This window comes from Strix aluco, chromosome 1 (assembly GCF_031877795.1).
Source record: "Strix aluco isolate bStrAlu1 chromosome 1, bStrAlu1.hap1, whole genome shotgun sequence".
Classification (NCBI taxonomy): domain Eukaryota; kingdom Metazoa; phylum Chordata; class Aves; order Strigiformes; family Strigidae; genus Strix; species Strix aluco.
Window position 1 is genome coordinate 113475625 of NC_133931.1, and position 103198 is coordinate 113578822.

At 37.1% G+C, this 103198-nt stretch overlaps 1 protein-coding gene across 4 annotated transcripts; it reads left to right on the forward strand.

Moving 5' to 3' along the window:
- The first annotated feature begins 11519 nt into the window (after positions 1 to 11519).
- On the forward strand, positions 11520 to 96190 carry UBE3C (ubiquitin protein ligase E3C). 4 transcript variants are annotated; one of them, XM_074831682.1, is made up of 23 exons: positions 11520 to 12024; positions 22732 to 22785; positions 25531 to 25605; positions 26297 to 26443; positions 27203 to 27318; positions 29210 to 29367; positions 31394 to 31547; positions 32326 to 32546; positions 32827 to 32981; positions 35049 to 35236; positions 42401 to 42487; positions 43182 to 43339; positions 43892 to 44124; positions 49147 to 49251; positions 50331 to 50418; positions 53913 to 54010; positions 57247 to 57379; positions 62808 to 63055; positions 76499 to 76711; positions 85461 to 85649; positions 85747 to 85813; positions 86717 to 86847; positions 92283 to 96190. In XM_074831682.1, the coding sequence occupies exons 1-23, from the start codon at positions 11959 to 11961 to the stop codon at positions 92451 to 92453; spliced, it is 3255 nt and encodes a 1084-aa protein (XP_074687783.1). In that variant the 5' UTR covers positions 11520 to 11958; the 3' UTR covers positions 92454 to 96190. The 4 variants fall into 4 exon arrangements, with proteins under 4 accessions (XP_074687783.1, XP_074687798.1, XP_074687792.1 ...); XM_074831697.1 differs by lacking the exon at positions 42401 to 42487; XM_074831691.1 differs by lacking the exon at positions 22732 to 22785.
- The last annotated feature ends 7008 nt before the right edge of the window (positions 96191 to 103198 follow it).

Sequence of the window (103198 nt, forward strand, 5' to 3'; positions counted from 1 at the left end):
CTCAGGCCTGTCTTGTACAATATTTCTATCAGTGACTGTGACACACATGAGGAATTTGCCAATAGTAAAAAGATGAGAGGCACTGTCAATACTGAAGCAAATCTGAATATCCATCAGAAAGAAAGTACTGAATAGCTGAAAGTACTGGAATCCAAAACTGAGCCCACATTTCATTGTTCAAAAGTGTCCAGCCTTACGGGAATCATCAGAGGAACTTCTGCTGTGAATTGAATTAATCAACTGAAAATGTCTGAGGAGAAGGAAGATCAGGATGTACCAGTGAATACCGGGACTATTAGGAGACAACAATGTTATGCAGAGATGAGAAAAGTAAATGAAGATGATGCATTCACAGAAATACTTTAAAGAGTGAAAGGAAGGTTTCACTATGACAGGGGAGACCTGCTCTGCAACACAGTACCTAGCTCTGGTCAGTTGTGTTGACAGAAAGTGTGAAGAAGGGCTAATAAGATGATAGAGTGGGGAGCTGACCTAAAAAGAAGACACAGTTTTGACCACCTGCTGAACTATATTCTGCTCTTCATGTTTTCTGCTGGGTTATTCTTCTGCTGGTTTAATCAGCTAAATTGAAAGGTCAGACAACAGCCAGAACTGGTTGTACAGGAAACATACTCACGGCCAGGATAGAGAGGAGGAGGAGGAGGAGGAGAAGAAAATCATGGATCATCCCTTTCAATGGCAAGAGGCTAATAGATTGACACAGCCTGTTTCTGGCAACCTCACCTAACTCAGCAGAGCAAGGCTTGCTCAGCCTAGCAAAACTTGATGAGGCAGAAAGAAGATTTTGTCTATCAACACTCAACCAGATAAGACAGAGGCCAATGCTATTGCAAGAACAAACAAATATAAACTGGCCATGAACAGAGCTGGGCTACAAATTAAAAGAAGGGTTTTAGGCTCCATATCAGTCAAATTCTGCAACAGCTTCTAATGGGATTAGTCAGGAAAATGGGAAAGACACAAACACTGAGGGACAACCAATAAACACTCAAGTAAAAAACTTAAACCAGACAGAAGGCATTACTTTTTCACCCACAGTGCATTTATAGGCATGCAGCAACTGGATTCTGCTGTTGGGGGATGTTACAGAGGCCACAAGGATAAATGAACTCAAACAGGGATTGGCCAAATTCCTGAAGAGGAAACCCATCAGTTTCTACTTCAAACAGCATAAGTGTTCCAAATTTGTGCGAAGGATTATATGTATGTAGCCTGTGGTAGCAGGGGACCAGAGTGCATGATGCAGGATGCCTTTTCAAGTTCTACATCCAAAGTGTAAGGATCACTGCAGAGGCAAATGGATCAAATTCCACGTATTGTATTCCACAAGAGACCAAACCAGTGTTCTTATCTGGCTAAAATATTTATTTCCTTAAGACAAGGATACCAGATAGTGCAAAGCAAGCAAAGCTTGTAGGCAAGTTTCCATTTCTCAGTTAAAACTATTTTGGTTTGATTCTCCACTGTCAACCACTGCTATTGACTTCAGTTGTTGTAGGGACTAATTGGTAAACATAGAAAATGGAACTGATGAAAGTTAGTATATAATTAATACAAAACACGGTTTAGCTGTTATTGCTGTTAGTTGATTCACATAATTTAATTTTTAAATTATAGGTTTGTGCTCCAGAGATGCATAATACATAAAATTTAGCAAACAGTCATACCTGTGTTACAGAGTTCCATAAAATATTTTATTCTTAACCTTAAATATTCAAAAATTATGAAATCAGATTCCAATAATCATGATACATCCTTAAAAAAAAAATACACTTTTTAAAGGAATTGAGAAAATTCTGACTGCATTAAAGTCAATGACAAACCTTTAGTAAAGTCAATGATGAAATCCACAAAGGATTAATTTTAATTGCCTTTTGTTTTTTATGAGCCTTCAGGACTCACCTACTTGCCATTTCCAGTCTCTGTAACAAGAAAATTAATTTTGCTCTTTAACTGACTGCTGGAGTTTTCCTATAGTCTAATAACTCCAGAAGTTGAGGCAATAAGAGAAGGACAAATTATCATAAGGTTTGTGTTGTAATTATGAAAGTCAGCTGGAGAACATACATTTCTTTTGAACTCATCCTGCAGAAAAAGGGTAGAGTGTCTCACAGGGAGACTGGAAGAAATGGGCAGGAGTACCCTTGGGATGAAGGGCTGGGAGTGTGGTCCAGCCAGCTCTGAGAAGGTGGAAGGACCAAGTTGGGAGGGAGAGTGGGAGGCAGATCCTGGCTGAGCTGACCTTGCCACTGCTCCTCAGGGGACAGACGGGTTGGGGCAATGCTGTCTACTTTTGGGACTGCTCACCTTCTTCCTCGTTGCTGCCACTTTTTATGCCCCATGTCCTGCAGAGGCAGAAACTGCTGGTCTTGTTCTCCAGATGGCACAGGCAAGTGCGCAGTGAGAGCAGAGCTGCTGTCCTGCCCTTGACAGCTGGCTGCCCTAGGCACCTATTGACTTCATCTGTGCCTGGTGTCAATGCTGCTTGCTGGGCTGCATGTAGGATGAAGGGAAGCAGAGGACTACCCTTGGAAAATATTTAATTATCAGGCCACTTATGTTCAGATCAAGCTTGACACCTCAAACAACGTCAGTGGACTTGATGTCATTTTCCAGAAGACGGATTTATCTTCTACTGATGTTAGCTGACTTTATCTCTTAGACTTGACTAACTGTTCATTGCTGGTTGAACCTCCTGGGAGATGTTTCACACAAGAACAGTGATAGTGGAGCAGTGAAGACCTCTCCTGAGGCTGGAAAAAAGCATGGAAAATAGCTGGAAATATCTGCTTGGAAGATAAGAGCTCAGGCTAAGGAGGGAAAAAAAGAAGAGAAATCTGCAAGAAACAGGAATGGCAGGAGGGGGCCAAGAGGGACAAAAGTGTTTTAAACTAAAAATAAACCTCAGTTCTCAAACTTAAATATATAAAGCTGTCTATTAAAAAATAGTACCAGATTACATCTTCACAGTGCCAAATAATTAATGACTTTTAATAACCCTCATAAATTTGGTTTTCATCAAAACCTTGTTGCATATCATTGACTGTTTCAAGCAAGGACTATGAGCTCTTATGGGAGACTAGCACCTGTATTAAAATGTACACTGCTGACATCTTTCCCAGGTACATCAATTATAATTAAACAGTAATAAGAATGCCAGGATGGACTTCTCAGGCACTTTCATGCAGGAGCCCTAGCATTTAAAATTAAATCCATTAATTGTAACTACTGTACGTTTGTGATCTTTCAGATAGCGTACAAACTAATTCATTGCTTTTGCAGTCATGCCAGTCTTTGTTAATTAAGGTTTATGATTTATTTAATTTGAGCAGGGATGTATCAGAGTGCCCCAAACTGGACTGATAAAAGGTCATTAGTTCATACTGTTCAAGACAATTTGGAATCTGATAATGAAAAATGTTTCTAGGCGCCTGACAAAAATTGATTAGCAAAATGGGCTCTAATTGTTTAAAGGAAAGCTCCATATTTTCTTCAACCCAGACATCTGAAAGTTCATATGTTAAGAAGCTCTTCTCACTCTGAAGTGGCTCTGAAATATGTTTGAAGATAAAAGGCTTTTTTAAAATTATTGTTGGCATTGCTTAGGAGGGGAGGGAGCCACAGTGCTGTCATCATCTGGAAGACTTTATTTCTTTTTTCTCTTTCCATATATAGCAGCCAACATCACAGTCTCTGTGTGAGACTCAAATATTAATGAATGTGTTCCTCAAAAAAAATACTGAGGTAGGAGTATCTCTGCTTTACAAATGTGAAAGGGAGATAAAAAGCATGGGACAGATATGACTAAGTCATTGTGGCTTAGAAGGGATTCCCCTTTGTCATCAGAAAGATCTCAGCAATTGAGCAATAATACTGACCATGGACTGGTATGTCTCATCTTAAAGCCAATATTGGATGCGTCACAACACTGATGTCAAAGGGAACCCAGAGCAACCAGGTCAGATGTAAATGACCACACTATAGCTATTAGTTAGGTGAACTGAATTACGGAATCAGAGAACAGCTGAAGTTGGAAGGGACCTGTGGACTTAGTCCAAACCCTCTGCACAAAGCAGAGCAACAGATTGCTCAGCACCCTGTGCAGCGTAGGTTTGAATATCCCCAAGGGTGGAGGTTTCCCAAGGCATCTATCTGGGTCCTGTTCCAGTGTTTGACCACCACCACCATGAATATTTTCTTCCTAATATCTGATTGAAAATACCCTAATTTCCCTCATTGCAACATGTGTCCATTGCCTCTTGGTTGCAACTTGTGTCCATTGCCTCAAGAGGAGTCTGGTTCCACCTTCTCTATATACTCCTATTAGAGGATAGTTATAAACTGCAGTAAGGTCTTTCCTTTCTCATCTCAAGGCTGAACAATCCCAATTCTTTCAGCCTCTCTTTGAGTCATACAGTCCAGTCCCTCCTCATCTTGTTGGTCCTCTGATGGATTTGCTCCAGTATTTCAATGTCTTTAGTGCCCTGAGAAGCCCAACATTGCACGCAGCTCTCTAGATGCAGTCTCATAAGTGACAAACAAAGGGAAGAGTCATTTCCATCAACCTGCTGGCTACACTCTAGTTAATACAGCCTGCTATATGGTTGGCTTTCTTTGCTGCAAGGGTACACTGCTGACTCATGTTCAAGTTCTTGCCTAGAACTCTTGGATGCAAAGATGTTTTCCAGCTAGTTTACTTGATCATGATTACACAGAAAGTTACTGGAAGCGCTGGGCGTTTAAACAACATCTCCCAAATCCTGGCTCTGGCACTTTCATGTCTTCCTAATGGTATTCTGAAAATCCAAATTTACTGGCAGAGATCAAAAGACAAATGTAATTTCTGTGGGTTTTTTTCCACAGCAGATGTTAACTACAGCCTTTAGAATCAGTATCAAAGTAAAAGAGAAATTACTCAACAGTCTCTGGCACTCTTCTCAACATCCTTCTGTGACACTAATAATAATCCTGAACAATTTTATTGCTCACATGCCATTCAGGTCTTAAAGTCTTTAGAAGTGTCTAAGCATCATTGCTCCTTCTTTATGGATGAAGGATAAATTTCTTCATTATTGTGTGTCTTGTCTTCAGTCACATGGAGGGTGAACTCACCCCAGCTAACTTCAGCCATGCACATGGCAAGTGCCTAATCTCATCATGAACTTTCATCCATAAACACATCCAGTGAGCTGAACCCATTATAAGAGAGGAGTTTGGAAGAGGAAGAAAGTGCCTTTCTGTGTTGAGAGGTCTAGATGAAGAGGTTAGACTAGATGCCTAATATTTAGACAGCTAAAATTAGATTACACTGATCTCAGTCATAAAGAAATATAAGAATAGGTAGGAGTAAAATTCAGGAACTTTATTCTAAGGCAGCATAAACTGTCTTCAGCCCTACTGAATTCTGCATAATCACACTGTTTTTTATCAACTGCAAAGCTAAATTAATGGATCTGAGCTGTGCAAAATCTAAGATTATAAAAGAATCTATACAGCTCATTTAAGACTAAGCTAATACACCTCTGCAGAAAATTAATCTGAATAACTTGAATGATGCACAGATGTGAATCAGAGTAATCTTCTAGGATTCCATAGTGTAACTGTAGTAAATTCTTCAGAATAATTTTAAATATCAGAACACTATTGTTTACTCTTAGTTATCTGAATTGATTTCTGGGTTTTTTTCCTGCTTTCTCTATTATTTTCCACAAGATCATAATTTGTGCCCCTTAAATAATTTTTGGATGAGACTTCACAATATGATCTTACCAGCTGCCTTTAACTTCCACTGTCGCCAGCAGCTTTTGAAGGTCACTTCCATCTCCTAAGAGCTGGTCAGTGAAAACCTATCTTCTGAGGGGGCACGGTATTGGCATGTGTTTTCATTAGTTTTTTTTCACTGCTACAAGAGCCAAGGCCCTGTACACTTGAACAAACCATTTGAGTGTTTATACTTAATGAACATAGGTTGGGATGTACTGGGATCTTTTTCAGACATTCAAGACCTTTAACATTTGTAATTATGAGTAATTTGTTATGAAGGACCTCTTTAAATTCTTCTGAGAACTTCTGCAAGAAAACACTTCCATACATCCGTATATCAATTCATACACATACACATGTAAATGTGCCTGTCTGTATGTGTTTTCTTGGATCACAAGGAAGTTCAGGTGACCTAAAGCAAAGAAATAATCTGGTCTAGTTTTCCTCAAACCACATAAAAGATTTGACTTCGATAAGGCTCTTGTTTACATGGGCACCAAGGGAAGGTGAGAATACTCCAACCAATTTAAATAGGAAATGAAGTGGAACGCATTTTAACAACAGCTAGATGTGTATTGGCCCATAGTACATATGTTTCTGTCAGCGCATAAAATCAGCATGTTGGAATTTGCCTGGAATGGCAATTTTTATAATGCTTATATATAGGGAAAGCTTCCAGGTATATTAAAGGTGAGCCAAAGATAACAAGGTAAATATGAAGTTATATTTGTGCTCACTTGAGGGCAATTATTTCTTGCAATTGGGCTTTCAAAGACATCTAAGGATCCTGAATGCTCCCTTCCTATTAAAATAAATAGATATTTAACTTTTTAGGCAGACTTGGAAAAGACCATCCTAATCTTTATTATTTAGCTGAACATCTTTGCAACACTAGTATGAATGAAATATGTTTGCAATTTTTAACCCCAGAAAACAAACTAGGATTTACAGTTAACTAACACTTGCCAAGTAACATAATAATGTCTCACAATTATAGCTATAAAAATAATAAGCCCTTACCGCCACACTCCTCAGAAGACTGGATGCCTAAAGAAAATGATCTTGTTCAGTCAGAAGCTGTGAACAAAATGTAAGAATCACTGGGGGAAAATTTTGCTACGTAGATCTTATAAAGATGCTGAGACCATAGGGTAATAATTTCTTCATCTTAGAAACTATGGATATAAGGTTCTTTAGTCTCTTCAGCTTGACATTCCTATAGAGGAATAAGGTGTCAATATTAGGAAAGGTACCACTTGTTTGACTGTTTTACAGTCTTGAGGGCATGGACTGCAGACAACATATAGATATTCACAGATTTCTAATGGAAACCCCCAAAATGTCACTGAACCAAGCCAAAAAACCATGGAATTATCACCCCAGACCGGCATCTAAAGCATCACTGTAGCTTGCTGATCTGATTAGCTCTGTAGTACAGAATAGAGCCCATCCATTTTTCAAAACTGGGCTAAAGCCTTGAACAGTTGTTTTGGTAATGTAGATGAGGCTTTAGGTCTTAATAGTTCCTACAATTACTGCTGAATCTGGCCTTGGCTCAGGAATAAACTCCTTGTATTGAAAAGATTTACTACCCTAACTATATCTGTATCTCAATTTAATGAAAATGTTAAGGATAATTTGATGGTCTCTTGCCAGTGTAATTTTAAATAAAATGTCTTCATTCCTTGGCAGTGTCTGTTGGCACTCAGGTTTAACTAAAGGAAGTGCTTAAGTGAAGTGCTTTTTATATTACAGTCTTGCCAGTATCTCCTCTGATAAAATAGATTTAATTTTCAGTGTTTTACCCAGAGTAAATAAATTAAAAAAAAAAAAAAAATTACCTCCCACCATTAGTCCATATGATAGCAAACCTTACTAAAGCATTACTAGAAATCAGATATTGGCCTATCACAGCATTTGGACTAATCTCAAGCCTCATCTCCTGTAAATTAAAGTATTTCTAACTTATTTACTGTTCATTTATTATGCACTCTTGTAAAAAATGTTTCTGTATCTTGGGAAGTAATGTAGCACATAATGAGGCACTGTCAGTGCATCTCAGATTTTCATCTGAGTTCAGCAAGTCAGCATAAAAGTTTAGGACACTTTATTTTAATTGCACAGGGAATGGAAAGTAATGGTAAGATGGTGACAATTTGGCCATCATACCCTGCAGAACTGAGCAACTGCCAAATATACTCTTGATTGCTTACCCTGTCTAAATCAGGACTATACGTACAGAATGGGGCCAGAAGGACAATGCATCAGAAGTTAAATTGTTTGCCGATTAGTTTGAGAATAAGAAACATTGCAGATATAAAATGGTGCTCATTCAAAGGGTAAAACCAGCATGTATAATATTTATTTTCTTTCTAAAATTTAGATGCCATTGATTTGTTTTAATATGTAGAAAGAGTGTTTACAAAAACTATAAAGTCTCTCTGACAGAGGCAGACCGTGTTGCTACTTACATTAAGGTAGCAGTAGCTCCATAACGTTAAAAGTTCGTAAGTCACCTCAGTGATGTTATCCTTAGCACCCAGCACAATACAAATTCAAGATCTTCATCACTGTTGGGAAGGAGTTATTTTCTCTTATTATTGCTACCTCAACAAATCTTCATTCTTGGTTTTTCCTCTGCTCAGTACCAGAGGGTCAACAAGCTACATTTAGAAGATAGCTTTGCTCTGAGTCACTCAGTGAAAAAGGAAAAACAAGATCTTACAATAGCCAGATATGTACCACAAAATTTCTCCGGTCCTTTGGTACTGAGAGGCAGGCCCAGGAGAGAATCTATAGATAAGTTTCTCTGGAATGTGGATTGAATCACATTTTACCCAGGTTTTCAACAAATGTGACTATCTTTGTGTTGCTGTTTTAATTTCTGTGGTGTGCATTTACAAGAAAAAGAAGGTATTTGCACACCCTCAGAAAACTTGATTGCGGGGAGTGAAGAAAATGTAGAGTAATGACACCTTTTTAAGAGACTGTGTCTGATTAACAATTGGACTTCTGCAGTCCAGCTGTACCTGGAAGCAATATGTACATATGCCTGCAGAGGGAAAAAGGAACAATCAAAGGGCAGAGAACTGTGATTAGGAGAACGCAAAAAATATTGTGGAATGTGCAATAAGAAGGAGATGAGAAAGATGGGAAACTGTGTATGGAGCTAATTTCATTGCAACAGGTGAGGCAGGTGGGTGTTAACACAGCATACACACAAGAGCAATATTCCTAGATCCTTGAGTATACGTTTGTCAGGGCCCTGAATGCACCAAAAGGACTTAATTGCCCTGACCGGCTTCAGCCGGGACCCCCACTCACTCACCCCACTGTTCATCGGTCCATCTAAGTTCAGGAGTATCTGTCTCCAGCCCTGCCTCCTCGATGGACCTTGGACCTACGCGTAGCACTGTCTTCTGCTTGTGGCTGGACCCTCTGGACTCATCCCCTTGCCCTGCCTGGAGCTGTCGGTGGACCCTGTAACCATTGTCAGGCTCTGCTCACTGTGTCTGGAGCCTGTGGGATTATGTCTTGATCGGGAAGGACATGGCTTGTGCTGGGGTTGTGCTCGGCGCCCACTTGTTTTCCTTCATGGAGCAGCCCTGCTCTTGCTGCTCCTTGAGAATATTAAACCAGTCTCTGCTCTGACTTTTTGACTAAGTGACACTGAGTTTTCTGACTTTTTTATATTTTCTCCACTGTGATATAAATGCACATTTTGTCCTAAAAGATAAATATAAAAATAAAACACATTTACAGTTTCTTTTATGCTTCCAAAAATTCACTGTATTCAAGATAAGAACCACTCAGCTTATTCTGTTATATAAGTTTTCATTTAATAAAATTACACCTAGAGTGGCCTCTAGGGGCACATGCAAATCACTAAGACTTCTCAGACAAACATTCATCAGTTGAGCCCATGTCATTTACCAACTACTTCTTCAGAAGGTAACAGCCAGGGTCAGCAGAGGATCTTGTGTCCTTCTGACATTGGAGCTGGAACCTGTCAAACGTGTATCAGCCCAAAACCTGCTTCACAGAGACCCTGCTCTCTGCAGTTTCATGTTTCTTTGGCTTCTTACGTGAAGAGGGATTGAATCCCCTAAAATGGCTTTGCTACTGATAAAAATTTGGCACAAACTCATGACCTAACAGGTCGCTTCTGTGCTAATGAAAATCAATTAATTAACTGCTAGGGACACCTAGACTAGTCCTTTTCTGTATGAGACTTACAAAGTTCATCAAGGCTTAAGTCCACTTGAAAAGAATGCTGTCATGCTTAGAAAAAAACTTGCTATCATTCCCATATAGAGCATTGTGATATTATATCAGCAACACTACATGTTGAAACTATGAACAAACATTTAATGTGGCATTTCACAATGCCCTAAACCTCAACTGCATTCGTAAACACTATTTATAAGAGACCAGGCTTGCTCATACTGAAACTATGTTATCTCGGAAAATGCAGGGCTAATGTTTACTCTTGCCAAGCACTTGTTCCCTTATGAAAAGTCTGAAATTTGAAAATTTAGACTCTTCTGAATCATCCAAATCCAAGGAAATCTCAATAAATATTTCATTTGTCAGTCAGTTTGGCGATAGTTAAATGGCATTGTGTTCTTGGTATGAACAGCTGGAAGGGCTATAGTTAAATGGCATGGTGTTCTCCATATGAGCAGCTGGAAGCGCATATGTTGTCTCCTGACATGGATCCTTGCCATTTGTTTGTTGTGATACGCCGATGTGAGAGTTCACAAGTTAGGGCTCAATCAAATTTCCACTGAAGGAAATGAAAGCTGGATTTGGCCACCCATATTTATTTAACACCTCATAGCTGCAGACTGAATAAGTGCTTTTTGTTATTGCTGTTGTTGGTATCACCTCTGTATCTGGAAGGACGCAATGAAAGCACTGTAAAATGGAGAACAGGCTAAGAAATATAAAATAAAGGAGCCTCAAGTGTAGTTTCACCATTCAGGTCTGCTGCTTTTATATGACAGCCTTTTTCTCTTTCCATTCTTCGTTGAGTGTTGAGGCCCCGATCCTGTGCGGAGCCCACTTGCATTGGGGACTCTCTCAAGTGGATTTTCACATCTGTGTAAGCACGAGAGCCTGTACTTGGGTGTTCAGTGTTTGGTCTTCACACTGGTCATGAAGCCTTTGCAATGGGGCAATGTCTATCAGAAGCTTATCCTACAAAAAGGACAAGTAATATATGTATATAACGTGCTTTATCACAGACCACCGACTCAGCGGTGGAGTCCTGTGCCCAGGTCAAGCTGGCTCCTCAGCTTCAGACTCCATCCTCAGTGCTGGGGTGGAGGTGGTACCACAGTTCTGAGCCCAGCTCCAAAACCTCCTGCACACCCACACAAAGCTCCTATTTAAAGTGGGGTAGGCTTTTTAGATGAAACTGCTGTAGTTAGGACAAACCCGACACCGGTCAGGCCTGTGAGAAAGCTGCCTCCCACGGGCAGGGCGACGACCCCGTCGTTAGGCCCGGGCAGGACGGCGGCAGGCCCGGGCAGGGATGAGGGCTCGGGGGGGCTAGCAGGGCGGCCGGGGGACAGGGCGGCCGGGGGACAGGGGGCCGCCCCCCGCCGCCGCTGCGGTGGGGCCGCCGCAGCCCGAGGCGCGGCCTCGCAGGGGCCGAGGGGCGGCGCGCGCGGGCGGCGCGTCCCCGGCGGCTGCGGGCGGCGCGCGCGCCGCCGCGGCGGCCGATCGTCGGGATCGCGCCAGGGAGGCTGCGGGCGGCGGCCATCTTCTTTCCACAGCCGGCTGCTCCCCCAGTGCAAGTGAAGCAGCCCCGCCAGCCCCCTCCTCCGCTCCCTCCCTCCTCCTCCCTCCCACCACACTCAGCCGTCGCCGCCGGTCAGAAAGGGGGCGACCGGGGAAGCGAAGGCCGCGGGCCGGGGAAGGCGGGGGAGGGGGGGCAGCCGCCGTGAGGGGAGCAGCCGCCGTGAGGGGAGCAGCCCCGCGGGGGCGGGCGGCGGGGGCGGTGCGGGGCTCGCTGGCGGCGGGCGGGCGGGCCGCGGGGTGCCAGCCCGGGGGTTTGTGCCTCCCCGGGGCCGGCGGCGGCCCCTCCGCTCGCCCACTGCCGGCCGGCGCCCCCTCTGCGGGGTCAGCTCGGGGGGCCGGACCCCGCTCTAGATGGGATAAGCTGTAAACATGTTTAGCTTTGAAGGGGATTTCAAAACAAGGCCCAAGGTGTCTCTCGGAGGAGCGAGTAGGAAGGTAAGAAACGGCGCCTGTCTGTCTCCGCGTTTGTGTCCGTGTCGGTTTCCCTCGCCCCCCGCCTGCCTTGCCTTCTTGTATTAGCCTTATTTTTACTGTTGGGCCTTCAAAAATGGGAGCACCTATGACTAAGGTTTAATTCAGGGGAAAAAAATCCTCCCTTCATGACGATGTGTTTACCTCTGATCTCCTTGGCTCTGTGTTGGCTTTTTTTTTGTTTTGGTTTGTTTTTTTTTTTTTTTTTTTAATCAGGCCACACACACCCTCCGAGGCTTCTAGTGTAGTAAGAATTGTGGGAAGCGAGGAAATGTCTCCTTAGCGCTTCCCCCCTGCAAGCAATCCGGTTTGTTGCGGCTGGTAGCACCTCCCGAGCAGTTGTCTCTAGGGCTCCCGGGGTGAAGGAGGGAAGGACTCGGAGACCTCTTGTCATTTCTCTCCAAAGGGAAAGTCATGCGTGGGCCCGCCTCGCCGGAGGGATGGGGGGGAAACAGCCTTACACAACTCGAGATCAATGCAAATTACTGGGAGAGGCTTCATCCACGTGAGTGAGGGTTGCAGGGTCACCGGTTTAGCTTTTCAGTCAATTTGTCGTGTGCAGGGTGAGTAGCAGTTAATTGTCTGCTGTACCAGACTATTGAATCTCCTTGTATTTATTGATGGAAAAGAAGCAGAACGGTTTATTTAGATCTTGCTGATTGGACAGCATAGTCAAATGTTTAGTCAAGCACTGAAGGACATAGAACTACTGAAGAACGAGAGAAAGGACAAAGTGTTTTTAGAAGTGGCCTGAGTTGTAAGGGTCGCTTTAATTCCCTGCTAAAATACTGATTCCCCATGTAGTCATTGGACATGATTGTGTGGTAAGCTAATGAGTGTTTTCATTAGTATTTTTGTATCTTAATGGGGGGGGTAAAAATAAGTCTTAAGTTTTTGTTACTGTGCACTGTAAGCAAGTTCAGTTCTCAAACTTTTAAGGTTTGGCAGTACTATTAGGAAACTTGTACTAAAATACTGCACTATGTGATATAAAGATCACAGTGAAGTTTGCATTTTGGTGTGTTGTCTTACATAGAACTGTATTTAAATAGTGCAGCTTTTCATCTGAATCGTCTTCTGTTTATCTTAAGACATTTCTGCTCATTAGACTACATACAATGGCATTACATGAGTCAGAAATATCATAAATATTCCTCAGTTGAAGTAGGAATTGACAGAACATGCCCTGGTCCTCAGCTGTACACTTTAGGTACTTTGCAACTTTTGACACTGACTTGCTAATAGTGTTAACTTGCAGGACATGTTTCCTTCTACAGAAGTAAACAACTGTCATAATAACATATCTTCTTTTACACCTACTGATTTCTTTGTGAAAATTCAGCAGAATTCTATCTATTTTAATTATATGTGACAAATGTATTAATGTTCTACAGGTATCAATTTCCAAGGTCAAATATTAAAAGGTAAAGGAAGTGAAACTGAAATTGATACATAACCTTCGCTCTGTCCGATACAGAGGTTGTATTTTGTGATCAGATTGATACCGACTGGTCCCCAGATTTCGTGACTTTAGTTTGGTACACTGAAGTGCTTGTGCTGTATCAATGCAAATCAGTTAGTCGCAGCTTTGTATGGACATTGTAGAATGCCCTTAAAATAGGTGCTTGTTTTCAGAAGCTATGTACAGTACTAATGAAGGAACGTATTTAAGCAGTACTAAGAATTACTTCTAAAAATGCTTTTTACCTGAACTTTTATGTAAACATACTGCAGCAGAGATTGGTGTGGCAAGTGTTTATGCTGGTTCCATGAGCTTCTCATTATCTCATGTCACTGGCTCCTTGTGATCATGTTTCTCATACCTATAGGCTTCAGTTTTACAGAAGGCTAAATTGTAAAATGCTTCCTTTCAGCTTTTTGTGCATATGGGAAAAAAACTTGTTCTTTGACAAGCCCCCTTGCCCTCCCAAATGTGTATCATTTTAGAGAGATCCAGTGTATAGTTCCAACCTGCACTTCTGTGATGCCCTATTAACTGGATGCGTAGTACTGCCTGTTTTGATTTCTGTAGTGAAGTAAAACACAACTCAGAAATACTGGTAGAATCTGTATACAGGCTGCTTAATGCTAAGAATAATTCTCTACCCAATTTGGGGAAGTTTCCCAAACGTTGTTGCACCTGTATGGCTACATTAGCAAAACCCTGTCAGGGTCTCCAGTTTGAGGAGCTGGTCAGTGCTGAAGTTGCCAGCAGAGTCTTCCTGAGCTGGATACAACTACACCAAAATAAGTGATCAGCGAAGCTGACTATTAAAAATACGGTTTTGTGAATATAACTGCAGCTGGAAACAGTGACTGTGTTGGTCACGGGTCACATGTGCTGATACGCTGTCTGACATCGCCAGGTGTGTCTGGTGTTTCCTTAGGCCTCGCGAGGGGTTGACTTCAGTAAGTCCCATCAGTATAGGCACAATGATAAAAATATAGCTGGGGACTTGTGACATTGTGGCAGTTAGAAAGGTACTGAATCTAGTGTGCTTTCTCATCACATTTTTGAATTATAAAAGCAGAGAGCTTCAGGTTTGTTTTTACGCTGTGTGCAGCTTAGGTTCATCTGCATTATGATGGTCTGAATTGCGAATGCTGTAGGGAGGCGCTTCAACCAAGCCTTTTCTGGCAAAAAAGTAGTCTTTAAGTATCACTTACTTTTGTTAAAATCTTGGTTTGCAAAATCAATGTTCTTGAAATGATATCCCTGTGACTAATCCTTCCAGAGTATTATTGTAACATTTTAGTATTGCATTGTATGTAGTGTAAAAATATAAATGGTATTGTCAGTGTTTGGACTCTATATCTGCTTTCAAAAATCTGCTGATTCATTTGGACTATTTGCGTTAGTTGTACATGTGTTTGGGGGTGTAGATACTGTGGTTTTTTTACAGTGTGGTAGGTTAATTTTTGTGGATTTTTTTTTTCCTAAATATTTGGGGTTGCTTTATGCCACCTTTAAAACATGATCCCCTGCTTTATGAGGCTCTTCAAAAGATATTTTCAGATTTAGTTTTACTTGTAACTGGCAAAACATATTTTTTTACTTCTGAAGTAAAATAGCCTCCAAAAATGAATACTGTTACTGTAGTTCAATATGGGAATGTCTTGAATTACTCATGGACTTTTTGTATAGGACAGGAATTGTTGCTGAAAAGGCTGTGGCTGCAGAAGTTCTGTGGTGTGTCTGACAGGAAAAAAGAGGTGCGTCTGAAGAGTTGGTTGGGGGTGCAGTTCAGATTGAACTAACCCAACTGAACTGTGCAGTGGACCAAAACAGCCAGTCCTTCACCTGGGTGGTTCCCACCGCATCCTCGTGTCCTGTGTAGTGAACATATTTCTTCAAGGTGGAGTGTCACCATGCCTTCTGGTGGCAGCTGGCAGGTTTCACTAATTTTCTCACGAAGTTGGGACTCTTGTTGTCATAGTGCAGAATCTGTTTAACCATGTCAGCTTGAATTGGTACAGTCAGGCCTAGAGTTCCTTTATTAATTTCACAGAATCGTCTAAGTTGGAAAAGACCTTGAAGATCATCCAGTCCAACCATTAACCTAACATTGACAGTTCCCAACTACACCATATCCCTAAGCGCTATGTCAGCCCGACTCTTAAACACCTCCAGGGATGGGGACTCCACCACCTCCCTGGGCAGCCCATTCCAACGCCTAACAACCCGTTCTGTAAAAAAATGTTTCCTAATATCCAGTCTAAACCTTCCCTGGCGCAACTTGAGGCCATTCCCTCTTGTCCTATCGCTTGTTACTTGGTTAAAGAGACTCATCCCCCGCTCTCTGCAACCTCCTTTCAGGTAGCTGTAGAGGGCAATGACGTCTCCCCTCAGCCTCCTCTTCTCCAGACTAAACAACCCCAGTTCCCTCAGCCGCTCCTCGTACGACATGTGCTCCCGACCCTTCACCAGCTTCGTTGCCCTTCTCTGGACACGCTCGAGTAATTCGATGTCCTTTTTGTAGTGAGGGGCCCAAAACTGAACACAGTAATCGAGGTGTGGCCTCCCCAGTGCCGAGTACAGGGGTAAGATCACTTCCCTGTCCCTGCTGGCCACGCTATTTCTGGTTTCCTAGGTGTTAAGAAAAATATGAGGTACCAGTCCTTCAGTACATCCATGCAGGGGGATCCCCATGCCTGTGGCGAAATGTGCAAGGGACTCTTGTTTAGGTTGTGAAATGTATTAATGATATCTTGTGAGCCTTTAACAGGAAAAATGGTTAAAAGGCTATTAATAAGTCATGTTTACAGTATCACCTGAGATAAGTAAATCCCAAGACTGTTTAATATATTGTTAAATTATAATACAGTATGAGATGGTTTTAAAAAAATCTTCCTTTTCAGGAATTGCAGATGAGTTAGCACTGTCGTGAAAGTGAAACCAACTTCAGAGAGTTTCTTTTTGGCTTTTTGTTTTGTTTTCATTGAAGACAAATAGTGATGATTCCATCTGTATTTTAAAAAGTTTCTGTAATTTCTTTTAAGATGGACATTTTGGATAATTAAAGATACACAATTTACAAAGTTTGTTTATATTTTTAGTAGTTACTCATATGTTTTCTTAAATTAATAGCATAACATTAAACAATAGATTGCTGTATATTTTCTTTCTGCTCTCAGCTGAAGTGCAGAGGTAGAACTCCAGAAGCACCTTGTTTGCTCTTTGTTGTCTGTATTCTATGCATCAACTAACTTCTTGTGGAATAAAAATTAATGATTTAAAACAGTAGGCTGTAAAACTGCCAGTGTATGTAGAGATCTGCACAGGTTGGGATTGCTTATGGTGATAGATGTCTGTAGGATTAAAGCAACGATGGAACAGATTTAAAAAATAGTTTTGTTTCTCTCTGATTGAGGGAAGTTGTTAATAATTTCAGAAAGGAATAATTACTGTTTCATTGTAATTTATTTGATCATCCACCAGATCACAATGGAAGTGAAATGATGCTAGGGATTTATAATACAGGATTTCTGGGTTACAATTACAAATTTACAATTTATTTTTGAATGGTGGGAAAGAATTGCACTGCTTTGCTCCATAAGACCTTTGTCCCATAAGGCACATGGCGTATATACTTATGCAAGTACATACCTCTTTCTGAGTCAGACCTGTGTTTTGTCCAGAACATTGAAATGTCAAAGCCTAAGTCTTGAAATACTCTTCGTATTTGAGATCTGTGGTGTGGAAATATGATGAGACCATCATGTCATAAAATAATTACTGTTTGTCAGTAGGAAACTATATAATTAATGCATACTACATTCTTGTGGATCTTTTCCCTCTTGGTGACATTTAAAATTCTCATTTGAAAGGAAGCTACGAATGATGGAGTTGTAGTTAGCTGACAGCAGTGATTACGCTGTTATTTTCAGTTATGTGCTATTTTCTCAAATTTAAAGCAAAAATTTCTGCTTTTATAGTTATGTTTTTTCCCAGCTTGTTTCTGAGAAAATGAAAAGTCACTCAACTATGACGATGTGTACAATATACATCTTAAAAACCGTAATAGAGACAAACTGAAAGTAAATTTAAAAGCAACTTACTTGCATTTCATTTGGCCTCTAGAGCCTCCAGTCAAGTCCTAGTTCCACTGTGCGTGGCTTTGTAGATACTGTGGAAAAAGTGGTTCCAGATGCTCCCTATGTCCTACAGCAAAACTAGAGCTAAAATGCTGAGACGTTTTCTAGCAAGCACTGTGACATTGATTTCAGTGAGGTCAGGCTTTCCCTGGCCAAATGCCTCTTCCTGGGCATATTTTAAGTATTTTAAAATGCCTTCTTCTGGAAGATGGTCTTCACTATGTATAAACTTGACCATGGTGCAAATAATCAGAGATACGAAGAGTCACAAACTGTTTTAAAACAGAATTTTTCAAGCTGCTGAACATGTTTTTACTCAAGCTGGCTGAGCTGCATATCCAATGGAATTTAAATTGTCGAGGTTTAGTTCAAGACTTTGAGTCTTTTGAAATGCTAATTTCTTTTAATATTCAGAAAAAAACAATTGAAATGGAGTTTATCTTGTCTAAAATAATGTTGGGAACTAGAAACATTGTTGAGAATCACTTTGGAGGGGGATGTCTCCTAGTCTCCACCTTTGTTCTCTACAAATAAAAGCTACAAAATCTTCCTTTTAGTTGTTGGACTTATTAAATACTTGTGTTACAAGAAATTTTATTCTATAAATTGCTTAGGTCACGTCATTTGCTTTGGGAGTTGTTACCGATTTTTATGTGGTTCAGGTGAAGTCATGTTCCTCATTTTAAGGAAAAAGATGCAAGTTCCTGGGTTTTGTGGATGAAAAGCAGCCAAGATTTTATGATTGTCCACGAAACTTAAAAGATCAATTGCTTATTTGTTTTTCCTTGAAAATTTTCTAAAAGTCATGCCTTGTACTTTGCATGATCTATTCTAATGTTAAATAGAATAGCATTCTCAACTAAAGAAAGAAAATAAACTCTTGTGGTTTACAAATAAATCTCAAACATTTATTAATAATACATATTTTTTTGTGTCAACATATTTTTGTTATTTTTTAAAAAAATGTGCTCAGTATTTAGACAGTACCTGAAAGTAATTACTCAGTTTCACCTTTGCATCTAGCATATTTAGGTTTTAAATCTACTTGTGTGGAACTAAGATAGCTTGATTAACATGACTGTCCAGGTGTGTTCAATTTCAGATTTTAAGAGTCAACAAATACTAAAAGTATTTGAAAAAAATTAATTACATATATATGTTTTTTTATGAACCTGAATTTTGAGCCAAGAAGGCTGAAAGTTTATTATCGCTGTCAATGCAAAGTGTTAAAATACAGGACAAAAAGAATCATAATTCATATATTTGTTTATGTTATTCAGTCTTTGTCTAGAATATATAAAGGCTAGGAGTTGTGTAAACATACTTTTACAAGAAAATAGTGTATTTCAGCAAAATCGGGACAATAAAGCAGTTTTAACTGGATTTTTTTTTTTCATTATGTATTCAGTTGGAGTTTTTGAAAGCACTGACATTGATATTGTTACATTGTCGGAGGCGACTGTTCTCTGGTCTGTTACAGCAGTGGTGTGACTTTGAACTTTGCTGTGATGAATAATATGGTACATAGCAGTTTTATCCTGATGTATAAATTAACATTTCAAATATTCCTGAACATTTCTTAGATGGTAGTCACAAGCTTTCCTTTCTGTATACTGTCTTCCATCTGCTTCCTTGTTTTCATTTTTCTCCCTTCTGTCTTACTCTTTTGAGTCATCATCCATAATGTCACATTGTGTTTTGCTGTCACATACTGCTTCTTTGCTTTCTTGTTTATTTGTGTCATGCCTCACACATATATATATATATATATATATGGTGAAGAAAACCTCAAATCAGACTTTTCATGGGCCTACAGCTTGTGTGCTAGAGCCTGAGGTTGGCTGTCTTCACCAGTATCTTGTGTGAGAGGAAGGAGCAGACAGGAAAGGGACTGCTAGTAATATAGTAAATGTTGCATGAAACACACAGTGTTTTGCACTTTGGAGGTCAAGCTCCTGAAGAAAGAAGACTACGTCATAGAAAGTGTCTGGAATTTGATTCAGTAAATGGCTTTTTGCTCCTTTTGAGTTAGGGTTGAAGGTATCAAGACAAGCTGATGCTTCAGTCCTCCTAAAATGTCTCACTGCCTACCTTGATAGATAGACTTGATACCTGACATCTGCCTGTCTGGCAGGTGAAGAAAGAAGGTATCGTGGCCATCACAGAAGCAAGGCAAGGAAGATGGGGAGTAGGAATGAGCTATGTGTGATCTTTGGAAGTTACTGTCAGATGATCTGGCACTATGAGTAGTTCTGGCTGTAGGTAGGCAGGAAGAGGTGGTGAAACAGTGGCTGTAGGTGTCAGTGGTCATGTGACTGTATAGATGGGAGTTGTGAAATGTGCATCACCTATTGTAACGCCGTTGTCATTCACAACTAGCCACAGAGCAACAGCTACTAAGTTTAACTCTTTCTCACTCTGCTGTTTATTAAAAGGCAAGGCAGGGGGGATTTCAGAGATGACTCTGCAGTTCGCCGTCTTTAAGAAATAATTTTGTTAGAATGCCCTTTGTAGATGAAGATTATTTCATAGTTCTTTTCATCTCTTTCCCACAGCAGTTTTTTTCTATTGCATATGTACTGTTACATTTTAATTTCTGAAGAGCCAGTGTATTCCAGTTGGGTTGAATAACTGAAGGAGATGTATTTTTCTTGCATTTAATTTAAATATATTCTTTAGTCATAGTTATGATTCCATTCCTTTATGTTTCTGACCCATGTGTGTCTTGTGAACAAGAACAGTAATATTATTTGACCCACAATTTTTTAAAGATGGGATGTACTTGCCTGAATATTTTATTCTTTGTCTCAAGGCAGTTCTTCTATTGTATTTAATTATGCTTTAATAGGTTGGTGTTTTTCTTTACAAATACTCAAAGCAAGTATGTGGCTGACTAAAATCTTCAAGTTTTGTTATTTTTTCAAAGTCTATTGGTTTAAAGAATGCTTGCTTCAAAGAGACCCAATTCCTGATCAATGCAAAGCTGATACACTAAGTGAGAATACACTGCCTATTTGTATCTTCCCTCTATCTCCAAATACTTAAATTATTTGGTTCTGATAAGCCCTCTGGCCGCTTATTTTTCCTTTATCTACTAATCACTTGCATTTACTGTGTTTGTATGTTTTTGTACCATTCTCCTTTCCACTCACATGTAACAATTTGTCTTCCCTTTTCTGTATGTTCTTTTGCTGCTTCTTTCAATCCCTTCTGAAGTGTAAGGACAAATTCAACAACGTTGTTTCTAAGCAGAAATGTTCTCTGCATGGCGCTCCCTGCAGAATGAAACTCTCCAAGCACATTGAAGAGATGTCACTGATCACTTCTAAATAGGAACATTTTACTAACTTCTTTATTGCATTAGGTATCAGCTGTTGAAAAAGAAATGATCTATTAAAAGATGTCCTGAACCTTTAAGCCATCTGTGGATTATTTCTTAATTTAGAACATTTATTGTCTTTTTTGTGTGTGTGAGGTCAGAATGTCTTGCCTCACGTTTACAAAGCAGACCTGGACCCTTTCCTGGTCCTTGAGTGGAGATACATCAGCTTATGTATGGATTTTGGTATGATTTGTTTGTACTGTGTTTAACACATGGAAAAAACCCTGTCTTTAGAGGGCAATAGCTGTAGTTAGTGGTGTCTTTGGCCATAAATACTGTCTTTAGAGGAAAAGATGGTTAACCTTCTTGTGGGTTTTTTTCTTTATGCTTGCTCCAGTGAATGATCTGAAATACAAACCCAATTTTAAATTCCTTTTTTGCATCTATGTTTTTCTTTTTTCATTCTCTCTTGGTGGTCTGCGTTAAAGTATTTTCCATCCTAAAGAAACTGGGAGAATCACAGTCTTGCTTCCTCTATTGTCAAAAAAGAAATGCAGTAGATTTTTTGTGTCTGCATATAGACATTGAAAATATTCCAACACAGTTGTTCTAGATGTGGTTAAATATTTTATAGACATTTGTTTGCCAACTTCAATTTTATTTTTATGTATTCAGATATAATGCATTTTCAACTTGAGTGTGTTTTATTTCTTAACTTATCTAGACTAATAAGCAAGGGCATAGGGAGAAAAAGGAAGTAGTAATATGTGTCATAGAGGAAAAAAAAAAAAAGAAAATAGTTTCCTTAAATCTATTGTCTGTTTTAGACTGGATTTGGGAAGGTGCCAGGGTACTTTCAACTCTTACTGTCTGCAGTGGGAGCTGAATACTCTGCATCAAAAAGGAATTATTCTGTGTATTTCCTTGGAAACTACACAGAACCCATCTAGTGAGAGATTCTTGCAAATAAAGCTTTGTTTATATCTATGTGTACTGATTTAAGATTGTGGTTTAAAAGCTAATGCACAGGTTTTCTGTTGTAATGGTATTGTTCTTTAGAGGCCTCATGAATACTTTAGTATTTTCTTTTTCTCTGTTGGACAGATCACTGTCCTGAAAGTTTCGGTTTGTAGCCTTAGTTTGAGTGAAGAGTTCAAAATTTTAAAGGAAAAAATTCCTACCATTTATGTTATATAAGTCTGTTTTGACATCTTTTCCAGACAAGTTTTGAGGAAAAGGATAAGTAAATATAAGAGCTTAATGCTTTTTTGCAAGTTAGACAAAAGCATGGGGCTTTTGAACAGTATGTGATTACTTTGAACATGCCACAACTGGCTGTATGCACCTGGGCCAATGTCTTAGGTATGCCCCAAGCAAGGAAAACACTCAATAAACATTTGGTACTACCTGGTAGGACTGGGACCCTTTTATGTTTCAGCTCCCCCATTTGTAAATGGGTGACGTTTGTTATTGGGATGCTGAGAACACAAACCTGGACAGGCATCAGCACAGTTTGTTGCAATTTTCCTGTCCCTTTTCTTTTTACATGGCTGCCCTCTGTTGCTATGCTTTTGAGAGAGCTGCATTACATGTATGTGTAGGCATGGAAAATGATTAACACCTACTTTTCTTCAATGTTTTACCTATTGCATGTTATGAACAAACTCCAAAGTGAAGTCTAGATTAAGTATCATGAACACATTTGAATCATGTTTGAATGAAAATGCAATAGTATCTTTATTTGTGCCTTGTAGGAAGAAAAAGCTTCTCTCCTGCATCGTACTCAGGAAGAAAGGAGAAAACGAGAGGTAAAGTAGACTGTAAGCATTTGCATGCACAATGGATTTTTCTTTGTAGTAACATTTACAGTCCAGAGTACTTCTGCTGCAGTCGTACTTAGTTCAGGAATGGCTTGTTTCGGTTTGCAGGTTCTATACAGTTTTCCAGTGTACTGGAATTGACCCCAGAAGTGATTTTCATCTCAAAAGAAGGTAGTTAAGCATTCACTGGGTGCAAGGCGAATTTTTCCTTTTCTTTTGGTGTTCATTGGATCTAGTCCTTGTGGAGAAAAGATAGGTATTTGGCTAGTAAATTGCGTTGTTTGCCTTGCCCATAATCTATTATTGTGGATTGATCTCTGCAATCTGTCTTCTGCTCCTGGTTCTGCTGTGGTTTCTTGGATGACCTTCAGTAATTCACTTCCCCAGTGTGTGCCTCAGTTCTGTGAAGGTAAAATCAGAACAGTGATACTTGAATGTATCCTAAAACGCTTTGAAACCACCTAATAATTGAGGAGCAATGAGAAGCTGTGGTGTGAGGCTTTAGGAAACCTTAATACTGGTTTGTAGTAGAAGCTTACTGACATGGATAATTCAGTCTGGAATAATGCGAAGGAGGAATAAGCATTGAAGGGAAAACCCACCAGTTTTAAAACATGGATATATGTGGCAATATGAAAACAAAATTTAGTAGTATGGAATGAAAATGGATATATTTTGCATTTTTTTTTCCCCTTTGAAAAAAATTTTGGTCTTAAAAATTATTTAAGAAGTGTAACTATGTAGGTTTCATGCTGGTCAAGAAAACAGAACTGTTTGGCCCTTAAAGATGTGTTTGACCCTTGCTAGATTAAATACAAGTTCTGCAGTGGCTCCTCTGTTTTTGAGGACAGTTACTGCTTTTTTTTTCTTTCCAACCTGGCTGTATAATTATGGACCAAGTTTAAGCATGAAGTTACGAGGATTTCACCAGATATTTTGGAATGCTGTGTTATGAATCAAATTTATGATCAGTGAGTCCTTACCAACATATGCAAAAAGATTGTTTTGTGCTTCATAACCTTTTGGCTGTATATTGTAATAACCCATTCATTTGCTTAATTCTGTCTGCTGCAAAGCTAATGCAGAATCATATACTCATATCTGTGTATGTACTCACATACAGTGATTTTCTGTGGCATGTAGGGGATTCTCAAAAAATGAATGACTCCTCTGAGAATAAAATCAGTTATGGCTTTTAAAAAAATGCCTGTAGCAGTATCTTAGCAGTGACCTCAGACTTAAAACCTTTGCAACTGTGGGTTGCTAATTGACAATTATGTATTCTAGGATAAAACCTGTATCTAGAGGAAAGGAGAACATACCTACTTTTTAGTCGAGCATTACATTATGATTATCAAGAGACAGTGCCTCTCTGTAATGGAAACTCTCTCCTGCTTGCCCCCGTACTTTGCACTTTTACTGTTAGATACTTCGGAGAGAAAAATACCCTTTGACATATCAAAATTTTGATTTTGGTCCACACTCTAGAAGTAGTTAGTGTCTTTCAAGTATATACTTACTCAGAGAAAGTGCTTTAGGAGCAGGGGTTTCCAAGAAAAACAAAATAAACGTTGGATAGCAATTTCATCTGGCGTTTCTCTGGTTAGTTCACATTAAGTTCTTAAGTTGGATGTGTCTTTATGGGACAATAAAGTAGAAATTTTAAGAATAAGCTGGACATGGTGCTGGGCCATCTTGTCTAGACTGTGCTTTTGCCAAGAAAGGTTGGACCAGATGATCCTTGTGGTCTCTTCCAACCTGGTATTCTATGATGAAATCTATAAAAAATTTCTCAAAGCTGGTTTCTCTGATTTTTTTTTTTTACTCCTGATCTTTGTACTTTCCCTTCCTCAACCACTGCTTTGTAGGTCTAGGTTAGTGAGCAGCTATTTTATTTACTTCCCTCTTTCATCCCCTAAGAAACTATATGGGCATTATTAAAAACCTAATTACAGTAGCCACTTCCCTTAGATATTTATTGTGATGGAATGTGCTGGGGGTGTTGTCAGGGGACTGAGTGCTCTTTCCATAGTACCTTAAGCAAGCTGGCTTTCAGTTCCTCAGAAAGTGAGCCATTGTAAAGGGGTGATTTTAACTACTTTTTCTAGCTACTGAGGAAGACGACATAAAATGACTCACTTTATATGTCTGGTTTGAAGGAGGGAGCAAGAATTTGTATTAATTTCCATATTGTGCTCCTGGGCTTAAAGCATTAAGCCTCATTTTCCTTTTGACAGCAGTATTTTTAAATAATTTTGTGTGTGATTTCCCCATATCTAAGCTGTACCAGCCTTGTAATACTGATATATTACTTGAATGGAAACAAATAAGCAGGTCTTCAGTGTTAGCTGATCTGTGCAGAAGGAGGAATGATGTAATTGAATTTGATGAATTGAATTGAATTTGATGAATTCTTCAACATTTTAGTATTAAGACTTTGTCTAATGAAATACAAATGTGTTTATTTTGATTTCTGTAGTATTACATACCTGTTGAGTATTAAAAATTCTTTTGCAGTACTTTAATGCTAAATTTACACTTAAAAACATGAAAAGTTTTCTCCCTGGTTTATGTGTATTGGATGCAAACCTTCAAACACTTTATTTTACTAATGATTAGTGCTTAATTTTAATTTTAAAAAATCCCTTTTGAATACAAATATATTTGATAAAATGGTAGAAATTAGCATCAGTTTCACAATGTTGATTTCAATTTTTTTGGTTTGTTTTACAGGAAGAAAGGCGGAGGCTGAAAAATGCAATAATAATCCAGTCATTTGTAAGAGGGTACAGAGACAGAAAACACCAAGTAAGCATTTATTTATTTGTTTATTTATTTAGAAAGACATAACCCATTATTGCTGAAAATGAGACTTTCCAGCAGTAAGTAATTCCACTGAAAAATCCTCACCTTTTTGAGTATTGTCTGTGCCCACAAAGTGGAAATTCTTTTTCCTTCTTGACATTTTCCTTTGAACCTCAATATTTTAGTAGATGGACATTTATTCCACAAAGCATGTCTGTGACAGTGGACTTCAATGGGATTACACAATGGTTTTTTGAGCTGACACAGCAAATTAAACCAGTTAGGTATTAGCAGCTTTCACACACCAGTGGAGCTTTTTTTCCCCTAATATGGTTAAGGTGGTAGTTTGAGTCAAAAAGATGTTCTTTCGAAGCTGCTGTTGAGTAGATTATTCTAAGAAATGGCTGTATCTGTTTAAATTCACTAGTATTTATTGGGTAAACTAGATGAAAATATTTGATGTGATATTCTTTACTTGAAAAGCAACAGATTTGTTGCAATGTGTACTTTCTGACTTACAGAAGGCAGTTATGGCTTTATGATATTGTGTGTATGTTTTGATCTCTTTAAGAAATATGTATTGTATCCATTTTACTGCTTTGGATGGGAAGCTAAAATGAAGTTTTTAAAATTTTATGTTTCTAGTTTAAATCATAACCATTATTGATACATAGATGCATGTCTTATTTTTAAGTACTCTATCCAAAGAAGTGAATTTGATCGGTGTGCTGATTTGGCCCAGTCTGGAGGAACTTTTTCCACTGCTAATGGAGCTAATTTGACTCTTTTAGTTCGTCAGTTACTCTTTTTCTATAGACAGAATGAGGATTCTAAGCGTTTGGTGAGTACTGTTACATACTTTGATCCATACTACTTTTGTTTCATGCACTTTTGAAGTACTCTTTCACATAAAAGATTTTGAAGGGATGCAAAACCAGCTTTGACCACTTTAGTAAATTCATTTAAGAATTCTGGCTTTTGCTGGCCTGCACTCTGCTGTTTTTGGTTTAGACAGAATAACCTAAAATTACATTTTATATTTGCACACACATGCAGATACACAAAATCTGTGAAATGAAGCCTTGAAAAATCCTGTGTATATTATTCACAGTAATTTATTAAAATTAATATACTTCTATTAGAATTTAATTTTTAAACAATATTTTCTACTTAGCCCTCTGGTCATTCCTAAGGTATTTGGGTTGGTTTTTTTCCTCACGGGTTAATAATGCTGGCATATCAATTGTGAAGTTGCTGCAAACTTCCCAAATGTACGAGTAAGTATGGTTCATAGCAGGTATTACTAATGGACATTAAAGAATTATGCCGATTTTAAAACAAAAACTTAACAGATAAATGTGTTGCAAGAGTAAAGTTATTTGTAAATGTAATTCAGTCTTAACTTTGAAAGTTCAGTACTAGCAATCGTGTATCTTATGTTGTGTAACAATTTTTTTTTCTCAGCTGAACAGTATTGTCTTTCTTTGTGTTTTGTAAGTCCTCCAAAGGTATCCAAAACAGGATTGAAATATTATCTGTGTTGCAATAAATAATATAACTACTTGTTATAGACAGTAAACTTGTGCATATCTTTTCCTAGGTATGGATGTGTCAGAATTTAATCAAACAGAGTTCTCAGTTTGTTAAGCAATTGGATGGTCCAGACAGACTTACTTGCTTATTCCAAATAAAAAGACTGTTGGGGCTGTGTTGCAGGTAAATACTTTTTTCTATGTGCTATCATATAAAAAGGTTCAGAAATTATGTTGGGCACTTGTTTGTTTCTTTTTGCAGCAGGTGAAGTATTAAATGTAAGTTTATTTTATGGAAAGGACTCTTTATGTTAAATATATGTGTAAGCAGGCCATGGTATAGGATCTCATTCCTATGTAAGAACAATGAAATGTTCTTAAGCTCCACTGACTTTCAAGTTCAACATGTGCTTAAAGGATGCCCTGCCTAGGGATAGGCTTAAGTATGTTCTTAACTGTTTGCATATAGCGATATCATTAGCAATATTTGTGTAAACCAAAAGGTTTTCTTGGGAAGTGATGGTGATTAGAAGATACCATCTGAGTTAGACTAATGTTCCAGTGATATACTTTGGATATATTTTGTTTTAAAACTAAAATTATTTCAGACGCCTTTCTTCACACTTTATTTTGAATTTAAGGGATGTTAAGCAGCTACATTATTGGCTTCAGCAGTACATCTATTATTTGTAGTGGAGGATCCCAGGAGGATCACAGGAAGGTACATCTATCAGGGTGACTTGAATAGCTGGCAGCTAAAGCTTAGTTTTAGAAAACAATATATTTGCTCTTCTCGGTAATAGTTACACTCTCCAGAGCTTTAAAGTAATTTTTTTTTTTTCCTTTTAATGTTGAGGCTTTTTTTAGAAAATTGTTTAATTCAAGTCACTGAACTTTATGTTCTTGTAATTGTGTATATTGTATGTATAATAAACGGTGACACCTGATACTAAAGACCTGAGTGGTGAGCTTGGAAGTTCAGGTACAGTGGAACACACCTGTGGTGTTACTGGGTTGAATTGTACATTTTCACTACAGTTGAAATTGTTGTTTTGTAAAAGCAGCTTTTAGCATTCCCACTCTCCCTTTCTGACTGGGTGATGTGGGAAAACAAAAGGAGTGGAAGGGCTGGTCCTGCCTATACATACAGGGAGAATGGAGGAAGAAGCTTTTCTTAACTTTACCTTGCTAGCATAGAGATGCATGTCTGTACTTGCTTTCTGAGCTACTTTAATTTTCTGCAAAACCCCAGAAAGTGAGCAGTGAGGCAGGTAGCCAAAAAAAGTGTTTCCTGTGAGAAATAAGTTCAGATTCTTGAGAACCTGTAGCTTTTGATGCTATGGTAAAAAGGTGACTGTGTAACATCATAGCAAAAAATGGTAGGTTTTTTTTCTGTTTAGTGAAATGTCTTACTATGGTGTCAAAATAAGTTTTGCTGATAGGTCCAGTCTTCCTGAATGTCTGGGAAAGAAAGCACATTGTTAGGGCAACATGCCTATATACATCTCATACTAACAAATCTTTTAATTCTAAACAGGCTCTTAATTTTCACCATTTCTGTGGTTACTGGTAGTTGTTCCATAAGCAACTTGCTAAAAGGATGGGAATGGTTGTATTTTTCATATTTCAGTCTGTAATCAAAGGCATATTGTTTTAGTTATGCATATGACGTTCCCCAGCATTTTTTCCCAGCCCATATTGCCTTGGGGCTTTCATGGCTTTACTTTTAATATGGGTAGTAATACATGTTGGAAAAACATGTATTATTCTTTGCTTCTCCTCCAGTTTGTGCAGTAGACCTCCAAACTTTCAAGTCACTGAAAGCAAGAATTTAATAGGATTTAAAGATAGAGTGCCGTATTTATAGAAACCCTAAAATCATGAATTATTATTATAAAGGTGCCAACAAAAAGATGTAGCTAAACTACTGAGAACACTTGGAAACCAGGTAGAAATAAGTTATTTTAATGTGAATGTGAAAGGTTTTGTGCAATTTTATTTTTCAGTGTACATATGCCTGTGGTGAAATAAGAGAAATACCTTGTTGAATAATTTTGATTTCGTTTCATTTATAGGCTATTGCAAAATTGTAACGATGACAGTCTGAATGTTGCACTTCCTATGAGAATGCTTGAGGTATTTTCATCTGAGAATACGTATTTGCCTGTTTTACAAGATGTCAGCTATGTGACATCATTAATTGAACAAATTTTGCACTACATGATTCAAAAAGGTGAGTAGCTAGGAACTAGGAGTTCTGGGAAGTACTCAAAAATGGAACAGAACATGTAGTACCTGAAGACCATGCTGTGTAATCACATTTTTGCCTTGTTACCACAGACATGATGAATTAAGTGCTGCATACACTAACCTATGCATTACATGGATATTTTGCTTGTAATGAGATCACTGCTTGAGAAAGTATTGTTTGATTTCTTTGGAAATTCTGTTTATAAATTGAATATTCTACCAAGTTTCTTATACAGACTTTTACCACAGATTTTGAGAGTAGGTGGATATCTAAGCTTTAGTTGTGTGAAAGTTGGGCATTGTGTTGCAGTACTGCTCTCTGTAACTGCTAATGTTCATTGTTATCACAAATTGGCATTGCTTTTCATCCTGCTAACGCTGGGGACACCTTAGCAAAGATTTGGTGACCTAGCTTTTATTTCCCTCGTACCATCATGAGCAAAGCTGTTTGCTAAACTGCAATGAGTTACACCAGTGCAAACATTCTGAAAGTTAATGAATTGTGTAGTTAGCACCAAAATTATGTTTTGTCTCAGAGAAACTTTATTACTCTGGGAATGTGGGGAAAAAAATAATTTGGCTTTCTGATACTGTAGCTTGAGTTTGCAAGACTTGCAGATGGGGAGAAAAGACAAAAACATTATGAAATAAATATCTTGGATCCAGTTTCATTGGTATAAAGCACAAAAAGAGCACCTTCCACTTTGTTAATTGGTGGAATAATTCTGTGTAAGTTTTAAAGTACATTCAGTGCACTCTAGGCTATCTTACCCTGTTACTGAGGATTTGGTTTTAACTACTACATGTTGAAGTCACTGTGAGGAAAAAAAAGTTACTGTTATTGTAGCACATCTATTTTACTTGCCTAGACATAGCTAAAACTATAGAAGTATTCGTGTTTGTCTCATTGCTTACCCTATAATAAATATATCTTCCAAAATACTTTCGTTCTTTTAGTATAATATTCAGTCCTCACAACTGATACATGAAATTTTATCAAAATGTTAGATCATAAATTTTAGTAACTATTTCAGCTTTCTGATCACTTATAATGAAAAAATAAGGGGTGGTTGTGTGCAACTACAAATATTCTGTCTCCTAATAATTTATGATGGTTTATTTGTAAAGAATCTGTAATCAGCTTTTATTAGTATGTGTTTTTGCATATAATTTGTCTTCCATGTGCATCTTGTCAGCATTGCTAAGTTATTCCTTTATGGTGACTTCCACCTGTTACATTGTTTGTCAAGTTAGGTAGTCCCCAGCAAAGGGTCTCAGGCTGGACCCCTCAGTGATGCGACACTATTTATGCATTTACCGTAGTTGTGGAACTTGCGTCTTAGTTTAGGAGTTCTTTCAGCAAGAGGAAGTTGGCTTAAGAAGAATGAAATCACGTGATTTCATTTGTACTTCAGTGACACAAAACCAGATTGCCCTCTATGCATGTCTTTATGACTTGGGTGGTAATGCATTTTATTACTGTTTGAGAGGTCCTTGTTTTGGAAACAGTAATTGTATTCTTCAGCCTGCTAAGGCAAGGTGTTTACAGAATTGAGACATTCTGCCAACAGCAGTCTTACCTGTATGATGCAGTCAGTTTTGGAATAGAGGGGACAATGAATCCTTTCTGAAAGTTGGAAGGACAGCTGTCAAAAACATGACTAGAGTCACTCGGAGGAGAAGAGAACATGTTTTTCATAGGTCATTGTTTAAAAAAAATCAAATTAGTCACTTCATCAGCAGGAGTGATTGGTCTTTGAAAATCAATCTGACTCTGAATGCAGTGATCTATCTTTGATTTTATGAAGTGATGTTTCCAAAGAGGTTGCTGGTATATCCTGTTAGTTACATGAATGTGACTTAGACTAGTGTAAAATGTCTTCCTAAGTAAAGCTTCATGCAGTGATTTGTAAGGTATTTTTCAGGTTAATGTTAGGTATATAAGTTGTTTTATACATAAAAGAAGAAAAATAATACTGTATTTAAAAAGTGATATTTCTTATTTGCAGGCTACTACAAGTCGCTGTATTTGTTAATTAACAATAAGCTTCCCTCCAGTATTGAGTATTCTGATGTTTCTCGAGTCCCTATTGCAAAAATACTTCTGGAGAATGTTCTGAAGCCATTGCACTTTACATATAGCTCATGTCCAGAAGGTGCAAGGTAAACAAAATAGTATTACATACCTGTATACTTGTTTGTTATTGTAGAGGTGTGCAGTTTGTTGTTGTTGAATGTCTAGCTATTCTTTCAGTGCTGTTTGTTGCTTTTATTTGCAATAGTAATGATTTTTTGGTAATGCTGTATGTTGATGAAACAATGTACAGTGTTTAAGAAAACAGGCAATAAAATGCTGAAGAGTACAATAAACAGAGCACAGAGAACAGCAGGTATCACAATACATAAGAACATAGGTGTAGAAAAACTTAGATGAGAGCAGAGATGCAGCTAAGGGTAGATGAAAAGAATTTTAGAGTTAACTTTGTGTCAGGAGCTGAGATTTATGTAGAGAAATAACTGAATCATACAAACAGAAAGAGTCACATACGTAGAAAGATGGAACAAAAATCAAATTCTGGTGGTATCATGTGACTTGTGTTAAAGGAGTATTTTTAGGGAAAAATGACTAATTGTGCTTTTTAAAGTTATTTTTTATTTCAAGATTATAGACAATGAATTTAACTTCACAATAGTTTTCTGTGAGTTCGTGAAAAGTTTAAAGGATAAAATTATGTGTAAGATCATCAGGAATAGGTTGTAGTATACGAAGTTCATTTTTGAGAAATCTGAGAAATCTGGTTTATTAGCACACGATTGATGGAACCCTTGCAGTCTTTTTGATGGACGTGTTCAAACTTCCAGATTGATCTACTATTTCATGGATTTAGTTGTGGGAAACTTTGCCTGTATCTTCTATAAAGACGATTTTTCTTCATTTCAGGCAGCAGATTTTTGCAGCCTTCACAGAGGAGTTTCTGGCAGCACCTTTTACAGATCAGATATTCCATTTCATCATTCCAGCGCTTGCTGATGTGCAGACCATTTTCCCTTATGAACTCTTTCTGAATGCACTATTATTAGCAGAAAGTGGATGTTCAAGAAGAAGTGATCAAGCCCCATGGCTTTTTTACTTTGTCTTAACAGTTGGAGAAACATATTTGGGTGAGAAAGCTGAATGGCCAATTTGTTATTTTTTCGTATTTGACATGATAAGTTATGTATTTCCACAACGTGGTTCATTGCCAAGCCAAAAGGACAGTTTGTGGATAAAAGCCTTGGAGAGATCTGTTTTATTAGCTATTCTTACCCCTTTCAGTAAAAAATACACTTAATTTGGGAAGATTCGGCATGATGCATTTTGGTCAGGTATTTCTGGTCAAATATATTTTATAGTACAGTGTGATCTGGCTAACGATCTTTTATTTCAATCTATGTGCTATAGGATCCCTTTCAGAGGAAGGACTTCTTGTGTATTTGAGGGTACTCCAGACTTTTCTCTCTCAGCTGCCTGTGTCTACTGCTGGTACAAATTGTCAAGATGCAAACAGTGATTCTGAAGATGAGGATGAAGAGATCAGTAAAATGACAACTACACCAGTAAGCAGTACAGAATTTCTCTGAATGAATTTGTATTATAGCAGCAGCAAATAGAGGCAAAAACATGACGATCGTAAGCCTAGTATTTTTCTAGTTATGTGTAAAAGGGAGTATGTTTACTTCTTAAAAATAGATGGCTGCTCACTATAAGCATATGGATCTGGTTGCTTACATTAAAACCAAAACCCTCGCTATAATAGAAATCTTAAAGTACAGGTACTGTACTGAAGGACAGAGCTTTTATTTAACAAAAAAAGTTTAAACTTCTCTTCTTTAAATTTGTATTTTACAGGCACTGTATTAGTCTCTGTATTCTTTAAGTCAGTGATGATGCTAAGGTATCACGAAACATAACCAACCTGATCTTCCAACTTAGTATTTTCATTTTTTTTCCCTTATGGAAATATTACAAGTTCAGCTACAGTCTTTACCCTGTAGAATTAGCTCTGTATCTAAATATATCCACTACCTTGGAAACCCTCAAAGAGGGAACACCTGCTTTCTGTAATAATATATAGAGACTGTATTATAAATAGAACTTTTGACTACAGTTTAAATTCCCACCAGTAAAATGAATCTGTGCTAACATTAACCACCTAACACTCGGATCAAGGCTTTGAACAACCAAAGTTGGAGAGATGCAAATTCAACAGTTTCTTACTTGCCTTTGTATGATCACTCAAAACACACTGCCATTCAAAGGACTTATGCAGTGTGCAGTCTTTCCTTGTGAAATGTGTGAAATGTCACCATATTTAGCATTCATTAAAAAAAGCCTCATAGGTTATTTTGCCTCCCCACACTGAGCTGGGAATTCTAGATTTCTGTGTCTCTTGGGCATTCTAAGGCTTCCTGGCATTTTCTTGGTGAAGTGTTGAAAGCAAAAGCATACTAGCTCTTCTAAGAGATACTGTTGCTGTAACGCCTCTGTACATTTTGTGTAAGGTGATGTACATTTCTGAAAGATGCAGCGTTTTTAAGACCTTGATATTGAGAGTAACCTCTTACAAAGAGCCATACTGCTGGGGAATACATGCAACCTTTTACTTGTGCATTTTTAGATGCAGTGTGTTACTGTTACCCCAAATGTTTGCCAAGATAGAGTGAATAAAATACTTAATTTGCCAGACACGCACACGCTGTATGTGATGTAAATACTAGCAGATTGTACTTGTGGCTTAGAGAGATTGGTGATTAGTTAAAAACAAAGCATAAATTTCTGTTCACAGGTAATTTACAGTAATTTGTAAATTAGAGATTATCTGCTCTGAGGAGGCTTTAATACATACTACTATTTATTACAATATGTTTTCCTTATGTTTCTCCTGTGAGTTTTTTATGTATTTCATATTTTCATACATGCCTGTCTTACCAAAAAAAAAAAGGGGGGGGTGGTAGGTGGGGAGCTCCTCTTTCTTAAAAATTCATAATTCACTAATTTGTAGCCTTCAATGAGCCAGGCTACTTTGCTCTATTGGGGGCTAGATAAAGAGAGGAAATAAGGAAAAGAAAAGGTTGAGCTCCACTCAGTTCCAAGCCAAGAGAAAGCATTCCTCTTCCTATACTTCTGGTACTACCCAGATATGTACTAGCCACCCTGAAGTTTTTTGTTGTTTGTTAACCCATGGATTATGAATATGAAAATACTATTTTGTAAAGGAACTTAGAGTAGATACTCATTTCTGGATTTCATCTCCAATGCTGACTGATGACAGTGGGGAAGAGATGACTATTCACGTATTTTATGCCAGTAAATGATCTTGCCTTATTGTATCCAAGTCTTGCAGAACATGCTTACATTAAAGGGAGTCTTTCCCACGGGCCTAAGTGAAAAGATCAATGCCACAACCCAGCAGTTGCCTACCTATGGATTTAAGCTGGCTCTTCGGTCAGATACTTTAAGAATGCTACTGGGATATACATATGTGCTTAGATTTTAATTACTGTACAAGAAAACTTTATGTTCTAGTGAAATTCTAAAGTATGTTTTTGTTTTTGTTTTTAAAAAAAGGGGGTAATTGATCATTAAAAAGACTTAAAGCAAATTTTTCTTTGGTATGTTTGTAGGGTGATGGGAGAATATCAGTTCAGTACATAACTGAAGAGTGTCTAAAGAAATTGGATACAAAGCAGCAGACAAACACTCTACTGAATATGGTTTGGAGAGACTCAGCTAGTGAAGAGGTCTTTACCCTGATGGCATCAATCTGCCACACGCTAATGGTACAACACCGAATGATGGTGCCAAAAGTCAGGCAAGTATAAATGATAGTGATGTTGAACTGTTGTACATCTAAAATGGGTTTTATTAGCTAAACTTGATTTAAATACCCCGTGGGTTCTTTTCTGTGTTTTCTTTTATGATCAGCTGAAATAAATAAGAATGTCAGAATTTAAATAATAATTCCAGGCAAACCAAAGAGTGGATTCTTTTTTTCTTATTTTAATTCTTGTTCGTTGTGCTCTCTCTGGAGTGATAGCTGAATGCAAAAGTGTAAGCTCTGTTTAGTGAATTGCAAATAAGTTAGTATTCTATCACCACATTGAGGACTATGGAGGTGGTGTTTGTGATGAGAAAATCATGTACAAAAAGGGATTACAGAGGTTCTTGAAGGGAGTTTATCTGTCTCCTTGCTCAGAGGTGTTAAGTGTCATTCTAGCAGAAGTTTGTCTAGCTTGTTTTTAAAACTTTCAGTGGTATGGATTCCCCAGTCTCTCTAGCTAGCTGAGCATTGAAAGCAACTTGTGCTCTACCCTCTTTAATATATAGCCAATATCTTTCTTGCTACAAATTAAAATGATTCCCAAATACTGAAAACCGCTGTTGTTGTTTGGGAAGGGCTTTGGCACCTGAGATGGACATAAAAGACTTGTTTGTTTCTACAGCATTCTTTTACAAAGTCTGCAAATCACAAATATCAGTAACAATGAAAGAAGATTGATTTTTGACCTTTTTATTATCAGACTAAGACCCATAAGTATTAACACTGTTCTGATGCAAGTAGGTCTGAATAAGTATGTAGTTGCTGGTAGTAAAGTAAGTATTTAGGGAATGCTGTAAACATAATCAATTCAAACTGCATTGTAAACAGTGATACAGAAAACTAATTAGGTGCTATCTTAGCCCAATGGTGTTTATAGCTGTTAGAGGAAGTAAGATGTCAGTGAAACTGTGATCGCTCGATTAGGGTAATTAGGTCTTTGTAGACTAATTGCATTAGAGCAGGATGTGAGACCTGAAGATCATAGCAGCAGTTGAATTAGTATGCCTGCTTTATTGTTGCAAGTAGTACATTGCCTTGGATAGTAATTACTGAGTTTAAATGCATCACTGCTTTGACTTGAGGTTTGCTGGTGAACTGTGGGGAAAAGGGTGTGTAATGAATAAAGAAGTCACACAGAACTTTAATTATATGAGTATGGCATCTATTTCCTCTGAGAAGCTCTGTTGGGTCTTTGCAGTTATTTGTGATAACAAACTAGTTACACATTGGATAAATTCAGGAGTTACGAAAGCTCTACTCAACATCATATAACAGAAGGCAATTTACAAATTTTAACTTTTGAATAGCTCCAAAATAGTTGAGTGTACTAATTTTAGAAATAAGTTGTAGAGGTAGTGGTATTTGTGTCAGTAATACCAATGGAATTACTTTCATAGTCAACATGAAGTTAATTCATAGGTAAATTAAAGTAGACATTTAGTTACTAGTTTGGACTTCCAAGTCAATCGTAAGTGTTGGGTTTGCCAGGCATCATCGTATCAGGAGGTGTCAAATCTTTTGTCCTATTCTCAGTGCATTTTAGACCTGGCCTAAGTTACCAAGCAGCTATTCTAAACATTATTTTTGACTGTTTTTTAAAGGACACGTGATGCTTGTTTTAAAGGGAGTAAACATTGTGCCATTTCAAAAGACAACCAAAAGATTTTTCACTATTAATTTTCACTTTTTTTTAATTGCCTGATGATTTTTTTTATTGCCCAAATAATTTTGTCAAATTTGATAGTCTTTTGAAAGACGCTTCACTTGTTGTGAAACTTAACTTTTAAATTACTTAATATTCAAAGTATATCTATTTAATTAAACCATGTAGAAATAGTTAAGCAGAAATACTTTATTTAAAATTATTTTTAATGCAGTCTAAGAGCTCAGAAATGCTCTTTTATGTTCTATTTGGAAACATACTGGGACAAATGGTTTAAAAGATTGAAAAGGTTGTTACAAAGACTTCACTTATTTAACAGTATTTACAACTGTAATAGAAAATAATGATAATTAAAACCATAGAGGCTGCAAATCTGCAAAGTGGGATGCTGGATAAAGAGCATAATAACTGAAAATAACTTTTCAATAACTGAAGAAAATTAGGCTAAAGTTAACACAGGCTTTGGAAGGGAGGAAACAGCAAATACTTCTGTATCGTTTTAATAGTTCTGAGGCTTTTCTCCTTCTTGAAAAAAGGTAACAAACTCATAGTACAGACTTATGTCACTACATTCAAGCTTTTTTTTCTTGTGGCTTATCAGTACGTCTTTGATTTGACTGATGATGAGAACATTGGTGTTGCTGCTTTAGCTCGGTAGTTTCTTTGGTTTTGCAACAGAGACCAAGAGAGAACAGGACAAGACACCCAAAAGTACAATGTAGTGTTGAACAGAAGGAACAAGCCTCTAAAGTTTCTTTCTGATTCTCTACAGAGAGTGGTGAGATCCATAGGTGGATTACTGGAAAAGCACATTGCTTTGGGCTAGTTGTAGGAATTTTGATAAATTCCAAATTAAGTCCTGGAAAGATGCAATTAAGCCCAATTAAAGAAAAAGGCCACAAGACTGGAAAAAGTTAGCTGTAGCTAATGTTAAGTAAACTAGATGAGAGGTGTAGAATAAAATAGTGATTGTAAAGAAGTCATTGGGAATTGTACTTGTTTTCAGAAGGGTGGGGCTTTCATCTTTTCACTGTAAAGTTTAGATATATTATACAGGTATTAAAAAAAGAAATCTTGAATCTTGGAATGTAGTTCTTATTATAAAGAGATTTTCATGACTTTTGTTCAACAAAACTGTGCTTTAAATAACTAGTAAATTCTGTTTCTGCAAAATATTTAGGGGTGTAATTTAATACCATAGACTTCAGGTCATGACTACACTTAATATTAAATAGTGAGGGAAAATGTGCTTGTACTGGGTTTTCAGTCACTATCATCTGTCTAGCAGTGCCCCAGAGTGATTGCTAATCTTGATTTAACAGTTTCATAGTGACCGTACGTTACCACTGTTTAATTAACATAACACTGCTAATCTTAGCCTGTGGTTGAAAATTGTTTGAAAAACTGACATTCTGGTGTAGTATGAGCAGCCTGTCTTCATATGTGTGCTGAAGATACTTAGGCTTTACATGAGGCTATTTTAGTAAGTCTTTAGGGAATGTTCTTACACTGTTGTGTTTTTCTTAAAACCAAAATAATTGTATGTGAATTTTTTACTTTTGTTTTTTTTTTAAGCTTCACTTTACGTTCTTGGTCCAACACAAAGAGAGGCAGAAGCATAAAGCAGCCTGAAGAGCGGTACAGCTCATTTAATGCCAGCTTTGCATGCTCTCTCGTACCTGTGACACCTTGCAGTTCTGAAGTGTCAGAATCTGCTGCCCTGGCAGCAGTGACCTTACGCAGACTGTATGAGCTCCTCTCATTCTAGTGTATTCTCTTCATTAACTTAAATGGTCTCAGTGGGAAACTGGGCCCAATTTATGACCTAGACTGAAAATCTTGCCTTTAACTAATTAACTTGTAGTGGTGCCTCAGCTAAATTAAGCTTAATGGGTCGTTTAATCTGTCCCATTGCGCAGGAGGAATTTGACACTTTTTAAGCCAGAGGTGCCCAAAATACTGTTCTGGCAAGTACATATAAATCATGTAGCCTTTGTGGACAATTAGATACCTACAGAGAGAAGCAAGGTTTTAAATAAATGATCGTTATGTATTTACTTTTGGTAGCAGATCATTTAATTAAGTATGATTAAAACAGATACTGAACAGAAATCATTGGAGTGAATTTAACTCATATATGACAATCTCATAATAAAGAAGTTGGTGGTATGCAGTGAGATTTTCAAGAAGATGCAGAACCACCAGATGGGGAGGGGTAAAAACCCAGGGTTTAAGCTTTAGCCATTTGGTTTGTTTTTAGAATAGTACAAATATTGAAAGTGAGACCTGTGAGTTAGATTATAAAAATTTACATAAAAAGAAATGATGTCTAATCTTTTTGATTTCTAGTGTGTTTGTGTTTTTTTCTTTAAAGGAAAAAGTAATCAAGATTGTATGGACACTCAAGCTTTGCATTAACTGATCTCTAAACTTTGTGGATATCAATCCTTTGTCTTCAGGGTGTATAAGCTATCACTGTAATGTTCTGCAGTTTATCAGGAATTATTATCTTGTGCTGTGTCATTTTAATGTAGGTCTATCTGGAAATGCTGTTTTTTAGCAGATGCACATCTTTTCTCTGCCAAAGAAAGACCCAACGAGATAGGTTTTGACCTATTTTAATTCTCAAAGTTTTTGGTTTTTTATTTCTTAATTTTTTAATTTAAATTTTTTTAGGCTTTTTCATGTTTTTTTTCCAATGTGAAGCCAAAAATTTTGAGACTTCAGTACAGCCAATTTCTTGAACTTTTGCAGAGATACGACTTTCAAGACCATCCTTGCACTGTGTGGAGGTTTTTTTGTTAACAATTGTTATCTTCTACTTTGAAAGCCAATTTCTATACTTGGAGTGGGAGACTAGTAGATTCTATCTGCTGTCATTCCTTTCCCAATGAGTTATATTTCAGGTGAATCTAGTGGTGTAAAATTTTTGTAACACAAGGCCTAATTCACCCTTCTCTGTTTAGTTTGCAGTTTCATGTTTATTTTCTGGAAATAGTATAGAAACTTTAGAATTGATGAATTCATCTGCTTCATATTTCATAGGTGTTTCATATTGACAAAATAGGCTGTATGATAACATCTTCTACCAAATTTGCATTCTTGTATTTAACCAGATTTTCAGGGAAGGGAAATGTGAAAGTTGAATACATTCAGGATTTCTGGAATTGGGCCATGAAATATAGCAGATGCTACAATTGACTGCCTGAATCACGGATATGGAATAAAAATGGCCAAAACTTAGACAAAGGTTATTATTATAAGCTCTTAAGGTTTGTCCTTTTTTTCCCTTCATTATTGCTGAATATTGCTAGAATGAAAAAATGAATTACATTATGATAGGTTCAGTGTCCATAATGTTTGTTCATTTCTGCTAAAACTATTACATAATTTCCAGGGATGATTGTAAAATTAACAAGTTTTTACTTGGAAGCCCTATGAGACCTAACGGCACTGTGCCAAATTACTTTTCATTTCAAATATGAGGCTGAAAACTGAAGGTCACTGAGGAAATTTCTCATTTCAGAAACCATTCAGATATTTGAACATTAAAATACAAATCCTTATTCTAAATTAGCCTAGATATAATAAGCCCTTCCTTACATGATAATGCATAATTTCCACCCAAATGTCAAAATAATGTGACTTCAGAAGGAAATAAAATTCCCATGTATCAAATTCAGGTTGAATTTTTTCAAAAATTCCGTATATTTAAAGTAGAATTTAATTTTACACTAAAACTTATCTTAAGCTGACATTAGCTGCAGTTGCTTCAAATTTGTCTCAAACTTAGTAATGATCACCGACATGCAGCTTCTCTGGAATATGTCAAGCCCCTAGCTCTTTCAAGGTAGTGAGTGATCTGTGTATTCAAAATGCAAAGTTTTTGAAACAAGAGGAGTGATACTTCAGCAAGGATGCACTGCAAACCAGAGGTTGCTTGCATTTCATTTTCCCTTCTGCATGCTCCCATTCTATTTCCAAAACTCCTTGTACCTATGAAACTCTGTCCTTTCTGTTTAGTGAAGAGTTCTGCCCTTCGCCGTGCTACTTTATCCTCACACAGTTCCTTGTCTGTGCGACTGGCTTTTGGTGAATGCATGTGAAGGGACTGAAGAAGGGACTAGCTGGGTGGATGCACGAGAGAGGCTGTACTTCAGTGAAGGCAGCAAAAAGAGCCTGCAGGGCTTCAGCAACCAGTAAGCGAGGACCCAGAGGCATATGGCACTATGCAGTATTTGCTTAAGTGGGTGTGTAGGTTTTCTTGCAGTTTTTTTTGTTTTAATATCTTTAAATGGATTCCTGCTTAAACCATTCTCAAATGATTTTAAGTGTTTACTGATGTCTTTTTTCCTTAATGTAATGTGTGCTTCCTTTCCTTTTGCCATCTGGCAAATTTTAATTTATCCATGTGGTCCATAATAAAGATTGTTATTTCAGGCAGCAGCTAGTCTACCATCCCTGCTTCCATTTCCCAGCCTCCTACCCCTTGTATGCATGGTCACAGGGAATTTTGATACTATTGACCTCTAAGAGGAGATGTGGACCTGAGTATCTGGTTTGCCTTATTTATTCTAATAGTAATTAGGAGACCTAGGAAAGTAGCATTTAGGATAACTAACTGAATTCTTCAATATCTGCAAAATGAATATTTAGTCCATCAAATCCTGTTTGGTTTCCTAGCAGACATTAATTGTTTCACATGATTTTTGTCACATACGTTGCTTCCTGCAGGGGAAAAAATAGGCTGGGGGAGACTTTAATTCCAGGAAGCTTTTTATTTCTCATTTCTATAAAAAGTGTATTGTGCCATAATCATTTCTGAAATAATATGGTTAAAGTCAGTCCTGTGTATAACTGACTTGTGAACATAAACATTTATTTTTACAGGTGTATAAACCTTTTTCTGTCTGCAGATGGATTAGTATATGTGTAGCTGTCCTGACAGGCATTGTTCCACTGATGCTGTTACATTTGTATCTGCCATGCAGAATGTACTAGTTCAGTTGCTCCATAATTCTAAATCAATAGTTGCTTCTAGCATAAAGTAACTGTAAGGTATTTTAATATACTTTTAGCAAAAAATTGGTATGTTTGTTAATGTCAGAAGGACTACAGAAGTGACCTGTTAACTAGTTGGTGTCATTTTCTGTATTAGACTTAAAAAAAATCCCAGATAAATAACTCTTGAGTTCGTGTTATTTTTATTAATGTGTGTTTAATTCTGGGGAATACTGAAAACTTGGGTTTATATTGTGTGGTTTGTTGCTCAGTTAATGAAAACTTTATTTTAGGTATAAGGATTTATATGCTTGTTTTTCAGCTTTTGGGGCTTTCACCAGATTTGATTAGAATAAGAACTTCCATCTTGGGGGGGGGGAAATTAAATTGTTGATATTTGAGAAATGCTTGACAGAAAAGTTCTTACAGAACCATTGTATTTTGCAAATACAGTATTTTGGAAGACAATTTGTTTGAACTTCCTCTTGCAGGCTTCTTTATAGTTTAGCCTTTAATGCCAGATTCCTGAGGCATCTTTGGTATTTGATATCTTCAATGACTACACGAATGATTACAGGGTATGTATTACACCATTTCTGAAACTGAGTCTTTGTTAAAATAGAGCATATCTAGTGAAAAGATCATGAGGCAGTTAGTGGTATGACAGTGCTCGTGGAAGATGGCTAAAACCAAAACTGTAATGGTTGCTTAGTTCCTGTGATTTCATAAAACTGAGTAAAATCTTGGAAATTGGACAGTTGTAAATAAATAAAATCTTTACTTAAAATAAGATGGATGTTCTGTAGTTTTTGGAGTGCTTACTAGCATCAATATAACAAACACTGACGCCCCAGGTATTTCATCCCAAGCATGTGAGTTTTAGCTCATATACTTTTATTAGCCCAGAAACTGATGGTGCCGGAAACATGTTCCCAGGAGCTGAGACACTGGACCTACAGATTTGTTCTGTGATGACATGCAGATTAGCTCTCTTTGTTTCGTGTCTGTGTTCTAAACCAGAAAGTATCTGCAGTCTGTAATAGTTAATGCCGAAGTTTATATATCATCAAGACACTGAGATACTGTAGTGACAGAAACTTACAAAGAGTAGCCTTATTTTGCCAGAATGGGAAACAGTACTTACTTATCTGAGAGTGCTGTCCGTATTTTGCTGTAGGAACTACTACTAAATATTTTTACTAGAATGCTGAAGTTAATACTTTTAGAGTATTTAATTAACCATCTCTTTAATTTTGCATTTTATATTTTAAGGTCTATGGTGCCACTCCTTCAAGTGATTTCAAGAGGCTCTCCAATGTCCTTAGAAGACTCTAGTCGAATTATCCCTCTCTTCTACCTTTTTAGTTCTTTGTTTAGTCATTCACTTATTTCTATTCATGATAATGAATTCTTTGGTGATCCAATAGAAGGTGAGTTTAAAGCATACTAAATAGCAGTGCTTTGCAAATTGTGTTTGTGTAAGGCTATGGAGTTTTCTGGGCACTGACTTGCTGACATCTGTGGGGAAGGCTTTTCTGGGCTGACTTGCTGATAGTCCCCTGAGCACTCAGCTGTCAGCTGGCTCTTTCATGGTGATTGCATTTAGAAAAAAGAGGAAAAAAAAATGATGGTCTGTACCTTGGGAGACCTAGCTTTACAGGGTCTGATATGGAAGTTCTTAATCATGATAATTTTTAATGACTTAGTGAAGAGAGTGAAGTTCTGTAGTCTAACATAAAAATTTAACATAGCAGGAATCACAAAAGAGAATAAGAGAATATTGTAATTAAAATCATTGTGACTGCAAGCAACAACCTGATCACCTTTATAAATGTATACTCATTCTCTTTTTTGGTGATGGTTCTTTTCTCTACCTTTAGATTTTGTGTGTGAATACTAAAGTTCCAATGAAATAAGTGGGTTTTTTTAATAACAAAATGATTAAGAAAAAAGTTGTTTAAGGAAACCTCTGCTTTATGTAGTTGTAGGTCAAAGACAATCATCAATGATGCCTTTTACACTAGAAGAGCTTGTAATATTGTCACGCTGCCTTCGAGATGCATGTTTAGGAATCATAAAGTTGGCTTACCCAGAAACAAAACCAGAGGTTCGTGAGGAATATGTTGCAGCATTTAGAAGTGTTGGAGTAACAAAAAACACGGAAATGCAGCAGTGTATACAGACAGAGCAAAAAAGATGGATCCAGTTATTCAAGGTAAATTCTGTCAATTTTTAGAACATATTTAAATAAAATTTCCAGGCTTATGCTGAAGATACAAGATTAGTGTTTTTGACACATATGCTAAACCTTGAGTAATTCAACGCTTGATAACTGTAACAATTTTTTTTTTTGCTCCTGGCAACTCTTCAGTTAAATTTCTTGCTTATCCTGTTTATAAAAAAGTTACTGTATAGAATATAGGTTTTAACTTGGACTCCCATTCAGCAACGTGCTCAAGCATGTCATTATAACTTTATGTAGATGTGAAATTCTAACTGAATCATACATTTACTCAAGTACTTCTCTATTAGAAGCTTCACTGAACTGGTACCATGCTGTATTGGTTTTGTTGGTGTTCTGCTAAAATTTGGTGGTGGTACTCCTTTTGGGTTTGCTGGAATACTAATGGGATGGTGAATCTGGCTTAGCAAATGTAAACTTAATGTATGTTCTTTCTGGATATCTACCAATGTATTTCTGCTAGTTTTATCCATGGCATCATACCTAAGACATGAGTTAAGAGAAGCTGAAAATGTTGGCAGGAAAAAACCTAATATAACTGTTGCTGAAAAAAAGGAGTGCTTGACTTGTCATGAAAATTCTGCAGCAAACACATCTAGTCAGCTAAAATTGCTCATTAAAGAAGTGGGAGCAGAAGAAATGCATTTTCCAAATTGAATGCTAGATTTACAGTCTGTTTAATACTGGCGACCTCTCGCGCACTAATGTTCAGTTCGAGTCATCAGCTGTCCCTTCAGGTCTTTTTATCACTGCTTTTGTCAAGCTATCTATTTAATTGAAAGAAGTTAATTGAATGAAAATGATCAACTAAGCTTGTATTAATATTGCTAATGGAACTTTCTTCTTGGCCATGTTTGGAGAAAGATGTCATGCAAGACTTTAGGAAAGGCCCATTAAGGCTTGCACTTAACCTGATGGGCTAATTAAGGAATGCTTATTCATTCTACAAGTCTAAGATAGCCTCTATCCAGCCTATTCTCCCTGATTTTACAACACATTTCACTTATGCACATAAGCATTAATAGCAGTGAGAGTAACTGATAATGTTTTGATTGCATTGAATATAGTCTTAATGCACCACTGAATTTGTAATTTGCACGGATTGATCTAATATATGTTTGCACAATTTAATTTAATTACTTGTCTTTAAATTGCCAAATAAACTTTCGATTTAAAGGTCACAAGTGAAAACCCCAATATGTCTATTTTTCTAAGGAGGATGGCATGCTAGGGATATTTTTATGTATGCAGTTTATTTCATGCCATCTTCTATTTCTTCTCTTTAGTTTGTCATATTTAATAAAACTTTTTAAAAGCTGCTTACATTTCAGGTGAACTTGATCATATTTTGCTGTCATGGAGGAAGTTGTAAAATCCTGAGTTACTCTGTCCCACTTTGGCAGTCAGGAATTAAACTCACAGTGGAACTGTCTGAACTTGGTGTACTCTTACTATTTTCAGGAGCCAGAGTGGTCTTCCATCAGCTGAATTACAAATGTAAATCTTGAGGGTATCTCAAAGGCTCTGGTTCTACCTGAAAAAGTAGCTAATAACAAAACTTCCTTCAGAAACATATTGTTACAGATAAAAATTCAACATGGCTAAAGTTCACTCATCAAGACAACTACTGTACAGCACTGAGTCTTTCCTGAGGGCAGCTGCAAAAGAACATCTTGCCAGTAAGCAGGCAGTGATATCTTCTTCCAATTCATTAAAACAGAGCTAAAGTAGTTATTCATAAATTTACACAGAAAGTACTTTTCTTTCTTTTACACTATGTCAAATATATGAGAGATTTATCTTTGCTAGGGCTTTTGCAAGCTGTCAGCAGAGAAGGTGGCACATTCCCTCCCTATCATCTATGTTTTTAATTTATCTTTTTTTCTTTTTATTTCTCACACTTGTTTTGCGTATTTTCCATGCCACTGCTGTCTAATGAAATACATTCTTATATATGTATCCATGCAAATACAGGCTTTACTTCTGCAAGGTAGTGGTAAATCTGAAAACAGTGAGACTGCTGACAATGATGTGCGTTTTTACTAACAGATTGGAAGTCTTTGGTAATATTTACATGTGAAAAAGTCTTTATTCAGCAGAATCCCCCTTTTTTGGTTTGGTTTAATATTGATTAGTGTAGTCAAGTGTTAGAGATTCCATAGAAGGACTGAAGCTATGAGTACATGAAAATGGACTTTGTCAAATAAAAGAATTATTTCACTATTTCAAAGCAATCCTATGAAATTAAGTTGCTAATTTTGCTGAATTTTAGTTTTGAATGTTACTCGCACTTGGTACTTTACTGGAAAGAAATCCTCATATTAATATTATTTATTGAAGTGAGTCTTTCCTTTCAATGAAATACATACTTATAAAAATTTTTACAAAGGAGTCCTGAGTTTAGATTGATAGTGTTCTCAGTGTCCGTTCATTATGTAGAAGGAACTCCAGTCTCACTTAATTTGGTTCATCTTCCTTTAAGGATTCTTTAACTGCTTGTAAAATATTTTATTAGCATGTTCTTCATGTGGATAATTTTTCTGATCTTTTTCTTTTTTTTTTAAATTTCTCTTATGTACAGTGGTAATGGGACCACAGAGCTTCAGTGACTGATCTAACCTGCCCTTATAAAATTCAGTGCAAGGTGATGAAAATTCCTGTGTAATCAGACAGTTCCCTTAATAGCATTCTTTGGTCTGTCTTTATTCAAGATGTTACTTTACAAACTGGATCTTAAAAGGTCTTTTGTGCAGCATCTAGACACAGAATCCTTTAGAAGGCCCATTAAACTCTTTGTTACTCTTAACACCTGCCCATTAAGACTGTCTTTTAGCAAGATTACTTCAGAAAAGCTTTGTGTATTTTTTTCTATTGATTTTTTCAGATGCTGTAGTACTAAGTTGCAAAACAGGCTGCTGTTCACTGTAGCAGTGATAAAGTGTTTTTAGGCTAGTAATTTAATAACGTATTGATTCCACTTAATTATGTTTTATGTAGTGTTGGGCTAAGTTGGTTCTGCTTTGGAGAGGAGGCATGCAACCAACTATTACAATTGTGCTTGAGATGGATTAGTTATCTTGGTATCTCTACTTCTTCCCCCCCCCGGATTGGAGGAGACTGCCAAGGAAAATATTAAATTTGCAAAGACACCCTAACGACCAGGATAACAATTTTTCTCAGCCTCCCAATTTTGTTATGAATATGTGCATAAACTAGTCATCTATTCAGTTTTCTTATTTTCTGACCGTATGGTTATAATAATTACAATTACCTTTCATCATTTGAATTCCTTGTGAATAAAAATGAATTAAACATAGTGGTTTAAGTTAATGTGCTTGTGGTTGGGTGAAGTGTGGGTGTACGCATCATCACCCACTACAGTTCAGCTGATAACCAAAAGTTTATTAAACCACTAGGTGGTTTTCAGGTAAATGCTTATACCTTCTGTTGGAAAAAGGCTTACTAACGTAACACACTAAAGGGCTTTTACCTAACACATTCTAGTTTGTAACTAACTTTATGGTAATACAGCATATATGTGCACATTAAATGAAAATTACAACCAGCCACCCCACACATACATTTTTAGGACTGTAGGTGCTTTTTGTGCTGCTTATTGTGATCACCAGAAGAATTATTTGGTCACCATCCTTCTCCTGGAAGTGGTCATCTTATAATCTGCTTTCAGGCATGTTTGGGCTAGGCTTTCTCAGGCGTGATTTTACTTTCTGAATCTGGTATGTTGAATCCTTTAACAATCTTCTGATGGAGTTTACTGTACAGTATAAACAACTGAGCTAGCCGCACAAGGGTCTGTTTTAATAGAGACAAGAACTTTGAGGGTCACAGGTAATTTGATAAATTGTTAGCTACTTCTGGATGAGATGATCTTTATTTCTCTAGCCAGCTTTGAAACGGTAGCAGGATACTCATTGACATGAAAAGGAGCCTGTAGAGTCTTTTCAGATGTAGACATTTACCCTCAAAAATACCAGCATTTGTTTTTTCACATGGATAATCACCTCAGTGTCTGGTGAGGTGGTATGGTCAGCAGATCTTAGGATTCCTCTGAGGCACCTTTAGCTGGAAATGCTTTAGTTTGTTAATGCAGCAACCAGAAGTAATTAGTCTTTCATGTTCTTTAGAGATGTAACTTCTGCTGTTATGTTTTGCTACCAATTTAATGCTTCTGCCCTCCCCTTCTCTACTTTCTGAAGTTGGTGTTGGCTTGTATGCAGTTTGGCCATTGAGAAGCACATCCCATAATCTGCTGGCTAGTTAGTTAAGTTTATTGACTGTAGGCAGAAGTACCCACTGTTTATTAGTTGATCCCTCAGATTTGCCTAGTGTGGAGTGATACACGTGACCTTTGTCTTGAGATGGCAAGCAAAAGTTCCATTCTTCTGTTGAGCATTTTCCTTGAAAATCAATGCACGGAAATTTAAGAATCCTTCCTTCTTTTGAACAAAGAAAACCTACAAATCAGCCAAATTGTTCTGAATCTCAGTTCTGGAATGAGAGGTAGTAAAGAATAGCTATATAGCTCGCTCTTCTAAAACATGTATCTTATTCATACATTTAATTTCTGGAAACCTACATAAGCAAAAAAGAAAAAAAAATGTATAAAAGACCATTATATAAATTACCTGGTTAGGTATTACTTTTTTAAAATAAGTAATATAATGCTGGTAATGATTTGTTTAGGCTTCCCTGAAGTGCCATACAACTTTTTAGGTGTGCAGGGTAGTCCTAGGATTACTTAGTCTAGGTAGTCCTAGTTATTAGGTTTTGGAATAAACTTAATTTTTTGATGGCTTACAAGTGAATCCCAATTACTTACCCACATTCTAAGGTATTTAAGTATAAGGGTAAGGTTTTCTAAGTTAAGTAACAATTCGTACATTACTGAAATTTTTCTAAATTTTTGCTTGTGGATTACGCAATTTTGTTCATGGTGCTAAATGTATATTGAATGTATGTGTTTCTGACACCTAGGTCATCACAAACTTAGTGAAAATGTTGAAATCTAGAGATACAAGGAGAAATTTCTGCCCACCAAATCACTGGCTCTCAGAACAAGAAAACATTAAAGCAGATAAGGTAAGAGTAATATCCTTTTTCCATGTAGCTTTACAGGTGCCAGAGTTTCAATGGTAAAGTGTTTGATTCTTGACAGTGTCAGTGATGTTAATGTTGCACAGATTTAGTGTAGTTTAAGACCTGGAGTAATGCTGCTTTTCTCTACAGTCTTGCATCTGTTAAGAAATTTTTATGTTAAATCACATTTTCAATCCATAAGGTGGAACCCACTCTACAGTGTGACAGTGTAAGTCATCTGCACTTACAGCAGAGGAAAATTGAAAATCTGGTAGCATTTTGTTGCATTTTATTTTCTAGTTAAGTACTTATAATAAAAATTGCTCTATAGTGGGGGAAAACCCCTCAAAATTCTCTTCCAAAATAAAAGAAAATTCAGTAGCATTTTCTGTACTTACCTCACCTAGAAATTACTTTTTTTTTTCCTAAGAGCTTTTGACAAAAATGACATTGAGCTTAAAAAGTGTACGTGCAAAAGAAAACGCTAATACGAATGTGCAAGTGCATCCTTTGAATCACTGAAAACTTGGATCCTAAAAAGCTAGTTACACCTCAGACTACCTTGCACTATTAGATGTCTTAACAGTTGGAAGTTTTGCACAGAATAGTTAACAGTGAACTCTTCTGTTTATTTTTGATGATTGCACATTTGCTTGCCTTATCTTCAAGATTTCAATTTCTCTGTGTGACATTTCTTTATAGTTCTTAGGAAATAGTGCCTACACAACTTAGAGAAAGTAGTAGTAGTGTTAAACTGTGATGCTAACCTGATTCTAAGTACAAAATAAACAGGATTTATTTGACATCTCAAAACTCAAACTCAGCTGCTCTAGTATATTAAATACCAGAATTTAATGTAACATTGTATGGTATTTTTAAATGATACATAGACGTCATATTACATTGGTCTTAGTTTTGCAGCTCAGCTTTAAGGCACAAGCATAAGGATTGATTAGAAATGAAGATACTTAGGCATTCAGACATGCTCTTGGATGTGACAATTTTATGTACTTACTATGTAATAGTAAATTGTAATATGTAATTAGGTGATGTTTAACTGTAAAATACTGTTAATTTATTAGGTTACGCAGCTGTATGTGCCATCTGCTAGACATGTCTGGAGAGTCAGAAGAATGGGAAGAATAGGACCATTGCAGTCTACTTTGGATGGTAATACGCTGTCTATGCAATTTTTGCTTTATGAAGTCAGAATAGCAGTTGGCCTTATGCAAAGAAAATCTACCTTTTCTGGAGCTCATTTGAGTATTTTGAATAAAAGTCTTAATGATAGGCAAAAGCAAGTCAATCTTTCATACTTTTGTTTTAGATATTTTTAAAAAAATGTATATTTGTATACACGTCTGTGTATGTCTTTAGAATATTTAATGTATAAAATCTTTCCCCAAGCTTCTGCTGGCATTGATGAGGGGAAATGAGTTGCACAAATGATACGTTTTATGTATGTATTAATATGTATGAAAAGCAGTTGCATAAGATACAACATTAACAAAGTTGCAGAAGATGTAAAGCATTGAGGCTTTGCTTTTACTGTATGCTATAAAGAAACTTCCTTATTATATATTAAACTGCAACAAACAAGCTTTAGGTACCATGATAAGTATTAATTACTGTTTATAAATATTGTCTCTAATTAGATAAGGCAGAAACTTAACCCCTTGAATTACTCAAAGTATCTGGACTTTAAGAAACTTCCAAAGAAAGATGAGAGAATTGGACCAACTTAGGAATCAGGGTAAACTTACACTAGTTTAGTTCTGCCAATATGCTTTCTCATGTATACAGTCTGTTTCTTTCAGCTTTTTGTACCTTTGTAGCTTTGCTATTCTAGAATTTCACTTTGCTGTGCTCAGGTAAAATAATCATTAAATCACAAATACTTGTGAAGATGTAGTAATGAATTAAAAATGGGGCCTTTAAGCAGCAAAATGATTCATCTACCAGACTGCATAGTCTCTTTCAAGATGATGTAGTCTGCTTGAGTATCTTAGCCAGATACAGTAGATCATTTAGAGAAGACTGTAGCCTTTGAATGCTGCCATAGAGTGGTACAGAATTAAGGGCTTTGTCCAAGTCTGAAACCTAAGGACTTCTTATAATGGTATTTTTTTATTTGACTAGCTATGATAGCATAAGTTTGCTTTGATTACCTTATTAGTCTAGTTGCTGGATAACAGCTAGTTGGTCCAGTGTAAGTACACCTCAGAATTTTGAATTGAATATTTTTCCAGTTTAGTCTTCTCTTTGGAAATCACCCATTCTAAGTGATTGATAATATGAAGTCTTAAAACCAGGTGTTTTAGCAAAATTGCCAGGCTTCAGCAGGCCTGTATCCTGTATACCTTATGGACTCTACCTCAGTAATGCCTGTTTCTTCCACTGACCTGCGTGGCTGTTGACAGCTATAATGTCTTGATGTTCTTCACTGTCAGTCCTGTTCCATGTTTATTACTTCCAGATTCTCCCCCATGCTACTAGTCTGCTAGTCTCTTTCCCCTTAATACATACAGTATCTTGAACTCTCTCCCTTGTCTTCCTTCCAAAAATAGTACCAGTTCCCTCCATTTCATTAATTGCCTCAGTCTGGGCAGTTGGTGAATAAGGAATGCACACGCTGTGGTTGGTGCAGAGCCATCTACATGCCCTCCTTTTCTTGGCGGATTGTCAGACAAGCTGACACACTGAACAGAGCAGATAACTGAGCTTTCCTTGTTGTTTCTGTAAGCAGGTCACTAAAGGAATTTATCTCCTCTGTCCAGTTGAAAATTTTCACAAAACTCAGTATTTTCGAATCTCCTATTTTCTGTCAAAGTTAAAATTCAGCTGGTTAGCTCAAAAGGTGTGTTGGAGGCAAGATGGGAAGGAAAGATGACACAGTGTGTTCATGTAAGCCTGGTTTTCATATGAAATCAGGCTAAAAAAAGTGCAGTCAACATGAATGTGTGAAAACAAGGAGGTAACAATGTGCACATGACTTGTTTAATCCCTCTTGACTCCATATGGGTTAAAGCCAATTAGCATGAAAGTACTGCTGAATCACATATGGTCATGTTTATTTGTGCTTTTTCATTTACTTAAATGGCAGACTTCTGAGTTCTAAATGCCCTCTGTATTGATGACTCCATCCTGTATTTCTCTTTAAAGAAAGAAGCTGTGATGGAGAAATGCAGATAAAATTGACTAATTGAGTGGAATAATTGAACTGTGGAAGTCATGTAGTAGTTTACCTTTGCTGTACATGCACTTTTTATTTAAAATGCTTTTAACCGTTAGCTTAATAGGCTACATACATTGACTTTAATTAAAAATGTTTACTAAGTAAACTAAGGGTAATCACAGATAAGCATTTTATCAGAAATTCCAAAGGGTTGCAATGTTGAAACCTGCCTCAAATGTATATACATCAAGTATAGTGATGTTTTGGGTTATGTCATGTTAAATTGGTGCTTAAAATATCCGTACTTAAAGTGCTTTGAGGAGTAAAAATAAAAAAATAACATTGAAGTGATGTCCAGTTGCAGGAGGACAGCAGAATACTAGTCACCACAGGTAGGAGCCAAATGAAAAATTTGAAACTGTCATCATAAACTTCTCAGACTGGGTAGTAATGTGAAGCCTTTACTTCCATTTTGTAATGTGGTCTATAAATAGTCTAGACTCTGGAGTCTTTTTTCAATAAGGTGGTTATTAAACATGAAAATGAAACAACTAAGGATCTGTGGGTTTTGTTTCCTCTGTGGACTGAAGCTAGGTGGACCTTTAACCACAGTGTCTGGTCAGTGAGCAATACCATTTTTTTTTTTTTCTGCAGTTAATTAGTTTACAGTCAGGTATGTGCTCAGCAACTGAGTTTCTTCCCCTGAAGTTAGAGCAGGATTGTCATTTCTACTGGGCGTCACCTGAAGTTGAGTTGTTTCCTGAAAACATCCTCTGTGGGTATAAGAAGGTTCAAAGGAGCTGCATGGTAGCTTGGGAAACCGCATGCGATTGAGTCTCTCTGTTGCTGTGGTTTCTTGAATTATTTTCTAATATTGTTAAGCACATTATACAATTTCTTGATGTTCTTTCCACTATTTCTGCAGTGACTAGGAATTAATGTGATCACTGTGAACTTGCTGTTGGGAGAAAAAACCCTCTGGAACAAATGTTATCTTTCTGTTGGTTTCATTAGATTTGGTTTAATTCTTAGATTTTATAACTAAAAAGATTTGTTTGAAAGTAGATGTTATAGTTGAAAGCACAGTACCTTTAAACTGTTATGATCATTGGGATGGGAATATTGTGTATTCCTGCGATGGGTGTTCTAATTACTTAAAACTTCTTCATTGTCTTCTATTATGTATTTTTCCTTAATTGAAAAATTAAAACATCAGTAATAAGAAAATTACTTTTTTCTTCTGAATAAAATAAACCATACAGGAGTACTTATTTTTATACACATTGTTTTCAGTGTGTTTTCACTACTTACATTTCAGTTTGCCTGTAAAAACTAAAGAAAGGTAAGGCTTTGTGTGACTGTTTAGTAAATAAACTATTTTAATGTATGTGTTTTTATACAATGTAAATTGAGTCACTTGATAAAAAAAACCAAACTGTTTAAAAAAGGTTCTTTCCAAAATTTTTAAAATTATTATTTCTGTTTTAAGTGGGTTTGGAACCAGCACCTCTTTCTGTATCTGAAGAACGACAACTTGCAATTCTGACAGAGCTACCTTTTGTAGTTCCTTTTGAAGAAAGAGTAAAGGTACCTAATTTCTCATTTAATATGGAATTGGTTTTTTAGCTTTTTATTTTCAGTAAGTGTAAAAAGAGTACTTAGTTAAGTAGAAACTGGATTGTTTCCCTACAGAAGGGTATGACAGGCCATACTGTTTTTCTTCAGTACTCATGTGGCAACTGAACATTTGAAGTTAATTACTTTTCTCTTCTTTTACTAGCTACATTACCCTTTATAATAATTGCATTAAAATTAGAAACATGTATTCCAAGATATATGAGAGCAGTTATATGTTTATAATAAACTGCAGTCCTTATTCAGTGATTGATCTACATGATTGCACCCTCTTGTGGTAAGCAGAGCACTAACTAGTTGTGTATCTGTAATAAACAGATTGCAAGGTCAAGACTAGAGACCTTTGTGCAGTGGGTGGATTTACTCAGAATGAGATGATGGATGTCCATTTTGGGAAAATTAATGCCTAGAGATTAAATTTCTGCATTCATAGCTGGGTAGCTGAACTTTTAATAGAGCATGTAATTTAAAAATTGCAAGATTCTTGTATTATTGGATTTGCTTTTGAATGTTTTCTAGATTTTAAGTATCCATTATTAGTTCTATTACCTATTTCAGTTTGCATCATATATTTTTTTAAAGCTATTATTCTGTTATGTACTTTTTTTTTTTTCCTGAACTGCTTTTGTTGTCAACAGTATCAGTTACTTAAAAACTGCTCCCTGAATTGTCTTGGAAACACTAAGGTGCAAGACACCATCAAGAGAATGAAGAATAGTTCCATAGGGAAAGTAAATCAGTATTTGTCAAAAAAGACAGTGACAGCTTTGGTAGAAAAGGAGTGTTTTTTCCAGGCTTCAATGAAACAGTTGTTCTAACAAAACATCTTACAGGGAAAGAACTGGAAGTGACCTCAAGCAAGGATCTCTATGCCATGATTTAGTAAAGCTATGTTGAGATACATATATGTTAGGTTTTTGGAATTCATAAAACCTTGTTTGGTTTTATCACAAAAACTGAAGCAACAATTCAGTGAGAGCTTGTTCTGTCTATAGTTTTATCCTCTCCTTTTATAGTTCAAGAAGGAGGTGTTCTTGTACTGCTGTTTGGACTAAATATGGTCCTTTTTGTGTAATAATAGGAGTCTACATCCTTTTGAAGTCTCCCACTGTCCCTGCAAAACAACTTGTGATAAGAGAAGATACCTTATCATGGTCTTGTTTTTTGTGTGGTTTTTTTTTTTTTTTTTTTTTTTAATTCAACTAGTTATCATCTATTACGCTGAAGTTTAATGTGGTAATACAGCTCAATGCTGTTTCCATGTGTGGGTTGTTCCATGTGTCCTTTCATTTTCTGACTTCTTCATGAGATTTTTACCTTGAATTACCAGATACCCTTACAAGCAATTCCTGAATCCAGTTTCATGGTAGGCTCTTCAGCCTTCTGACTCCTGGGGATGTTACTCTCTTTAGCCTTAAGGTACACTGGTGTGCACCTTTCAGTCTGGTATTTACCTGTGGGAGGTAATGAATCCAATTTATATCAAATGCCTTGGTTCTCACTTACTTAAGCCATACTTCCATCAACTTGCCTATGGTGATGTTACTTTCTATGGTGTGTACTTCAGTCAGCATTGCTTACTTTTCCATGTTTTAGTCTGAAGTCATTATAAATGCTTCAGTTATGCGTTAGGGTTCTTACTTTCAGGACTAACATATGCATGAACACTGGATTATGTAGGAGTCCAGAGTCTGTATCAAGAACAGTTTTCTATGAGATACACCTCCAAGAGATTCTTTCCATCTAGTGTTGTGTAGCAATAGTTAATAAACTGTATCTAGCCATGCTTCAGGAAAGAGAATGGTGGTAAGCATATTCTCATGCCCTGTACATAAAAAGAAGGTGTCTGTGGCTGTGTGTCTTGATGTCATAGAACTGTAGAAAAATTTAGGTCAGAAGGGACCTCTGGAAGTACTCTAGTCAACATCCATCCCCATATAGGAGTAACTTCAGAGCTGAGTCAGGATGCGCAAGGACTTGTCCAGATGAGTTTTGACTATCTCCGAAGATGGAGATTTTGCAGACTCTTTGTGCAACCTCTTCCAATGCTTAATCACTTTCATTATGAATTTTTTTTTCATTATGTCTATTCAGCATTTCTCTTTCTGCAGTTTAGGACTATTTTTCTCTTGTCTTCCTCCTGTGTACCTTAGGGAAGAATCTGGCTTTGTCTACACTGTAATCTTCCTGGTTGGAGAGCATCTTCTCCACTACCTACAGTTGTCCATAGAAACAGTAGATGTGAGACCTTATTTTAACTTTGTCTGCTGTTGTCAGATTTTGCTCTTTCATGGTAAATTTGTTGTTTTTAAACATTCCTGGAGACTCTTATTTAATCTTCTTAGTTAAGGAAGCAGTCTGTGATATTATTGGGAGACTACATCCCTTGGAAAGCATACTGAACTATTTATTGAATATGGGAAAGATGCAAGAGAGGTTGTAGTAAACAGACGCTCCCTGGATTGAGGGTATCTTGAACATTATTATACATTAGGCAACCCCCTCCCATGCTGCATCTTGGCATAGAAACACAGGTTGCTACAGTTACTCCTCAGGTGAACTGTAACAGGTTCCTGTGGTGAAGACTTGCAAAGGGGCAATGTGAAGTTCAATTTGTACTTCAGCTGCTGGCATTATTTTTTTAATTGGTATGATGCTCTGGTTCTTTGTTTTAATATGGCAGTGCTATCCACTATTTTGCTTTGAATTATTTGTTCACTGAGAGGAGAACTGATACCTAACTTCTGGTTACTGGGAATGTTCCTAAGCATTACAAAAGCGACAAAAAATTATTTATTAGTATTGAGCATAGTCTCTGTGTGTGGAAAATATTCTTGTGACTTTTTCCCTTTGTTTTTAAATACTCTGCATTTCAGAAATCTGAAAGTTAGGGAGATGAAACTGGAATCACTCACACAGTGTCTGTAGATATGCTTCTTTATGTAGAAAGAACTGAGGATGATACCTTAGCATGAAAAAGGTTTTTGTATGTCTGTCTCCTCTTCTTCCCTCCCCTGGGACATGGCTCTGTATTATGTTTCTTCAGCTCAATGAGAGAGAAGACAAATCACTTGAAAATGAGTGCCCAGAAGCAACTCAAAGGACAGTAATAGTAGTGAATAACCATCTCTCATTGAATATTTAGATCTGCACAATGACATGATTTCTTTTTTCACTCATTTTAACAGATCTTCCAAAGACTGATCTATGCTGATAAACAAGAAGTTCAAGGAGATGGGCCATTTTTGGATGGAATTAATGTCACTATCAGAAGAAATTACATTTATGAAGATGCTTATGATAAACTTTCTCCTGAAAATGGTAGGTTTACAATTAAGTTATCAGCTTGTTTATAACATTTAGCTGTTCTTACCATGTAGTTACGTCTTTGCTTACTTGAGTAGGATGTTAAAAGAATATCAGTTCTGAGGTGTGAAAGTTTTGATAAATATCCTCATTTTTGTGTAAAGTAATTCTTATCCACTTTCTTATAATTGCAGTCACACTCTTTAACACACCCTTCCTTAGTTCAAACCTACTTTTATGGGGCTTTTCTTCCCATTTACTTGTCCAAATAACTGTACTTTGCATATTTATCTATGTAGTTCATTAGATATTATCTGCTTTGGTAATCAGTGTCAACAAATATATGTAGACTGCACAGGATTTGTTAGGTGCAGGGTGACTGATAAGGATAATGTAGTGCACTTTGTAGTGATAGTATGCAGTAGTATGTATTTTACTACATTGATTTAAATCATACCTTAGTGTCAATTTGTGTGAGAGCGGCTGCTCTAGAAGCCAAAATTCCAATTTAGATAAAGCCTGTCAAAATAAAGTCCTTGTTAGTTATATGGTATTTTTGCATAGAAAAAGAATATTTGCCAAATACTCGAAATTTGCCATGTGAATCTCACCTGCTGTGCCATGTAAGTTCCCTCCTGGAGAACTGCTAGTTTAGAGAGGAAGAAGTAGAGATGTTGATATTCTTGGTTTCTATAAAATTACTGGAAATCATGCCTTTTCTTAATTTCCTTTACTCTGGTAGTATTAAAGATACTATTCTATTTATAAATAGGATTTTGTGTTTCAGTACCTGTGTTTACAACTCTGTCTACCTAAAAGAGATACATTTAGACTATATATTTTTTTTAAATTAAGTTCTCTTGTTTTTTGGAAAGTTTTAAAGGCTAATAAGGAGATGTCACTGTATAATTGTCTGGAAGTTATATGTGCAGTTGACTATTTAGCCTCTTTCATAGTGGTTGTGAACAGTTTTATCATACAAAGTTTAGTATAAGTCATTTAACTAGTTTCTTAAAAAGAGAAAATTTAAATGGAATTGGAAAATCGAAAAAGTTGAGTCTGTTGTGTTCCACTTCCCCCCCCCCCCCCCCCCCCCCCCCCCATGAAAATACAACTCAGCAACTGCAGGCTAAGATTTTGAATAATACAATGTCAAGTAAGAGGCAAGTCAACCTATTTGTTTAACAAGAAAATAGCTTTAAATGAGAAGCACATTTTCTGGGAAGACTGCATTTCAACTTAATGTAGTTTTATCAAATTACAAAAACAATTTTAGAATGTGTGTTTCCTAAACTTAATCTGCAGTATGACAGTCTGGATATTAGGATGTATTCCACCATTAGAATCACAGAATCACAGAATCATCTAGGTTGGAAAAGACCTTGAAGATCATCCAGTCCAACCATTAACCTAACACTGACAGTTCCCAACTACACCATGTCCCTAAGTGCTGTGTCAGCCTGACTCTTAAACACCTCCAGGGATGGGGACTCCACCACCTCCCTGGGCAGCCCATTTCAACACCTAACAACCCGTTCTGTAAAGAAATGCTTCCTAATATCCAGTCTAAACCTTCCCTGGCGCAACTTGAGGCCATTCCCTCTTGTCCTATCGCTTGTTACTTGGTAAAAGAGACTCATCCTCAGCTCTCTGCAACCTCCTTTCAGGTAGTTGTAGAGGGCGATGAGGTCTCCCCTCAGCCTCCTCTTCTCCAGACGAAACACCCCCAGTTCCCTCAGCCGCTCCTCGTACGACATGTGCTCCCGACCCTTCACCAGCTTCGTTGCCCTTCTCTGGACATGCTCGAGTAATTCAATGTCCTTTTTGTAGTGAGGGGCCCAAAACTGAACACAGTAGTCGAGGTGTGGCCGCACCGGTGCCGAGTACAGGGGTAAGGTCACTTCCCTGTCCCTGCTGGCCACGCTATTTCTGATGCAAGCCAGGATACCATTGGCCTTGTTGGCCACCTGGGCACACTGCTGGCTCATGTTCAGCCGGCTGTCAATCAACACCCCCAGGTCCCTCTCTGACTGGCAGCTCTCCAGCCACTCCTCCCCAAGCCTGTAACGCTGCTGGGGGTGATTGTGGCAGAAGTGCAGCACCCGGCATTTGGCCTTATTGAAACTCCTACAGTTGGCCTCAGCCCATCGCTCCAGCCTGTCCAGGTCTCTCTGCAGAGCCTCCCTACCCTCGAGCAGATCAACACTCCCACCCAACTTCGTGTCACCTGCAAACTTACTGAGGGTGCACTCGATCCCCTCGTCTAGATCATCAGTAAAGATGTTAAACAGGAGTGGCCCCAAAACCGAGCCCTGGGGGACACCACTCGTGACCGGCCGCCAACTGGATTTAACTCCATTCACCACAACTCTTTGGGCCCAGCCATCCAGCCAGTTTTTTACCCAGCGAAACGTATGCCCATCCAAGCGATGAGCAGCCAGTTTTGAAGCAAGTTCACAGGCAATATGAAATTGAGGGGAATAGTAAATATACTGGAAGGTCAGGTTGCCACTCAGGCGGCCCTCAACAGAGTGAAGAAAAGGGCTTACAGAAGCCTCATGAAGTTTATGGAAGACCAAATCTAGATCCTGTACCTGGGCTGTTACAACCTCATGCAGCAGTACAGACTGAGCACTGACCGGCTAGAAGGCTGTTTTCATTAAAGGACCCCAGGGTTCCTAGTGGCCAACAAATTGAACAAATAAAGAGTTCCCCTTGATGAGATGAAAGCTAACTGAATGTTGGGCTGTATTAGCAAGAACATAGCTCACGGTTTCAGCACCAGTTAACCGTGTCCAGCTTTGGACTTCCCAGTACAAAAAGAGACGTTAACATACAAGAATGTGTCCTGCAGAAGGCCACCAAGATGATACAGAGGACTGAAGGACGTGGCATATGAGAAGAAGCTGTAACTTCACTGCAGCTGGGAGGTTGCAGAAGCCAGTTTGATTAGGTGCGGTGGTGATATGTAGCAGCAAGGGAAATTTTTACTGGACATACATAGATAGAAAAAACATTTCACAATGAGACTTGTTAAGCACTGAAATGGGCTCTCCAGAGAGGCTGTGAAATCTCCATCAGTGGAGAACTCGAACAGACCAAGGCACTGAGCATCCTGATCTAACTTGGAAATTGGCCTTGCTTTCAATGCAGGGATTTTGGATCATGTGAGGTCTCTTCCAACCTGTCCAAGCTGTTCTGTGGTTCTGTCAAGCCTCTTCTCTTCAGCAAAAAGAGCTTTTGTATTAATACAAAATTTACCTGCATATACATGTATGTAGTTCCAGATAATGTTTTCAGCTTTTCGTTAGGAAGAAAATGACTCATAAAACAGTGACGAGGGAGAACCCAATAAGCCTGTAGCAAGGGATTTGGAAGTAGAGTAATCTCTAGGTGAAGATTTCTGTCTTGTTTACAGGTGCAGAGAAGCCATAGTGATAGTTGGCCATTGAAGTCTGAAAATCTGTTTTTCTGTGTGTGTGCATGACACACCATGTATATGCACACATATGCACACACACATATACAGTGCTATCCAGTATTGTACTATGGCAGCACTGGTGCTATTTAGAGTCAACAAAGACTAAATTAGAAGGTTGGACTTTTTAAAACAGATGGTATGCTGAGACAGTATAATTTTTCAAAATAATTTTAGTTCTGGAGTAGGTCAGGCACTAAGTGGGAGAGCAGAAAAGAAGAAATTCCTGAAAATTGCAAGAGACACAATTTCAAGACTGTAGACTGAATTGATTAAAATTGATCTGGGAGATTGAACAGATGATAGATGAGGTCCTAGAATTGATTAGGAGAGACTGAAGAACATTGATTTGGAAGAGGCATCCAGTTTGTCTACTGGCCCTGAGAAGAGAGCTGTTCAAAGTTAATGTTTCTGTATTGCCTTATCTGAGATCATTAAGAAAACAAGCTTGGAATAGCAGAAATGTACTCGGTTGGATCTTGTAGGTTAATATTTTTATTTGGTGTCGTATGCTTAATAATGTGCAAGCATTTCTCTGTTGGGGTTTTTTTTCCCCTGTGACTGAAATATTCAGAATAGCCTCCAGTGGACTCCAGCAACGGTTTAGTTACATTCTAGCTGTATGAGTTATAAAACTGAACTGAACTTTTCAGAGGTGGCACTAACTTGGGGTCCACCTCTACCTGGTCACCTGTTTTGACATGAGAATTTGTTTTAGGACCATTTTTCTCCCCTTGCTATAAATCTGGTTGTCAGTACAGAGAGGAAGAGACAAATAACCAATTTGCTTCATAAGGCCCCAAAAAGCACTAAACCAAGATTTTCTGTATATAAAAGTTTTAACATTAATGCTCGATATCTCAGGAGTCTCCAGACAAAGAATGTCTGTGTGCTTGAGACTCTCTTTTGCCAGTGTTGTGCCTTCTTGTTTTGAATGGTGGTGAGTGGACCTATTGCAGTGCCTGTGGCTAAAAATGGCTGCCCTCTATTTCCAGTCAGCCGAATTTTTGTGCAGGAGAGCATTTCACTTGAATGAAGAATAGGTAATTTTTGAAAATAACTGAGCGTGAAGTGGGAAGTTACTGGTAGACGTAGAGGCATTTGCTAATGGGCGAGCGTAAGAGACTTGGTGGTTCAGGAGAAATTCTGTTGCTACAAAGTGCTGAAGTCTCTTTCATGAACATCAGCTGTCCATCCATAATGTGTTGCATTTGTAGCACATGAAAGCAGTAGAAAGTTTTATTGTTACTGGTTTATTACTGTCTAATTTGCTGGGATGCAAGCTTAGGAGATGCAAGAGTTTGCATAAAAGCTGTATATTTGGTTAGATCTTTGGAAGCCTTCAGTGAATTGAGCGAAAAGGTCCTCCTTCCCTGTTATGTATACATAGTTCAAGGAGTAAATATTGCTTGCTTTCTCAAGTGGCAGTCTCCTAAGAAACAAGCAGAACACCTGCCTTCAGAACATGTCCATCTTTACCACACCTTGCTCACTGGAGTTACATGTCATAGCAATGAGTCCAAAGTATCAAAAGTACTAAGTTAAATTTCAAATACTATTTAATGGTGTAGCTTAACAATCAGGCCCTCTAGGGGAATGCAGTGCTTATTGATGGTTCCTTCAGACAGGAAAAAGTTGAACCTTACATTCACAACTTTTTTATATAAATAGAATTTTCAAATTACTCTTGGGGCTTTTTAAAATATTATGTAGGGTTTTTTTTCTTCCTCTACCTAAGTGTCTTTCCACTCCATCTTTTGATGACTTAAAGCAAGATCCCTTGTACAAAGTGAGTTTTATATACTGAATATTCCAAAACTCAAGCCATAGATTTTAGCTATTGGTTCAATTTTTTTATATAAAGTTAGTGTCGATATATTTGTATGTGTAGTTACATGTGTTTTAATCCAAACAAAGTTCAAGTGAATAGTTGTATCTGAGTTTGTCTTTCTCCTTTCTCTGCAGAACCTGATCTAAAAAAGCGCATTCGTGTTCACTTACTTAATGCACATGGTCTTGATGAAGCTGGTATTGATGGTGGTGGAATTTTCAGAGAATTTCTGAATGAACTACTTAAATCAGGGTTTAACCCTAACCAGGGATTTTTTAAGACCACCAATGAGGGACTTCTTTACCCTAATCCTGCTGCACAGATGCTTGTTGGAGACTCTTACGCCCGACATTACTACTTTCTTGGAAGAATGCTTGGAAAGGTAAAAACAGTGTTGTATAATATGAAGACTTAGCAGTACTAAAATTATTCAGTAATGTTTTTTTCTTTTTAGATAAGGGTAGATGGGAAAAATGCTGTTTTTTCTAGAGTTGAGGAAAAATAACTGTCAGATGTTGGATCTGAACATTATTTTTACATATCACCCAGATTTCTGGTTCATTTTAATAAGTTACATGCTTGAGACATACAGAGAATTTGAGATACCCTGACTGCCAGTTGAGTAAATTATGCATATATCTGCTTCTGTGTTTATCCTTTTGCCTAAAGTTAAATTGATTAAAGCGAATAGAACTCCTCTGCTTATGGTGATTCTTAACCTGGAGCTTTCTTGATTGCAGTTAATTTTCATCACTTGGATAATATGAAATTAATATTTTCAGAAACAGTTTCTAGGTGTACGATTCTTGTTAGCATTTAAAATTTGCCTTGAGTATTTATCATACTTAAGAGCCATATGCAAATTAACTTTTATTCTTTGTTTTTTCATACATTTTGCATCTTTCTTGAGTTTTAGTGCTTGATATTTGGGTGTTGTGCATGTTCAGAGACTAATACACACTTGTTGAGCTATTTGAAAAAATGAAGGGGGAGAAAGAAAAAAGAGAGAAACCATTACAAACATTTATTATATTCAGTTTTATGGTTAGGTGTAGTACTGAGCCTATTTCCTTCTAAACCCTTGAAATAACTTCTGTAAAGCTAGTAGTCATGGAAGTTTGAAATACAAATTTCATTTCAGAAAAAAAATGTGTTGATTGCTACTTAGCTATCTAAAGCTGAAGGAATTTAAGATGTAAAAGTCCCATGTAACTGAATTATTTCTGAGACTAAAATTCTGCTGACTTGCAGTGAGATTTAACATATAGTTGGATGTCCTTTTAGTGTAACTTGAAGCGGTTTAAGAGATGTTGTTGGCAAACCTGAATTGTTGAAAGAGAGTGCTGTTCTTTAGAATTGCCAGTCGATTGATTTAGATTAAATTGCCACTTTGTAGGCAAATTCTCTGCTAATGTATCCTAGCTATTGCAATATCCAAACTTGTTAAATAGTGAAAATTTCAAATCGGCCATTTCAATAAAATAATCATTGAAGCATGTTCCCGCTCTTAATGGGAGATGGATTTAGTACTAATGCAACAGTTTGTAATTATGTTACAGATCCAAGGCTTCATTTTCTTTCTGCATGTATACATTTGGGGAGTGGAGAAGTGAATACTGCTGTGGTGTTGTGAGGAAGTTACTTCAGAAGTGTTCAGTGTTTATCTAGGAATGAGGCAGGGCTCAGCTGTCATGGGGAAGTTTGAAACATTATTTAAAAAAAAAGATTTTAATTTTGAATCTTTAATTTCCTCTGTCAAAACAACACGCTGCCTTCTGCAACTGGATTTCAAATATTAAGCATAAAGACAGAAGTTACAAAATGTTTTCGCTCCCATAGAATGCTATTAGTGTAGCTTTGGTTTTGTCTTTTTAACAGAGGATCTATTATTTAACATTTTGAAAGCATAAATTGTTTTTGTATTTGCAGTATGTTTACATAAGGTAAGAATTGACAGTGTTACTTAATAATTATCTCTACCCAGATGCACAGACACCCTTTTAGTAGTGTATTTAGAGACCTGATGAATTAAACAGAAAGATAAGGCACGACCATACTATTCAAAACCTGCCAGTATTCTGATCTTGGTTAAGTTATTGAATACTCACTCACCCATTTTCAAAAATGTGTCCATTTTATGCTTTGCACAGGGTTATTTGAGAGCAATAGTGGATTATTAAAAGCCCCTTTGTAAACAAAATAGATATAATGCAAAGGAAGCAATCAGGCATCCGCAGCAATTTCTTATTTGTGGAAACCAGTATGTAAAGAGCGCTGCCACCAAAAACTCTCACGTAGGAAGTTTCAATGTTATCAGAAAACAAATACATTAAAATATAATAATTTATAGAAATTCTCTGTTTCTTGGTAACCATGTCATACTAATACCCAAATGCATTTAACTTTCAGTACCATAGATTTACACCTAATTCATTTTTTCTTCTCATCAGGAAGTTTCATCTCTGTTAATTGGTCAGTTCAGAAGTAGAAACATCCAAAAATTTAAAACTTAACTTTAAAAATGGTATGTCTAAAATCTTAAATTATTTTAACCCTAGATGAATTATGGACTATTTGGGGTGTATTTTTGTGGTTAGTGAAGAAATTTAAATCTATATACTATACAAAATGCATGGCTGTCCATGCAACTTTTACTGATCACCAAACGAACAAAAGGTCTTGTAGAAATAATACCATGTGATCATGCAATTGCATTTGTTGACTGAAATCATTCTTAAAAAAAAAAAAGCAGAAATGAGTTTGCTTAAACAACAGCTACTCAAACACTTCCAAAGTTTACATTTCTCAACTTTCAGTGACTTTACTCTGTAATGTAAATATTATTTTAACATTGGTGCCTTTTTAAGCATTTTCCCTTCTCTTCCTTAAAAGTAAAAGCTCAGCTCAGCTTACCATGCAAACCTCTGGTGGCAGTCTCCCACCACTGGTGGGGTTTCAGTTTCGCCCACTGGAAGGATAGCAGTGACTTTCTGAGTCCCAGGCTTTGCTTGAGAGCTGACGGTGTCCTAGACTGCTGGGGTTCTTCAGATAGAGGTGTTCTAGCCCCAAATTCTCTTCATTGTCCTCTTTGGAAGGTGAAGTCCTGTCCCATGTGGTGTCCCAGAAGCATGGATGGGACGTTGTAATCCTTGTGCTCTCTCAGTAGGTAGGCTTGGGCTGTGGGAAGGCACCTGATTTGGTTTAATTTCCTTTCCACATGCAGTAGTTGTTCTGGCAGCACTAAAAAATCTTTCCACGTGCAGACTTTCCTGCTGCAGCTTTGGCAATGTAGTGGACTTGGCTCAGGAAAACACAAAAGTTGCTATTTTGACAGACTGCCAAAACTTCAAGTAACATAGCCAGAGAAGGGAAGTTTGGAAGCAACACCTGAGAATCTTAAATGAAGATTTTCTCTGTGCTGATTCTTGAATGGTCTGCTGGGAAGAGGGAAATGCTGGTTAACTGTTTCAACCGAAACAGTGATCACTAAAACAGTGACAGATAACAGAATTAAAATCTGAACTTCACCATGTTCTCACCTAAACTCAGCCTTGTATACTGTATTACCTGTCTCCATTTCCAGTTTACATTTGCATTTATTCAGTGATGTTAATGTGACAGATGTTGGGGAAAGGGACATTCTTTGCATTTGGAATTATTTGACATTAGGTAGCTCATTCTTATGATGATTTACTTAAAATTCATGAAGTATCAGCATTAGTTTAAGAATATGGCAGAAAGTCCATAGAAAGATCAGAATGATAATTTTCATGGTTTCCTCTTCTTCCTTTTTGACATAAACCTGCTGGTTCTTGCATGTATAATGTTTTGCAATGATTGTCTTTGCACCTTTAACAAAGTGACTCTTTCTGACACTAGAGATTTTTGTCTAATACACTCAGCATCTTTGCTTATGCTGAATTCTACCATTTCAATTTCTCTTCTCTTATCCCAGCATATTGAAGAGCACTAGTGAGTCATGCATTCATGTTGCTGAAGAACATATGCACTATCTTTGAAATACAGTATGAAGTCTCTTCTAAGCAATAGAATCTGCAGTCCTTGGAAGACACTGGAGTTTTCAGAAAAGATGTAGAGTCGTTTTGCCAAGGCCTAGCTTTTGTCTTAAATGGTTGGGAAGGCAGTATAAAGAACAACAGGTTATTGTTGTTTTGAACAGAGTCCTTCCTTTGTGGATCCAAATAAAGAACTTTGGGAGAAGCAGAAAGGATGGAGCAAAAATAATGTGTTTATTTTAAATTTAAGCATTATTTTGGTGATGGATAGATGAGACAATCTAGGTTTAGTCTTTGATCGTTAGTATTTAATATTATATAGGAGGTCAGTAATTTGCATGGCCTGGTGGATATTATTACACTGATAAAGGTTTAAGTTGTTTATTTTCATATGACTTTTTGTAGGTTACTATACTGATTTAAGATATAATGGACTGTTCTGTGCACATATCTAAATGTTAAGCATATATAATTGGAAAAAAGTTATAAAATATGTCTTTTGGTAAAATTAAGCATTAGAAGGGTAATAGTAGATCAAATACAAATTTTATTACCCTAGCAGTAAATATGGGACCATTAATTATTGATTATTTTTCTGTATCTTAGAGAGTGTGCCTTGCAGTTACTGTTTGTAACTTTGAATAGAGCTGTGATAGATCATTTGTTGTGTGAGATATTATTCCTGGCTGCAAGGTACAATTCTAAGATTAGCAGTGTCTACAGTATCCATTTCACAGAAAAACTAGAGTAGTTCTTAATCATCCTCAGGCCTTATCTAAGACAGATTAAATCAGTGGGAGCCTTTTCACAGCAAGACCTGGATCAGATCCTAAACTCTTAAATCATTAATAAGCTGCACATATGGAGTTAAAACCTTCAAGCAAATATTTCTAGTAACATACTTGTGTGCCCGTTCTTTGCCAAAACCTTGTAGAGAGAAAACAAAGCAAGGAAACTCTACAGTGAGAACTGGGTTTCGTATACTGTGAACATTTGATAGGATGGTGTGTGAAGCATTGCGCTCCTACTCTTCCTGTTTCTCTGACTGCTGAAGGGTGGTGTGTTTTTTCCTTCTGATTTTTAGGCTAACCTTTCCCCTTGCTTACTGTCTGTTTAATTAAGATCCACTTTGGCTTGGCTTAAATCAGTACACTCTTAATTGATTTGTGTTGCAGCCACAATTGATACTACTAGGATCTAGAAAGGTTTGGAATTAGTTATACTGATACAAAGAGGAGGTAATTTGTATAAACTTTTTGTTTTATTAATTTCAGTTACCCTGCACATGATTTTGTAGAGTCAGCATTTTGCTTAAAAGCAAGTTAGCTGATGATCATTTGTCTCAGAAAATCCTGAATCATCTGAAATGGAATCAAAACAGGAACTTACCATGTAAAGTGGCATGCTCTTTTAATTATACTTTCACAGTGCAGAAACACAATCATAAGAGTGAACTTTGTACCTTATAGAAGTTATTTCATGATTTATGAATGTAGATGTAAACTAATCTCACTCTATTTTCTGACATGGTTATTCAGCTTGACAATTCCTTTGTGTTCTGGTTCATTGAACATAACCAATTATCTTTTGATTACAAATAGCTATGTTAGTACCAACCTTGTAAATATATGTCTAGCACTAAAAGACTGCTGAAATGTGGTATTTTAACTCTAAATCTTTAGGAAGGAAAAGTGTGTATTGATGGATTGTGATATTTATTGGGTCATAATGTATTTAAATTTTCTTTAATGCATATGTTAGTGATTGTTTACTGTGATAAAGTGCATAAGGGTCTCTGCAAGGAGTTCTGCATGGAAAGAATTACCTCATGTCAGTGGTCACTCCTCAATTAAAAGTTCCATTAGCAGATGATTCCTGCTTCTGGTTTGTGTACTGATTGCATTTTATTGCCTCTAAATCAGGTTCCTAGACAGGGAATAAATAAACAGTTAGAGTGTGTGGTAATGGTATCCTGATCTTTTTTCACAGTTGGAAACACCTATGTCCATTTCAATCAATTAGGTTTGGAATATTTACTGAAATTTTTTGTTCTATTTTGAACTGTCTTCAAAAATGACTAGTTTCACCGCTATTAAAATACAGATTTATCTTAGAAGCATATCTGGAGGTTAGTATGTAGTAGTAAATGTTTCAGTTTTCCAGAAGATTAGAACTTAAATAAGGAGGAGATATCTTCCTTTCATCTTCAGTTCTTACTAAATTATGATTAAATTTGAGACAAGAAAAATCTATTAAGCCTTTTCTGGAACTTCAGTAGTGAATGATAAATATCGGTTATCCAGTATCCACAGGTACCTCTAGTCGTTCCCTCTCTCATCCCTCAAAATCCCCCAAATGACATTGATAGCAATTCATATAATACACATGGCTTAAGTTACAGAGATAACTGTTCCTATTAAAACAGAAAGGAAGTACCAAGCTGATGTGGTGGTTTTCTGCAAATACCAACATTTCTGAAGCACTCTTATTTTGGTAATAAAAATTCTTCTAACAAAATTAAATAGGTCCTAAATACTACCATGACTTTTCATTTTTAAATTAAAAATCAGGGTCATTATACTTAATATGCTCCAATGGAGTCTTTGGAAATGAATCCCTACATTTTTATGGTAATGTGTTGATGAGTCAGTCATGAGTTCGTTTTGTGCTTATCACACACCTGCAGTCCATTTCAGGTATTTACACTGACTGCAGCGAATTTGACAGGCAGGCCCTTCGCATCTGAGTCTTGCTACCCCAGATCTCTGGAACTTCTGTGAACTTGTACTTACTGACCTTCAAATTCCCGGTGAGTGGGAAATCAAAAGTAAAACCAATTTACAAAAGACTTTATTTTTTATGAAAAAAAAATAATATGAGGATACCAGCACTGCTGCAGGGGGTGTTAATAAAGCTCTCTCAGAAGCCTAATTACAGGCATCTAGCTGTGGTATTTCAGACTCTTACTTTTTTAAAAGACAGAAAAAGCATCCAGTATTTGTACAAAAAGTGCACTATGAATTTTCACAGTCATACAGGGAAGATAATGTACCAGATTTTCCATTACTATGGTAATATGAATGCATCTAGATGCCTCTGCTAGTGTAGAGCTCAGAGAACTGAGAAACAGTGACTTAAAGCTACCAGATAGCAGACATAGTGTGCTGTGACACACACCTGATAGAATTAGTTTTATTTTGTCATATGGGTGTTAGGAACAATATCAATTTGGTTTTGCTCACTTTAAAACACATTATTAAGTATATCTGTAAGAAATTATTTTATCTTAAAATTACTAAATGCTAGCTTTAAAAATGCTCCAAAAATGTTAATTTTAATGTAACTCACATTTTTAGTTTTATCTTTTTCATTAGGGTAGAAAAGGCTTTGCTGGCCCCAAAGCCTTTGTGAGTGTGATGAGATATTTCTAGGATATAAATAATAAGGTAGAAGGAAGTTCTAATGGTTTTGCGATTTTTCTATCATTTTTATTAATGGTTCTGTACAGCTTTGAAGATCTATTGCACTCTGTAAGTGCTAAGTATTATTTAATAGTAACTGTTTAAAATGACTGAAGTAGAAAGGGTTATGGTCTTGGGGGCTGATTAGGGAAATGACTGAATTTAAGCCCAGTCATTTACTGCCTCATCCCATAAACTGTGGATCTTTCTAGGAGTATGACTTTAGCATTGTTTTGGTTTTAAAAGAGAGTTCTGGGTTGTAAAGGATTAATGGAAAGTAGGAACAATGATTAATTATTTTTCTTAAGAAACATTTTAATTGAAATAATAAATGAGAGAATTAGTTTTAGACCTGAAAGTGTGAGGCAGCTTTAGTGCCTTTTCTTACAGTCAGGGAGGTTTAGTTGCTTCACCTGTGAATTTGTTTACACAGTTTGAACCTTATTCAGTATGTTGTAATACTCATGTAACTTCTACTATATATAGCTAATTTATCTGAAATGATTAGCTTAAATTTCCTCTAGTTTTAAAACATTCACAGAATCACAGAATCATCTAGGTTGGAAAAGACTTTGAAGATCATCCAGTCCAACCATTAACCTAACACTGACAGTTCCCAACTACACCATGTCCCTCAGTGCTATGTCGACCCAACTCTTAAACACCTCCAGGGATGGGGACTCCACCACCTCCCTGGGCAGCCCATTCCAACGCCTAACAACCCGTTCTGTAAAGAAATGCTTCCTAATATCCAGTCTAAACCTTCCCTGGTGCAACTTGAGGCCATTCCCTTTGGTCCTGTCACTTCTTACTTGGTTAAAGAGGCTCATCCCCAGCTCTCTGCAACCTCCTTTCAGGCAGTTGTAGAGGGCGATGAGGTCTCCCCTCAGCCTCCTCTTCTCCAGACGAAACACCCCCAGTTCCCTCAGCCGCTCCTCGTACGACATGTGCTCCAGACCCTGCACCAGCTTCGTTGCCCTTCTCTGGACACGCTTGAGTAATACAATGTCCTTTTTGTAGTGAGGGGCCCAAAACTGAACACAGTAGTCGAGGTGTGGCCGCACCGGTGCCGAGTATGGGGGTAAGATCACTTCCCTGTCCCTGCTGGCCACGCCATTTCTGATACAAGCCAGGATGCCATTGGCCTTGTTGGCCACCTGGGCACAGTGCTGGCTCATGTTCAGCCGGCTGTCAATCAACACCCCCAGGTCCCCTCTCTGACTGGCAGCTCTCCAGCCACTCCTCCCCAAGCCTGTAGCGCTGCTGGGGGTTGTTGCATAAAGTCTTTTCATTCTGAAGAGCTGTTTCCTAAATCTTGGGGTGATACCTGAACAATACCTTGTGTGCCCATGTAGTGCTTAAATAATATTGTGATAGTGACCGTGTCAGATATTATTCTCATTATGTTGAAAATAAGAAGAAACGTTCTCCTTGTCCAGAGAACTGTGTCATTTTTGTTCCTTTCTTACTATGTACTGTATACAGCTGTCCTTCCAGCCGAGATCTTTTTTCCATAATTTGTTATTAAAGCTGCTGATGGCATGCCTATATTCTGAAAGTTGCTTGCCTTAAAAGACCCTTCCTTGTTCCCCCACATCACAGGTGTTTAATGAATGCATTCAGTATATTCACAAGTATTTGAACATAATATTTTTTCACTTTAGATGACCAAGTTGTGATCTGTGTCACTGAATTGAGTAAAGGCTTTTGTAGCTAGTCCATGTTGCAGTCAATTATAGTTGAACTGTACTGTAATCACAATTAGCTATTATTATATAAAAGAGGAGCAACAGACTTCAGACTGCATGCTTTGTGTGCGAAGTCAAAACCTATTAACCACAGTAGGCTTTCTGTTATTGTGCTTGTTTTTAATATTTTGGTGTGTCCTACAGGCTTTCACACACAGAGGGGGAGGCAGGTGTATGAAGTTCCTTTTGCTGAATACTACGTCTTCCATTGTGAAATTACTGATCTTGGCCTTTTAACCAGAAGAAACTTCTTTTAACCATTTACTTTAAAAAACAAAACAAACCCGCTAGTAGGGCATTGTCAGATAATTGGGAAAACACTGGGGTGAAGAGTACCAAAAATAATTTGTTACCAAAAACCAGTTTTGTTTGTTTGCTTTGTTTTGTTTAGTTATTTTGGAAGCTTTTAAGTTATTTTAATGGTTATCTGCAACTGTCATAATTTTGCCTAAAGAACATCCCCAACCTAAATGAGTTTGAAAAATAGTGCTGGGAAATCCAGGTTGGCCCTTTCAGCAGATGTAATGTTTTAGCTACTGGGAATGTGTCACCCTACGAGCATTACAGTGCTTGGGTGATCGCCCTTGATGTAGACATCCCTGTCTCTGCTTCAGATGAGGTTCTTGCCCCAAGCTTGCATCTGCAAATTGCACTTCCATGAAAGTGGAATCCTAATACTCCCAGCCTTTCGAGGAGGCAGAGCTGTATAGGCTCTGTTAAGGTGTTTGTTCCTTGCCCGCCCCCCCCCCCCCCCCCAAGTTAGAAACTAGAAGTCTGATGTCCTATTTGACCACCAATTATTCCTTTCATTACTTCCTATCTGGATTTTTTTGCTTTATGTAAGTCAGTTGCAGTTTATGGGACTGCAGGATAGAGACAATGAAGTCAAGGTGCTCATTTAGGTAGGAAAGTTGGGAATGTGAACTCTCAGAATTCATCACAGAACGGCATCCGTCCCATAGGTGATGACCATAAGAGCTAAAGGAAACTTGCCAAAGGGTAAGAGTACTTGAAGTTTGAGAAGAAGTTAGTTTTAAAATAAATATTGGTTAAGCTTGCTGGCTTTGATCTTTTGAAGCAGTGTATGAACAGGAACTTCTGACTTAGTCAAACAGAAGTAGTCACCTCCTTCCAAGAGCAAGCCAGTTCCTTTTGTCAGTGTTGTTGCTTATTGGTCGCTGGAGGAAAAAAGACGACTGCTGCTGTAGGGAGAGTGTGACCTTCTATTGTAATAAGTATATTCTAACGGTGCAGCTTCATACTGAAGGTAATTAATCTGACAACTGGTTACCTCTGTAAGAGGTGGTCACCATTCCCTTGCCTGTCACTGATGTTGGGCTCTTGCCTCCTTTATGTTGATGTTGCAGAGTCCAGTCAGAGAGTTCAGTGGGCAGAAAACTAAGCTTAAAATCAGATAACTTATAGCTCCCCAAGACAATTCACTCAGGGAAAAGAGGGAAGGAGAGAATCTCCCCTTTTGGCCATTAGATTAGCAGTAAGAAAAATACCCATCAGGGTGGACTTCCATGGGCAACTGGCTGCTCTAAGGTTGTGCTACTGTTGAAACAAATGGTCTTGCTCTTCCTACCCAGTTTCAGCCATAGCTGTGACTAAGATCTGATTCTGATTTGAAAGAAAGCTCAACTTCAGGCAGTGTATGTGTTGTGTCCACCAACACCCACCCCACCGCCCCAAAACCAAAACCCAACACCCCAGACAAAGCACAACATAAATAATTGGTAAATTTTGAACCTTACTCAGCATGTTGTATGCTCATGTAACCTCTCCTCTACAGTACTCTACTTGCAGAGAAACCCAGTTGAATCAGCAAGCTGATTCATTTCATCGTTCTGGCAGGAATGGGTGGAATCACATCTTTTGGCAGCAACAGGTAGTTTGATCAGTTTATGCTGACTGAGAAACAGGGAAGATAGATGGAAACTGAAAACTAAAGATTCAGTTCATTTAGTCATATTCAGTTGTACCAGCATTCCTCAGCATCTCTGCACAGTGCTGGAGCTGTAGTGGTGTAATTTACCTCTTTGAAACAAAAATGAAGTTTATCGTGATTTTATTTACCGGAGTTTTAGTGCATTTTTTATCAAACTTTATTAGGATAGCTTGACTTTCAAACTAATTACAACACTGCTGTTTGTCTTGTTTCCAAAAATACTTTGTTTTTAATACTGCAATCACTTAGCTAAGAGAAGTAATTAAAGTTATTATCAAGTTTCACAATTTAGTTTATTTAAAAATGCTTTATATAGTTTTTAGATGAAGTTATAAATGTTCACTTTGGAACTACCTGAAGATTAATAGTGATGCATTTGAAATGCATTATTTTTTTATTGATTCTTAATGTAGTAAATTACTGAAGTTATTTGGCAGCAAACAGAAATAGCCAGTGATGTTGTTCACATTTATTTTCCTGATAGCATCACAATTTGCATTAATTGCATTGCAGCTGCACTCACTTATATTAAAAAGCTTCTACTATAATTAATCCTTTTTATTTCAAATCATTTTGGCACAATTTCTGGCAATAAACACTCATAAAAGACAGACACTTGAAAAATAACATACAAGTTTCTTCAATATACCTATTGCTGTTTTTTCCTGATGAGGAGTTATTGATAGGCTTCTAGGATCAAGCGTTGCAAGTGGCTAAGACTTAAGACCAGTTTGAAAAATGCTAAGTGGATTATTTTGCATAAAAAATAGACAGGTTTTGAATTTGTGTAATTAACCTGTGTTTAGAAAATACCTTGATTTATGTCTACATTTGTATTTCAGTTGCATACATTATGGAAATTTAATTTATAATCCATTTAGCTGATGTGATCATAGTTTTTAGTGCTATCATTTATTAGTCCTTGTATATTAAATGCTCTAAAGGCTTAAACCTGCCTTGTGTAAAAAATTACACCTCTGCATTTACATTTTATGAGTCATAGATTGAATTCCATTTTAAATTCGGGTAGCTTTGATGTATTTAAGGAATTACAATGGCTTTATTGTTACTAATGCAGGAACAGCAAACACTGACCTTATACATTGCAAATTAATGATTTATCCCTCTAGTTTGCTTTTAAAGTCAACTATACAAATGAGGATTTCGACTTCTACACCTTGAATAAATCATACAGCTCTAAATATAATGCACCCTTTGGCTTTGAACTCGTTATTCTCAATTCTTTCTGCAAGGTCTAACTCACCTCATAGAAACGTTCTTTCAAAAGTTTAAGGAATTGTGTATATTTTTCTTAATGTCTTTGTGGAATATCATTGAGTGATTACAGCTACATTTATTCTTTTTTCCTTTTTTTGCTCATTGTGCGTGCTTTTCTAAGTTCACAGTGATTATGGAGGAATTAAGTAATGCCAAAACACTGCTCTTCAAGAGTCAAAAGAGAACAAACAGTGATACTATGTTGATGATGCCTTTTCTGATCAGCCTGGCAATGATATTAATGATATTTTAAAGATTTGGTTGTCATTGTTAGAGATGCTGATGTGGCAAACAGACTGGACAATGGGAAAGGCACAGACAGCGTGTTTCAGGAATGTTTTTTTTAAAAGGCAACCGTTTTTTACTTTTTCTTTATTCATGTAGGCTTTCTCTAAATGATGTCATGCTTTCTCTTTTTAGCTGTGAAATTGCCATCTCACCTTCTTTTGAGAGCTACCATAAGTACTTTTTTCTTCCAATAAACAAGAAGTCGTTAGTTATTATATGAAAAATACACAAAGTTGCTTTGCATTACATCAAAATGTGGTCATACAGTAGATCAAGTGAGAGTGGTGTTGCTGGAGTTTTGTGCATTTTTGAAAATTCTTGAGGAAACTCAGTTTACAGTAAAAATACATGTTTCATGAGTGCTATGCATGTGGGTCAGGCTCACTTTTGGCTCAGTAATCTTTTGACGGGTGTAACCGTGTCAGGCATAGAAAGGATTGGACATATGATACAGTCATAACTGGTAAGATTTCGACTTGGAAATTAGGATGGTTTGATGATGCCATTAAGTAGTAGAATTCACTACAAATATGCAGTGATGAATCTATAACATGCAAGAAAAATAGTTTATTTGGATTAGTTTAATATGTGCTGGTTTTACATAGTTATTTTTAAGGGGCAGAATATTTTACGTGTAGCAATGGATATGAGTGGAAGAATATCGCTCGTGACGGTGCTAGTGGAGATAGAGATCCTAACTTTTTCTGGAAGACATTCTTGATGCAGTTCCATTGTCCTTTAGCAAACTTTGCTTTTCTTGACAACCTATGCAACGCTTCCTGTTTGCTATCATACTTCGTACAAGATTGATGAGAAAAGCAGTGATCTTACCTTTCAAATCACCACATAATTAATTTGTAAAATTTGGGAGCTTGGTATTTCACAAGAACATTCAAATTTGAAACTTCAGATTAAGATTTTTAAATTCATGCAATATCTGGGCTATTGCCATATCAGAAGATCCTATTCAGGCACCAAATTAAGAAGGAATTATTAAAAAGTTGAGGAATAGGCCATAGCCTTCAGGATTCCTGCATGTACAACAATAAAATCTAATGTGTTTTTAATTGCTTTGTTTTTCAGGCTCTTTATGAAAATATGCTGGTGGAGCTGCCATTTGCTAGTTTTTTCCTCTCAAAATTACTGGGGACAAGTGCTGATGTTGACATTCATCATTTAGCTTCATTAGATCCAGAAATGTACAAAAATTTGCTTTTTCTCAAGAGCTATGAAGGGGATGTGGAAGAACTTGGACTAAACTTCACTGTGGTAAATAATGACCTTGGGGAAGCACAGGTAAGAATGGCTTTCGCTTCTTGTTTTCTTTTACGTATGACTGATGAATCATTACTACCCCTACTAAATCATTTTTTAATTTAAAAGTGACAGGAAACAACTGTTAAAGGTGCTGTATGTTGTGAGGCATCATGGAGATTCTGATTCAATATTTGGATAGACAATAACTAATCGTGTACTTGAAAAAAAACTTTTGATGATGACTGAAAGGTCTGGTCTTTCAAGGAGTAGACTATAGTGATTATTTTCTAACAATCATACATGAAAAGTTCTATTGCCCAAGATAATTTCTTGAACAAAATATGTTGTTTCTTTGATTGCACTTCAAATAATTGCAAAAGTTAGGTGATATGTAAACTACAGTACTGCCTGGTTTTGGAATCAGAGTTAGAAATCAGAATGGTTTTAGATAGTGACCCTTTTTGGTGATATAAATGTTGTCTCCTTTAGCTGTAGTTTTCAAAGTAAAGGGCCTGAAGTTAGACTTTAATTTTTTTTTTTTAAAAAAAATCCCTTTTTTTTTTTTTTGAAGGGCTGAGACACCAGGTGAGTCAGAGTGGAGAAATGGGTGTTCAGTGCTTCTGAAAACCAGTTAGTCAGGTCCTTAAATATGAGTTTTTGACACAATTGTACTATATAATTTGATTATGGCTTTTATTTGCTCTGTTGTGAGTACTAAAGATCACTTATAGTAGAAAATAAAGTGTCACTAGAGCTTGAAAAGTGTGCCTTTAAGGAGTTTTAACTGTATTAGCACATCAAATCTTTTGTCACACTTCGTCTTTCATTTTTGAGGATTTAAAGTTGTGTACTACTTATGGCCTACTTATACTTGATTATGGTATTTAATAATTGGATAAAAAAAAAGTAGACTTGACCACATTGTGACATGCAGCAGCATCTGAATTCAGCCTTGGTTCTTGTGGAAGAAATAGAGACTATTAAAGGGGGTGAGCAGTTTTCTTGGGTTTGCCTGTTGGCCGGGGACGCCTGGGACTATGTGCATCTCATAGAGACAGCAGCACCACGGAGATGCAGCAGCTAGTCCTCTGCTTTAACAGCATCAGGCTCGGACTTTATCTGTATTCTTCTGTTATACATTTCCTGTCATTTTGGAAGATCCTAAAACCTGGATTGCATTACAATTTTAAAACGGTATCCTCAGATTTGGGATTCCTGAATCATACTGAGGGGGAGAGTCAACAATTGCCTGATATAGATAATGTTTCATATTAAACTTATGCCATGTTATTTTTTCCCCTGGGTTACGGTCCCTATATAAAAACTTCTGACCTGCACTGTCTTTAGAAAAACACTCAAAGCCTTGAAATAAAGGCATGTGATACAGATGTCTCAAAAAGCATGTTCTTTGAGGGCCTACTCTATTGTACAATATTGTACAGTAGAGTACCTGCTCTGTTGCAGCATGTGCTGTCAGTGACTGATACTGAATTGAGTTCTATAGTATCCATTTATTTGGTTACTAGGTTGCAAAGCACGAAAGATGGCAGTTTCCAATATAATTTAGGATTTTCTGGGGGGAAAAAAAGTCTGTTGTTTATATTTTAAAGCCATTTGTTTAAATGCACTTAAAGTAATAGTTTTGTTGATCGCAGCTAATACAAATCCAGAAAATACAAATACGTAGAAAAGAGAAGTAGCTCAGAAATAACATAAAAGGCGATTCAAGTTAGAGATGTTGCCAGCTCTACCTACTGCAACAAAACCATGTAAAAAGTGCATTCTTGACAAGAAGCCTAATTTGTTCGTTAAAATTCTGAGGGCTATGGCTAGTATTATTATGACTTTTGATTTTTAATTGTTTGGCGTAACTTTTAAAGGAAGATTAAATGTAACAGTGAGTTTCTGAGTAACTAAATGAAATGTAAGTTAAATGAAATACCCTAATGCTGTTTTGCTATGTTTATACTTGGAGAGAGAACACTACACCTGTGAAGTATTAACCATCTTTTAATGACACGACATGTTAGTGTAGTTCAACAGAACAAATTGGTTCTTGTCACTGTCTTCTGTGTTTAATGCAACAAGTTACTTTTTATACTTCATTACATTAATATACCTCATATGGATAAATACATTTTATCGGGTATTTGACTCCTGTAATCATTGCATACTAATTAATTGTGTCAAGGTAAGACTAATTCACTTTGGGAAAAGAGCTTAATTTGCACTCCTTTACGCTGAATGTACATTATCTAGTTTTCAGCTAAACAACCACTTTAGTATCTAATAAATTAGTGCCCAATAAATGCATCATAAATCTATCATTGTAAATAGCTATCCTCATGACAGTGTCCATCCAGCAATTGTGGCACAAAAGCGTTATCTGCAATGAAAGACACATTCAAAAGGGGCTCTATTGCCTCTGTCAGTGGTAGAAGGTAGGAATTCTATTATCAGCATATTGATTCCAATCCTGTAATGTGCTTTTAGATCCCATTAAACTATTGTCAAAGTGCATTCACCAGAAGTTGAAAGAGGTACTTAATAATTTGCACATTAGACCTGCTAATTAGGGAGGCTGTGCCATCAACCTTATCTTCCAACCCCAAATAGCTTTAGCTTTTGATAAAGACCTATCTAATGCAGCGATACCAACCTAAGATTTCAACTGTTGGATCTGCTGCATAAATGGTGGCCAGTAAAAAAGTCTCAAAAGAATGTCAGCCTAATTACAGGTGCCTTCAAGTAGCTGTGTATATTGATTTTATTTTTCCTTTTATCTTGTAGATTAGATGGTGATAAAATGGTTATAAAATGCTTATAATAAGTGTAAGGTTAACAAATTCAAGAAAATACCTCCTTTTCTCAGACCTTCCTCCCCCCTCTCTCTCTCTGAGGAAGGTGCATTTTATGGCTGTCCAAGGGAAGAGAGGAAGATTCAAATATGTCTTCCTCTTTCTTCAAAAAAGTTAGGTTCTGTACTCCAGCGAGTCTTCTCAGACATTGATTCTTGAGATTACATGGATTAGAACAGTTGAATATGATCAGAAGACTCCACAAATGAAGTATAGAAGCACAAATCCATATAAAAGCACTATTAATGTATATGGCAGCATTTTCTATTAAATCCATATAATATAGAAGTTGGTGTCAGGACACCTTCTTTGTCTTTTTAAACAAATGTGAATGCTGTTGCTATTACTGAAAATATGTTGACTCACTAAAGGAGTGTTCTTTGCCTTTAAATTTCCCTGAGAGAAAATTTTGAAGCCTTGAAAATAATTATGAACGTTTCTGTATTGGCAACTTCTTTACTAGGATACAGTGGCTTAGATGAATCATTTTGGAGGTTTTTCAGAAGCAAAATGTTGAAGTTGAGACTGATCCTTCTAAGGCAGATTTATAACACTTACGGCAAATGCATTCTTAAGCATTCAAATGTAATCTCCTACCTGGATCTCCTGCCTGAACATCTGGAAGGCAGATGACAGGGAAAGAAAGAAAAGCTTTATCGACTTATTTTAAAAATGGGCAAAAACTTCAGGGGTGATGTGAACAAAAGTGGTCAGATTCCAAAAGAAAAGATAAAATATTTTCATCTGTCCTAAAAACAGATTTGTAAGAGTTCTTGACTGTCTCTAAGAGTGCTTTTTGAAATGGTACTGGAGATATGTGTCTTACTTCTTCATGCATAAAAAAAGAATACCTAGATGACAGGTCCCTTATTCTTTCCTAAAATATTTCCCACTTTACCGTCTAAATAGTCCCTTTTTCTCCATTAGCTTGGGAAGCAGCTGCCACTGACAGATCTGTGTGAGCAGCAGCTAGCAATTAAGTTTGTCTACCAACAGACACTTGCCGTTTTCTGCCTGTAATCACCTTGCAAATTGACTTTGTGTGACAGATTATTATCAATAAACCAGAAGATACATCCCCTGAATTCTGCTTAACAAATATTACGTTATTCACTGTTCTCCCGATTTTTAGTGTGTATATTTATTTCATTATTATGCTGATGTTCAAAATAGGATCAACTGAACTGTTCACTTGAATTGCAACCACACATAAAACAGATTTCTTTTTTTTTAATTACAAACTGTGGTGGTTTTCTTAAATAAGAATATGAATGTTAGTTGATGGCATTTTTTTGGTATGTACCTGCAGAAACATACAACTGAATTTATAGCCAAGAAAACCCTAAGTGCATGCAAGTGTAGTTTCTAAGTGTATCTAACCTTCAGTCAGAGGCCTAATGCAGTACTTCTGTCCACAGTACTAAAAAATGCAAAGCACCTCCTCTTGCAGAATTTTAAAAATATGGGACTTTTCTGTCTCATTTTGAAGACATACTTTGTGAGTATGGAATCGAATTCTGTTATCTATGGTATTGTCTGAATGATGTGAACACTTACCTACATTATATGTATGATTTGATTGTTTTTGATATATGTGATTTTGATAATGAACCAAGTTAAAATTATTTTTTTTTCTTGTAAACTTAAAATCTACAAAATTTTAAATTTTAAATCTTTTTAATCTACAAGACAGAAAATAAGGTGACACAAGTCTGCACGTTTTGGGTAGTTTTCTGTTCTTGCCCATCCTGTGTAACGTGTGTTATTATCTTGCACCACCTAGTGGTGAAAATTGGATGGATAAGAATAAAAATGCAAGTTGATAATCTTTTCAGATGTAATAAATTGGGTTGTGGCCTTCTTGAAAAGGAGCTCTTCAACAATCATTTCTGACATTTAGAATTAAGTGGAAATTCTACAATAGTTCCTTTAAAACACTGTGAAAACATTGAATGAGTACAAAGTGAACTGCATCGACATTTACTATAGTTACTGCTACCAAGTGTTACTATTTTCTGTCTTCTGTTCTACATCTTTCTCAGCCTTTATGGGATAATATATTATTCTTGCTACATTAGCTCTTTTGTTTCAGACTGTGATGATGCTTTGACCAAAATGGTGATAGAATTAATCTCACATTGACAAACTCTGAAAATAGATAGTTAGATTACTGGAAAACCCCAGGAAATTTGGTTAACTGAATGCTTGTGGCAATGTGGTGTTGTGGGGAGGAAGGGGAGCTATAGAAATGCTACTGGATCAGAAATCAAGGTTTGCTCCTTAAAAACAAAAATAAAAGAAAAAAAATTCATAAAAAATATTTTTCCCTATTTTCTAAAAATAGTGGTTAGAAAGAGTACAATTTTTTTTTTCTCTGATTGCAGGGAAGAACATTCTAGGAAGAGAGAATAGCTTTTATTACACAATGAATACAGCTTTCCTGACACCCTTAAACCAGTGTGGAGGCAATACTATTCTAATGCAAGCATAAGCATAAATTAATCAGTCTCCTGATCTCTATTCACTGACCTGCAGGGTAGTTTAGACATTTTACTTCACGTAGTGCTGGGATTAATCTTAAAACACAGCAGTTTTCCTGAACACCCTGTCAGTAGTTCCTTTTTGCTATTTTTGGAAGGAAGTTGGTTCAAGCATCTTTTTGTGTAAATACTGAGCTCACAAATTATTGTATGCAAATTAAATAATATTCGTTAGTTTATTGTTGGTGTCTGTATTCTTAAGAGAAGCTTGATGAGTTAGGTGATACAAATATGTGTTAATACGGTGTGGTGGTTTGACCTTGGCTAAATGCCAGGTACCCACCAAGTCACTCTATCACTTCCCCCCCCTTCCCCCTTTTTTCTCAACAGGGCAAAGAGGGGAAAGAAAATAAGATAGGGAAAAAAAGCCTGCAACTCTTGTGGTAAAACAAAAGCAGTTTTAATATTAGCAAAGCGAAGCAAAGGTCTGCGCACGAAAGCAAAAAAAGAAAACAGATTTATTCTCTACTTCCCATGAACAGGCGATGTCGGGCCTTCTCAGGAAGCAGGGCTCCAATACGTGTAGTGGTTGCCTCGGAGGACCAAGGGTGACCCCACCCCCTTCCTCCTTTCTCCCAGCTTTATACTGAGCAGACGTCATATGGTCTGGAATATCCCTTTGGTCAGTTCGGGCCAGCTGTCCTGGTTGTGTCCCCTCCCAAGATCTTGCCCACCCCGTCCCACTGGGGGGGAAAATGTTGGAAAGAGCCTTGGTGCTGTGTAAGCACTACTCAGCAGTAGCCACACCACCAGTGTGCTATCAACACCCTGCCAGCTCCCAACATAAAACACAGCACCATGAGGGCTGCTATAGGGGAAAACCAATTCCGGCTCAGCCAGACCCAGTACATATGGCCAAACTCATTGTGTCCATACCTCAAAGAAAGGAATTGTATTTGGTGAAGTAGTGACAAAAGAACAAGTAATTACACAGTCTTGCAAAACCAATAGAGAAAATTTGGAAGTGGGCAGATACCGAAGTATTAGTAGTGTTGAGGTCTCAACAATGATCTGTTCATGTGGAACATCATTGGTAGCTCTGATCCACTAACACTAAAGACAACATGAGTTTAAATAACCAGTAAGAGAAGGCTTTCCGATCTTGTTAAGCTTTGTGAAAGGGTATTTTCTGGCAGGAAATTAGAGGAACCTGACTTATTTTAGTTCAATGAAAAAGTCTCTGGGAAGATTAATGAAGTTGCTGCCCGTAAGTAATACATCATGGATATAACTGAGGAGGAAGGAAGGAGCTGGTTAAGCTACAGGACAATACTGAAATAAGAGCAAGTGGTATGAACGAACTTTACCCACTGGACTTGAAGTGGAAATTAGAATGTTTCTAATCATTAGATGAATCCAATTATTGACTAATGTTGCAGTGACAACAGTAAATCTACTAGGGTGGGATGAAACGCAGTACACTTCTAGACCGTGTCATTGCCTGCAGTAGCAGAAGAGAAAGCTTAGCAGCACAGGGGCCCCTTCTCATCAGATGTTTCCACTGTGGTATGGAACATGTCCCATACTTCTATTAATAATCCTTGTGGACTTTACCAGTAAAAATATCCTCACTCTCAGGTCAAGTCAGTGGCACCAGGTACTAGGCTGTGCCCCCTAGAGTGGCAGGCTGCCTCACATGCCAGGCTCTGCAAGTGGTGGGCCCCGGAGAAACCTATCCTGCCTCTTGTGCCCGTGATTCTTGTTGAAGCAGATTCACTCAGAAGGGAGCAAGCTACTGTGTGCAGGGTATGAAACTGCTAAAGTGACATCTTCATTTTACTTAATTCTTCAGGGAGTAGGATTTAAGCATAGTTAGTACTGCCTGCACACAGACATGGTGGAGTATTGATGAGTTTTTTTACTGTAGGCGTAATAGAAAGCAAGAAGCTTGCAGCTGAAGGATTAAAGTGGGAAATAAGACATATTTTTAACACCTATTGTAATTCAGGTTGTTCTAGCTTATCAAGGAAAGCGGTAGATACTCCATCACATGGAGTCTTTACAGCAGGATTACCTGTCTCTCTAAAGAATGTGCTCTAACTCATCTATGGATTTATTGAGTTAAATACAGGAATCTCTAGACAGAATCCTCTGGCCTGTGTTACCCGAGAGGTCAGAATCACAGATCTTAATGTTCTCTTTTGGCCTTAAAAAGCTGTGAATCAATTGAAAATCTGAATGCTCAAAAGCATTGTGAATTTTTAATCTTACCATTTTGCTTAATACTAGAACAGCTCACCTTATTAGGTAGCATGTTACAGAAGAAGCTATTCACGTGTTTAATTCTCCGTGTTCTAAAGATGTGATCATTACCACAGACTGAAACGCACAGTTGTATAAAAAAATTTCAAAAATTGCTGACTCCAGAGTGTAGAAAAACAAACTTTTTTGGAAGGGTTCAGAAGGTGACAGTGCCACTGCTTTTCAGTTTTTTTAATCCTCCTCTTAGTACTCTAATAGTCCCTTCCAATTGGGCTGCTACTCAACAAAATTAACGTCATGTAGTAAAGAGCAGAATATGTGAAGGTCTTTAATGTTTTAATAACAGCTACCATTGATCCTGGTTTATATCTTAATGCAATTACAGTATCTTTGGGTTTTCATTAAAAATTCTTCCATGTTGAGGTATCTTGGTGTACTTGAAGGACAAAAGTTAAGCTTCTTAGTAGAAAGCAAGGTTTAGGCTTGATTTGTTTGTTTTTTACTTTTGTTAAAGGTACTGAGCATGCATAACTTGGGTTTTTCAATGGTGAATGCTTATCATTCTGTAAATTAGGCTTGTATCAGAATCTTAATTTTGACTCAATGGACATTGCTTTTACCATAATGGGATCCTGCAGAATTCACAATCACCAAACAGTTGGAGAAGAGCCTAGCCAGTCAAACACACCTTTCCTAATCCAGCTGGAAGGAGAGCACTCTGTGTGAGCTCAGTGCTTATACAGGCTACTCTCTCTTGCAGGGCACTTATTAGCATCAGTGAAGCTAGGGGTGAGCTTGCCAAGGGGAAGATTTTTCACCTCAGTTTCTGTCTGACTTGCAGTGGTGAATTTAGTGTTACACACTGTCTCCTATAAAAGAGCTCTGACTTTGCTGAATCTGCTTTCTGGTAATAAACCACGGGGCCATGTGGTCAGCTGCATTAGCAGCTGGAGGTCTAGGTCTAACAACTGGATGCCATAGAATGTGCTCTTAAGAGTAAACAGAAAAACCCCTACTTTTATAACTTGTTAGAATCTTTTATCTTATTTTGAGGTGAATGTTTTTGAGTATATTTGAGTAAACTTCAAATATATACACCACTTACTAGAATGCTTTGCAGTTCAATTTTATGGTTACAGCACACAGAATTAAAGTTTACCCAGATGATGAAAATTGTTATGTTTATAGGTGGTTGAGCTGAAGCCAGGGGGAAAAGATATTCCTGTTACCAGCGCTAACCGAATCGCGTACATCCATCTGGTGGCAGACTACAGGTTAAACAAACAAATTCGACAGCATTGCCTTGCTTTCCGTCAGGGACTGGCCAATGTTGTGAATCTTGAATGGCTTCGAATGTTTGATCAACAGGAAATACAGGTATTTCTGTTTAAAACTGCAGAAAACAATTGCTTTAAACAGAAATAAATGCTAAATTTTGCCTGTAATGTAACTGTCTGATTTCTTCCACTATTAGGTTCTGATTTCTGGTGCCCAGGTTCCTATTAGTTTGGATGACCTTAAATCTTTTACAAACTATTCAGGTAAGCATATTTTACTTAAATAAAAAAATGTGTTATGACTGACTCAGAAATAAACTTGCTTTTTACCCTAGCTTTTAAAAAAAATAAAGTTGTAGGGTCATTCTTGTTGACTTTGCTTGTTAACTTTGGCCAAACTGTCTAGACGGGCCCGAATTTCAGAAGATTGGGTAAAATTACAACCTAGTTTTATAAATGCTGGGAAGTATAGGTATGCATTTTTTTTTTTAATTTGTGCAACTAAATACAAGTTTATAGCTGGCTAATTTGACGACATGTAATTCTTTTTCTAAATGAATGTTGGTCAATGGTTGTGACTGGTTGCTCTGAAAGTAAGTCCGCAAATGACTTTGGGATAGTTGTTTCTACCACTGCATTCAGATACTTGCCATTTCTCAGGCAGCCTGAAGAGAGAACTCACATTATTCCCTTGTGAGAAATGCAAGGTATCTTACTTAATTTTTTCCGAATTTCATCATGAATGTAATCAAAAAGTAGCTACTATATCATCAGTTCACATCTGAACTTACCTCAAGGTAAGTTGATTCATTAAGTAACATTCTGAGTCTTGCAGGTTTTGCAGACTCTTGGAATAAAAGGCAGTAATCCAAAGTTACTAGGTAAGTGCTAAACTAAATAAAATTAATTTAAAATAACCAAATAGGATTCAGTGAGGAAAACTACAGTTAAGAAGCTGAGGGACATAGTAGCCATAGGTAAGCAATGAATGAGAAACTCAAAATGCAGTGATCATCAGATTGATCTATAGGTACTGGAAGTCAGCAGCGTAAGCCTGCTGGTTACAGTATTTTCCCCAAGCTTGTCAAGATTGATGCTAGGTTTTCTGAAGAATTTATTTCTTACATAAAAGTATTCTACCTATAAATCATTTAAATCTCATTATAGGTGGCTACACAGCAGACCATCCTGTAATTAAAATATTCTGGAGAGTTGTAGAAAGCTTCACAGATGAAGAGAAACGCAAACTGCTCAAGTTTGTAACAAGCTGTTCTCGACCACCTCTTCTGGGGTTTAAGGTATGTGTCTTCCTGACTTTCTGGCAAGTTTTTCTAACTACTACAGATTATGACACAAGCTTTTCTTGTCTGTAGGAATTTACAGTTCAAGAATGTTCCTCTGTGACTAAAGAAACAGCTTCAGTGTTTACATTTGCATGTATAATGAGTATAATCTTAAAATATTTAATGAAACGTTGTTCTGTGTTTTCTATTTTAACTGCAAAATTTGGTAAGCCTACAAACCCCACGACAGAGTGAGCACTCTAAGCAATGTAAGATCCCTGCTGCCATTTCATGTTGCTTGTGCAGAAGCAGTATTGCTAACCAGATTCAAGGAACAGGTTGAGTTAAGAAATAATGTATTTTAAATCAGCAAAAGATGATTATAAAAGCAACTATTAAATTTGAACCTCTTAAATTAACCATTTGAAGCAGAAGATGTATTGTGTTTCCTTTTAATTACCATTTATCTGCTTATAGGGTCACAGCTCATTACCCTTTGTATCTAAATATTTTGCTGCTATCTTCAGATTGCTATTTACAGTGAAGCTTTAAGTGTGAAGAAAAGTTTTGTCTACTGTTTATAAAAGTAAAGAGAGGCCAAGGCAAATTGAAGACATTTTGGAACTAAATTCTGGGGATATTCTACCCATGAGTTTCAGCTGGTTTTCAAAATTCTGTCAGAACCGTTCATGGACTTAATTTTCTCTAAAATGTGGGAACATCCAATTCTTTTCTGTAAGAAAATAAAAGAATAAATTACTTCATAGCAACACCATCATCTTTAGTACAGTAGTCAACAGTATGTTTATTGTTGTACTATTTAGTAAAATTAATACAAAGGTGGGCTTATTGTCCAGTTCCTTACAAGTAAGAATAAGATTTGTTGCTAAACAAAATTTGAGTACATGTACTTGGTAAATTTTTACATTATAAGGTACTGTGGTACAATATTTAATTAGCAGTGGATAGTAACTAATTTCTTATGTTTATTAGGTAAAATAGGTAGATGAACCCATAAGCAATGAACGCAGGTATTGTATAAGTCCTGAAGGTTTATTAGCTGTTTTGTAAAATAAGTGGTGTTGAATGAACGTTTTCTTATTATAGAAGTACTTCAGGGACAGATACTATCATTTTATATAGGAACCAGGAATTCAGATATACATAATAGTCTGGAGGTGGAAACAACCTACTTAGAACTCTGCACAATCTTTTCTTGAATCATACTGTGAAAGTTCATTCTGGTGGGGTTTTGGGGTTTTTTTGTTTAGGTTTTTTTATCAGCATTAAAAAAAATACTTGAAAGGCAAATGCTAGAAGAATTTCTTCTCAGCTCTAGGAATTGGGCCCTTTCCTGTGATGGGTCCTGGGGGTGACATGCGATAAAGATGTCAGAAGTAAAAAATGAAACAACAAACCCCACCTTCCTCTTCCACACACACAACTTAGATGTTTGTAGGACTTATCACTGTTCTTCTCTTATTGAATTAAACAAAATTAATTCTAGAATTTTCAAACTTTTGATGCTTTATTCATAAAAACAGTTTTCCTCTGGAAAACAAACAAGACACTGGTATTGAAATCATAGTGGTCTCAGACACAGACCTCTGACACTTGGATGATTTAAAATACATAAAAGCATACGTGGGTTTTCATACACTAGTATGTGTATCAGTTGCTAGGGGTGATGAAAGAATACTCCCAGTAGCTTAGCTTTTTTTCTCAGGCTGCAGAGCAATTTTGAAGTGGAAGAGTTGTTTTTAGTGCCACATTCTTCAGGGAAGCATGGCCTTTTTCCCTTGACATCCATCTATCCCCTTACACTGCAACTTCATGCTCACTTCCGTCTTCAGTCCTTTTGTTTATTTTCCTATTTCTTTGTAAGCTGATACGGGTATGCAGCACTGCCATTGCAGCATGTGATCATTTAAACTTCCCTTTGGTACAGTCATTGTGTAACCCTCTGTGCAGTCTTAAGCTCTGCATAATCCATTCAGCTGCTGTAGCAAGTGCTGTGTGGTGCTGTTAGCATGTGGATAGGCAACGTATCCTCCATCTTCAATATCTATAATATATAGCTCAGCTACACTCCTTTTATAGGCACCTAGGAAAGGAATTGGCACTTTCAGTCAGTAATTTGTCTGACTGTTCCACGTGTCTACTTCAGGATAAAATGAATCCTGTCTTAGACTCCACAGAACATACTAACTAAATCCCCTTAACAGTAAAGAGTGTCCAGGGTGACTAGATTGGGATATGGAGACAACGGAGATGGCTGTTTAATCACATAAATCCTATCTAGGGTATTCATTGATTGATTTGTGTGATTGATTATTTAAAAGCCTGCAAGCATTTCTCTTAAACTCTCAAGTCCATGTGAATATCACTGTACAGTACTCTAGCAACAAACAGGATTTTATAGGACAGTGGGAGGAAAAATTAGAAAACTGTGGGATGAGACCAAGATAGAACAGTGCACATCAGTCATGTAATGAAGGGATAATTGGGAAACAGTTGTGTGGAAACAAACAGAAGTCTCCATTTGTTGTCATCCTTTTTAATTACAAGGGGACAGGAGGAAATGCATATGAGGCTACCCAGCTTTGAGGTAGCTAGCGTGACATTTGGAGTGATGGAGGAAGTGAATCAAAAGTCTAAAAATACTAAGGCTGACAGCAACACATTAGAAAGAAGCCAAATGTGGAAAGCAGAAGTTCGTGTGTGTACTTGGGAGACAGGCCACAACCTGACTTTAACACACTTGCCTAGGAAAAACCAGAACCAAAATAGTCATCAAATTTTCAGCATGATAGCAGTAAGTTAAAAGATTAATTCACTGTACAACAGACTTGCGAGCTCAGCCACATGCAACAGTCTTGGCAACAGAAAGCAGAGTGAAAAGGCATTAGTGCCGCTTTGCTGGGCAGCACTGAGCGGAGGTTAAGTCAATACTTGCATGGCACTTGCACTAGTATCTTGTTAACACTGATTTACCAACAAACCAGGGGTTTGCCAGGAAATGTTTGCCAGAAAAGGAAGTGGGTAACTGGTATTGTCATTGTCTTGGTAGCCTATGGCAGTATGTTGTTTAGGGCTTTGAAGGTGAAGAGTGTGAAGCTGCAGGAGTGCCAAGTATTACCGGCCAAATAACTGAATATATTTATTTTGATGGTAGACGTTAACATAAGCTATCTCCAAAATTTGGTTATAGTTTTAATATGTGTACTGTATTTTTCTGAGAGGAGCACAATTTCTGGTTCTTACTCTGAAATCTTCTGTATGCTTTATGTTGTGGAACCTTCACGTTTTCTTCGTTCATGTTAATTTAAGATAAGGAAATGTCTTGACATCCATAGCTTATAGCACAGTCTAGCTTTGCATCATTTAAAAATTTTAAACTCTCACTGCCAGATTCAGACTCAGAATAACATTTACTAAAGCTAATTAAAGTTTAATAAGTTTAATAAATGTGATTGTTACGGACAAAAAAAAAATCATTAAAGCATGGTTGAAAATTGTTAAGTTCCAATCAGGTCACATAATAAATTGATGATACTTTTCACTTCCAAACTATTGCAGTTTCCCGCTGTACAGTATTTAATTATGCAACAAATGGTGCCCTTGGCATGACATTTCAATTTAGAACTTCATTTTTCCATTTTTAAAGCTAAAGTAGGGGAATTCAATTAGCATTTTGAAAGGAACACTAAAAATGCAGCATTTTAGCCGTGAAATACTTTTAAGGCCTCCATTTGAACAATAATTTAGCTTAGAATCTCATTGACCTTTTGCCTTTGGAGCTGGGATTTTTTTTTCCCATTTCTAAAAGCAGAACTGTTTTACCTCAGGCAAGCATTTGATAAAATGAATACTTTCTTGCCAGCAAAAGCAGTGCTTTAGATGTAGCAAATAAATACATTTTTCACTATATTCTTTCTCAAAATCAGGTATTATTAAAGCAATTAAATATTCCATACAGCATGTCTTAAAAGTCTGTTCCTCAGATAAATAGTTACCACATCAGAAGAATAATCAGGTGTTGACAAGTTGATATCATTACAGATGCACTATGCACGTCAATATCATCCCAATAACAGCTGAGTGACTTTATAGTCACTTGGTAAAGAAACACCAAGTATCATTGCTTTATTTAAAGTTAGATCTTTATTTGGAGAATATAAAGTAGCTCTTGATTCAGAGTTCTAGACTATGGTAGTGTAAATACTTGCTTAATCTTACACGTGAACAGCCCCACTGAAGTCATTAGTACTGTTTGTCTTGAAATTCATAGAAAGATTAGTTTAGACTGAAATCTCTTTGGAGCAAGAAAGGCCTTTAGCATTGTATCAGACAATTGATTTTAACAAAGAAAATATTGTATATTGTGAGTAGAAGGAAAATGATGGCTTGATACTCATCCACTTGAAGAATTTATTTTATTTATGTGGGGTATGCTAACAAACTAAAGTTCTAGATGGAAAACACTGAAAAGATATGTTTGATCATAGTTTGTTTATTTGGGATTTTTTTTTTTGATGTCACAAAGAAATTGATGTAGTACTATAACTTTAGCATATTTGTTAATCTGGTCACTCATTCATCCTCTTTCTCCTCAGAGTATCACTTTATCATGACAAGTAAATGTTCATGTAGAATTTGTGCATAAAATTGGAATACTTTTAAACTCAAACAGAAGAATGTTGTAACTGGCATAGCACATCACTTCATTAGCTAGAGCAAAATTGCCTTTGGGATTTTTGTGTATACAGAAACAATGTCTTCCCTGCCTGGAAAGAAAAAAACAGAAAGTATAATTTTCAGAAGAAGTTGTGTCATTATACAATGACAAATACTATATGTCATTCAAACATGACAGAATATTTTTCTCCATTAATCTCCGTTACTGCTAGGGGTCTATTGTTCCCTGTGTTCAGCATGTATTTCAGTGTCAGAAAACTTTAGTGTAGTAGGAACCCCCATCATTTTCCTGTTCCTACAGAATAAACAGCATCCATGGGCATTTGGGAGGCTTTGTGAGGAGAGTCTGAAGTTGTGAATCCCAGTTGTTTCTCCCAAATACAACAAAAAATTTCTTGCATGCTGCTGTATTCCTTTTTCCATTTTGTGCTTCACTGTTTTTGTAGCATCGTAAATCAGCAGAATAGAGTGTATGAACAATAACAAATTATTCTTTTCTCCTTAGAACCAAATAAATTGTTTCGTGTTTTGCAAAGTAATGGGTCTTGGTGGGGACAATGTGGAGGGAGGCACTACACAATTCAAGAGTGCTTTTGGGCCACCAGGAATGAAAGAATATGCCATTTGAGTATGTCATTGTGACAGGTTTTAATCTAATGATTTATTTCCTAGAAATCCGTGCCAGCTGTTATGGGGTAGGTTTTGGCTTGTATGTATTTTTTGATGGTTTTTTTTTCTGTTGCATTTTTCAGGAGTTATATCCTGCATTTTGCATTCACAACGGAGGATCTGATTTAGACAGGCTACCTACTGCCAGTACCTGCATGAACTTGCTGAAGCTTCCCGAATTCTATGATGAAAATCTTATGCGAAGCAAGCTTCTTTATGCCATTGAATGTGCTGCTGGATTTGAATTAAGCTGAGTCGAACTGATGCTTATTTGGATGATCTGCAGAGGAACTAACCAGTGCCTACTCTATAAGCAGCACCCATACCCAAGCAGTTTTAAGGGAATTCTGTCTATATTTGAGCAGCTCTTGTGTCTTATCAAATGCCCTCAAATAGGTTTCATTTTTAAACACAATTTCTTAGTTAGCTTTCATGAATTAATATTACATTGACACTGCTTTATGATTCAAAACAATGAATGCCGTGTGCAGTGTGGTTATTTTCTGTGTCTATGCGAAGAAAGAGCACATTTAAAGAACAGTGACATCTCAGTGAAACTAACCAAAGATGAAGCTTTGGCTTTGTGCTGTTCAAACATAAATAATTTCACAAACTGGCAATAAAGTTGTGTACCATGCAGCGCATTGGGATGAGACAGGGCTAACATCCTGTAATTAATCTTTTAGATGGAAGTGAAGCAGATGTTTGCAGATATCCCAGAACTGAGAGAATGAAAATGCTCATTACCGGTAACCTAACATCTTTACTTGCGTTGTAGAATTGTTTACAGATCATAGTTGTTGCAGAACTGATTTTGTTTTATACTACCTTCCCTCGAGATGGTAGGCACTGAGATAAAACGTTTGTAATATTCCATTTGTGCTTTCTGAAATACCTTAGAGAAATTGGGTTCGCATTATTTTAAGTTCAACCTTTGGCTGCATCATTATCACTTGAACACTGTCGTGAATGGATGTGACTATCCATGTTTTCTCTGTTCTGTTTCTGTCTTTTGTGCCTGTACAGATTTTTTTTTTAAATGTATCAGACTCCTGTTGCATACACAGTACATACAAAAGTCATCACTTTGGAAAAATATACATGTAACGACTATTAAAATTATTTGAACCAAAGTTATCAGGCTTTATCTTTTATATTTGAAGCCTGTGGTGTTCACATTCCTTTTCCCTATCATTTCTTTCCATCTGTACCATATCTGTGCCGTAGACACTAGGCAAATTCATTATTTTTTGTGATTAAACAGCTTTTATATCCATCTGCCTGCAGTATTTCTGCTAAGAGTAGGTGGGAATATGCTGCTTAATATAATTCGATATCTGGGAAAAAAACTTGCTTTCATATGGAAGGATCCTCTAGTAGTAGGCACATTGTTGGGTATTCGTATGCAAACTGCAGTCAATTTAAAAAGGAATTACAGTTCAGACTGTAAGATTCATAAGTGCATCCCTCTGAACTTTAGTTTTATATTTTAAATCATCAAAATTTACAATCAAATTTGTATTCATCTCTTATGCAAAAAAATATTTTGCTGTTACTGGAAACTCTCTTGGATTTCATATTTAATAAGCAGTAACCAGCAATATCCTTTTAAATGTGGGGAAACTGAGTGATTTTAAGATGTTTACTAGTAACCATATAAAAATGTATAATTTCTTAATTTGGGTAATAGATGAAGTGTTAAAATACTATTTGTAGTCTTGATGTACAGAAATAAAACAATTGGTTTCCTTTTTGGTTTTGCTTTAGGCTTTTTATTTATGTTAAATGTTACGTACCCAACCTATTCTTTATCCCAGAATTCTTTTCTTGTATATTTTTCTACATAAATTATGGAACTTGTAAAGAAGTTGAAAAAGAGATCAGTAATAGTGGAACTGCCTCCTCGTAATTGCAAAACCTGAACACTTCTTTCAGATAGCATTATTTATTTTAGAACCTAATGCTTTAAATATTTTGAAATTATTTTTCAATTCCATTATTTTGCTACATTGGGTAGTGCTGTATCTGTATTTTGTAAAATTAAATTTAAATTTTCTATTAAATATTTGTATTTTGAAGATTGTGTTGAAGTCATGCCAAATAATCATGACTGGCAATGCATGCTTTCTGCTTTTGTAAAAGGAGACAGTGCACACGTTATTGCTGTCTGTTACCACGAATGCAGGGTCACCAGAGAGGGCAGGCTGGGGGAAGTGCGAGTTGCAGATAGGTGAAGTCAGGTAATTGCAGGAATCGCACAGTTGAAGAAAACATCAGTAGAGAATTCAAGTTTGCTGAAAATAGTCTGGCTTTTTATTTCTTCAGTATGTAGTACTCGGTGATCTTGTTTTGTATATTCTGTACATTAAGTATGAAATTCTGACATACTCAGTGGGATTGTAGCCTAGATTTCATTCTGCAGGTAGTCAGTTGAAAATCTGTGCTGCAGGAGCTTACACCACCTTCAGTATCCAGACTACAGAAAGAAGGAGGTAGGGCTTTCCTTTGGCAACAAGTACTTTCAATTCTGACTGTCAACCGTTTTCGTATAGCCAGGACGAATCACGAGTCCCTGCTTTTCAATGATCTATTGCTGAGTATTTTAAGGAACAGGAGATGAAGGTATGAGAAATAACATAGGTATAGTTAGTCATGTCCTGAGGAGCAAGGTGGTCTGAATGATCTCTCATAGCTCTTATGTAGCAAGAATTATTTATATATGAAAATGGATTTTCTGTTTTTTAAAAGAAGAGTGAACTCTTTCCCAGTTGTGATGCTCCCAGAGTTTAGGTAGGCAGAGGCAGGAAGCACTTTGCATGCAAGTAACCTGAAATATTATTGTAGATTTTGATAATCAGAATTATAGCAGTAATAATTATGGGTTTGGAATTGTTGTCTGTGCAAGACAACCCTTCCTTAAAGTCAATTTCTGTACTTCAGTGTTTTGTCCTTCTAGTTCAGTACTTGCTTTTTGAAAAATGACAGCATTTTCTGTTTGGCTTTTGTTTTCAAATAATTTCTGTTTTACAATTTTGTAACCTGTTTTGAAAATATTTTTGTCAAGGTTTATTTTCATGATGGAAGAGGTTGCAAATTCTTCATCTCTGCAAAGTTAAGAGGCATAAAAGCGGAATAAAAAAATAAAATTTGCACTTGGTCTGTTTCTCTCAGTGAGAATCTTTCCAGATGTAGGTTTAGTCCTACTAGCTGGGTTTAAAAAAAACCCAACACAGAAAACCAAACCAGAAATAATTTGCCTTGTTTCTTAATCTGTTGTCTTCCATCATGGTCCTGAAAGCCAGACTTGTAAAAATTTCACAAAACTCACTCATGATTTCTAGGGAGAATTTATGTCTACAAAAGAGGAAAGGCTTGGCTCCAGTTTCATGCGTAAACACTGAGCTGACAGAAGCTTGATTTGAACAACAGGATATCTTCAGTTACTTTCTGGGGGGTGCTCCATAACTTAAAGAAGAGCTTCCTGATGCTATTAGTAGCAATGTGGACAGGGTTTTTGGCATCACTTGAGTAATCTAGCACAAACATCCTAATTTGATCTGTAAAGGGGTTTGGAATTCAAAGAAAACACGTTAAGGAGTGCAGTGAGCTCATGCTAAATTTCAGTTTAACCCAAAAACTATTTATTAAATGCCAGTGAGACAGCACATACTCTTTTTACCACTGAAAAATAGTACAGCACAGAAGCAAAAAGGAAAAAACAAGAGAGCTGTTTTTCTTGGAATGTTTTGTTGGAGCTGTAATTTTTTTTTGTATTTATAATTATATGCAAAAACTTTAAAACATTTGCTCATATACATGAATCTGTGTTAATAATGGTTTGTGATGTAAATGCTTATTACTATTTTTTTTCATGATGCTTTGCCTGTCAGTGAAGGAGAGAAGAAATGAACATGGTCTGTAAAACTGATCAGGATATATATTTTTATTGACTTCTGCTTTTGTGAATAAAATAATTTGAGTTTTCTTGAAACTTTGCAGAAACACTCTTTTCTTAAAGGTCCTTTCCAACCTAAATGATTCTATGATTTTACTGCTTCAGGATGATTTGTAACTTCAGTTTTCGAGCTGTGAAGTTCCCACTCTGTCAGTCAAACTGCAGCTATAAGGTTTAGCTTTGTTTCAGTGTGTCTTTCAAACAATGTAGCTAAGATTACTAATGTGCTTTGAAAAAACTTCTTCAGAATCTTTGGAAAGAACAAAACTCCCTCCTTGGATAAAAATGTGAGAAGCTGTAACTCATAGTAAAGAATGCTGCTCTCTCAGCAAACACGTACAAAACCATCTCTTTCAGCTTCTGGAATTTTAGCACACATGGGCCCCTCTGAAGGTGTAATTTAATTTTTATTTCCTTTGATAATTACAGTTACCTGATTTCCTTTGCTTTTCTATTATTTTCATTGCTAAATACACTTCTAGTTCCCATGATAGCATTTATAAAGTTAGTACTGTGCATGTTTATTTTGGAATACTTAAAAATAGCACCATATATTCTTCAGTGTCAGCTTACCTACCACTAAAAATATGGTAAACAGAAAATTGTAGAAACTCCTCTTGTAGGGTACTTCATAATTCATAGCACGAATAGAACACAAATGCCCAGCTCCCTTGCCTGTTTTTCAGTATGTATCTGGTAGTCTGGAAAGCTCACAAAATTTCTGATGTGTGTAGAGAGAGACAACACGAGGCAAAAAGGGATTATGAAGTTCTACCAGTTGTATCCATTTTAGAGAACACAGAGGGACTGAGGTCAGCAGGAATGTCTGGAGATCACCTAGTCCAACCCCTCTGCTCTAAGCAGGGTCACTTAGAGCAGGTTGCTCAGGACCTTGCCTCGTGGAGTTTGAATGTGTCTGTGGATGGAGACTCCACAACTTCTCTGGGCAACCTGTTCCAGTGTTCAATTACCTTTACAATAAAACATTTTAAATCAGGTTTAAACAATTTCTTGTATTCCAGTTTGTGGCCATTGCCTCTTGTCCTCTCACTGGGCAGTACTAAGAGGAATGTGAGGCTTCTCCAGGCTGAACAACTCCAGCTCTCTCAGCCTCTCCTCACATGACACATGCTCCAAAACATTCATCTTTCTGACTTGGCTTGTTAGTGAACACAGCAGCATCTTCAAAATACCTTTTGTGGACTTTGATGTGACAGGGGATTGAGTAGGCTACACTAATTCTCTTCCTTGTCAGATACCTGTACACATCTGTAGTTGTTAAAAAATGGCATTTATGAAGTAAGGTTGGATTTAAGATTTTGTGGCTTTGCTTTTTCAACTTCCAGTGCTGTTTTGTCTTTTGAAGGATTTTGCAAACCTGCTGTCACCTGCAAAATAACAGACTCAGTAAAAATTGAGGTCTCAATTATTTTCACAACTTTTTATAGATGCAATGCTAAACATTGATGCAAAAACCATAGGGCTAATGTTAGATCACCTAAATGTGTATTCACTTCTGCCAGCAACACTGTCAAACATCTGGAAGTGCAACTTCTTGGACAAACTCCTGTAATTTGGCTGTCTTCCACAAAGGTTGGGTAGCCCAGTGCTAGATGCAATCCAGCAAAGCACATCAGGCATATGGGAGAAACACAGGAATTCTGACTGGCACCAGTGGGACTGCTTGTATATAGAGCACGCACAGATGTCCTGCAGGCTTGATTTCACGCTGTCAAGGGATAAACTTTTCTTGTGTGATGGTTAAATCATTGCTATGTTTCATTGCCAGAGTAGTTGCTCTGCAGTCTGGGACTAAGTTTACCTGTCCACAGCTCTGTGGAAACTACACATTCTGTTTGCAGTGTTTGTTAATGTATTTATAGGAACAGCTTGCTCAAATGTCCTACTATATTTAAAATCATTCTTCTCTGCATTCCCAGAGCAGCTGTTATTTCATTCTGTGTAACGTTTGACTGAAAAGTAGTTTTGCATTATTTGTATTTTATTCTGTTTATAGTTACACATAGCTCTTGATTGCCGAGAAGGAAACAGGCATTCACCAGATGGTGTTATTTCAGATCATCTTGCTACTTCTGCTTACCCAAATGTTGGATCTAGGAGAAGCATCTCTCATCAGTTGCTATGTAGTTTTGCTGTATGTTGTCAAACACACCTTCTGAAGAAATTAGTTTCTTCTAGCCCTTGCATCTTTAATTAAGAATAATTCTTTTCATTACAGCTCTGCTTACTGTTTTTCCCCTCTGCGCTTTCAGGCGAACAGCAGCAGAGCTCAAAGTTCTGCAGAGATATTTAAGCTCTAATTATCTGTTAGATCTATCTGGCTATTGATGAAAACTTACATAGAATTAACTAATATTTGGCATTGGCATATGGATAAGAAAGCATATCCCAGATCCAGTTAATGAACATAAATGCTGATCAAGCTGCCCTTGCAAGGAATAAGTGCTTGCTATAAGCTGTGAGATCTTCTCACTGCCCACAACAGTTCTTAGGTGGTTGTCTGCACACCCCAAATAATCAGTAGAATACCTCTGATACTTCAAGACGAATTGCCAGAACCACCAGCTATCCTGAAATGTTTTAACCACTCCCAAAAGCATCCACTTGGCTGAAGCTTTTGGTTACAAAGAGGAGTTCAGATAAATTTGCAGCCCCTTGATGACCTAAGGAGAACCATACCAATGAAAATTGAGGTTGTGCTCGGCAGAAAAACTCTGGAGAATGCTAATGAAAATTGGTTATTTTCTGCTTTTAATGCTTGTACTTAAAAGTTTTAAACATTAGGTGTATTGCCCATATTTCAAGTCTAATTGTTTCTGATAAGCTATCAGCAAAAAGTTAATGCTTATATTTAATTAAGTGGCACTTTCCAGAATTACTTTGCCAGTAGTACTATAATTAAATGATGTGAGAACAGTCTTTGATACATATGCTCATATTCTTTGCTAATACCAAAAATAGAATCTGTAAATCTGTAAATAGAAAAACTGTATGCATTAAGCAGCAGGCCAGAGCAGCAGGCCGGGAAGGCTACAGCCATTACCACATCAAAGGGACTAATATTAATATCCCTCTAATGCAGCATTTTTAAGCATTTCTTGTGTTCTGATGGGCTTTTCATAATTGACCTCCATAAGTCATAAAAAATTATTAAAAAAAAGAATCTGGGAACTATGTGAATTGCTAATACCTCCTGGAATGCTGCCACATTATTTCCATCATTAGGTTATAGCTACCAGTTAGGCCTGAATTCATCTCACTTAACTTCAGCCATCTGTAAGGTGGCTGTCGAGGCACTTCCGATGAAAGAGGCGACCCAGAGACAGAGCTCCAGAGGGCGGATTGTTCTTTACTAAAATACATCTCCAAAGTGGGTGGAATAAATCATGCCCTGGAGGTGCCCCCTCCTTCTCTCTCTCCTTGTAGTCAGAGGCCTTAAACTAGATGCTTAACTTTTAGACAGCTGAAGTTAGTTGAAGTGAAACCAGACCTTTCCCTCATATTCCTGGGTGAGAGTTGAAAATCCATGAACAATGAAGATCCTTCGATAACAGAGTTTATTCTGACTTATGACTCAGCACTTGGATACCAGCCCAGCTCTGCCTGGATCTTTGATACCGGCTTCGACAGACCCACCAGACTTTATCAGCTTTTGTTACCAGAATGTTGATCCTCTGCCAGCACTGTCAGATTTAATGCTCTTTAACACAATATTCCAGGCTTTTGCTGCAAGCAGCTAACCATAAAAACATAGAACACTTCACACGTTTGCAAATACCTTTGAAGAAGGTTTTCTGAATCTAAAAGCTTTTCTGTTTTATTAGTCCTGTAAGTAGATCAAATTAAACATGTTACCTCTTTCTACGAGTCCTGCCTCTAAAATCTTTCCCATGACGTCACCTCTGATGAGGAGGAAGGTGGTTTTGGTTCTATAATTTATGCAGTTCCCCCTCTTGTTTATCTGTGTTAACTTTTTACACAGAGACTGCAAGGTCCTACTGTTGCATGGAAAACACTGACATGGGCAGTTCTCATTTAAGGACTTTCAAACTATTGTAAGACATCTAAATATGATTAATGCTGAAGTTTAAAAATAATTCTGAGAAAACTGAAATGAATGTGACTGAACATATAGATCAAATTGAACTATGGGTCAGAAGAATTTTAATTAATTCTTGAGGAACTAGTTAGTCCTGTCCTGTGGTACTTGAACTATGTAACTTGAATGAGAGAAAGGGGGTAAAAAGGTGGTTCAGCAGTACCTGACTATAGTTATGAACATTGTTTATCAGAGTGCTACTCTTAAAAGCAAAGTAATCATAGCCATAATATCTATTTTGAGCTTTAGGTGATCTTGGAGATGCAGAGACTTTGCCTGGACACATACAGATTAGATCACATTAGCCTGAAAAACCTTAGAGGCTGAGCTGACCTGCTGAAGATCTGAAGGGGTAAGAGGTGGGTGTGCGCCGTACTGGGCTAAGGCAAGTGCACTGAGCAGCTTGAAAGTAGCATTTCCTCCACTGCTTACCAGCAAGCAACGTTCTTCTGATCAGAGAACAGAAGCCAGGAAAACAAGATGATGAATGTCTATGTTTTTGAAAGAGCCATTTAGCAACAGAGGAAGCTTGAACCATAGGAGGGAGGTAGAGACGTCTTCCTTCGGTAGGAGCTGAGCAGTCTGATGGATGCTGTGTTAGAGGCAACCTCAGCCCGGAGCCTCTGGAGTTACTTCCCCCCGCTCATAAGACCTTGAGATATAAACAGAAATCCCTTAGGTGCTACCTCTGTCCCGTTGTTTCCAAATATCACCAAGTCCATGGAGGTTCAGTAGCACTCTGTGCCAGCCCGCCAGACTGAGCTGCCTCCTGCAGAGTGGCTAAGATTGGCTCCTGCCTGGCTGCGGTTCCAGAGCTGACCGAACCTTGTGCTTTCAAGTGTAAGGGAGGGAAATCTCGCAGAACTGGAGAGCTGGGGGCAATCATGTGAGCGGCTCTGCAGAAGCTGGCTCAGGTCTGGTGGGGACAAGCTGGGGTCACACTGATTTACTACAGGAGTTTTGGGGGTACTGCCTTTGCACACTCACCTGGATCGGCAGTGTGTCCTTCAGTGTACCCCGCAGTACCCCTTCTGGCTGCCTTTGCCATGTGCTGTATTCATTGCAATCCCTTGCCTTTCCCTGTAACCTAGAGAACAGAAAATTAAATATCAAGTGCACAATATAAACAAACTTAAAAAAAATTAAATACTTCTTGTTATTGTCCAGTATTAGATAATCTGAGCTATCAAAGATAATAAGTTAAAAGATGCCCCAATAAATGATATTTGTAATTGGTGGCTGTGCAAACCACCCGTTCTGCAAAGTCTCAGGAAATGTGTTCATATCCCACTTCTAAGACAAAGACAAGCTGTGTTTCTTTCTATAGCTTTGTTTGGGAACATTTATTGACATTCTTTGTGTTTTGCTGCAGAAAATGCCAAACTGGATCTTGTACTGCTAGCCCTGCCCTCAGCTGTGAGCAAGGCACTTTACCTTCTCATATCTTACTTTCTCCAAGGGCAAAATCGGTCTCTAAGCTTCCCCAAACATTATTCCTGTACCTGAAGAGTGCTAATAGAGAGCTACGCAGTCTAGAATCAGAGCAGTGTTAGAAAATCTGTGGGCAAATTAATGTAATGCTATCACCCGTACAACGATTGTGTTAAAGCAGCAGTGGTCCTGGTTGCATTGATGTAGACAGTGTTGCGATTTCAGCCCTGTAATTCCATATGGAATTATGCTTCCTTGGCACTCTTCTGCTTGTGTGGATAAATGGAAAATTTTATGGTTGGCATCAATCATACCATAACTTTAATATAAATTTTACTCTATAAACAATTAAAGCAAAGTAACTGCCTCATATGCTGCTTCTAGATTTACTGCAGGTGAGATTTTTAAAAGACTGAAGACTTTGCAGTTTGTTCTCACCTGTCATCAGTTATGAAAGGTTGAGGAAAAACCTATTTCCACATCAAGAAGTATTTAAAACATTAAATCAAAACTTTATATGATCTCCTCCCAAAATACACAGTGCTGACCTGCTGCTTGCCTTTGCACTTGCTAGGCTGGGAATCTTCTGAGGTTTGCAACCATTCCTTTTAGAAACAGACAGTCTAACCTACTAGCAGCTTTTTCTTTTTTTTTTTTTTTTTCCCAAGTGGATCAACAATTTGGACTTCACAGCTACTTGCTGATGAGAAACTAATAATGGTGCTAGGCACCTCTTTGATCTAATTTTAAAGATTCATTTCCATGACCACACTTTAGCATCAAATCTCATGGAACAGTATTTCTTTTGAAGCTTTTATTTCCCCCAAAGTGCCAAGCCTATACTTTTCTTAGAGTTGTCCTACTACTTGCCTTGCTGATTTGCACTAGGTTCTCCTGTCTTATTCCAAGCTTGCTTTTTCCTTTTTGAACTGATCTCATCCCCACATAAACACTTCCAAAATAATTAGTAGCCTTTTAATTGACTTTATTTTGAGGAGCACACATTTTAGGTGTGGAAACTCTCTAATTTCACCTTGGTGATCTATAAATCAATGTCTCCTCCAACTTTTAAAATAAAGGGCAAGAAATATATTTTTACAGCAATTTAAATCATGGATAAAGTCCAAATTTTTAAAATAGAATAATAACTTGGCTGCTTATACTTTGCTCTCAGCCATGCCACTCAGAAAACCACATCCTCAAATACAACCCAAAGCGTGCTTAAATATATTTGAACAGCACGAGAAATCTGTATAGGTGCCAGCTGGAAAACGATGAATCTGGCCTCAAAAGAATTATGTGTGAGGGTTACAATTTTTGAGACTAAAACAAAGACGCACGTGGGGGAAGAATTTTGGTCTTCTCGCTTCTAGCAGCCAAACCCGCCTATTCAAAGATTGGTTTTTTAACTTGTGCTGTTTTTTCCCCTTCTCCTTTCCCCCAGCAGCACACCTGGACAGCACTTCTCCCCCCACCCCGTATCAGTGAAACAC

Bases quoted from the DNA above. Each gene is read 5' to 3' on its own strand.
- UBE3C (XM_074831682.1), top strand. From the start codon at position 11,959: ATGTTTAGCTTTGAAGGGGATTTCAAAACAAGGCCCAAGGTGTCTCTC. The intron at 32,982-35,048 runs GTAAGCAGTACA...GTATGTTTGTAG, and splicing joins GTAAAATGACAACTACACCA to GGTGATGGGAGAATATCAGT. The intron at 57,380-62,807 runs GTAGGTTTACAA...CTTTCTCTGCAG, and splicing joins TAAACTTTCTCCTGAAAATG to AACCTGATCTAAAAAAGCGC.